Below are 144179 nucleotides of genomic sequence, written 5' to 3'. Positions count from 1 at the left end.
ATCTCATACATTAAATTTATCTATCAATATCTATTTATCTATCCATCTATATATCTGTATAATAATGTGTATTTAAAAACATATCTTAATTTGATATACTCTTAACAATAAAATGGTAAATCAACATTTAGAGTATCAAATCGAATATATTATATATATATATACAATATATATGTATATATATATATATATATATATATATATATATATATATATATATATATATATATATATATATATATTATATATATGGCGCACTGTTATGCATTGATCTCCACATGCATGCTTATAATATGTATTTGCGTCTATGTGAATGTGTGTGTGTGCCGTTCTGTCTCTCTCAATGTCTTTTTATACTCTTTTTCTTTCCTCTTGGTCTGTTTTCTCCCATCCCTGCCGTCCGCTGGATTTCCTTTCCCGGCGCACCACCCAGCCACACACTTCCTATACTTCATTAGATATTACAGCGATCCATCCATTGCTCTATCTGCCGCTCTCTCCTCTCCTCCACGCGCTCGCTCGTGTCTCTCAGTCTTCCGCTTTCCCGTCGACTCTCGGCTGGCGTAATCTCTCTCCTCTATTGAATTTCCCCTCTCCCTCTCCGATCTCTCCCTCTCTCCCTCTATTTTCCAGGCTAGCGTCTTATCATCCTTCACTCCATTAGATGACATTTGAATGAAGGACGAGGGCGGCAACCGATGGAGTCAGTTATCTACGAGGGGAAGTTATCGAGCTGGAGATCTCTCTCTCTCCGCTGAAAGAGCAACTGTAGGCAGACACAATATATTACTATGCACGCGCTCTCTCTCCCCCGTAGCTTTCTCTCTCTGTACATCCCTGCGCTTAGCAAAATAATATATGCGTCTGTTCGCATTGATATTAGGACACACTGCTAGCTATCTCTCTATATCTCTTTTTTTTTCTTTTTCTCTCTATCTCTCTCGTGTATTCAGTCTATCTGTGTTTGTATTATCACAAGCGCGATGTTTTTGTTCATTAATTTGTGTTAACGTAATTAAAGTGAATCACGCAACCCAAGAATAAGCTTGTTTTCACCAATTTTTATTTTCAATTTGAAAAAAAAAATAACAACAAACAGACACAAAACTTATATGAAAGCATCCTCATCGTAGGCAGGCAAGACTGCAATTCGGTAAAAGGAAGGGTTTCATACATCCGTTATATTGATCTATATAATTGACAAAAGATGAACCTCGACACATAAAAATTCATTGCGTGCATTTGATCGAAGTTGTGTAATGCCAGCGCCGTTCTTACAAGACAGCAACATTTTATGCACCACCATGTACCGTCTGTAAACGAACTCATGTTGGACATAAAGTTCCACTTCAAATGATTTGACTCTCGTATTGTGACAGAAGACTCGATCGGTCCTTTGTAGCATCTTCATCATGACATGTGTAACCGGGAGAGAGTTTAAAAAACAAACAAACAAACAAACAAAAAAACAAATCATGAATTTCAGATTGTAAAGAAACCAGCTATGTATACGTATCTTGTCAGAAGATAGTGCACTGAAGATAATCCTCTTTATCATAATTACCTGTAACTAAGAGAGGAAAAAGTCAAGACAAATTTTAGATTCCAAGTTCGTGAACAAAGCTAACTATAGTTACACACGCACCACTTGTTAGAAAACAATACGCTGCATGACCGATGGCGGTCCCTTGGAGGTCAGTTTTAATTTTCATCCTGAAAGGTCACTTATCTCCTTGGTGAAATAATCCTGTTATTAAATAAACTGAAATGAAATAAATGCTCAAATAACCAGTAATGACTAATCCCCTAATTTCTGCTGCTAGAGAATTTGTCAAAATCTTGCAGCTGATTGACCGTTGCCTAGACGTTGCCTTGGAAACTGCAACAATTGTTATATTGCGACCTTTATAAACTTGTTTTAAAACGCGACCCGGCAATCTCCGCGCGTTCCTTTAGCGGAGCTAAGGAATATAACCATAATCACGACGAATCATTATGAATTCCGAGGCGCTATATAGCCAATCGGACAAAACCTGTGCTCTTTTAACGAAAAACATCATTTATTGGTGGAAAATTGAGCAAAGAAAATGGGATTCCATCAGCGATGCGAGTGATGGCAGTTTAATCCATATAGGCAAAACATTCTGCAGCTCTTGGAGGAACTGCAATCGTTGATGGAAAGTTTGTCCAAGACACAATTAGACAATTCATTCCTTAATTCTACATTTATTCATGCATTTACTCAGTTATACCTCATATTCGTATTCAAAATGTATTTCTTTGTGCATACACATTGATGCATTTATCAGCTTGTGTCCATGAGTTCATTGATTCATTCATTTATTTACGTATTAACTTACTCAAACCCATCCGTCTATCTACATGCATAGGTTTACACGTATCTATACTGTTCGTGCTTCGTAAAATGACGTCGACGGCGCCAATCCCTGCTCGATTTCTTACATCTTACCTGTCGTTTGGTTAAGAAATGCAGCATTTAGGTTCCCACAGGCTTTTCATCTATTAAAAAAAAAAAAAAAAAAAAAAGTGACACTGGGGCATAGACAAACACTTCAAGCGATGAGAAGCCCTGGGGCCTATCTATTTCATAAAGAGTAGTGATTGATCTTACACTCGATTTATTGAGCGCAACTCGGTGAATCTAGCGTAAGTTCAATATTGAGCGGAAGTCCTGTTCCATAAAGGCACTTACGCCTGATATCAAGAAAATCAAGCGTAACTTTCAGTAGATTGAGCGTTAGCTGAGAATAATCGCAGTTATTTATGAAACGCAATGTGCGATTGATTGCAACTTTACGCTCAATCTTTATGAAATAGGCCCAGGGTTTGCAAACCCGGTGTCTCCTTAGGTATGGGACCATTTTACATAAGGAATTCTGCCATCGCATCATGTTGTATATAGTTACAGGTACCATGGCGGAACCAACTGAACAACCAATACCAGAATGTACACATTTTATGAGTCATTGCAATGGATATAGCTGTAATAAAAACAACATTTACAATTATTGCAGATGTTTTCATTTTAAACTGGTACCTAGTACATTGTATCAGCATTTCATTTTCATAATCGTCAGTAATGCTGTGTAAAAAATAATAATAATAATAATTGAAATTTAATAAGTTCGGCAACAAGATATGGATTCATTCCTGGCATTCTCTTGAATTTTGTCACCGCAAATTTTCAACATCTGGGATTGTCTGTACTTATGCAGTACTTATGTTACTTTGTATGAAATAATAATGAAGTCGGTGAGTACATTGTGATTTTATGTTGAGGTGTCATGTGACCCGACGATGAGCATTTTCCTCGTAGAGAACCAACATGAGAATACCAGTTTTATGGCTGCTGAACTTTCAGTTTCATAGAAAGCTCGCCAAATTCCCATGAAAGTTTACTACATGATAAGATTCTGTGCTGGTATCATAATTACACGAACGAAGAAGCTGTAGAGACTCAAGGAGGTATTAGTTGCGTGTGATACATACCTCCTTGTTACAATCAAACACCTCTTCGTTTGACAAAGAAACAAATGGCACAAAAACAAATAAACAAAGAGTAATAATGACGTGAGCATTACGCATGTCAATATCGCATTTGAGATTGCACATAAGCATTTGGTCAATGGTGATGGAAGACTTTAGGGGCCTATATGTCATGTATAGAACAGTCATATATATACATATATATACACTGTATATATATATATATATTTTTTTTTTTTTTGAGGAAGAGGGTTTGCGGTAAAACATGTGTTTGTAATCCTTGAAAAGACTGTTGTTCGGAGACCTACGACTTGACTCTAGAAAGAGGAGAGTTGAGGAAGGAAACGACATAGGGAGGGTATAAGGAAGGCAAATAGTGACAGTCGAAGGATAGCGGAGAGCTGGAAGTCGATGTTGCACTAATGGAGACGGGAAGATAGGAGACAATGATCGGATTTTCACATTTTCATCACTTCTCTCTCTCTTATCTCCATGATTTTCCAACCTTCTCCGTCCTCCTCTCCTCCCTATACTTTCTGGTTCATCTTTCTCCTCCAGCCGACTTCCAAACCCTTTTACCTGATTCTCACTCTGTTCTTCCCTTTATTACCGTCCCTGTCTCTCATCATCCAGTTCCTATTAGTGCAACCTCAACTTCCAGCTCACCGCTGCCCTTCGACTGTCACTCTTTGACAACAGATCTTTCACGGAACTATCACTGTTACACACGGTGTTACCATAAACATATCTTCCTCATATTTTATACCACCATGCCAACTTTGAAACACTTCACGCAAAAAAAAAAAAGAGACAATTTTGTTATCTTTCACATCTCCGTAGACAGGCCATCACAGCTGTATGAATCTCCTCTTTTTATCCGTTAAAATTGATCACAGGTTAGCTTTGAAACGAGAAAGTAGACAAGAAATATTACCCTTTACACAATGAGCGTGTAATGACGATGCTCTCGTACAATATCTAATCATTGTGTTTGTCTAATCATTGTGTTTAGGGATTCTTTGTAAGTTGAAGGTGAAAATACACAACACACCCCATGAAACTAACGATTGAGGGTCAAGTACAGATACAATAACCAATCGCTGGATCTAAAAATTGAGGTTTTCTGTATAAATCACTTCGCAACGAAATTTACATTGTCGTCACAACATCTCGCACAAAAAAAAAAACCCACAATCAATAATCTCCCTTATTGATATAATTTACCCATCAAACACTGCATGTACAGTGGAATACATAAAACTGGCATCCGCAGAGTCTACTAATATGCAACGATCTGAACGAGTTCTGATGAAATCTCGATATCAAAATTTACAAAAAAAAAACATTAAACTAATGAATACAAAAATAAGAGCGACCAACTCCGTTCAACAACCTCCTCGACTACCGAAGTCATATATTTATCGTGACCCAATCTCTGCCAGAAGTATATTCGATTCGGGTCGACAACCGCCAAAGATTTCTGACTTATCACATTCCATTTATCCTGACGTTTCGCTGTCAGACTCAGTCGATCCTTAGCGAGTATTTTCCTATATTACGATTGTCGTTTGTTGGCGACACTTGCCCAGAGAGACTGTCTTGCATGAGCATCGCAGTTGGTATGTATGTGAAGAAATTATACGTTCATTGTTAATACATTCAAACATTACCTCTTCAAACTCGAGCCGTCGTGTCAAATTAATGTGCATGATTAATTTATGGTATAGGGAAAGTGGGGTGGGGTGGGTGGGGTGATGAGGTACCTATTCCGGATCCAGGAATTCCGTAAAAACCAAAAAACAAAAAAAAAACCAAAAAAAAAAACAAACAAACAAACAAACCCAACAAACAACAACAACAAAAACAAAATATTTCTGGTGCCACTTCCGGATTTTATCAGCTGACAAGCAACAACAACAACAAACCAACACACACGCAAACAAACAAACAAATGCAGAACAAAAACAAAAAGGCTCCCGTGCAATATTTCGTTTCTCTTGCCACTTCCGAGTTTCATCGGCTGACGAGTAAAAAAGAAAGAAAAAAAAATCCACTTTATTTCTTTTATCTTAAGAAAATTCAATGGGTGCGCTCCCCCCCCCCCTCGATCCGCGACAGCTACTGACAGAAACTCACTCCAATCCATGTTCAAGATGGCTTTAACTTGAAACCCTAAAAGAACTGCGAGTTGTGGAAAACTCATGAGAGAAAAGTTATTAGATCATAAAGTATTGTAACATTTTCTTCACCGCAGCGATATCCGCTAAAACCACGAACGTATTACTGATACGCAGATAATGAAGCCATATTATCACTTCATTATACTGTCACATTCATTTCGTGCACATCAAATCATAACCAAGAAACGCAATTCTTTGTACATGTATGTATATTAAATTCCATTCTTGAAAATGGAGACTGGTCGCTGTCCCATATATATATATATATATATTCCCAAAATATTTTAAGGTGAAAATAACCAATTTGTTCAGGCTCAGTTATCGTGGTTACTGCCTGGAAAGTGCGACTTCAATTTGTGGGCTCACATCGCAATGATATATGTATAAGAGGAGGAAAACAAGTGAAATGTTCAATAGATCGTTTCGGTAACGTATTAAAATATAGTGCACTATGCATGCTCTGTTCACAAAAGTTGCCCTTGACAATAACAAAGCCTGCCCTACCTAGCAACAACTACCGTAAGTGATTTTTTGACTCGGGAACTTAATCAGAAAGAGCAGATGAATTAAATGCTTCGTTACTATTAGGCCGGTAGGAAAGGAGCTATCCATGAATTGTCCTATTTTGTGTATTACAGAAAATTATCTCGTCAATAACAACAACAACAACAACAACAACATATATTTTCGACAAAGTTTTCCAGGATCAAACTTTGCATCACCTGTATTATCATCACGTGTATTATCATGATCACTGTTGATGCAGTTGAGATATGTGTGTGCATGTATACAGTGTATTGGGATAGTGAAATATAGTATATTGTCCCTCACTCATACCTGCCAACCCTGAGACTTAATAAATCTGAACAAACAAAGAAAAATTACATGTATTAAAAAATCTGAACTTTCATAAATTTCATATACTTTACTATTACAGATATTTCCAAAATATCAGAACACACTGAAATTAATGCGTTTTTCTTTCAGTGAAAAATCTGTATATTTAGATTAAAACTGAACAGTTGGCAGGTATGCTCACTTATAGACCAACAGGTGTAGACAGGTTGGTTTTTTATGTCTCAGAGAATCACACGAAACAAATGAGCAATAAAGAGAAGACTTCCAGAGCTACAGTCCATTGGCAAGACAATGGGCTTTGGGAGACGTTTACACGGACGAAAGACCATGGACATGGTGAAATACCAACGTTATCTTGTAATTACATTTTTAATCCATAAACAGGTTAATGCAATTAGACAATATATATGGATTTATATTACAAGTAACAAAAAATAATTGGCACATTTAATCCAAGTACAAACTCTTCAGCAGTCTTCTATCACCATACACGTCACGGCTCTCATCTTAAAGGTATAATTACCCACGCAGTAACTCTAACTCTTAAAATACAGTGTTCTCTATACATTATATAGATTGATGCTAGCTAAACATCGTTTCCATGTATGACTCTATTGGATTATCCTGCAAATTGGTAGGTCGACATCTTAAATTGATATTATTAGAAAGTCCAATGCTACAGCATGATTGTGACACAACAACAACAAAAGATTGTCATGGGAGAGTTTACAAGTGTCAGGGAACAATGAAGTCATACTTTTACAATACATATGCCTGTAAAACAAAAATCAGTTAAACTTTCTCTCTTATTTTTTTTTTCTCCCATATACATGTACTCTCATTCTTCTACAAAAAAGCGACAAAGTCTTGTGTTTGGCAAACACATACAAATCTTAAATTTAGAAACATGGTAACTTTGAAGCTTCATGGAATAAAGCACATAAATACTTCAGCTATATATAAATAATAATAATAATAATAATAATAATAATAATAATAATAATAATAATAATAATAATAATAATAATAATAATAATAATAATAACAATAATAATAACTAAAACAAAAATCCTAACTCAGCTTAGAGAAAACAGAACTCAAACATTGGTTCAAGCACTAGCATCTCAAACATTTGACATATTCCACAGGTTCGTTAAATTAGCAAATGAAAGCAGTGAAACTGTGTACATCAGGGGCGGATCTAGGAATTCCATAAAGGGAAGGTGCCTTAACAAAATTAAAGGGGGCGCACGTGACCCCCCCCCCCCATTTTTACTTTATATTTCTTTGTTTTAATCAAAAAATAAAGAGCATGCCCGGTGCACCCCCTTTAGATCCGCCACAGTACATGTCTCAGGTATGGTTACAAGAGCACTTGAACAAGCATCCTGTTGTTGTTGTTTTTTTTTTTTCACTAGATGATGACATGCCACATGATATGAACATATTTCCTTCACTTTAACCACCTGTTCATCATTGCAGCAGTAGCAGAGATAGAAACAATAATGGAACAAGGGAGGCCAAACAAGTTTCAGTCCTCTTGTGCCAACTTTCAATGCCACAAAAACCGTATACTTTGTTTTAGCTTTCATACTAAAATAAAAACCTGACGAAATGAGAGTCTGAACGACATGGACCGACTGCAGCACAGCTGTAAACGTGTATGAAATGGACCTATTTGCCCTATAACAGGCAATAAGCAAAGATAAATGCTGAGGCATGTATAGATACAGATAATGATAGGCAGAAAGATAGACAGTATAAGGGAGAATAGCACTAAAATTTTCTCTCAGTTTTGCTGACAAAGGGTAAAAATTTTGCTAACGAGGGGTAAAAGTTCTTGAATTCTCTGTCACTCAAGCAAATAGCGAATATGGCATCTCTTCATTTAGCCCTGCTGTAGCTGATGTAATTGCGAGCACCTATACAGGCAGCACTGTAAAAGCACAATATGGGAAACAGTTATCAATACCATCACAGAAGCTATTGTTATGTCTTCACGACTGCAGCCATCTCTTTGCCACATGTGAATCACATGAATCATGATTTTAAAGGTCCTGTTTACCTTTGGGAAAAGTGATTTTAAAAATGTTCAAGAAATCACATTTGATGCATACTGTGTAGGTCTGTTGTATAAGAAAACATCCTACCACATAAAATTTTTGCAATAAAGCCTAAAATATAAGGAGATACACTCATCAGTATTCTTCTCATTAAACCATAACTGTAGACAGTTTAGTCTGGCAATATTTTTATTATAACTATTGTTCACATTTTGTCTATTTAACAATACCTAACACTAATTATATGGATGCAAATTTTCACAGTGTTTGTTTTTATCCCAAACTCACATTTTAGAACTATTTTTTATAAAGCACTCATGCTGGGTTTTTGTTTCATCTGCAAATGGTAAATTATGCCTTTCAGCTGTGATGCACGTGTTTACCTGGAGACCACCACTGTGCTGTATAAATATCGGCATTATTAACCTGCTACTGCCAGTGCAGTGTGTCAGAAAGTGAATGTGAAAGTGATTCCTAAAATTTTCCATAGTGTATAAAGCAGATGGAGTGTTTTTTTATGATAACACCATGTGGTATTAATCCTTATAGTTAAAAGATTGTTAAGGAAGATGAGTCTGTGGAAAATGCAGGAAGGATGATATTCTTTTGCTGAAAAAAAAAAAAAATGCTGAAAAAAATGAGTTCTGAAAAGAACCGTAAAGAGACGAGTGGTGAAAGAGGATAGATAGATAGATGCAAAGCAGAGAAACTGTGGTATACTTTTGTTGGAAAGTAGTAATAAGCAGGATATATATAGTGAAGGAAGGAAGGGAGAGAGACTTTGTAGCATTTCGGCAGAGACTTCTGAAAATAACTCCCTGCTACCCTATCCATTTCTCTCTCTCTCGCCAAACCTCCATTATACAAGCTTAGTTTAGAAGTACATGTAATTGACAGCCACAGAATAACCCCATCTTTCTATCTGAATTCAATAAATGGAACCTACATTTACATTCAAATGACATACAAAATGCATTCATCACCAAGCTGTGGAAACTTTAAGAGAAAAGGTTAAGAGAAAATTAAGCTGAAAAAAAAAAAGAAAAAGAGGAAGGAACATCATATTTGTCTGATTTCTAACTGGGCAGCATTCTGAGTTCAATATTAAGGACATTCTCAACACATATTGATTGTCATTTGTTGACATGTGTATAAGACTTGTGCATAAGAGAGCCACAAATCTGTTGGGAGGGTGTGTCGACCCAAAAAAAAAATTACTTTTCATGCTACTTGTTCGTGAGATTCTACAATTACTGTATATGCCAAATATTTAGCAAGTCTAATTTTTCAAAAGAACGGGACTTCCCAGCCGTATCGCAAGTGGTTAAATTCACTATCATGGAGTACATTAATGCTGGAAGACATGTATGCAAACACATCGCATTCATGTCAAGGTCAAAGTCAATTCATGCACAGCATCCGACTTGCGAAAATTGTGAAAATAAAAACCTTGTGAAATATACAGCGTATACAGTAAAATTGTCCACACTGACCCTTCAAAATAACTTGCTGAAAATACTCATAAAAGGGCAGATAGTCATACATTCTGAAAAAAAAACTTTAAGAACTTCATAATAGGACTAATACAAATAATCTGCATAAAGTGACACAGAGCAACTCTTTGAAGAGGGGCAAGAAACATAAGAGCAAATGTGCATGGAATGACAGATTGGTCCTTCGAGGGAGAATCTTGGCATATACTATTAAACGAAACAAAAAAGTTCTGACACAAGACATTCCAGATATTTGAACACAAGCAGCAGTTTTCAGGCACATAAACAAATACAAACACAGGAAACTGGATGCTAATGAGAAGTATTTCTCACTTAAGTCGAGCAAATCTGGTCGGTCTGCTTCATTATTAATAGGTTCTACCATGGTCCCGTGCAGTTACAATATCAATACACAGTACAATCAAGAAAAAGAGCAAAAACCATGCTGTATTTGGTAGATAAAGAATAGGGCTTCTTCTCTTCTCCCATTAGAAGTACAGTCAATCTTGTTTAAGTTGAATCTATTTAGACTGAAGAAATGGCTTCGACTCAGAGAAAATTCGACTTATGAGGGATTAAAATCAACAGAATATAACTAGAAATATCACTGAAGGTGATTAATACCCCCGCCCCGTGACGACAGTCTTACCCAAGGAATGATCTTTCCTTGATCTTCTGCCATTTAAATGCCGTTACCATGGCAACGCAGCTTCCGACACGTCCGAAAAATATGTCTTGCACATCTTCCCACCAAGACTATTGTGTGTGCCACATTTCATAAGCTTTTGTCAAAAACTGAGGAAGTAGTTCAATCCACAAGATCTTTCCTTGATCTTCCGCCATTAATATGCTGTTACCATGGCAACGCAGCTTCCGACACGTCCAAAAAATATGTCTTGCACATCTTCCCACCAAGACCAATGTGTGTGCCACATTTCATGAGCTTCAGTCGAATACAGAGGAAGTAGTTCAATCCGCAAGATCTTTCCTTGATCTTCTGCCATTTATATGCCGTTACCATGGCAACGCAGCTTCCAACACGTCCGAAAAATATGTCTTCCACATCTTCCCACCAAGATCAAGGTGTGTGCCACATTTCATAAGCTTTGGTCAAAAAACTGAGGAAGTAGTTAAATCCGCAAGATCTTTCCTTGATCTTCTGCCATTAATATGCCGTTACCATGGCAACGTACTTTCGGGTACTGTCAAAAAATGCGTCTTGCACATCTACAACCAAAGGCACACATCTGTACCAAGTTTCATGGAAATTGGGCAAAAACTGAGGAAGTAGTTTGCAACACAAAATTTTCCATCATTTTGGCTCATAATCTGTGAGCTGTTACCATGGCAACATACTTTTTGTCACTGTCAAGAAATGTGTCATGCTGACCTATATCCTAAGACAAACATTCAATATGAATTCCATGAGAATTGGAAGAACACTGATGAAGCAGTTTTGCCATGAAGCATTTTGCCCTATATTTTACCAATAACATGCCATTACCATGGCAACGCACTTTTTGCCACTGCGGAAATATGTGTCTTGCACATTAACATATTCAGATGAACATCTGTACCTAATTTCATGAAAATTGATCAAAAACTGTGGGAGGAGTTCGTGACGCAAGATTTGTACCCATTTTTGCCCATAATATGCCGTTACCATGGCAACGTACTTTTGGGTACTGTCAAAAAATACGTCTTGCACATCTACAACCCAAGGCACACATCTGTGCCAAGTTTTATGGGAATCGGTTGAAAACTGAGGAAGTAGTTCGCGACGCAAGATTTGCAACGGACCGACCGCCCGACCGACCGACCGACCGTCCGCTGATTCCTATATACCCCCTTCAAACTTCGTTTGGCGGGGGTATAAAGAGAAGAGGACTTGGAAAGACCTTCGACTTAGGCGATTATTCGACTGATGTGAGGTCGACTTAAGCAAGGTTGACTGTACTTTGATATTTCTGCAGACTCTTAATCCATTCGATGGGCTCTTGACAAAGATTAAATTACTTTGTACAGCAACAGCGATATAGTATCATTTTGTTACCTGTGCACTGTCTTAAATCCAAGACGGACAATAATTTCACTTCCAGGAGAAGCACACACGTAAATCTACAGTGAGTGGCAAGCTTGAAATACAACGCAAGAAATATCTTCAGCATGTTTGCATCTAAACATCTTGTCCTTCCCTCTCTTTCAGGGAACATGAAAGTCATCTTCTAAAACCAGTACATTATCAGTGAGAATGCACAGCTAGCAAAGCATCTTGTTCCTTACCTATATCAGAGTTGGAAACCAAATTTTTACTGCTGAATACCTTGACTTCCTTCAAATTATGGGCAGAAAATGAGAACTGCCTCTAATTATGCTTCAGATCCATTGCTTACTGCATGCAAAGCTTCACAATTATTTTCTTTTTCTTTTCAATTTTAGTTTTCTTTTCTTAATCTCCATAAAATTCTCATGAATTCTCACTGCACCTATACTTACATTTCATGAAGAATGTGAGTTAACTTGCACAAAACTGATGGGCAGTCAATAAATCTTACAAGGGCAGTATCAACTTTATGTAGTTTACCTTGATTGGGGGAACCACAGTTTAAGTTGTTTGGCTACAGTCCCTTTTATGGCAAGTTAGGTTTTGTTGCAACAATAATTTCCAGCATTCAGTTTCCTGTTACCTGGCACACCCCTCTCTGACAACAACAACAACAACAAAAATACACTGTATATATAAAAAATGCATGAATAATCTGTAAAAAAATAATATTTAAAAAAAAAGAAATAGAAATTGGAGAACCTTTTCATTGTGAAAGTGATTGGCAGAATCAGAATTATGGACAGGTCATGTCAGCAAAGCAGAATGCATGGGAGAAGAAAACGCATGTTTTAGAAAGGGACTAAATGACCATGCTCCCCATGGTCAATACATTTTGCATAACAGACAGTAGTGTCAGCACTACCATAAGCAGATGTTGGCCTCTGACTTATATTGACCTCCAGCATGTAAGATAACAATAATGATAATAATAATGATAATAATAATAATAAAAATAACATTAATAATAACATTAATACAATATTTTATGAGTGTCCTCCTGCAGTGATGTGTGTTGAATTACAATTGTACTTATGGTCCTCTGCATCTGTAGCCATATCTTAGATATCTTTACATTTCTTTCTTTCTTTTTTTTTCAATTACAAGAAATTTCCTGCAATGTTTACCAGCTGAGATCGTGCAGCACTATTACATATGCATGACAAATCAGAGTATACTGACTATGACATCATTAGAAATTCATCATTACAAGGGTTCGACACTTAATCATGTTTACACTTCCCTACACTAATTACACCGTTTATTAATACTGATTATAAAATAGTCAAACATATAAGTGCTTTAGGATAATTTTCTAAGCAGTGTTTTTACAAATTCTGGAATCAAACGAAGATTTAGAAACATACAAATTACTGATTAAAACTTGAAAGACAACAAAATATATGAATGACATGATTATTCTTTCAAATGTGTTAGGCTAACCTCATATCAACCTCAGGTAACTAGAGTTCTATTTTCCAATCATTCTTCACAATTTTACAAATGTTTTGTGAATTAGCAGAAAATCTACAGCTCAATTCAGTGCCATGATTTCCCCAAAATGAGCTGTAAAAATATGAGTGATGATCTATATACATATACATATAATACATTGTATATCACTGTAAAACTTTCTATACTATAGCAGAATGAATATTGATAGTATATGAAGGAAAAACTGCAATATTCATTAAGATAATAAATAAATTATTTCAGCTTATTTATCACATCACTTGGGAGAAATAGCAACTCTACCAAATGAAAAATCTACCGAATCTACCCGAATGAACCTTTCCTACGATCCTGAATTTTTACTGGTTGGGCTACCCGATTGAAAGAAAAATATGAAGCTTAAACACAAGTGACTGTTGCCACGAATTGCAGCCATGCACAATATAAACTTCACATTCGGGTACCTCTACCTAAATACTGTCCAGGTAACCGTGCACATTTCCAATCAGCCCTTGAGCACAGAGGTTCATACATGCTATATCACAAGTTACAACACAGAAGCTAATTATTGAAAGGAAATGAGCTAAGTATCAATGGAAACAACCTACCCTACATCAACTTTCATCAAGATGTGCTATCAGACTGCTTTGGGTATGCTAAAAGGTTACTGATGAGCATGAGATAAATAGCATCAGATACCCTAAGCAATGCTGAAAATCACATTCAAATTTCTAAATGGGAGGGGGAACCATTCAATTGAAATGCATGTGAGTATAATGTGACACTCTGATCTTTTTCACACATTAACATAGAAACAATAATATGCATAGAAGGGCCTTCAAGAAAAATCAGAAAAACTAAAGCCTTGTTGTTAATTACACTCTTAAAAAACCATAAACACTCATATTTCTGCCTCCTTTTATCAAATTTTTGATCTCCATGCTAAATATTGAAATTGACTTCCTTCAATGTAACTGTTAGTTGCTTCTCATACAAAACTGAAGTTCATTACGAGGTAGATTAAATGGGATTCATTCATAAAACTTGAAGAAAAAAAAAGTTACTCATAATCTGAAGGAGGGTTTGCTTTTGTTGTTTGGGGGATATAGTGTTAAAATATCTCAAACCGTAATCTTTAGGCTTGACCACACTGTGGAACCCAATAAACAAAAAAACAAAAAAAAAAAAAGAGCAAAAAAGACAGGAAAAACCTCCATACTGACAGTGCCTATCCGGGTATGTCAATACCAGTTAAAATACACTTAATGATACATACTGAGGATGATGACTGGAATTTCAAAGAATGTACATGCCCAATGATGTCACTACAGATTACAAAACATATGTGATTTGGTATGACATTCATTTTGAGAGGCAAGGACTATCTATGCATCATTTCACATCCCATGCATACAGTAGTACTATGCAGGATCTCTTCAGAGTTTGCTACGGCTTTCAAACAGGTTTGCCTGACTTGGCACTACACAAAGCTATGCAATCATCAACAATAGAACTATTGGACTGCTGAGTTTAATGTGTCAAGGAAATAATCCTTGAATCTTAATGCAGAATGGAGTTTGCTTTTTGGAAATATGCCAGTGTTAATGAGATGTTCATCAGTATCTGTCAATTCATTAATTAATTACAGTTGTATCATGCAAGTCATAAAATGTTATCATGAAACATGTGACTTATAAAATACAACTCCTTCAGCTAAACTCTGAGGTCCGCACAGTGAATTCTACAGTAATTGAAAGATTTCATATGTTTCTCTCCCCTGCAATGGATGTCAAATATCCATTACACAATTCCAGACAATTTGGAATATATTTCCTTCTATTCAAATGCCTATCAAACATAAAATGGATCAGCATACAAACATGTAATAAAAGTATGTCATGTCATAGAGCTCTTACTTTGTGATTTCTTTCACATTAGCAAATCTGACTACTCCTTTACCACAATTTACGCATGATGCTGATAATTTTGTTTCGTTATGTCTCACATGGGCATACCCATATTCTGGTGCAGAATCATGGTGGCATTATCTGGTGGGGCAATACCCTCACTCTGCTCTATCTTAAATCTCTCTACATGAAAATTTGGCCTCGGGTAAATTCCCCGCCCATGGCTGTCAATATAGGCTTCATGATTGGCTAGGGGCCGTCGTGCCCCATACATTTCCAGGTTCCCCACCCTGTCGTGATCCGGATAGCTCTGGTGTGGTGGTGGCGGCGGTGGTGGTGCATGATCTCGCCCGGCATAAGTCTGTGGGTTGCTGGGTTGCTCATGCTCCGGATATCTTTGAGGTGCATGGACAGGCTCGCGGGGCGCAAAGTTTTCTGGTATTGCAGTCCTGTCATGGTCGCCATAACTCGGCTGGCGTGGATATTCTCGGTGCACAAAGTTATCCGGGGCAGTGCCGGGTTCCTGGTCCCCATACCTTTGGGGAGGTGGGTGCTCACGATTTACAAACTCCTGGGGATTATGAGAGTCTGTCTGGTCTCGGTAATGCTGCTGGGGGACTGAGTGTGGAGAGGGTTCCTCAAAGGCGTGCCGTGTGGTTGTTGGCTGAGGTGGTGGAGGATCAACATAAGTTGGCGGATTGGTGGCATGTGGGGGCACTTCCAGGGGTCGAGGCTGCTGGCTTGTCGTCAGAGGGGTACTTGGGAGTTGACCAGCAGTATGCTGGCTGCCGGTGTGCTGGGTGCTAGCTTGTGGGTTGCTAGTATGTTGGTTGCTGGCAAGTTGGCCACTGGCATGCTGACCAGTGGTGTGTTGAGAACCACCATGAGGATTACCAACATGCTGATCCTCATAAGTCTTTTGATTACTGGCATGCTGGCCAGGTTCTTCATAGCTCTGCTGGCTCGTAGCATGCTGGCTCGCGGCATGCTGGCTCACGGCATGCTGGCTTGTGGCATGCTGGTTCGCCGCATGTTGGGCAACTTCAAAGCTTTGTTGTGGTGTAGCTGTTTCACGCTCTGTGTAACTTTCACGCTCATCACTCGCATCTTGACTCACCTCATTATCACCTTCTCCTGGTCCCTCACCACTGTCATCCAGCTCTTCCCTCCCATCCCCATCACCTTGCTGACTGGTATCTCCTGTCTCCTCGTTATCATGCTCATCCCTTTCCCCATCTGACTGCATGTCGGCATCTAGGCCATGTTTTTTCTTTACGTGTCTCTTCAGATTGCCCTTGTTGTTGTACTTGCTCCCACATATTTTGCACTTAAAGGGCTTGTTACCGAAGTGGAGATACACATGGCTGTCCAGGTTGACCTTGCGACTGAAGCGCTTGCCGCATATGTTGCAGCTGAAGGGCTTTTCGTCCTTATGGATCACCATGTGGTTGCTCAGTGTCTGCTTCTGAGTGAAGGACTTGTCACAGACCTGGCACTTGAACTGCCGATTGTTAACATGCAGTTTGGTGTGCCGAAGCATGTTGGCCTTGAGGGCGAATGCTCGTCCACATATTGGACAGTTGAAGGGCTTTAGGCCACTATGTATCAGCTGATGCTGCTTCAGGTGGTGCTCCTTGAAGAATTGGTGTCCACACTCAGTGCACACGAAGGGTCTAACATCCCTGTGTCTTGCAATGTGATCACGTAGTTCAAATGGGAATGCAAATTGTCTGCCACATTCTTGGCAAGTCAGTTCAGGCTTCAAGGGTGCACCTTTCCTCTTGGGCGACTTCCTATTTTGGGGTCCCCTCTGCTGCATGAAGCGCTGATTACGGGTCCTAGCAGGTTGAAATCGGAGTGTTTCCATAGCATCAGGTTGCAGGACAGCAGCTTTGCCAGCATCAGGGTGCACAAGCTCTGGCTGGAACAACTCTGCAGGTAGAAGACCGTCATCATGTGAGGACTGCATCGCTGCATGGTCTGCACCCCTTGGAGACTGTGAAGGGCCTACAGCTGGATCATACTGTTGTCTGCTCTGATCTCCCCCTTGCGACATGTGATCCTGTCTTGGAGGCATCACGTTGCCTCTTGTCTGCATGCCATCTTGCCGAGGTGATGCGCGATCAGTCCTTGTGGAATTGCGGTCACGCCTCTGATACATCTGCTCGTCACCAGGCTGCTGCTCATTCCGTGGTGAAAGTCTTTCACTCCGAGGAGACATCTGGTTTTGTCTGGGTGGAGTGCGATCACTCCTTGGTGACATGTGGTTGTGTCCACTTGGCATGTGTTCATTTGGTGCCATCATGTGATCACCTGCTCCTGTCATGTGATCAGGTGACATGGGCAGGTGTTCCCCAGATGGCCGTCTGTTCAGATGTCCCGCAGGCATGTTAGGGTATGGCAAGTTGGGCCCTTGGTTTTTAGCGTCTCGCATGCGGCGTTTTGTTGCTGGCAGGAAAGGTTGTCTATCATACATGTTTGGATGCTTCCCTTGCCTCGCTCCTTGGGGAGGACCCACCATTGGTCCCTGGGGTTGCATCATTGGGTGCATTCCTGGTGGCGGATTATAGTTTTGCATGTTTTCTCTGTCATGGGATGGGCTCCTGCTGACTTTTTTTGGTGGGCCACTGCGTTTCCGGTGCACCTTCTTGTGGTGGAACTGGAGCTCAGATGGAAAGGCAAACTTTCTACCACACAGCTCGCAGGTACAGGCCACATTGATGTTGTGGGTCACCATGTGACGCTTGAGATGTACTCGTTGGTTAAAGCCCCGCCCACAGATAGGACACACATGCTTGCGTCTCCCAGTGTGGATTACCTGCACCAAAAGGAGAATAATCAAAGCAATCATGTACGCTGAATACAACAGGAGAAATTCCTTGCAGGAAAAATATTAAATTACTTTGAAAAAAGTAAGGAACAAAGAAAATCACCTTTTTCTTTAGAAACTTAATTAAATTATCAAAATGTGAAAAGTGAATGTGCTTTGGTTTCTGAAATCATTTAGTCATTCATTCAGAGTAACGCCATAAATAGTCAAAAATGCAAACAGTCATACAATCACACAGCCCACTTTATTAAAAAAAAAAAAAAGAAAAAAGGAAGAAGCTTCTACCCAAATACAGATGTGCACATCTTTTTGTTTTCTCAACATCAAAATGAATTTGTTCTTGGTACAGAACTGTTTACAATACTCCATGTCAGATTACTTATTGTACATACCACATTCCAAACTGAAAGACACATACGAAAGATCATACATTTTGTCATCCTTTATTATGTGGTCCGCCATATTCATATTATCCTGACAGACATTTTTTATATCTCATTACTCACTCTGTGGGTGTTGAGATGGGCAACCTGCTTGAAGCTCTTTCCACAAGCCATGCACATGTGAGGTTTGATGCCACAGTGGTCCAGCAAGTGAGCGATGAGGTTGCTCTTGCTGGTGTAACTCTTGGGGCACTGGTTGCACATCCACTGCCAGTTGCCACGCACCAGGATGGGGTTACTGCTCCTGGTGTCAAAGAGATTGGGCGGGGGTGCATCCTCTTCATCGTCCCCTTCTGTCTCTTCATAGGTGATCACGTTGCTCTCCTCGGCTGTTCCATCAGGGATGTGGTTCGCATCTCCCGTGGTTGAACTGGCTCCAATGCTGGCGTTGGGATCAGGCTCCCCCTGGTTGGGGAAGGCAGGCTGGGGTGGGGTGGGTAACTTATCGTCCGGATTGGCCACTGGTGGGGCAAGCTGATCGGCGGGAAGCATGAAGCCATTCTCTCGAGGGTTCAGGCCCTGGTTGTACTCAGCACTCTGTCCCATTGCTGCTTCAACTGCTTTAAAATCCATGACGGCACTGGGTGAATTACCAAGTTGCTGTTACCAATGGCGATGTTGTTGTCTTTTATAGTGTGCTCGTCAACAGGAATTGCCTGTGGTAGCTGTAGGCTTGAAGACAGTTGACCAGTTGTATTAGTCTGTGGGTTGCATCATCTTGTTTTGGAACCTGTGGAGATAACAGCAGTACACTACTTAAGAAAGTTGTTGCAAAATATTGTGTCATACACAGCAATCACTCTTCAAAAGATGGCTGAATCTGTAGGCCTATATTATCATGTGCAAATAAACAGGACAGGTACACTGAACACAAAATAATGATATAATACATTAGACACTGTATTATAATTCCCAAACAAAGCCATAACACAAAAACAAACAAACAAAAAATCAACATACATGCATATTATCAATTATTAACATTATATGCATTTCTCACAGATATTTGGCAGTTGCTGTGAGCAAATTTATAATGCTCTGATTGAATAGACATGTAATCTATCATATAAACGTTGCAGATATTTTGACTAGATATACAATGTAAGTGCACTTTGAATTGAGTACAATGTTATCACAGTTACATACGTGTACCACTTTTGGTACAATAAAATACTTTCTGCTGAAGATATCCAATGATAAAAGAGTGATCTCAGTCTTTAAAAAATAAAGTGTTTATATAGTATATATCGCTATGTACAGTACACTATGTACACTGGAGGCCCTACATGTATGTATGTGCACCTGTTGTATTTAAAATCGTAAAGTGTGCGACTACCATGTAGGAGCACTCTGGGAAAGTACAAATATCAAATATCGCTGTTCGCAGTATTGTAAGGCCACACAAGATCAAGCATATCACTAATATACATTTTTGGTGTTACAAAAAAAAAAAAATCCTTACAAATCAATCACAATATAAACAGGGGTACACAAATCAGGTCTAAACACAACTTTTTCGTTATTTAAGAAAAAAAAAAATGAGGATGAACTCATCCTTACATGAAGGTGGTTCATCTGTGAAATTTGCACACTGGGGTCTCATTTTCATCGTCCCTCTTGTTTTTCTTAATGTAAATCATGTAAACAATACAGTGTATAATTGTTTCATTTTTTTTTTTCATTTGAGAAGATGGCTGGATAGCCCATATTCAGCTTCAACTAACTGGTCTTCCACGGGGTCCAGTTGGATGTGAGGTGGGACCACCTCAGGAGGTTATGGACCATGCTCTAGTCTTTGCAACATGGATGAATGGGTGTTTACATCTACAGGTGCACAGCATACATGCACAAACACATAAAATAATGAAATTACAAATTGCTGTGAGGACACTTGAACCAGCCTACATTACATCTCATCTACTGAATGAGAGTAACGAACATTGATTCATATGCAGATCTTTCACTTTTATCCTAGCTCATCTTCCATGGATCCATTTTCTGCTAGGTGCCTTGCATACATTGGCCTACTCATTGTCATTGTCAATGTTTGTTGCATCCTCTACATCTACTAAACTGTAAACATGAAAGGTTTCAGAAATTTACAGTCTTATGTCATAGAGTTTGTGCTAACTGCATGCATGTCTGCCACCAATGCAGATGCCCTGGTTTCTTTACATGCTTGTAGGTTTGGATTGCCCAGCATAAGAAGGGTGCACACATCATGTATCTCAGCAATAAAGGTTTCATGAGCTAAAATCATATAGTAGATCTATTACATGTAGGCCTAATGTATGTATGCATAACCAGCCATGTGAGTAGAATCTTTCGACTGTAGTGTAATAATGAAAATTCAAATCATGGTCTCTGTTTCCAAGTTGATAACCAAATTAAGCCTAATTCAGTGTTAGCTGTCTGACTTTCAGGATCATACTGAGGGATCATACATGAAGAGTTCTATTATCTAGTTTATCTTACTAAAAACAATAATCTCCCACATAATAGACACCTGCCCAAACCATTAAAATCAAATTCAGATGAATAGGACTTCAAGAATCTCTCGAGGGTCTACTGATGTGTAATGGTTTCCCAATAGTTTTGAATTGACTCATAACGGTTAGACCTTTAACATGCCTTGGATAACATACCCTGGAAGTGGACGTAAAGCTAAGTCTAAACCAAACTTATTTGCCCCTCGGTGTCATCATAACATGACATTAACCCGTTGAGGATGGACTGATTTTGCTACAACACGCATTTCCCATAGACACCTGCCCCAGTATACTCGGAACTCGTCCTCAACGGGTTAATATATAGCTCTTTGGTAGGCGCTGTGCAGAAATTGTATTGCACGGATACACACACACACACACACACACACACACACACACACAAAAAAATCTCTTCGGAGTTGTATTTGTTCTTATTTTGACTCCAGAACCTGACAAGAAGTTCCCTCTTAAGACCACAAAATGCATGTTTTAACATTAATTTCCCCTTTACAAAATTAATCATACGTATCCACAAAAGTACAAGGTTGTATCTAGGTGCAAGTTTACATGAAACAATTTAAGCAGGCAAATAATGGATTATTATTTTTTTTTTTTTATGTATTGATCATCATCTATTGATCAGACTAAATGCTGTGAACATTCAATATTCATCATGGTCATTCCTGCACAAATGCTAGTTAGACAAGCACCAGTACTAACGTTATAAAGGAATAGTAACGTTAGTTTGATCTAACACTCAACAAGTTTAGCCTTCTATTACAATTTAGAAAAAAGAAAAACCTCACAAAAAGATAAGGTGAGCTGTGGGTTCAAGTTCACAGATAGAACCTCTAAATAGAAAGATTCTACTGCACTGTAGAATTATAAATTTACATGAATTCAATGTTTCTATTGAATAGTCTAATTTCCCTCTAAATAATGCATAATTTTAAATGCTCTTGTTATTAAAAGTATTCTTGTCATTAGTACTCTTGTCATGATAATTGATATTACGATATCATCCAGCAGATCCTGATGATGTGACTACATAGGTTAAATTTCACCTTAATTTCATAGTAACAGTTATGAAATTACTGCTTGCTACAACTACAGTCAACTTGTAACACCGCATCATGCACTGTGTCAGCAAGGTGAGAGACTTTGTTTATATTTCCGCTTCCATTCTTTTCTCTTCCTCTAGCGACGCTACTCTGCTCTGCCGCATGCATGCAGTCTTGCAACGGGTGCACAGTCAAACCCTGCGTGCATTTTACACACGGCAAAGCAACGTCACTTATTCAGGGATCGAATCCATAAGCATGATATAAGGCCTAAGGGGCAACCGAGTGTGTTGAATGGTGGTAAGAAGCTCCTGAAGCCCAACACCAGCTCTCCTAAAAATGTACAAAATAACCTTACCCTCTACAAATACACAAAGGACATTTTCCTACCTGAATTATCTGTGAAATCAGCGGGCTGGTGGGGGAAATGATTGTGAAATCGTTCTCCATAGGTCACGGAATTCATACTTTCTTCTTGCCAGCATTTCCACTTGATCCTGTCAAATCCAAGGCTGGTTTACATTGTCACAGTCTACACGCTAGATGGCGCTAGACTTCCATCACTCGAGTGCTCAAGAGAAGAAAAATGCTTCTTGCATTGTCGCCAATTTGCAAGCAATAATCTCTGATATGAACGGTGCCACGACATTAATTGCTCCTTATACTTGCGACATTACTCCCATGAATATAAATTATAAGCCAAACAGAAATTCCACCCACAGCATAACCTTAACCCTAAATCCTCACATCAAACTAAACCTAAAACTCTATCACAACCCTAACCGAAAGTCCTTGGAGAAAATAAAACTCCGAAGCACTTGTCGCAGGAGCGAGATCTAATGTTGTGTCATCTCTCCGAACATTATAGAAATTGCGTGAAATCTTATCTGAAAAACGAAAAACTGTGTTACGTTTGGCTTAACATGTGGTGAGTTGGGATTGATGTCTGACTATGTTTAGAGCCTCCTCTAGAATGTGAATTCCAAACGCAGATTATGAAAAGTTTGCAAGGAAAAAAAATCTAGTAGAGGGTGTAAACGATAATAAATGGAAATATTACCCCTTCGACATCCGTTTCTCAATACGCCGCTCGATCATTTCGCTGTCTGGTCGAGTCGGGATCTGATCATCTCCTTGATTATGAAAACAATTAAACATGATCAAGGCTGGCGCAACCGGAGGTGGGGACTGGGGGCTCGTCCCCACTTTTTACATTATCTTATTTATTTATTTTTTTTTTTTTGGTGATCATTCCCTTGTCAGGGTTTTGTGGTCGACCAAATTGGAGGGGGAAAATTATAGGCCTACAAAGGCGATCGGTCACAGGATTGATCACCATCAAAATAATAATGTTCTGGTTCAATGAGACGTATCCACTTTCGTGTGTGGTGTTTATTACTTCGGACAACTCACTTCCCGTATTTCGTTTTGAAAAAGAGCAAAAAAAAAAAAAAAAATAGAAGAAAAAAGACAGATACACAAACACATTTAAAGTTTGAGAGAACTCACAGGGCGTACGTTTTGTGAAAGGTCCCGGCAGATAGCACACATAGTTGAAGCGCGTATTTCATGCACCGAGTGCCATCCTTGCGATGCTTTCTTAGTTCTGTTGCATTTATATTCTCGATTTGTGCATTTCCAACATAATTTTTGTGGTCTTTCTTTACAAATTTACAGTCATGTACTGCATGGAGATTGAAGCTTACTCAGGAATAATTCGTTATCATCATTACCGTTTAGTAGGTATTATTCAGTCTAATTGGGGGGGGGGGAGTCCATGGCGATGATAGCTATGAGGTAGTATAGTCGCCTGTTTTTGTTTTTATTTTTCTGTCTCCGCATGCTAATTATACTTGTTTTGCATGAAGTAGTATTGCAGCTATAAAATAGTCTAGTTATACAAGCCAACAGTGGAATCCTATTATATCACGGTTTGATCTAAGAGAGTGTAGGCCTACTATATAGTTTTTACTTGTAACTTGCCGGGGTAACTTGCAGAGTATAGATACACTGTATTGATGTGCAACCTATCACTGCATGTGTCAGGCCTTACAACGACGAACTTGCAGTTACAGGTCTCCTTGAAAAATCTGCTCACTAATACACTAACATATACTCACACATTATGTTTGTATAGGCCTATGCGCATACAAACGTATACATGTATCCCATCATACACAAGAAAGTTATGGAATATTGCACTTTCACAGGATCGTCTGATTCATGCAATCCATCTGTGATGAATTATAAAACTTTTTCACATCTTCAGCTTTTTGTAGAGAGAGAGAGAGAGAGAAAAGAAAAGTTTCTTCAAAAACACTCCATTGACCTCCCAGATGTCCCAACACTGTTTTGTTCTGGTAAATTATCCCCAGTTTTAAAAATGTCAAAGTTTTGTCAGCAAATAATGCATCATTCTGTATCATACTGATCCAAATAATTTATTAGAATCCATTATATGTTTCTTAACAACTTCCCTAAATCAGTTTTATTTGATGCTGCTGGTGTCAGTACTGCAATGAATATTGTTGTTTCTTCCCGGAATTCTTCGTTTATTAAAAGATAATGCAGATTTATATGCCTACCCGTATTTCCCGCTTTTTACTTGTCTATTCTATGACATCCTGTTGAGCGTTATTGCTGAGGTTCATCTCTTCCCCCACCCCCCTTTTTTTTTTCTTTTTTTTTTCTATTACTTGTGCCATTTCAGTAAATGGTTGTAAATAAAATATTAAGGCCGTGACACACCTTTCCGGGCAAGCCTTGCGTGCGACTTGCGAAGAACAATTACTTTTACTCGCCCTGTGGTCCCCGCAGATGACCCGCACATGACAGTACCTAGCACGTATATCACGCGTAGTCTCCCGGAGGTGCGCACGCAAATCCCTTTTTACCCGCAACCATGTTTAGGCCCTGTCACACCTTTCCAGGCAAGCTACGTGGACTTGTTGCGTATGGGATTTTCCAGCATACCGGACAATTTCTGAGGGCGGACAAGGATTTGGGCGAGTTTTGCATGTGTCTTACGTGCTGGACGCGTTTTACTTAAGTTCTACCTTATATTCTGTGTGACCTGCGTGCCAGGCGCGTGGGGGCTGACAACTATAAGTGAAGGAATTCCTCTGAAGGAATGGCAGAACTCCCACAGAATGGCATTATATTGGCCGCATACGGGGACTGCGAAGTACCTGCGTGGGAGTTGCGTGCGAGGTGCTGCCGCTAAGGGCCTCCTACTGGCGTTCTGCGTGTACCTCTACAGGCAATTCCCGCGACTCTCCCGGAAAAAGTTTTGGTCATGTGCAAAGCTTGGCTGCGGGTAAATCGAAATTGCGTGCGCACCTACGGGCAACTACTGGCGAGATACGCGCTAGGTACTGTCGGGTGCAAATTTATTTCCCCGCAAGTCAACCTGCAAAACTTCCCCAGATGCGGTATGACAGGGCCTTGAGCATGCTCAAGATTAAAATTTTGTTCCGCGGCGTTGAATGGGGGGGGGGGGGGGGGGGAGACAGGAACAACAGAAGCTTCCTCTGGAATAACAGAAAAGTTATTCCAGAGGAATAACTTTTCTTTTTTTTTATGTCAAAGAAAAACAATAAGTAACTCCATGTTTGTTGATATAATCAAGGAGGTTGAAGAGATGGAGTTCCAACTGGCTGTAATTATTCAAACAGTTGTCAGATTTCTATTGATGTACAAAAGAATTCCACGGGTAAACGTGTGCCTTTGAAGATCGATGTTCCAAGCCGCCGTCTTGCTGAGCAATCTGAAGATTCATTTTGAACGTTATCATAATGTTGGCCATATTTTGCTTATTTATTTATTAAATGAAATGAAATTTCACTTAATAATAAAGCATTGTACAAAAGTCAATTCCGTTCAGAAAATTGCGCAAAAGTGTAAATCAGAGCTGTATTATGTGAAATTGTTTGAAACTGTACCATCCTGGAAAGGTGGTTTTATAACTTTTCGACTTAATTTGCCCAAATGAAACTAATATGTAATAATCTTCAAGTATAATTCTTTATTGATAGATATATCAGATTAGTGCCCGCGTATGCCCAGTTGAGTAATTTTCATCTTCATTTCAGTATTTTTTTCCTCAATTTCTGTTCGCGCATCCTCGTGTCTGTACTACCTACCTTTTATAAGAAGGGATAGCGAAAAGTAATTACCATCACAAAGACATATCTTCCTTTGAAAGTGGCTGGTGATTATGCAATGAGACACGAGTCAATTGTCTTCGTATCGGCGCGGCAGATCCTGTTTGGCACATGCTTCAAATATTTTTGAGCGGCGGCTTTGAACATAGATCAAAGGGAATAACTCTGTTGTTACTCCATCTCTTCAACCTCCATGATATAATGGACTATTTTTGTTGATATAATGGACTCTTGTCAAATGAAATATATGGTCATATCAACAATTTTGTTTATTTTGTACACCATAATTATATTCCAGTGTTTGCTGTTCATTTTTGTACAAATACATACAGTACATATTTCTATTTTGATGAATATTGTGCTTGTGACACAGAATCATAAATATCCCAGTGAAAGAAGAAAAGTTTTGTCAAGATAATGCATATATATATATATATATATATATATATATGTGTGTGTGTGTGTGTGTATATATATATATATATATATATATATATATATGTGTGTGTGTGTGTGTATATATATATATATATATATATATATATATATATATATATATATATATATATATATATATATATATATATATATATATATACATATACATATAGATAGATAGAGAGAGAGAGAGAGAGGGGGGGAGATAAGTATACTTAACTCTCTCTATATTGTTATATATAATGTATTTTTTTTGTATACTTGTTGTAGTTGTACGAGTCCCAGGCATAAATGCACACAAATAGTGTAAATTATCACTGCACAGCAAAAGACAATCTACCAACCAAACAAGGAAACAAGCAAGCAAACATCAAATCCATTAACAAATAATATAAATAAAAAGCATCATATCATTAGCATGCACAGAATATATTAATAAACGATGGATGATTGACACGAGACAGACAGCTTCAGTACCAACAAGTTTCATTTTCCAAGTAGCATTTAATGATTTCTTTCAAATCAGAGACTGCAAGTCAAATCGATATACATTGTCACAACATGCCAGCCCTATTTTGAATATCATCATGGTGGCTACTTCCTTGTCAAACATTGACAAAATGTTGACGCAAGTAAAGCAATGTAATGCAAACAAACCCTGCACGTCCTGAAATGCTTTGGTGTGGAAATGTAAGTGTGTAGTTACCTGAAGTGTCTTGCTAAAGAGAGATATTCCTGTCTCCATGCATGTGGGCCAGGGCACAGACAAGGATTGACTCAAAGAAAGAAAGCTTTTGATTATGAGCTATACTTTGTTTTTAAGTATGTCATGTCCCACTGACTGTCCCTCCAACACTAGCCATCCTAAATTATCATCCTATTGCAGATAAAAATGGTAAGATGGCGACCTGAACAGTAAAAGACAAAAACACTTGTAACATGTGTATCCAAACAGTATTATGTATTGCCCTGATGGTCAAATTTTACCTGTTCAAATACTGCAGACCATGTTCAGCTGAACTCATATAGTGGCTTTGGCACACACTAACGCCGTGAATTGAGCTCGACAACAAAGTTTTGTCGATACCGAGTAGAAATTACATAACCCATGGTATTTCATTTACAGTATATTCAGTATATACAAATATCTACTTACATATGTATTTACATATTCATCAATTGCATTGATGTTGCCATTTTCAAATACTCTTAAACACATATACACAAATGCTGCTACAGCTTTTCTTTTTTTTCAGTTTTAGTGTTTGTGAAAATGTATATCAGCCTCTTGATGTAGAACCTCTGAATCTAATAAATAATTCTAAATTATAAATAAACTATTGCTATTCCTTTTTTATTCTGCTACTACTATTACATCAGTAAGACGGAACCAAATCAACTTCTCTATACTACCTACTGAGTAATTCAACTTTTTGTCTCATCACCCGACAGTGGCAGAGACATAAGTTCAACTATTCTTTTTTTTTCACCCTGATTTTTAACAGCATTTCAGCGAAAGTGTCTTACACTGTACCATGACCATGTTGAGTTTTTCCGACTGACATACAGCTGTGCAAGAAACGATAGAATAGATTCAGACACTAGCAGTGGGGATGGAATATAGCAAATTTGCTCTCAAGGTGTGTGGAAGATCTTCTAGCAGAGAGTGCATTCACACTGACACGGGCACACACAAAAAGAATGAATACTTCAAACCAACACAACGCACGCACACAAACACACCCCGATGTGGAGCTGTTCCACAAGGTTTCTACAAGTGCACGAGATGAAGAGATATCTTCAAATGTATCTCCTGTTATTCATTATTGACACACCTATCCAACACATAACACAACAAAATTCCACATGAAAGGCATAATACTGGCAATGCATTTTCAAGGCGAAACGGATTATGCTTATCTAGTACAGTGGCGTCTATAAACACTCAAGCTGTTTTCTTCACTTTCTCTTTCTTCACATGAGATGCTTTTTAGTGCCTGGATTGTTGTGTAGTTGGACCATTCTTTGAGATACATCAAATAAGTAGAAATTTTATTCAGAATGAATTTGACTTGAGATTGCTCCCTCTCTTCTCTTCTGATGACATGATCACATTGATATATGTGGGTGGGACTACCAAGTGGCCGGAGTAAGTTTCAACTCATTATGTTTTCTAATAACCAAAGGATAATACACTGAATGAGCTCAAAAGGCTGCTAAATACATTGTGCAAGCATGGGTCACTGTTATGTCCAATATGAAGCTACATAGAGCAAAATCAGAGGAAAAAAAATCATATACAAGATCATTGTGGACATCTTTTTGGAAAAAAAAAAAATCAAATGCTTGTGTAATGATGATTCAATCGTATCAAGAGGTAAAAACATTTAGCAAACACTTGAACATAAACACACAAATCATTAACATTTAGAGTTCATTACATAGGACCTACATATATCCTAATTTCAGGAGGAAGGTTAGCACCTTTCTGTATGCTCAAACTCATATGGTATTGCTCCATATGTAGGCACTTAACAGGAAAAATAATGATGTATGTTATGCTTGGGCACAAAATATATCAGTTTTGTTGTTTAACAAAACACAGAACTGCAAGTCTCTTGTTTCACAAGAGATTAACAGCTTTGATAATTTTGATGAAATCATAATTACAAAAGAAAAATAAACAATAATATATATCTATATGTATGTACACAAAATCTTCTGTACAGACAGTTTTTAGTGCTGCTGCAACTAAATGTTTTAATACTGCACGAAATGCTTAATCATTTACTGCATTGTCTTCTCAGCATTTGATGTGCTCTGCATAAATACCTATCTAACCTTCTATGTTCTGTACACGCTATGCTCTGCATCAAAGAGCTGCTCATTTCAGTTCATGTCACATAAGGAGCAAATATTTGCTCAAACTCAATCCATATTTTTTTTTTTAAACTATCTTCCCATCAATCAAAGTGCTCTTGCCTGTATTTCTTAATAACAACTTGTGTGCACAATTCTCTTGCCTGCACTCTGTGTCCCATTTAGTCCTCTTTCTCTTCTGCAGTGCCTCCACGGATGTTAATCTACATTTGTCCTCGCCAACAGGAGAGGCTCTGGTACGGGAAAGGCTTGGCCATTCGCACACGAATCGATCCCACATTGGCAGTTGCCCCTGCGTTCTTTGGTCAATGTTTGTGACCACAGGTCACCATCCCAGCTGCCTTGCCATGATTGGACGTTCCGTGGCATTTGGGGCCAAAGAACGCGAGACTAAGGTGCTCCCAGTTAGCGATCACTGGTTGTTCAGTGAGTAGGTCCATATCACATGGGGCAAACGGGATAGCCACACACCAGCACCTTGACTATAGGCTAACTATCTTCAGTATCTGCCTAAAAAAAAAAAAAAAAATCCAACAAACGTGGGATGAGAAACACCAACATTATAATTTCTCATCTTCTTCCTCTTCTAGTAACATTCCTTTCTTCGGTGATACTCTTAATTTACCCCAGCTCTTTCCCTTCTGGGCACCTTGCTCGCTCTCCATCTCTTCGCTCTTCTCAAAGTCCGTGTCGTCAAATTTGCGGTAGGGGCTGCCGTGTGTGAATCTGATGGTGTGGGATGAACTGTCCCCCTTGAAAATGGCATTGGCCGTCGTCTCCTTGGAGCTCTGACTCCTCCGACGTTTGATCAAAATAGCCAGGATGACGGCAAGGATGATGAAGACGATGAAGATTGGGACCACGAGGGCTGCCACGCCTACACGCTTGTTGCGGCCGTGCACCACAGGACCTATGGGAAGCACATTCGGAAAGTGTCAATTAAGATCTGTGGGTGCATAACATATGAACAGGTAGCTCTCCATTTCAAACAATATTAACTGTTGTTTAAATCTATGGGTTAAGTAATCAGAAACCTCATAAACTGAGGGAAATGACACTAGTTTGATGCGCTAACGTGAAAAATGAATGTATGCAATTGTCAAAATTAGCATAGATAAAATGAAGCAATTTTCCTACATGTTCTCCATACTTCTATATAAATCTGAATCTTACATGGTAACTAATTTCACAGCAAGGTAGCAATGCTTATACCCACCTGCCAAATGGCTGGACAATGAGTTAAAAAAAAAATCAAGTTCTGAGACATGCAGAGTGGGTCGGTTATCCTTCAATGTTACGATGAAGCTATATCATTTCCAGGATCCAAGGACTATTCCAAGCAGATGACTGCTCTATTTAGAGAACATATCTGACAATAGACAGCCTGTGTTTCAAGCTTTCTCATTTTTACTGTCCCTAACAACTTCTGATGATGGGAAAGATACTATCACATGCTAGAAAAAAGGAGATGTGTTTAATTGACGAGCATACTTTCACATTTACTAACCTGTCACAGACACGTAGGCACTGTCATTCACACTGCCCTCATTGTTGGTCGCCGTGCAGACATACAGTCCTGCGTCAGTGGGGTCAACGTTTGTCACCGTCAGCGTGCCGTCGCTCAGCGTGTGCCGCTTGTCTTCTGAAACCGGGTCTTGGTTGTGCGTCCACGTGACGACCGGGTTGTTGGTCCCGATCACCTTGCAGGGCAGCCGAAGGGTCTCGCCTGTCACCATGGTCTGGTTGCTAGGGGACTCGGTGATTTGGGGTGGACCTGAATGGTGCATATGCAGAACAGAAACAAAGTCCATCATCATCATCTGGACAAGGCCTTTTCATCAAATTAGTTATCACAGTCTGATAAAGCCATGCTTCACATGCCAGATTAATTGAAGATCATTTCAAATTTCTTGGGAAGAAAAAGCCTACCACAAAAGACACTGGCAATGCTACAAGCCAAAATTGTTAACAGGCTCTCAAGACAAAAAACAAAACAAAACAAAAACGCTGCTGGTCAAAATGTTCGAAATGGTCCTGGTCTCCATCATTCCTGCAACCTTTAGATAGTTCTTGTTTTCCCTATAGAAATTACAGCAATTATCATATAATTTCTAGAGAACAGCAAAATCAGCAATTTTCTGCATCCCCTGAGCTTTGAATGAGCATTGTTCTCATATCATATGGTCACATAGTAACACAAATCATCCCAATCGTTAAAATTTGCTAAAAGTGAGTACCCTATCTAGGTTGGATACATTACGGGAGGTACAGATGATGGATTATCCCTAGACACTACCCACCTGAAGTGACATATGGTGGAAGAGAGGGTTGAGGAGGGAAGGAACTACTCACCAAAGACCAACAATTTGGCAGCTCTGAAGGAGGTCTGAACCTCATTGGTGGCGATGCAGGCATACTCTCCCATATCCTCTTGCTGCACATTGAAGATGAGCAAAGTTCCATCGCTACGGGCAACCACTCTGATGAGAGAGAGAGAGAGAGAGAGAATGAATGGGATGGGCTTCGTAATGATATTTGCTTCCATGATATTCTCATTCCTTTCCTCACTACTCGGTCGAAAAATCTAGCAGTCACATGGAAATGCGCATATCAATATGACATAGACAAAGCATAACACAGAAAAAAAAATTAGTTCCATCTCATGAATTTGTAGAAAATTACACATTTACAGTTTTGGTGTGTAACCAAAAGCATATTCCGAGTTCTTTGCGAGTGATAACTCATAGAAATGGTATTAATTTCTCACAAGCACATCACATGATTGTGCTCACCCTATCACACTATTAGTACTTCTTTGTCAAAGATCTTTTTTAAAACTTTTCACTCATTTTTGACAAAATATGACGCATGCACATCATCTGTAGTTGCTTGTGTAGTCTTTATCAAGTCTCTATCAATAATTTGTGAGAGAGTCAGCAGTAGCACACTCACCTTCCAGTGTGGTAAGAGATCTGTTCACCATCCTTCTTCCATGTCAAGACCGGCTGGGGAACACCCGAGGCTGCACACCCTAACTCGGCGCTGGATCCCTCTCGCACATGGAGCTCATTTGGATAAACTTGGAATGTTGGCGGTTCTACATCAACAGACATAGACAAATCATCATCACATTATGTCTGTGTTTTATTTTTTTTCCTCTCTCTCTCTCTCTCATACATACATAAACATGATATATAACATAGATGAAAACATAGTGTGACTAAACAAGACAATCATGAATACAATGAATAGATATCAATATGAACTCAACTTAGTGAATATATATCTACATACCAAGGTAATAAAATTTCATATCATCTCGGTTACTGTGAGTACAATGGACTGGAAAATTGTTGGTATAGTTTGGTGTCGTCTTACCATGGACAGTTAAGGAGACAACAGAGAAGTCCTCGCCAAGCTCATTGACCGCTGAACACTTGTAACTCCCCGCATCGCTGTGAGTGACGCTCGAGATGAGCAGAGTGCCGTTACCGCCGCAGTTCTGGAAGCGGTCTCCCAGCAACGGCCTGCCGCCACGCTGCCAGGTGACCGTGGAAGCGGGCATCCCGGTCACGCCGCACTGCAGCACGGCCGTCTCGCCCAGCACCCGCTCCGCTGACTGCACGGCAAGAATATGTGGGGGTTCTGTGGAATGAAACCAGAGCGCGGAGATGAAATTCAGAGTTTCGCATGTGTGTGTGTCTCACTTTGTTCTACCCAACTCGTACTCTTCGACAGGCACACTGCTCACCAAATTTTAACAACAACTGAAGTATATGGCACATCTCTCCTAACATCACACTGCAAAATCTTGTAACAGTCTATATACTGGCATGTGGCTGGTTTGTTATGAAAAAGCACCGCTTTATGCATAAGAGAACATGAAGTCACTCACTCACATAAATCAAAGCATCATTACCTCAATCACATTTCACTTTCTTAATCACTTAAAAGTATAATGGAGTTGACAAAAACTTGACAATGAACTTCATGACATCTGAAGATACTTAAAATGCTATTCATGATTGTGTAATCATAATGATGATGAATGATCTTGACCTATCAGTCACAACATGGGTCAGCTTTGCAATGTCCATCTCTCCCAATCAGTTGGAGGAAATGGGCTCTAATGAACATACCTTCAACTACAAGGAAGGCACTGGAGCTGTTGCTGCCCTGAGTGTTGCTGATCACACACGTGTAGTTGCCTGCATCCTCCCTGCGTGTGCGCACCAGCTGCAGGGTGCCGCTCGAGGAATAGATGCGCAAGCGGCGGCTGTCTAGATCCAGCTGGGTCAGCGGCCGACCGTCCTTCAGCCAGCTGCTGACCGTCACTCTCGGTCTGGGTACTCCCTGCGCTTTGCAGCGGAACATGGCTGGCAGCCCGATGCCGACTGTCCTGTTGCGCGGGACTTCTTGGAAGGAAGGCAAAGTATTTGCCACAACTATGAGAAAAAAAAGCGCAATGGAAGATGAAACATTCCTGTTACATAATTGTTAATGCTTTACCTGCATCTGCGAGTGTAAGTACATGTTAGCAGTTGGAAAATTGATACATTCATACGATCTTTTGATATATTGCTGATTTTTTATTATTTTTTTTAAATCAGATTGATATCCATGAAACTATAGACACATTTAGTGGCTTGTCTAGATTTACTATACTTGCTTGGTATGAATGAGAAACTTCCAGGATTCTTGCCCTACCAACAAAATCATTGCTGGAATAGGGCAGATACAATTCCTGTAACACAAACTATAAACAACATCAAATATTCTATGGATGTAACTTATTATAAAAAAAGAGAGTTCATTTGAGGTTCTGTATCCCATATTATCTCAAATGAATCTCAACAAACATACTCAGTCAACATTCTATGTGGAATGTGCAAGTTCTAGTTATTGCATCTCAGAGAAGGCACAGAAAACATCACATCAAGAAACTGCAAGACAATTTTGTAGCACATTTGCAATCATGTATTGGTCATCTAAAAGAGACGGCACCACAGAGGTATCTAGACTCGTATGCAGTTAGTCCATGAGTTTGAAGTTACCCACCTGTGCATGCAGTGCCATTGCCAACTTCACCAGGCGGACACTCCAAGCAGACAGACTGGTTCCTGTTCAGCGACACGCAGTCCACTCCTCTGCCGCACGGCACTGTGTCACAGTGAGACGGGATCACCCGTCTGCATATGCTGTCCCTCTGCTGATCGTTTTCTCCGCTGCATCTGATGGCTGCAGACAAGTTTTTATTTGAAAAGGAATATGATAAAGAAATAGGTTAACAATTTGAACAGAATTTGAGAGAACAAGCATGACGACAACCAGTACGGCAAATTGGGAGGCATGTCTACAAAAACGCAACTATATATTTGACAGTGTCGAAAAACAGTCTTGCATTAATGCACTTTTTAATTCCATATGTCCTAACACTCACTAACATACTCCACTGCAAATGTTGGGCCAATTTCACAGAAATATTTTCAATGGGCAAGTAATGATTTTGCAGAAAAGAGGAAGCCATAGGCTGAGACACTCACCCACATCTTGGCTGTGCCCGCATCCCATGCTCGGCTCCCAGCCACTGTTCCTGCACTGGGACAGGCCCAGCTCCCAGCCCTTACAGTCCACCCCGGACAGCAAGATGGGCGTGTCGGCGGACACCGCTGTAAACTCGCGGTTGTTGAGGACCCCCACGGCACGCCCCTGGCCCAGCTGGTGGCAAACGACCTGGAAGAACAGAAAAAGTGATTTGCTCAAAATTTGCTTCTACAGAGAGGCACATGAATGTCTGCAATGACAGCACACCACACAGAGCAGACCAATTCAGTAAGAGTGAACAGCGAGGTACATGGAAACACACAACACATGGACACAATGCATGCACAGATGCAAAAATACAACTGTAATGGACACTCGCATATATGAATACATGTCAAGAATATCTTCTTACAGTATATGCATCAGAAGGCACACATACACATATATTTCAAGGATATGCAAACATAATTTCAAAACATCCCAACCATAGTATGGAAGATTTTCATCATCATGGTAGTAAATGAAGGAAATAAAGCTTATCTTCTGTCTCACGAAGCGAGGTAAACACGACCATGTTTACCCGTCATTCCTGCCATTTAAGTAGGGTCGACCAAATGAAGCTATCACCCCTAACAGATATAAATACACAGAAGATGTCAACTAGGCATGAACATATCTCGATACAATCTTGCACTGGCAAATTGTGACAAGATGATGACAAGTGTCTTACGTCTGCGTCTGCCATGTCCCAGTTGTTGTTGCACACGGTGCCCCACTGGTCATTGTGAAAAATCTGCAAGATCCCCTCGCGCTCATTGGCACCACCCATCAAGCGAATGGCCTTGATCTCTCCCAACATTTGCAGCAAGCTGCTCAGGGGCTGGTAGCCGTCAGAGCAGGATGCAACACAAGAGGAATCTAGAAGAAAAAAATCATTTATGATATTAATAGAATTTCCCGAGTCGAATCTAGATATGGACAGTTCTAACAAACAAGACTGCATTGATACGGACAGACAAGGAATGCTTAAGTTTAGAACACGAAACTTAGTTATGATCTTTATATTATGATTAATCTTTCTTTCAAAATCAAAGTGAATTCTATATCATATTGATACAATGACCTCATATGAAGACAGATGCATCTTCAAAACACACATACACACACAAACACATACACACAGTTGTGCATTTCATCCACTGATGATGAGCCATCATCTGGGAAGTAAACCTGTCAATTGTCTTGCGAAAGTGCACTGATGTAACTTAGTAAGCCAAAAAAGTATCCAATTCCATATGAACTGATTGCTCAAGATTGGTCAAAGGCAAGTTTTGTATATAGCTGTATGTGCTTAAATTCAATTAAAAAAAAAAGTGAAAGAACTACTTCTTAACATATGTCAGCATACCTTGAAGGAAGAAAGACGCCTTGCATGACTTGCACACATTGTTGACCCGGCCATTGAAGCACTCTCCACAGGCCGAGTCACATGGTCGGCACTCGCGGCTCTCAATGTTCCCATACTGTCCTGGGGGACATTGCGTCGTGCATGTGCCAGCGTTTAAGAAGTATGGGGCAGTGCACTTGGTGCAATTGTCCCCAGAACCTCGGCAGGTCAGGCAATTGTCTGAGCACATCATGCATTCAGAAGCATTCTGTGCATTCAGTCCTGCAAAATATCTGCATGGAAAAGAAAAAGGATACCACGTTCTAAAAAGGTTGCAAGGAAAGCAATGACTCATGCATCACACACATTGCATAACAGTAGCCACAACATTCTAATGATATGAAAGCATCTCAACTTTTCATCAACTTGATGTTAGGTATGCGCGTGTGAACAGCGAGCTACCACCAGAATGGTCAATGGTGGCATACTAAACATCACATCAATGACAAATTTGTGAAAGCTATGCCTGCAAATCTGTTGACTTGGATACCAAAGGCTCTATCATCTAACTGCTGATATGGCTCAGCTTTGAAGTATAGATTTCCTTTTTAATGCTAACTAATAAATTCCGCCAAGCACTCACCCATCATCACAAGTCGACACACACTTCAGCGATGTATCCTGGCCAGAACAGATTACACCTACATCCTCGTGGTTGCCACAGTCATGCACTCCTCTATTTCTTGAGCAGTCTAAGAGCCTACTCTCGTCACCGACGCATGCCAAATCGTCAAGATGGATGGTGGTTCCGCTCCCGTAGTGAGCGTTGGTAAGGTATGCAATGGCATAGCCAAAGTTAAGCTGCTGGCAAACCACGTGAGCGTCTGCGAGGTCAAAATCATCATCGCAGACTGTGCCCCAGACATTATTGACACGAATCTGCAGAAAATGGGAGTATTTAGAAATATAGAAAAGCCATAGAAAGGTAAGGATGTTTGTATGATTCAACTGAAGTATAATGACAGAAGCTTAGGATGATATGCAGCTGAGTTGCCTATGGCATGGGGATTAAATACAATTCACATTATTTATCTGAAAAAAAAATGTAATGAAAGAAAGGTGAGCACTAAAATTTTTCTGTTCCACCTCACCTCAACTCGCCCCTCGTACGGCGTCTCGCCATCCACCAGCCGGATGTCGGGGCTGCCCCGCACAACCAGTCCATCCACGCAGGAGGAGACGCAGGTGTTTGTGTCTGTGTTGAGGTACAGGGACTGGTGGCATCTGGTACAGTGCATGGCGCTTCCTGAGCACGCAAGACACTGCTCACTGAGGGTTGAAACACATAGTTTGTATGTCAGTTATGAAATGCCCTCTCTGACCACTGAAACAGGTCATCTCATCTGGGTATCCCTTTCTCCCGCAACAGTAGATTAGGCTGCATTTTGTCTGACTTTCTTACTAAGTCATCTCAATTCACAAACGCTCTAGTCATTGGAAAATATTCTACATGATGAAACAGATGCCCTTACTTGCGTGTAAAAATATGAATCCTTTTGCAGTAGGAATTAAAGTGTACCTCACATCTCTTCTTCTCTACATTTTTCTCTGCCTTTTCCAACTCCAATGCTTTATTCCTCATAACATGTGGAAAATATCACATTTCCAGTTACAGCACTGCCTTTGGGTGCAGAGAAGTCTCACAAAATGTGGCATCAACTCATCTCGACTTAATTTCCTGCCCCTACACGAAGAAGAGGGGCTTCAATGACACAGAAGTAGAGTGGAGAAAATATGGACGGCATCCCATCAACTCAATTTTGAACAACTCACCTGCATCTCTGGCACATGCCCTGGTCATCGGCATAGGTACCGTCCTCACATGTCTCCCCGCAGGTAAAATCGGTCCTCCTCACCAACCCAGGATGACACGTCAGGCAGTGCGTGGCGGTCTGGGAGCAGGTGGCGCAGTTCTGGTCGCACACTCCGCAGCTGACGCCGTCCTCGTCCACGTACCTGCCGTTGGTGCACTGTGACGCTTCAATGCACATGTTCGAGGTGTCTGGTCCTGAGCAAATTACACCTGGATTAAGAAGAAAGCAAAACTAGCCATAATGAAAGGATCTATGACAGACACTTAGCAGAACATTTCCTTTAAAATTCAGACAATATATTCACACTGCCATATCACTTCCCTTATTCATGTTTTAATCCATATATGGTACAAACTTCAAAAGCAGAGTCTTCAGTTCTAGTGTCCTACGCATATGGATTCAAAAAATAACACCACCAAAAAATTATGCACGGGTAGTAACTCACCAGCAGCTTCCCAAAAGTGGCAGTCAAAACCGCTTGGCTCACTGTGTTTACATTCCAAGAGGTTGGACTCCTCTCCAGTGCACATCACGTTGGACAGCAGCATGATGCTATCTCTTCTCACTGCAAATCTGATTGAAGGCAACAAGAACAGAAACAAGAAAATGATTTCACCTTATGGTATCACGATTGCTTATACACACACACCAAACAGTCATTTTTTGACAAAAATGAGAGTAACTGCCTACCGCTCAAATGAGAATGGCACTGTACAGAATATAATATGCACATAGAATACGATGAGCCATGAGTAGGCTACAAGAATGCCGAGAAGTAAGATTTTCGTTCATTCAACAAACCTCGAAAAGTCTGATTTGTGCATGAGAGGCTGATCTAATCTGACATGAAAGTGAACCTCTGAAAAGACAAGATCGAGCTTTGAAACTCGCCAAGATGGTGTGTGTATTACAGACGCTAATGACTGATGAATTACATTCTAGAAGATGAAAGAAACTGCATAGGTCCCTTACATTGATTGAACATGACTAAAATCAAAGGACATCTTTCACTTCCCACTGGTTCCTTGTTTAATAGGCAAATCTCTGACATAACACGCTGCACCACCCAATCGAAACGGACACTTACTTTCCCTCAAGACTGGCCTCCAGAGCGTGTCCGAACCCAAGCTGACGGCATACCACATTGGCATCTGGCAGATCCCAGTGGTCATCGCACACAGAGCCGTAAGTGTCGCCACGCCTGATTTCCACCTGGCCTTCCAAGGGCGAGGCTCCACCAACCAATCGGATGGCATTGTTCTTCATCCTGTAACCACGGCATTCGCTGACACACGTATTGTCTGCAACAGATAAATTTAACACAAGAACACACATACAGAATTATGCTCAATGTATGACACAATTGCTATATGCAGCTTGCAATGATGGGTACATTTCTGTTGTACACAATGACCAGAACATGAGCACAAAACAGAATAAGTGTGTCTCACAAAATAGATAGTCTGCTCTTCTACAGAAGTGTGAATAAATTTGGAATATGGATAAGTTATCTTTCTTTATCAAAGGTTAACAAATTCACACTGGACATGTATATGAGACAATTCATATTTGTGATTTTGAATCTCAGAATATACACAAGAAAAAAAGAAAAAAACAAACCCAGGCATGCATCTTTATTACCACACATATCATACCTTGCAAGAATTTGGAGCTTTCGCAACTAGTGCAGTGAGTGGAATCTCTTTCACAGGTTGCGCAGTTACTGCTGCATGGGACGCAATCTCCACCACTGGCATAAAAACCATCCCCACATCCAGTCACACACTGGTCACCACCCTTGCGGTGTGTGCCCGGCCTGCAGGCAGTGCAGACGTAGTCCGGTGTAGCCTGGCAGGCATCGCAGTTGGTGCGGCATGGGTGGCAAGAACTGTCGGTCAGGTTAGCGTAGAAACCCGGAGGGCACGTCTCCCGGCACTCTCGCATTCCAGGTCCTAATGGTCAGTGAACCAAAGCAAGACTCTATTTATCGAAAAAGAAGTGCGCAATTCACTCGATTCCAAAATATATCATTTTTATGGTAGTATTTCTTCTCTCTTTGCATTGTTGTGTTTTGTTCTGCTTGAGAAACTTTTAACTGTGAACATCAAGTAATTTGAAAGCAAATAATACAATATTTTAATTAGGTTTATACATAACAAATATTACTCTTCTGCTTTACTTCTCAGAGCATCTTTTGAAAATTCATAAAACTCCCACAACGGTATCCATCCATCACAAAATCGGCAGAAACTGATGTGTCTGATTGATACCTGAGCAGCGGATGCCTATATCCTGGCTGTGTTCACAGTTATGCTCTCCCCATCCAGTGAAGTGGCAGCTCTCCAGGTTGGCCTCGAATCCCATACAGAGGATGTTGTCAAGCCAGATAGGCCCTTCTCCCGGCGCTATTATTCCTGGTTGAGCATCTACTTGCAACACTCCAGTAGCATTGCCTGCATGCACATGTAGTAAAACGTTAGAGACAACCGCACAAAAGATAAGTTACTCTGTAAAACTGGAAATTTTTATGTGGATGAAACTTTTGTGAATTTGCGATGAGACAGGACATGCAAAAGTAAAAGGCAAGTAAAAGGTTTTGTCTGCCAAATGCATCGGTTGCAAGAGGCAATCAGCAAAAGTTTTAGGCCATGAATTTTTTTTTTCTGAATTTACAGTACACGACCACTATAGTCTTACACCAGCAGCATTATTATCAAATCAGCTGACATCCTGTATTCATGTGATGACGTGGACAGCAAAGTGTAACCATGGGGTCATGGAATCTTATTCATGCAAATCACACAGTCATTTAGCATTTTATTTGTAGGTATGACAGAATAGGCTGAAATAATTTTCAAAAATACAAAACTGACTTGGTATCTAATTACAAAATTCTTTACACTGTATTTCTATCTCATGACCTGACGTGAACTGCAAGAACCAATTAACAGGATACTTTTAAACAGATTACAAGGTTGTGTTGTTCAGGAAATGATATGCAAGTAGCCAACATTCCAAGCCACAATCAGTATTACTGTGGGTCACACTTGACACCTTGCTAGAATGCCTTGAATGTGTGACTTCCACATATGAGGGGCAAAATGGACATCTACCCATCTTTTGATTACTCACCAAGACCCAGTGCTCTGCAGGCCACCTGGGCAGCTTCCTTGTCAAAATGATCGGCACAGACGGTGCCCCACTGGTTGTCATGGAAAATCTGGGAGATAACCGTCAAGAGAAATCAAATAATCAGGTCTCTGTTTTTCTTTCTATCACAAGCATTGAGCTTCACTGTTTGCTAATTACAATATCACATCTAGCTACTGCTACTACTTCTACAGTATTTCTGCTTTGAAGGAGGTACACTAATGTGGTCAATATCTCCCTTGTCAAAGCTTATCTCTGGAACTTCACTGGAGGTGAATCACTTTGTGCACCACAGAATCTGTCAGAAGCTTACATCCACTAACCATATTGTAATTAACCATCATAACAACTAAGACAATTCTGGGGCAAGGTGGGGCTCTGCCAGAGTGGAACTTTCATTTTGAATGGATGTAAAACCCCACTAATCCCACTGGGATAAACTTTTTTGGACAGTGATGGCTTACCTCTAGACGTCCTTCCAAATGGTTCCTGCCGCCAACGAGGCGACTTGTCCGTTGCAGGTCACTGCTACCAGCCTCCACCATGGCAGCCACGCCAGTCAAACAGCGCTCCACACACACTCCGGTTGCTGGATCCAGGATCTAGCGAATTGAGAATACACAAGGACACAAAATGTGACATTTTGCCATTTTGGGTTTTGGTTTGTTTGTTTTTTCCCCCACAGGCTGTTCTGTCTCACAAGAAAATAGGACTGATCCTCGCATGTCATCCAATAACATGTGATTTTTTCCCCGCACCCACTTCCAACATGATTCCAAGTGTAATTTGTTTCTTTGTTGCACATTATCATTTATGAGAGAATGGACACTATGTCCATCAGAAATGAACATTTCCTCACACACTACGCTTGCGCTATATTTCAATTGTGATTGTGCTTGAAGAAAATGCAGAAGCAATCTTGACATAAAAAAGCCAAGTCGATGAAATATGGCGAAGCTGCAGGGCTTTAAAGTTGGCTACTCCCACTCATTTCACTATAGGCTGAATGGTTAATGTCAGACCCTCACCTTTGGGGGTGAACAGGAAGTGCATTTGACGCCATTTGGGTCAAAGGTGCAATTCAAACAGCCGGTGTCACATCGTTGGCAAGTGTTCATATCTGGGTGGCCGTACATCGCTGTTCCGCAGTCACTCACACACGTGTCGTCCCTGAGAAACATATCTGGCTGACAGCTGGTCACACAGGTAGAATTCTGATCGAACACAAGATTTGAAAAATATAAACTGATAATGAAACTTGCACATCTGAAAATCTAGTTTTGTGATATATATACACAACACATATCCTTCTTTTTATCTATCATTCCATCTATCTATATAATATATGTACGCCATCAATACTGAGATATACTGCATAAAATTCACTCAACTTGTAGCAAAATGTTAAAATGGCCCTTATCTTGATTGAAAACATCTCCACCTTTAAAAGGTAGCTAAATAATTTAGGATAACATTTTCCTGGTGAAGTTGCAGATATTGCGGCTCTTCTGGAGTGACATACCCTCATGAATTTTCCCTGCGGACACGTGAGGCAGATGTTGTTCCTATTGCCGTTTGCACAGGAGCCACACGCATGCAGGTCGCAGGCTTCACACTGCCAGGTCAATGTGTTCCCAAAGTCAGTGCCAGAGCAACTTTCAACGCATGTCGAACCCTGTCACAAAAATAAGAATTGATAATTTTCATCAAAGCTTTGTCATCATACTTGTTTTCTTTACACACACACACACAATACAAAAATTGGCAATCCTTTACTCACACCTATAGAAACCTTGCAAAAAACAATTACATATGAATAAGAGCAAACACACAAAAGCAAACAAAAAATCCAATGGCTGCTCATTAATCTCATCCGATCAAGTTGTTTCCCTGCAGGCACAGGAATCACAGCAAAATAAAAGTAGATTTTAGGTGCACCAGTTTTTCTCCTGGGTGGGTCATTCACAATTTGCAATCAATGAACCACAGTCTCATTTCCTGTCAAATTCTCAGAAAACTTACTATTCCTGCAGCTCACATAGCCCAGTCTTTGTTTTTCTTTCTACATATTAACATTTTGTTGTTTTTCTGTCAGCATTGTTGTTTGAAGTGTAAATTTACCTCATATCTAACCTTTCACGTCATTGCCTATTGCGTGCGTGGTGCTGCATGAATTAAAATGAGGAAATTCCGGATAGGACAAATAGACGCAGCTGTTTTCACAGCTGAATATTGATTTCAGCACCATCAATAAATGGGTGAGGCCAAGTGGTTGTATTTCATCAAACTAAATCGTTGAACAACAAGATCTCTGGGTTAATTGGCTCTGCAAACATATAACTATGCTGCTTTGACATTTATATGTAATTTTAAACTTTTCCATTTTGCTACCATTTCAATTACTTGGAAAAAAAATGGTCCCCTTTTTAAAGCATTCTGCATAATGCAGTTTATTGCATTCTTGCCATCCTGGCCTGTTTTTCTTTTTTCTTTTCTTTTTTTAAATCACTGCATGATCGTCAAGGGTTGGGTATCACATATGACATCATACTATTAAAACAAGATTATAAATTTAGCCTGCTGCGCTTTATAAATTCTGACACTTGCCTGCAAAAAGGTGTTTGGTTTGCACGCCGTGCAGTGATCTGGCGAACCAGCACACTCTAGGCAGGAAGCACTACAGAGGGCGCAAGTCGACTCCTGGGTGAAATATCCCCTCTCGCAGCTGGCAAGACATGCACCTGTCGCTCCTGCAAAATACAACAAATTTGGGGCGGGCAAGGGATTAGAGGAAGAGGGAGAGACGGAGAGAGTGAGAGATAGATAGATTTTACATAAAGAGACAGACAGATAGAGAGATATAAAGAGAGAGAGAAGAGAGACGGGGAAGAGATAAAGATAGATAGATAGATAGATAGATAGATAGATAGATAGAAAGGTGGATAGACAGACATATATGTATATAGATAGATAGATAGATAGATAGATAGATAGACAGATAGACAGATAGATAAAGAGAGAGAATAAGGAGGAAAGTGACAAGACAGGTAGATAAAGAGTAAGATAAAGAGAGAGGGAGAGGGGGAGAAAAGAAAGAGGAGAAATAGGTAGATAGGTATAAAAGAGAGGGAGAGAGAGAGATCAAGATCTGTTATGAGTGCTCTTCTTTCAATTAGTGAAAAATTCCTATTCAGTTCAATTTGTTACTGAGGATTATTACGTGCCCAAGAGTAAGGAGTGAAAAGATTAATCAATGTTTGATTGTCCGGTTTCATCAAATAAAAAAAAATCAACTTTCTGAAGCAATTATTCATCACAGAAATAACACAGGAGTATAAAAGTTATGCTCTATTATCATTTATCACATCAGAGCTGACCATACTCATATAAAAAATACATGCAATATATGTCTATTATAAAATATGGTTATGGTTGACAGCACTATGAAAGAAAAATATTTTCAAAGACACATTCCAGAGCCACTGCCAAATTCTTGCCAGTACAAAAAACAAAACAAAACAACAAACAAAAACAACAAACAAAACAGACAAAAGTTTCTAATTCAACAGAAATGAAGCCAGCACTGTAGAACACCATATATGAATATGAAATGAAGATAATACAAGGAGGTCAGATATATAAAGTGCATATATACTTTTGAAAAAAAAAATAATGAATGTTTTCATATTGTTACCATTCTTCACATTCAAAATAAATGAGACTATCAATTTCTTGCAATGGCTGTCAAACTGTTTGTGCATGTGCAGTGGACGCTACAGTGCGTAAATTCATGCATCTGATCATGCAGTGGTAAGTTCGTGTGAAAATCACAAATCTCTTTGCAGTGGGTTTTAATTCACTCATAGCCCACGTCTCAGGAAATGAGAAGATGCTGTTTAAAGGTTTCATCAATCAAATTCATTGCATAACCCAGACTGAGTAATTTGTTCTGCTGGCGGATCCTTGTTTGAAACAGTCTCCTTTGCAAAAGATTAACTCAACTCAATTAAGAACGAACATTCTAAATCAACCACGACAACTACCATGATACGGCGAGTGATCAAAATCAACCTTACGATGTAGAATAAGAATGATGCAAGCATGATGCAAGAAGTACAAGCACCTTCGAATAGCTGTCATTTTCAGCCCACTTTGGACTTCTTCAAAATGATGATTTTCAAATTCCAAATTCTCTCTCTACAAAATAAAACTGCCATCTCATTTCAAATTATATGTACACCATATACCTCCTTTTGATTGTTGACTATATTTACGGCACACAAATTTCATTGCTGTCTATTCAAACTGAGAAGCAGTCTCTCTCATTACCATATTATTCAGACATTACAATGCTAGGCTCTGAAAGGATTCCTAGTAATTTTTTTTTTCCTCGAAAAAACCACACACACCATATTGCTGATGTCTGGCTATGTATATGTATTGCAGTGTTTGTAAATCAAGCAAAAGGTTACGCGCTGTCTGTAGATTCTCGCAACCGCCCCCCCCCCCCCCTCGATCAACCTTGTCTCATTTCATACAAATTGTGATTGGCCAGTGGGAATGGGAGGCACAGTGGGGCACCGAATCATATCAACCGTGATATCCTTGGCGTATATGGCATGTCACACCCACTCTAGTGGCATCTCTGAATGGGAGCTTGGCTACCCACGGTTTCTATTCTGTTGGCTTGGCATGCGTCGCCGCCTTGTATACAAACACAGTGTGTGTAACGAGTCTGAGAAGGTGACATTCAGGCATTGTGTGGTCCAGAGAACTCTGGGTGAACTCTCTCCATCTCCCGCCCCACAACCCAGAGTCCATATAGTTTTCATCTGGGAGGCGGGAAGTGTGGTTTGGCTACTATGACAGGCTGGTTGCATCATGAAGTCGCAACCACGAGGTACTTGGCACATGGCCTAAAACCTCCTTATTGTTACAATACAGTGGCTCCATGGTTGCATCAGGGAGGTGGAAGAGATCGAGATCATCGTGCTCAGAACCCATCTCAGAATCCATATTGCATGCCGATGTGCAAAGAACGTAGTTCAAATTCTTTATCCTTGTGCTTCAGACAGATTGTAACAAATAATATCCAGTAACATGGCTTTGTCTTTGTTTTGTTTTAGTTTAGTTTTGTTTTTGTTTTAGTTTTCTGTCTTGTTTTGTTTTTGTTTTAGTTTTCTGTCTTGTTTTGTTTTTGCCTGTGGATTGTCACTGTGTGGCAGTTTCAACATGACATTTTCTTGTATCACTTTTGGTTGATATTGTTCACCAACATAATAACTTTTGATCATCCCTGGATTGCATCAACATACTGCAGTGGTATGTACTTTATAGTAGAAAGCTGGGAATGATATTAGATTATATATGAAAAAAAAATAACACAGAAGAACACAATTCCACAGTATGTATTTAATAATAATGTAGTTTTTGCAATGTGCACATCTCAGCCCCAGATCTCAATTCAAAGATGCTGCTTCCTTTTAACTGGGATTTTACTTGGCTCATTTGCCCCATGTGCTTATAAAATCCTCAGCAGGGCACATACAGTGAAACCCTTGAAGATTTTCTTCACATGACTTCTGAAATACCATCCTGTTGCTGTCATTAATTTCTAAAAGACTACATAATGGATCTTACACATTCATCAATAACTCAATTGCAAATTCAGAGACAACATAATAGTAATTATATAGATAAACATACCATGTAGTTGTTTTTCAATTAGGCATACCTGCATCTAGAAATACTTGCTCTCTGTAATATTTTAAGAGGAAGACTTTGTGCATGAAGGAAGAAGCATGAAGCAACTTCCTGTCTATGTATGCGAGTTCTTATGAATGTTCTTCAAATCTGTATCCCTTTCCTGTTACAGCCGAAAGTTGGGTAGTTTGAGGAATGGCAATGCTCAACTCAGCAGGGATTCCTCAATACTTGAGTAGGTCACCAGGACTCATATGATGACATGCATATGGTTCAGAGCTTCACAATTAATTTCTAATGAGCCTGGTCTACCGGTAATTGACCTCTTGATGAGAAATGCATATTTCAGAAAACCACGTGTCTGCAGAAGCAGACGATTCTAAATAATGCTCGACCTTGCATGAATCCTGTACCCATGTTCATTGTGGCTTGAGGTGTGTGTGAGTTCCAGGAAACATTACTTTGTCCGAGCTCCATTTCTTTCAATGAGCTAATATCACTCTGGGATGATGAATACGTTCAGTCTGCCCTCTTTGAAAGTTGGAGATGCACAGTAACACACAGGGACACAGAAACAGAAGTATTGATCAACATTTTCTTCTGGAGGGGACAAAGAAAGCAAGCGAGCAAAACAGATCCATGCTCATTTCATACAAAGAGAAAGCAACAAAAAGGCACTTGAAATTGCGGTCAAACTTGTAAGGTGCAGGGTCTTTGTCCGGCTGGGCTTTTGTGTCTCTTATTGGCTTGCTGGATTAAAATCCCTACATTCCTCCCTCTCCTATTCCACAAAAATAAAGAAGAAAATCTCTCAACACATACTATCTCTCTTCCGTCTCCTCTTCTCTATCTCTCTCCGCTGAATGAAACATTTTCACAGAAATCTGTTTCTATGTAAGAGTGAGTGTTTCTTTTCAACTGATCATCAACTTGCACACACACACACCCACCCACCCATACAAACACACACACACACACACTCACATACACACACACAAATGGATCTCTCCTAAAAGCTTCTATCTCTTATCTGTGGGAAAAACTTCCATTTCCCTTTGTCAAACGTGACAAATATGCACTATCACTCTCATGGACAAAAAGAAATATATATATGCAGGTATTCCAGGCTGACCACATGACGATGCACTTATTTTGTTTGTCTGCAGTTTCTTTTGTTTATCTTTTTTCCTTCCCCAGCAGACAAATGAATAGGTATTTTTTCATACATTCTATATCTACCTGTGGAGGTCATGATGTTCAAATAGCTAAGTAGAGAACAAAACCACTTATTTGCAAAACTTGCATTTCTCACGCAAAATGTGAAGTGTATCTTTAACCACAAAACAAAAACAAACAGTAAGCCGTGTACATGCATTCCACGCTCAGGAGTGAGCAGACACTTGAATAATGTGTACATGCAAACAAACAAACAAAAAAGCTGATAATAACACCAACAAAAGTAAGCACATACGTCATATGCAACATGCCCATCATACAGTGAAAGAGGGATTAATCAAAGTATAAATACTATTGGTGATGTGAGAGGATGTAAGACTTCAAGCTATACATAGGTGAAGCCAAATGGATGAACTGTATTATGGCTTATTACCATAGAATCTTGATCCTGTGCCAATTTTATTGAGTGGTGGGGTTTAAAGTCGCGCCCAGAATGATACAGAGGAATGTATACATTGATTGTGTCTAGAGGAAGTAGTTGTCAAAGCGATCAGGCCTATTCATTGCTCGGATTCGCTTGGGAGAGCAGCCACAAAGCATGTCTCTCGCTTCCGTGGGTGACAGACAGTCCTTGCATAGCTCTGCAGTGGACCCTATGAAAAGAAAATTCTCACACCCAATGTCCGCAATTCTTTGCATGTGACACTTTTTTGTTTTGGTTTGTTTTTTTCTCCTGCTGCTGCTGGTAGACATCATCAAAACTCTGCCTCATCACTTCAAGGGGTAGCAGCCTTTGGTTTTATCAACAACAACAAAAAAAAACATTAACAAAAACAAAAAACTTGTCATCTGATGTGTTCAGTGCCCCATTTTATCAAATTTCAAAAATTTTACCAATTACCAGTACAGATTTCTTTAGTAAATTATAACTCTTCATAAAACAGGGCCCTGGTCATTGAAACACACACAGTCATACATATTTGAAATGAATTTCCTCGGCCAAATATTCTGTAACATATATTGTTGGTCCCATCACTACACTTTTCTGTTAGTCTGTGTTAGAGATTAATGTCAATTTAACCTGCAAAGCATGTGCACTTTAGCATATAAAATATGCAAGATGGAAGCAGCACAACTGAAGTGCACACAATTATCAGTTTCCAAATTTATGCTGGAAATAGTTGCAGGGTAAAAGGTTAGTCGCCACAACTCACCATGCTGAACAGGGCCCCTGCTCACTGCAGGAATTTCATTAAGAACTGTTGGAGGAATGTGATTGGTGGAAAATGAGCCCTGATTGACGAAATAGTTGATAAGGGAATCAACCTGTAAGATATTTCAAACAAGAATGCCTTCCTCTCTGCTGCAGGCATTTTGAAAGGCAGTGCCTTCAATTAGAATGTTACTGCATGTTTTGCTTGATATATTTTGACATCCTATCATATTTGTTCCAAACATTGCACTAATCAAGTCACTATAATACATTTATTATCATTTTCATACATTTTTTGGAAACTGTTTTTTTTTTTAATGAGCTATGTCTGCAAGGAGTGCTTTGAAATGCAAGTCGCTGTGATGTATGTCTGCAAATTCAAAGAGATCAGTATGATGTCCCATTTACTATACAGAAATGAATGGAGCATGGGAAGCACATCAAGCAGGGTAACATCAAATTAGGCACAGCAAACTCGAGAATGGTGTTGCAGTACAAACAATGTTTCACAGCATTTCATGCATGAAGAAACATGGACATGTAACATGGAAGAAGAACAAACAAACATACATCTATCCAAGAAAAACTACAAGATGGAGTTTCCTCTGCCTTGGCCAGTGCTGACTGTTTTGTCACTATCATTATCTTTATCACAATATTCTCAAATAATTCTCACTGTCACCATCATTACAACACTGTCCTCTATCATTTTTATGAATATTGTCACAGCATTACTGATCACTATCATCATCATCATCATCATAATCATCATCATCATCATCATCATCATCATCATCATCATCATCATCACAGTCATTATCAACATTATCAGAAGTCACTGAACAAAAAAAAGTTCAATATGGCCTATCATGACCCTACTTCACCATCAACATCAACAAGTATGTCCTAGATCATCATTGGCACACTCAATATCGCTCAGCTAACCTTAATGAAAGGAGCCTCTCTCACTTTCACCATCACACACTCATTACCAATCCACTCTCCGAACTTACCAACTGCCGAGGTTCCTGAGCACTGCACTCCGGCGTCCTCGTGATGGTTGCAATCATTTTCGCCAAAGGGACTCTGTGCACAGTTGACAAGCTCCGACTCTGTGCCGTTGCATTTCAGATCGTCTATGAGAATTTTGCCTGCAGACAAGAGAGTAGAATTTTATAAAGTTCAAAATGGTTGCTTTGTAAATTCAAAAATGTCATTAAAAAAAAAATCATTGCTAGTAAATGTTTGGTATGACAAACTAAACAAATCATGATCTGAGAAGAGTAAAAGTCTGCAGAATAATTGACTGATGTTCATAGAATTCTAATTTTCTTACCTGTGCCTGGACCAAAGCCTGGTGACCTAACAGCCATCACAGCCGGGCCATATCCAAGCTGTCTACAAATCACTGTGGCTGCATGGAAGTCGAAGTTATCATCACATACTGTGCCCCAATCTCCGTTCACAAAAACCTTTAGAAGGAATGAAAAATGGAATTATGAATATGCAAGTTGAATTAAATTGTCAAATGACGAATGACAGTACTAAGTAGGTCTACGTACATTTCACATAAAAACTTTGCTTTTTTTTGTCAGCACAGCTTATTGCATTTCTAGTCATGATGCGATCAAACACCCTACAGAAATAGATTTCCTTGTGTTTTGTGCTCTTATTTCGGGTTTCATGAGTAAGAACTGCTTAAGTGCTTGAAAAGCTTCCACAAACATTAACAAACTAAAAGTAAAGGTCTTGCTGAAAAACCAGGAAACAAAGAGTCCATAAGCACATGATGGATTCAACTCCTTCACAAAATACTTGTAGTCTAATTTGAAACAAGATTTTGGCTCGACTAACAGACAAGTGACAATTTTCAGAGGCTGTTTATCATTCTGTTCGGATCTACCTCTCCCGAGTCTTAGTAACACGGTTGGCACATGAGGAATGATATGGCTACTAGAACTATCAACTTTGAAATTAGTATCATCACAAAGAAAAGGAAATTCCTAACATAGATCATCTCACCTCCACACGTCCTTCGTACGGCGTTGTACCGTCTACCAGACGTATAGCGAGATCTTTCGAGAGCAGCGGAGCTGGGCAGTTTGAAATGCATCTTCCGTTTGACAGGTATGTGTTGTCGGGACAGCTTGTGCAGGCATCATCCCGGTCGCCGTCCCCGCAGTTCTTGCAGTACGGGCTGCATGGCTCGCACGTGCGTGTTCTCGAATAGCCGTAGAAACCGATACCGCAGTCCTCGACGCACCGATCGTCATGCAGGTAGCGCGGCGCGTCGCACGACAGACATTTGTCGGCGCGCTCCGCACAGGTGTTACACTCCGGGTCGCAGAGCTCGCATTGGTTGGTTCCGGGCACCCGATAGTAGCCGTCCCCGCACGACTTCACGCACATGCGCGTTACGTCAGGACCAGAACAACGCACTCCTTGGGAATGATATGAATATGTTTCCATCAGTTCATGTGCGTTTAAGATTCACAAGATTACAAAACTAAGCGCAAATTTATTTGGTACAAGACCTATGTGCTATGAGAAAAACGAAAATGGAGAGACATTTTACCTTCATGTATCTACCTATTTAGATAAGAAATGGATAGAACGCACACAAGTACGGCAAATATATATATATATTTATTTATTTATATATTTTTTTGTTGTTGTTGAAAGGATGGAGACACAAATGAAACCTATGATCATCACGCAATCATCTCACCTATGCACACACAAATAGCTAAGGTGCGCATCATTTTATGAGCGTATCTTTATCTGTTTCTCCGCAGGCAATCATAACATATTATACATTTTTGCTTTCATCATTATCAGGAATTAATTGTGTTAATATTTGTACAATTATCATCTGCTTCATTATCAAAGTATCGTACTTACCTGCATCCTCGAAGTGGCCACACATGTTTGTGTACCACTGGCTATGGGTACATGACCGAATGTTGGACTCATCCCCGCTGCACCTGACATTGTCAAGCAGGATCGGGGTGCGGACAGACACAGGTTCGAATCCCGCCTCCTGTGCATTTACTGCCTCCAACGCTTGGCCTTGACAGACAAAGATACAGAAGTCTTGATTCAATTTGATGCTATAACATTTTATTACAGGAATGTATATGAAATTAACAGATGTAACATGAGGAATATGGCACCGGAATATAAATCCCCGTTTTGTGTTTGTTTGTAAATGTACTTTGCATTTTTTTTTTTCGCCAGGTGGATTACATTTTTTTCAAATATAAATTGAGTTTCAAAGGTGGTTAAAACATCACTACCATCCGAAATATGCAAGAAGAGAACAGAAAACGCGAGGGGTTCATGATTATCATACATTCTCAAATTGTCAGCAATAATTTTCATAGTGTGCTGATGTACAGGCCCACGAATAATTCTGACTAAAGTCCACAGCTAAACGTCACTTCTTTATCCACCATCAAGCTTAAAAAACATTATACTCGTAGGTATCGCATACCTAGCTCAAGTTCGGCACAGACAACGTGGGCAGCATTGATATTCCAGCCGTCGTCGCATATGGTTCCGTACACCCCGTCGTGCAAGATCTCAACAACACCCTCGAAGCTATTGCGGCCTCCGGACAGGCGAATGCGACCACGGGCAGGTCCCCGAGAAAGAAGCGACCCGCAGTCAGTCTCACATCTGGCGATAAGCAATAAGCGATAAGCCAACATGTACAAAAGTATGTATTTCATCTCCCACAACTTCAATGATAAGAATATTTTCTGACACAATTATCATCAACCAACTTCTATAAAGCATTTTTTTTTTAAGTCGCATTATTTTTCGTTTCTTTTTAATGTCGGACGAAACTAGGTGTTCATATCTTCATCAATATCCGATTTCATTCCGATGTCGTTTCCGCTAAAATCTCCACCAGTCCATTGTAGAACAATATATAGATATAACTTTTTCGCAAATGTTCTCCTATTCGACAGTAGCGCATGGATTCGTCCAAAGCCGTGTCCTGTATTCTTAAAGTTATTGAGACAAAATTTCCAAAAATTCAAACTTTTGTGTTCAACTCGGTATTATCGTCAACAAGACCTGGATGACTTTACTGTCAATGAGCATCATTTAATCTGTAAATAACTTGGGAGTGATTAATGATCCGTGGATCGTTTTCTGCTGGAACATGCATGCACTCCGGTTTCAAGTCTTTCCTTTTCTTAATCTCTTTCTTGATAATGAGATCATTTATTTAGATTGTATTGTATACATCGTCTGTTTTCGCTGTTCCATGCATTTGTAATGCAGACAAGTTTCCCACACGCATGTCTGCAAAGTAAACATTCACGCACATGTGCTATGGACAATTGGCATATCAAAGAAAGAAAAACATTGATCCAAGCAAGAATAAAATAATGTGGCAACTCATTACGAGTTAAGAATGAGATTGACGATGAAGGTGTACTGTAAAAATGCATGAATAGAGCTTTGTCTTGTCTGCTTTGTAAGGAATCGGATAGAATTAGCTCAGCATGAATGTAGCATGTCTGGTCGAGTATGGCTTTCTGCCAGAGTAGGTCTACAGAACGAAATAAAACACTAATATGGAGACAGAGAAACACGCGAATCACGCTCCTAAACTGGTTTTATCTGGAATTTACAAGCTGTGGTACACTTTTCAATTTGGAAATCCATTTAATTCAACATAACATCTTTCAAGCTGGGAATGTTCGTGCTATTATTTTCCCGGAAATAATGAGAGCAACGATTATAAAGGTTTTCATCCCCCTTTTTTCTTAGAAGCGAAATTAATATCTCGTTATTTTGATCTTAAACGTTCCGCGACTGTCAACTTAATAATGATGATAATGTATCTGCGTAATGAGAAAGACGGTTGGGTGTTCCTCTCGCTTTAAATAACACGTCCACCGCTTCCTTATCTGCCCCTACACCCCCCCCCCCCAAAAAAAAACCCCAAACAAACAAACAAAACAAAACAAAACACAACACAACGCAAAGTAAAGCAAAGCGAAACAAAACTAAACAACAAACAACAAACATCAATACTACTATTGATGCGCTGTTTGCCGGAAGTGTTACTGCTATTGAATCATTTTCAGAAATTTAGCGTATGACTATCATAAAACCTGGGGAGAACTTAATCTGACTATATACTGACGACTATAATTATGTACATGCCTTCAGCACCGGGGCTCACACCCGGGGTCACATTCATTTTATCCATCAAAATCGAGGAATTCTAAAGAGCGATCAAGGAGAAACTCGTGTGTTGCATGCATAAAATGGGCAAATAATAAGTCCTGAATCAGGAAGATTGTTATTAATCTTGTATATGGACATGAAATGATATCCGAGTTGTCGGGAAGCCTACTGTAGAATCGGGGAAATTTCGCCCAGCTCTGCAGCACTAATGTTCCGGAAAGAGTTCGGGGATTTTCGTTCATTTTGATAGTGGATGGCATGATCTAATTTTACGACAGCAATGATCATCCCAACGCTATATGCGTCAACTTGAGACAACAACAAAGGAAGGGGTGATCTCTTTCGAAGGACTACTTTGGTGTCTACACAGCCTCAGGGTTTGTTTGGTTTTTTTTTTCCTTCTTCTTCTTCTTCTTACTCTATTACGTTTCCGTTAAAGGGGCATTCCAGACGATTTTCATAATTTCACATCATATAATACATAAATCAACAGCTCCATGTGTAGATTTGTTGAATTTATTGTGGTCCTTGAGCAGAGAAAAAATACTTTGAAAAAACTTTAAACAAATTACACTGAACAATGATGATGACGTAGGAGCCTCACATATTTCAGAAATGTAGCAGTGTTATTCCCATTACAATACTGCCAGTTTGCAAGTTCACCTGTGGATAATGTATGCATGCCTTCTTCTTTTGTTCTGCTTCCTTGAGCCCCAACTTGTGCATTCCTTTAGTGAGGCTGTCATGTCATCATCCTTGTTCATAGTGATTTGTTATAAATTTTGAAAACATTCTTTTTCCTCATCCCAATCACTATAAATTCTGAAACTCTGTACCCGGTATAACCAATTTATAGTTGTTCATATGTATAAGTCTGAAAATCATCTGGAGGTCTCCTTTAACTGAGACTAACCGGATGACCTCATTTTTACCCCATGGTCATTGTACTGAGTCCATGAACGTGACCTGATCCGCGGGTGGGGTATCGTGAGAAGACCTGATGGGGCGGGTGTGAAATTAGTTCTCGTGCAGATGTGAAAAACGACCTCGGCAATGTGGGTCAGTTGCGTCAGGCCTCGGTGCCTTGATTTAGTTCTCTTTTATTGAGGGCGAACAGGTCATCCTGCGCGAGCGGGGAGCGGGGAGGGGAGAGATCGCGAGTGGCTATGGGACATTCATCGCGGCCTAAAAAATCCGCGATATGTCTGACCTGACTGCGATCTTGTTTTGACGACGATATTATTAAAAAAGAAAAACACGCGGGGGGGGGGGGAGGGGGAACTGAAGTGTATCACGGTTGATATGCTCCCGCTCGCTTCTACCGCCACGTGGTCGGCGAAAATGAGTGAGGGGATAGAGGCAATTTGGAGGTATTATTGCAGGAAGTTCTACGTCACAATACGTTGGTCCGGTCAAGGACAGGGATGCATACTAACAGGGTCTTTTTCAATGCATTTGTTTATTTTTAATCGGGACTGTAGACCACTTAATGACTGTGTGCATTTGGTACACGAAGACAAATATTATATTGACCTAAGCGTCATGTTCTTTGACAGCAATTTTAGTAACGTGCGACGCACACCCAACAAAATTTACTTAATTTCGGTTTCAGATGTCGCCAATACCCACTCTCCTTCATTCTTTTTATTTCCTTGCAAGTATTTTCATTTATTCATTTCGTTCATTTATTTTTTTTTTCCATTTTCAACATATAAATGTTTTACTGAAATTAAGAACATGAATTACATCTCAATACAATACATAAACACAATACAATACAATACATAAAAAAAGGATAGGTTTACATGCAGTGCTTGTAGATCGCTAGTGCATTCCCCCGCACGTAGACGACAAATTATGATTGGTAGGCCTATACTGTTATACATAAAAAACGGAAATACAAAAGAAACTAAGATATGTGTAAAGAGAGAGATAGTGTGTGTGTGTGAGAGAGAGGGAGAGAAACTTATTACGTTGTGTATTGAGCATTGAGAATATGTTGAGCACAAGCACATTTGGAACTTAAAAAAAAAATGGAAATAACAAACCGGATTGTATTTTTTTTTTCTCGGTTTTGTTTTCATTGCAATTACCGGAACTTATCCGCAGAGAAGAAAGAAGGGAACCGGAGTGGAATTCGACTTTCCCGGAAAGCAATACACTCCTGTACTTAAAAAAAGAACAATTACAGCAGATCACTATATTTGTGCCAAAGAAAACATGTGTCTGCGAGTATGACAAAAGCTGGTCGTATTTTGTCGACAAATGGTTTCTGTTTTATTGTAGCTTACTCGAGCTCGTCTCAAATTTCATAGTTATTTTCACTTTCGGACACACACGCACAGATACTTTAAGCCGCTATTATTAAAATCATCTTCATCGCTGTGTGTTATGATTATTTAGTCAGGCTAATATATAGGGGAAGGTGGGGCAAGATGGGACACGGGGCAGGATGGGACAATGCGATAACTATCTAAGTAAGCATCAGAGGGCACTATAATAGGCACTGATAAAAAGCACGCTGTCAGGAAGCCATCTTTACGCTCTGTGAAGCTGAGATTCTCTTGAGCTTTGGTGGACAAACGCAAAAATTGATATCGATGACGGCAGAATTTCTGCAGTTAAGAAATGTATAGTATATATCCCTGGCATAATATGAAGAAAGGTAGAGCGTTGATATCGTGTGGTTTTTATAGTATATACATCAAGTTTATTTCACAAAATGTACGCAGACTGTATGTCATTGCATGTATTGTGTAGAGCTTAGAAGTGTTGTGTGTGTGTGCATGGGGCAGGATGGGACATCCACCTCGGGGCAGGATGGGCGGGTGTCCCATCTTGCCCCATCATATTTGATAAGGTTAATGTATATGTTTTATTCTTTTTTCAGTTTCAGAATGGTCCGGAATTACAAAAGAAAGAGCGACCGTTTCAAGTGGAACACGGAAATATGCGTCTTCATTGTTTGTCCCATCCTGCCCCACGTATATGTGGGCAGGATGTGACAGATTTGACTATTTTGAGATGGCTATTACGTAAAATAAAAGTAGGCAATTAAGATGATAATTTACATGTGATAGTGTTGCCTTACACAATCTTTGTAAATCCTGTTTCATGTGGAAGTTTGTGACGTAGTATTTGAAATAAAGCACATTTAGTGAAATGTGGCCCATCCTGCCCCACGTTCCCCTAATTCCGTGCATACAAATTTTGTATTACACTGTACTTTGAAAGATAGCTATAATATTTCATGGTATCCTTTTCCTCTCTCCCTGTGTCGTAGACCCCGTTTACAGTGCGAGGCTCGGCCGCGGCTCGGCCGCGGCCGAGCCCACCTTCATTTTAGTGTAAACGCGCAAAAGGCCAAATGCGAGGCCAAAATTGGCCTCGCAAATGGCCACGCTCTGGAGGTGGTCTCGACGGCGGCCGAGCCGCGGCCGAGCCCGAGCCGCGGCCGAGCCCGGCCTTTTCTCAGTGTAAACGCAAACTGGGCCAAATGCGCGGCCAATTTTAGTCTGGCTTCCATACCCTCTGCCTGTACTATTTCGCTATTCAGGATATTAACCCCCTAAACGTCGAAAACTAGTATAGTTTAAGATAGTTTTGTCCTGCAAATTATTTTTTCCTTCGGCAAAGGCCTTTGCCCGAACGGCGACTTCGTCGCCACAGAATTCAGTTGGCAAAGGGTCTGAAAACCAGACAATACCAAATTGCGTTTGTTTACAAGCAGAGCGCCACTCCGACAAAATATTGAAAGGTTTGAATTAAAAGCGCGGCCGAGCCCAGCAGTGTAAACGGACAAAATTGCGAGGCTCGGCCGCGGCTCGGCCGCGGCCGAGCCCGGCCCCGCACTGTAAACGGGGTCATACATTGTATCATTCTTTTTATTAGGTATAGGTTTGTGACATCACGTGTAGACCTTCATGCCAGCACGGCAAAATATTCGGTATATTTATATATATTTTTGCACTTTATAGAAATTTGTGTATTACTATCATTGTTGTCATTCGTGTAATTATTATTATTATTATCATTATCATTATTACATCATCATCACCATTGTTGTTATTATTATTATTATTATTATTATTATTATTATTATTATTATTATTATTATCATTAGCATCATTATTATGTTATCATGCCTACTACTGCCATCATCATCCATACAGGATATCGTCAACCATGAGTGAGATCGTGTCCAGGTAATGTAACAGAATGTATAATGTCCGTTTCAGTACAATAACTCACCTGTTTTCTGACAAATACAGTGGGTCTTCGCAGCTGGTGCAATGCTCTGGATGGCCCAGACAAGTCTTGCAATTTTCACCACATGCTTCGCAGGTCCTAGAACTGTCGTCGCCGTATTTTCCGGGACCACACTCTGCTGTACATCGCCCGGTGTCAGTGGACATGTAGGGACGGTCGTCCGGACAGTGTGACGCAGCGCCGGCGGTCCGTCTAGCGACTACACAAAATCATTCGTAAACACATTTCCAACTTAAATATGTAAAACAAAGCCGAATGCTTCCACATTGGTCTTTTAAATCATCTTACAACAAAAGATTTAGTTTTGCACCTAATCCTAGCAAACGTATACGAAATATTTCCAGCTAATACAGTGCATTAATTTTTAATGTTACTTTATTACATCAATGATGCTTGCACGAATGATACATTGTTATAAATCATCTTCTAATATCGCATCAGAAATAACACCAACACATTCATGAGGGCACAAACTCGCTACTATTTGTCATTCATGAGGGACTCAAATCTGAGCTTTTCCATTTAGACGAGGAACAAGAATCTCCGTTTCAGTTTCTTCGAAGGCCGAGCTGCCTATCTCGACATAAATTACACATGCTAAATATGGCTCCAGATATCAGCCGTAGATGTAAACATTCTACAGACGTGAGCTACTTTTCAATGTAGTATGCGGCAAGCGTATGATGATGAGCTTTATTAATGTACTTCATGGCAGCCCCACCCCGCTTTCAAATTACGCAGTAACTGACGTATGTAGTTGCCATGACAACACTGCCACCCACTCTAGAGCTGTAAAGGCTCAACATGATTTACCACTCGTGGGAATCAACATGCGCAGCTACGTAGGCCTATCCAAATAATAACAGAAAAATAAAACAGCAATTTAACTCGGTGGATAAGTGATAAAAATGACGAGGTTTTGTTACATTTGGGACATTCACAGATAGTAAAACATAGATGTGGGAACCAGTTCCATAGGTATCGCAGACAACATGGTGACTTTCACGCAGAGGTTCTGAAGTACATCGATAATAATATCATGCATATAATGCGGACTACACTAGAAGGCTACGTGTGTGTGAAACATGTACAATGAAATCCCGTCGCACATTCCTGCAAGTTCTATAGCCAATCCTCTTCACACAATACACACTCACACATCCATGAAAATATTCTACATTCCATCTTAAAACAACAACAACAAAAAAAAAACCCACTTGCTCTAATTAAATTGAATTGAAATTTCATTATAAAAAACAGCAACAAAAACAAAGCCTTCCTTGAACAGCAGAGGGCTAATAAGAACAAGGTGGCGTGCCAAACATTGTATGTGCTCAATTTCTTGTGCCTCGATAGCCGCCTCTTCATTCCTGCATTTTTTCTCTCCCTTCGACTGTGACGCATGGGCTTTGGCCACGTGCCAAGAGAGTAAACAGACCAGTGGAGAGATTGTACAACGTACAAGTCTTGTCTTTGGGTGGGGGACTTGAGTATTCGGGAAAACGCTCTGTAGGTCGTATCCACCTTTCTTTCCTGATCACGCGAAAACCATGTAAGGGCGGACACTCCTGGTTAGTTTCTGGAATGTCTCGCTTTGTTCAAAACGATGGCGCTTGCCGGATAAATTTGAACTCAAGCTTTCCTTATGAATAATCATTCGCAGAGAGATGATATCAAATATGTTTTAATTCATTAGAATTCTTAAGCTCAACATAGATATTGCAAAACAGGGAACGCAAATTATAAACCAACAATACCAACAGTGACACTACGGTATCAAGAATAAACCGTATACATTTTGATATCATTGATGTTACGGGGATTTGAATATATTGCAATGATCATTCATATCATTATCATTATGATTATTTTTGTAATTACTATTTTGCCAATAATGGCTTGCGATGTGTTCAACCAAGAATGGTGGTAGAATGTAAAGAACAAAAAACAAAATCAAACAAACACCTAACATGAAATAAAACCAACACTATTTTTATCTGAGTGCTGATCATCGAGCCATATTCATATTCATCAAAGCAATTAAAGCACGTTTTGAATGTCACCTTGTCGCATTACCAGAAGCCTCTAATGATGTATATAAAAGCGACGATGAGAGAATAACACTGCTTTGGCTGTTTGTGATGATAATCTTTACGAAAGCTATAAAGGTAAAATCACTTTCTGTCAAAACTGGTTTGGGCATCTTGCTTTGCTGTTCATATAAGACCCGCTGACGTAAAACGGTTGCTATGGCAACCTTTCTACCTTCTCCTCCGTTACTACCCAAGTCTTTCGAGCACAAAACAAGTAAGGAGGTTTACGGTAACCTCTCTGTTTTCTTGTCACAAAAAAAAAAAAAAAAACACACACACACTACAAAACATTTCCAACGTGAAAGAACTGCATGACTTTTCTTGTACTTTTTTTTTTGTCAAGTCCACTCCTTTTACTTAATTCTGTACACTATTAAAAAACATACTGGCTGCTGATGGCAAGCAGGAATTCGAACATACCATTTTTTTTTTTTTTTTTTAAACCAGGTTTGACACGATATAGCTGGGGGGGGGGGTCGCAAGTCTGGGAACGTATTCCTCTCAGAAAATGCACTTACTCCCTTTCCTTAGCATTTCTGGGTATTCGACACGACATGAAGTCACTTTATCATCCGTTTTATCTAGTTAAAGTGACTCTAAGAACGGCATTTGATGCATAAGGGACGCGCATTTTGATAGGGAGAGGCATATATCGGTGAAAGGCATGATCTAAAAAATTGGGTGTAACTTTGGATGAAATGTGATGAAATACTATCAAACAAATGTATGCACGACAGAAGCATAAATCACTACTATCTTCTCATAGACTGCAAGCATGATCTGTATTGAAACATGGAGTATCTCCATGATTGACACGATTCGTATACTGTATACGCCATGACAGTAATCAGAATGTGTGTGTATGTGTGTGTGTGTGTGTGTGTGTGTGTGTGTGTGTGTGTGATAAAATGATGCAATTCATTCCCGCGCGCAGCGTGGTCAGGCTCAAACCATGGAGCTACTTAGTAGCTCCATCATGCTCAAACCGTATGTGTCACTTTGTCCGTAGCGCGCGCGGTCGTGGAAGTGGGCGCGGGAAAATGAGACGGGTGCGGGAGAGGATATCGAACAGATCAAAACAAAGCCCCAGTTCCTCGTCCAAATAAGGCATTCGCCGCGCAGTGTTCGTGGTTTCATCCGCCGCGCCGTAGTCACCGAAAATTCGCGCGCACGCAGCCACGCAACGTCTTGCGCGGGCTGTCGCTATTGTTTGTATACAAAGATGTCCTTCATACTCTCAAAGTCACACTCGGGACAAACTAAAATGGTCGCATATTCCGGGGTGCGAAAATGACCATGCATAAAAGAGACATGTGGTAGGTTCTGTGATGTTCATAATGTTGAACGATCACTACTGATCATTCAATAGTGGCCCGAAATTAAATTTAGATGGCGTGTCAAAATAAAATTTTCTTCCCGCAATTCACATCCAATATGATGCGAACACACCCAACAATTTTACACGCGAATACAACAATAATGGCACTGAATAAATCATGCGAGTGACAAGACGGATATAAGCATAAAGTGAACACACTCTAAGGAACTTTCTCACCGCACTGTTTTGTTAGTCAATTTATAAATTTGTCATGTTTTGAAAAGAGCTGATCGACACGTTAGGACATCTCTAACTCTGCAGAAGAATTTGATGAAGATGACAACTTACCACCGCCGTGCGTCAAACTGACGCTGCAGAAAATGAAAACTGCTGCAAGGGCAAGACGACACATGGCGGACGGATGCGACCGCGTGGCGATTATCTATCCGATTTTTCGATGAAGTCAAGGTGATTTACCGATGTACGTACAGACCTGATTGTATTGGTTGAAGAAAATACATTGAAGTGCGATTAGCTGATGTCATACAAATGGAGACTGCTCTCTAATCTATATTTAATTATTCTCACTTGTTCGGTGAGAAATCGATCAATGCTAACAAAAACATAATGATAGCATATTCTTTGTAATTTCTTGCGAACAGTACAATTTGTAAGACAAAGTTATCAGGTTGTTTTTTGGACGAAAGGGAAAGAAGGTTCTTTGTAAAAAAAAAAAAAAGAAGAAGAAGAAGAAGAAGAAGAAGAAGAAGAAGAAGAAGAAGAAGAAGAACGGTGTCTATAACTTGGAAATTACATCAGAAATTATTTTGTGACAAATATTAAACGGTTTGATTACCAATTTTCCTCTTGGCTGTGTAGCATTCTATAAATAGTCTTCTACTTTATTGAATACGACTTACCTGATTTCTCAAATCATCCAATCCCTCGACGGGCTCACGTATGAATTATCAGTTACCACAGCAAATATTTTCCGCCAGCTCAGAAACAAACGGTCGAAAGTTTACGTGGCGACGGTTTGATGAAATATTTTTCGCGCAAACTATTTTCGCTTCTTGTCTCGTGAATCAAGTGTAAAATGCCAACACTGACAAAACAGTGGGTTTCATCGATCAAAAACAGAACTCCATAGTTCGTATACGTGGACGTGTAAATATTCTGCAAAATCGCTGTACGTCTGCTCTTGTCGTTGTAGGATTTTGTCTGTGGCTTTGTACCCGGCGAATCGATGATGCCGGTAAAATGCCTCGTGGCTGCACACATGCGGTTATGTCTAGTGTGTACTTTCTGTGTACACACGAGTAACGTTAGTAGGTGCGGCTTTTCACTAGCAGCCGTACTACGATTTGTTGTTGTTTACACGGATCCATTGACTGCGCGAATAGACTCCGCCCATTTCGATTCACTAGATGCATGCGCGCGCATTTAGGCGATACCATTTTAACGAAAAGAGGGGAGGATGATATCTTACAAGAGCAAAATTTTCCTTGTAAATAAGTCCCTTCCATTCCATTGCAAGTGCCAACTCGACTAGATAATGTAGATGATAGTTTTCATACAAAGTTTATCCCATCGGCATACATTTTGACTAGTGCTAAATTTACTCAACTGACGTGACTACGGCAGCGCCAGAAAATGTAACAGTCCATTCATCAGAACGCTGAATAAACTGACTGCGTGGGGTGCAGACGTCGATCAGAATGATGCAATATTCCTATGTTCCACGTCTGGCTGGATGCCGACTGCATTTTGCAGAACCTTCTCTAGATGTATCAGCATTTATTATTATGAGTGGATAACATTTTGCCACTAATGAAAATGACATTTTCATCACACAAATGCAGAAGGAAATGCGATCTTCTACCTGTCCCTCCAAAGGAGACGCGGGTCTATTCCAATGTAGACGGTTGGGTAAAAAGTTTGTCGACCTTCGTCCTGCCACGCATAATGGGGGTTCGTCTGCGGGTTCCGGGCATTATAGCGTGTACTAGTATTATAATATTATTATACTGTAGTACATCTCTGATTCGGCGAAACGGAGAGTGGGCTACGTCTGGGAAGTGTATTCACGAGATATCGTTTTACAGGAGCAAAACGTGCGTTTTCCAACAGTATGGCCATTCCCAGCATACTGAGGTGAGGTAATACACGGACGAAAGCGTCATTTTAACTATTGAACAATATTTCCTCAAATGAAATTATTGCAAAATCATTTCAGTACTCAAAAATCCTTAGTTTTAGGGAGCTAAATTGTAGGCTTCTAATTTCAGCACAGCCCTTAACCCAACCCCAAGCTCTAACCCTTTTTAAAAACCCTAAAGCCTAACCCTTTTTAAAAACCCTAAAGCCACCTAAATTTAATCATACTTAGCTAAGGTAAATTACATATGGCTGAGCTGAAGTTAAAAGCCTAAAATAATCCAGCCCCCTAAAACCCAGGATTGCCCAGTCCTCTATATAATTTACTGTGTGATAAGAGATTGCCTTCACAGCGCCTCATACTTCCCCAATGGAAAACAAAACAAACAAATAACATAACTGAGGGTCATTTTCAGGTGTAGAATCCCCCCCCCCCCCCAAAAAAAAAAAATACTAACTTGGTATTGCCTACAACACATTAGGCCCTATGGAAAAAAAAATAATCATTTTGACGTCAAGCGATTGGAAATTATTTTGATTCACACCGCCGAACTAAATTTATTTCAAAATGTTGTTACGACCAAAATCACTCTGAGAATGATCGCACAAAAGAAACAATCAACTAGTGTTCAGGCGGTTCAGACTCGTAATCGGTTTTCACATCAGTACAATAATGATCAGTAGAAACAATTACAAATCGGTAATGGAATCACTTACATATCAGTCAGTCCACAGCACCCGATAATTCGCTCGTATTTATTCAACTCGTGTTCAAGCCCGCTCTAGGCTTGCATACGTAATGAGATGCGTAAGGGGATTTTGTCCTTGGGCTTTCGGCAACAAAAATACACCTTATGTTCACCAATTTGGTATCAAATTCAAGGATAATATGTAAACTATCGTCACATGTTACTCAAATTATTGTAAATGAAATTTATCATAGCGTAATTTGAGCTTGAAAAATGATGAAAAAAGTAATTCGTGCAGTACACGTTCAAGACGTTCAAAAAATACCAAATTCACCTTGCGTCTCAATGAAAATGCTTTTTTTGGTAGTCCATCTCCAAATCTTTGTATCCATGTAAATATCTTGACAATTTGTTGCTTAATCCGGTCAGGAACCAGTAAAATATACATCGATGTCAGTGCTGATCAGCTTGAAACCGTGCAATCTCAAGAGTAAGCTCTCTCATTGGACAGCGCTTGCATTCAGCGCTTGCATTACGTTATTACGCTGCTACATGACGGTTTCACGCCACTTGCGGTTTCTTGGCACGGGTGTAGTTCAAGCCAAGTTCAAGTGCCGAATGCAAGCACTGTCCAATGAGAGAGCTCTCTCGCGCCACTGTACACTTTGTACTGTGGAGCATACTTCCGGCTTAGGAGTGAATTTTACAGACATTTCAAAACGGAAAAACTAGTATAAATCATGCTTGCGTCTCCTTGACTCCAATATATGATGATCATCTAAGTTTCCTCTATACGAAAAAGCGAAAATCAGAAACAACAGTTTCTTAATCCGGTCAGGAACCAAAAAAGAACTTTAGACGACAAAATCTTCCGTGAAAAGCAGGTAAAATTTTCGCAAATTCAACTGATTATATAGTCATGATAAGATCCGATGTTATACGCAAATTTAGTATCAAAATAAAGATCAAAGTCTGGAGAACAATTTACCGTGACTTGAAGCCATGACGAATGTATGTACAAGTCGCTACACTGTGAAAACCATAGCCCTATCAAAGCCTCGCAAAATCTCGCACGACGAGACACCTTTCGAACGCTAAGATCGTCAACGAGAGTGCTGAATAAATCTTGCCGGATCGGCTTATTAGCATACGTGCTGCGGACTGACTGATATTTTGTTATCAAGTAATCCTTTGATAATGTTCAGATACGATGTTCGATGCACCGATGAATGATTCCTCCGACGTAACTCCAAAGGCGCAGGTTACGATAGTCCACGGTATAGATCCGGGGTAAAATCCACGATATATGTCCACAGCGAAACGTGCAGAATCCAAACGTTATGACGACCACGTCCAGTCGAGGCGTTGAATGATGATTCACTTTATAATGTCCAGCAAGGAATCCAGCCCGTCACAGCTTTGCCGTAATAATGTCCGTTGACACTAAAATATGGAATCTATCTCCAATATATGCAAATTAATTCTCTGCAAGCAAAATGTCTCCCAGGCCTTATCTCCACAAACACAGTTTGTATAGCAGGTCAGCAGGTAACACAGGACTGACTATAACAAGTCGCTTCAGAGCCAGAAGTGACGTAACTCTCAGAGCAGAGGTGTTGGGTACTCTGCCTACCTCAGAATTTCTCCGGCTTATATACTATCCATTCACCCCTTTCTAGTACATTCTATAATTTTCTCCAACCTGGGGCCACATACCTGAACATACTAGCAAGTCCAAGTTCCAGGAATCCTGGATGACTCACTGCCTAACTATGTGCATAACATCATTGCCAAAATTAACTACCAATCACATTGGGTTACAGGGGCAGTGCCTCACTCAGTCAAATATGTAAGCACTTCCCAGAATATTCTGGAATGGGTTATCGATCATTCTAGATTGAGTGAGCTATAATGTATTTCCTGTCACATGCATACATGTACTGTAGCTACATTTTATACCACGTAGAAAATTCTCCACTGATCTGGTCAGCCTGTATGTACTATTCTATATCATATAGAGAATGTTCTCCATTAATCTGGTCACCCCGCGTACATACACATTAAAACAACCATGCATACAGCCTTGATACATTGATATGTACATAACTACTAGTGTGTACATTTGTGACAATGTCAGTTGTTAATTAGATCTTTAAAGAGTCGAACCTACTTTACAATGACGCCTGGACGTGAAAAAGAGACCGAATGAAGGAATAAAATTGATAAAAAGTCGAAGTACCAATATCTAAATTACTGAATGATGGGAGGATCAACACTGTAGAAAGACAGATAGGTCTAAATTTGGTATTTTTACCCGTTGAAGATCAACAAGTTTAATGACACATTGCGAATATAGCCTATGATTTCGACGTGTAATTTATAGGCCCTATACAAGACCGTCTTCTCTTGCATAATCTTCACTGCTTCGACAGAAATCTAGGATGTTAACACCGCATTTTGTTTTTTACGGCAGCTAAAATAGCGGCACATAACATATACTTAGAGTCCAGACTATCTAGGCTAGTTAGAATGTCAACATCACAGTGCATTGTCTTGACGGGTCCCTTCGATGACATGCTGGTTAACTTTGACATAGATTTAATAAGAAAAGGAAAAAAAAAAGGCTTCTATAGAGAGCTGCTGCAGTCACAGTATAAATTTACTTTCACTCTCTAGGAAGTGGCTATACGCAGTGTGACATCGTTTTTACAGAATACCCCAGCCACGGACCATGTCTTACAGTTGGGATCCTCCAAGTGTTTTATCTTATTTCCCTCCCGAAGACCTCCCAATCCAGAGTTATAGGTAATCCTTGGTGCCGTTTTAGGTCCCCATTTGCGGTTTTTCTTTGTCGTATAAGTTTACATAAAGATACGTTCACACAAAGACACCTTCACAAAATGCACAAATTGGCCATAATGTTAAATGGAGTCGTCAGTTCGTGTGAATCTCGAACTCAAGGAAAGTCTGGTTCTTCCGTAACATTAATCAGCTTACTTGCTCGACGCCTTCAGTGACTAGATCTATGCTGACTGGCGCCCATAAGATGACCATCGACGATTATATCCATCGGCAATACAGCTTTTCTCGTAAAAATGACGCGAAAACCGCATCCACTATAAGAGGCAAGCGGGGTCAAACTGCATGCATGACGCGACAAAAAGGGTGAGAGGCGTGCCAGCAAGTGTCCATACTATGGACTTGTGAATGGTTAAAAAAAAATGCGATGATTACGTAACAATGATATGGATTCCTCACATATCAGAGGCTGATGACTTCATCCTTTTCTTCTTTTAAACCATGCAGGACAATTATCAGTCGCACGTCTTTTTCCAGCGAGTTCAGACAAAATATGATAAGAATGCTCCCTAACATTGTCGCGCATCCATAAGGCCAAACTTTGCTGCCTACGCAGCATGTGCCGTTAATGATGTCTAATGGATTACAAAAGCAAGCATAATAATGCGTTTTCGAAACTCTACTATCTTGTTATCTATCAAAAAAAAAATCACCACAATGCTCTATCAATAAACCTATATAGGCCTACATCATTGCGGAACTTCACTTCTTTTAAACACTATATTATCTCATTATAATTGGGAAATGGAGTGCGATAAATCAGGTCGCTCAGAATTTTGTATACTTTCCTTGAATATCTTTGAATGCAATCTTTTCTCGTCGCATCAAAAGACCGAAGACATTGTGATAGTATTAGATGGACCATTTCGCTCAGACTTTTTTTTTCTGTTCAAACGGGAAACATTTACGTACCTAATATGTTTCAGGTGACTAAATAACTAGGACAGTTAACAGATGCAATATCCATCGTCTCCAATAGTCACGTCTCTGGAAGTATTTTCACTCGTATAACTGCCAATGCTGATTCTGGAGAGATGCTTCAGCCTGTGGGCCCATTGCACAGTCGCCGTTGATTATTTCCAATCAAACATTCCTTGCCGGGATACCGATAAGACATAGGTTTCCTTTAACAGGCATATCAGCTGATGATGTATGCAAATTCAAATTCTCATGCGAGTCTCCGACAACCATGCACCCCAGTTAACCGGTGTGTTGAGCTATTATTATGTTTCACCTGTTCCCAACAAAACATGGGAATCTGATTTGCATAATAAGTTACAGAAACTGCCACGTTGAGCAAGCCTGTATGGGGTGGAGAGTCAGTTTGTAATGCATGTTTGTCATAGATATAGATGCAAAAATATATGGACATAATGAGAAATTGGTCTACCTACACTCGTATAGTGACTTCTTGCAATAGGAAGATTCTGTATAATGTATTCAAATTTTATGCAAGCTTTGTTCACAAAACTTGTCCTACCTAATAGTGACAACTGATGAATGATGAGTGCATTCCTGCCAAAGAAACTTCATCGGAGGGAACACGTGTATTAATCGTTCGTCCTGCATCTTGCCATGCATTACTGCAGTAATGTCGTGATGATCATTCCTACTTTTTTTACTGTCTCTGATATAAACCAAAACTGGATGACGTCTGCAGGAATTTACTGAATATCCCGTTGTAAAAGAGAGAGGGAGAGAGAGAGAGAGAGTGTGTGTGTGTGTGTGTGTGTGTGAGAGAGACTCAGAAAATGTTCGACTTTTCTGCCACATTAAGTCAACTGTTTTTCCCGTCTGCTGATGAAATCTGAAATGCAAAAAAAAAAAAAAGAGAAAAATGAAGCAACAACCTGAAAACTCGTCAAGATATGCAATGAACTGAGAGAATTATTAAGAACTAGAAATGTCGCTATGGCGACTGGTATGCCTCCGCCATAATACATTGTTCTTCTAATAGGTCTATAGTACAATGTCTTGACAATGTGTGATGACAGTTTCACATAATTGGCAAAATATTAAAATGACAGGTTTGTCACAAATGTGCTGAATGTTCACTTTCTTTGAACTATATAGGTTCAATTGGATGAATGACTAAATAACATTGTCAGAGTGCAGGTATTTGGGGATTTGAGGATTTTTACTTGGCTTTTGACCATTTTATACGTTTATGCATTTAGTAATCTTCAAGGTATGGGGAAAAAGTGTAATTTCAGTATTAGATGGTAAAATATTGGCATTTTAACCTGGCCTTTGACCCTTGACCTTTAACCTCAAATTTCAAAAGAGAATCACTGTTAGGTATAGAACATACATAACGTAATAAGTTTCATGATGATACCTTGAGTTACTTTCGAGATATGGAGGAAGAAGTGAAGTTTAGCACTTTCTCTTGACCTTGGACCTTGGACCTTTTGGGAAGAAACTTCCCACAGAATATCTATTGGGTGATACATGCATATATCAAGTTTCAAGAAAAAATTCTGCAGGCATTTCAAAAATATGAGCGAAGTATCACACTTTGACGGGTTGACCTTGACCTTTGACCTCTGACCTTTGACTCATGACCCCCAACTTCCCTAGATAATCACTGCCCATCAGTACATGCATACATACTAAGTTCCACAAAGATACCTTGAACCATTTGCAAGATATGGAGAAAAACGTGAAATTTCAACCTTTTGACTTGACCTTTGACCCTTGACCTTTGACCTCATGACCCAAGAATCTCTCTGGAGAATCTTTTTTTGGTAGTTCATATATGACCAAAGTTTCAAGAAAATACCTTCAGGCATTGCATGGATATGGGGGAAATAGTGAAATTTTGAGCATTTGACCTTGACCTTTTGACCTTTGATCTTGAGCATGTGCACCTAAAAGTTGATAGGCACAACTTCGCCCACTCATACATACATGCCAAGTTTCATTAAGATTCCTCAAACAGTTTTTTAGTTACGCTGTCCACAAAATTGATTACGGACGGACGGACGGACAACCCGAAAACATAATACCTCCTGCACCACTTCGTGGCGGAAGGCATAAAAATGTGATGTAAACCAAAGGTGATGACATTATAAGTAAGGTAAAATTCGACTGTACCATGCATGTCAGGGAATGCATAACCAGCAAAATGTGCACTGTCATTAATTCTACTTACATGCTACATGCATCTTGGATCGACGAATATGAATAACTTCTTTAGTATACACTTTTGCATAGAAATAACATTTCTGTCTTTGCATACGTGCCAATATAGAAGCAGACAAGACAAACAAAGAACTGCCATGGTATGCTAAGCGTATTGTGTAAAAATTCCATCACTGGATCAGAATGGCATTCGTTTGCACAAGATATTCATGCCGTCTGCAGTACATGCACTTTGTCTCTAAACAGCAAAGACTTTACCAAATACTAGTAGTTTACAAAGTGTAAATAATCGTGGTCGCACATACCAATGCTATTATAGGACAATGATAATTGTGTTTGTTATTCGGCATCCCCTCGTTCAACTCCAGTCGAAAAACAAAGCTTGTGGGGCATAGACTGGCACATCGAAGAAACAGTGCACGACAAAACAAACACACCTTTAAAAAAAAAAAGAGAGAGAGAGAGAGAGAGAGAGAAACAGTATACCAGAATTCACCATCATGTTGTTTTGCAGAAGGCAATGACGCGCAATATTGTACAGGTTACCAAAACAACAACAGTATTCTTGGCTATAAATCATTACTCTTCTGAGCTATGGCAGCACGATCCAAGTTCTGCGTACACCGATGGGGGGGGGGGGGGGGGGAATAGCCACATTGATTACTCAAGTACTCAAGTACTTTGTTGTTGTTTTTAGAAGATTTTACTTTGTATATGGCTATATCAATGACTATGTCACTGCGGTCATTGCAGGCTATACTTAATGTATACCTGCCAAAAGTTACTGAATTCTGAACATCAGTCACAGCTAATTAACCGCAAAATAATTTTGATGTAATTCATTGTAGTCATCATTGGTTTTTGTTTTTTCCCCGTTAAGTCTCCAATGAGAAATGACATCAAAGTTGCGGCCCCGTCCCCACCCCCCCCCCAAAAAAAAGTAAAGGTGAAAATCGTAGGTCATAATGTGAACAATTTCTGTATATCACTGAAACTTCCTTTTTGTAGATGATAGTGCCCTTTTACGACACTGAATTATTTTGTTAAAGGATTAATAAGAGATGATGAATATCTTTCCTAAAATCAGAAGGTTTCTTGCTACTCCGTAAATTAATGAGTTAATTGCGACTATACACACTAAGAAATACGGGCTCAAATTCGAACCCCGCAATTGTCCCTATACAACCACCCTAATGGGTGCAACTTTGCACCGCAATAAGCAATTTGCACCCTCAGTTTTGTGCTAATCAAGGGTGCAAACATGCACCATAAACATTAATACATTGTCAATTAAACATTTGGACCACGAGTACCAAGGTTTTACTCGTAAGATCAAACTTACACTCTAATGGATATGTCCACATCTTTGTAGGTACGAATATAAATATTAAGAGATTTAATTTTCTACTTGCATAATAAAAGGTACAAATGTGCACCCCAGGGTGCTGGTATAGGGACAAAATCAATAGGATGCAAATTTGAACCTTTATTTTTTAGTATGTAGTGGCAATGATAATTAAGGAAAGTGTCTACACCAAGCAAGACGCTCAATACATGCAAACAGTGATTCAGCTTATTTACTGTCCTTTCCCTCAGTCTACACTGCTGCTGCTGCTGCTCTTCCATCCAAAAAGTTCGCTTTAGCTGAATATTCGATTACCATGGTAATTGCTCATTGTCTAGTGGAAAATGCAGTTCAGTCTGACATTGATACACATTTTTATTTTTGAAGACAGTATGAAAATGTCGGTAAAGCTCATTGGATCGAAGAAGTAGCTTCTATTATTATGTTAAAAGGGAGAAGGCACATTCTTACGTCGGTACACTTAGAATTGGTGTAAGACAAGAACATTAACTAGTATGTTGCAGTCAGTAGTTCATACCGGGACGAGAATTCCATGAAGTGCATCCGGTTTTCGATCAACGAAGTTCAGGATGTCTGGCATTGATCTTCACTACTCAGTCTGTTAAAGGTATGATTTAGCCCTCATTTACCCCCCCCCCCCCCAAAAAAAAAAAGAAGAAAAAAGAAATGGGATGGACTTTAAGGTCCTTATAAGGAGACCTCATGGTGAGTTTTAGACATTGACATATGGACATCTATTGATTATATTGGAAATTACAGCGACTGGCGAAAATAGTGTTTTCAAAATCCATGATAAATCACAACGGACAAGGATTACGACATACCAGGTTCACATACAGATGCATGATTGGGTGCTCAAGGAAAATACTGCACATAAATTCTACAAAAGTGGGGCCTGGTAAGCAAGTGCTACTTGAGGAGTGTAATAGCATTACATAACTGGTATGTGTGAGCCCACTAGTCCTTGCTCAGTGTATTATGTGTTTGTTTGTTTTTTCCAGAGTATTGTTTATCAGCTAAAGACCAATATAAATTTCTTCTTCTTATCGATTTATTATACTACCTGATGTGAATATCGTCTGGAATGCCCCTGTAAATGGGATTTCAATGGTCTGAGCAGACAGACGGCTCCTATCTAAATGCAGTGTTGCTCTCTTCCGCTCTCTTTCGTTGTCGCTCCATCCGTCTTATATAATTCACGAGAAACAAGAAACGTTTCTACATGCAGATAGACGTCTTCGAAGACAATCAATCATGATCGATGCCGCAGCCATTTCCAAGATTTAATGTATATAATACAGAAGTCTATCTATAGTGCCGTCATCTATCGTAATGTGCAGATAACCAAATAATTTCTATTGTAATATAGAGTTATCCCGCATGGCAATTCCATAATTTGCTCGATATCAATGTCTGCATCAAACATTATCGTCATACACACATCGACTTCGCGAAGGTCATTGTTTATTTATCTTTGTCTTTATCTGTATGCTATTGTAATTCAGTTTTTACTAGCGCCTGCAGGCATTCGTTGAACTAACGTGTTGCCTTCTATACGAGGAACCAAAATCTGTGGTCGCTGGTCGCGCTTGTGGTCGTCATTGACAGATGGTCGCTAATTCGAAATCGACTATTTATGTACAAACACATACACACACACAAACACAATATTGTATGGGTGTGTGCAATGTGTGTGTCAAATATCGGCGAATGTACTTTCACATACACCTGCTTGTCCTAAATGGCATGCGACGTTTAACAATCGTACCCCTTTCTGACTTGCATCAAGATCTCTGACCTATGGAAGGCGGACTGAGTCAATTGCAGCACTGTTCCACATCTCTCCTATATGCGCTGCAGTGGCTTTGAAAGCGTGAGCGACGGGATCAATACCGTTATTGTTTTAGTCCCGGCGAGAACAATCTATAGCCGTTTCCATTCATCGATTTTAGCAGGCTAGCCGAAGCAGTAAGACTGCCATTATATACGTGTGTAATGTATACAAACGAAAAAACAAAATAATAGAAAGAAAAACTCGACCAACAACAACGACGACCCCTCAAGAAAAAACACCAATAACAACAACAACAACAACAACAACAACAACACAATAACAACACCCAACCAACGATTAGCAAAACAAGGATACTTATTACACTGGAAAACATGTGTATTCACGGAACGTATGATATACATATCTATATCTTATATTTAGTTACAATATAATTTGCTAAATAACTTTGAATTGGAAAGTTGACATGCTTTTTTTTTTTTATTGTTCATATAGATTAAAATGTCACCTCCCGCATCAAGGTATATCTTACCGGTGAACACATTCGAGAGCTTATTCGAACCATAAACAAAGCAAAGTTTCATAGATCTCGTCAGTATTACATTTTTTTTACAATATTCAGTAGCAACACCATGAGCACTGACTGTTAACGCATGTGTTAATCACCAGGTGTAGTTATACATTTCAGTTTCATTACTTAGTACAATGGGGGGGGGGGGGTATTGTCAGGTAGGACTGATTAAGTTTGTACACATTTGGAACTGAAACCTGGAGGGGAAAGCTGCGGAATTTCCCCCAACTGTCCAAGTCCCATTATTTATGGTCAGAGTCCTTTTTCTAAATTTACTCGCTGGAATATTTATTAACAATGCAACTTCCTCGTTAGGAGTAACCTTGAAATACAGTTTCGGGACTTGCGTTTTTCGAACGATCCCGCAGCATGATCAAGCAGCCCTATGTATTATTATAGCCATACAGAGTTTGGTCTAGAACCGCTATCTACCCTCTCCTCGAAAAGTACTAAACAGGTATACAAACTATCAACTGAATAAATCAAATCATAAATACATAATCAAAATCTATGTTCACGAAAAACATTTATATAATATCGTCTTCTATAGCTTACATTCCACCCTAAACATAATTAAATGCAAAACATATTTTCTTGGAACAGAATATTGTGGTGTGCGTAAAATAAAATTGCTGTATACTTACATGATTGTGTATCCCCGCCCCATCGCGACCACCAACACCGTTCCGAGGGAAGCAAGAACGAACGAACGGACAAACTAACAAACAAACAAACAAACACACACACAAAAAGCTATATGGTGCATACTTAGCATTTAACTATTCCGGAGAATTATATAATAATGGCTGAGCAACTTCGTGTTAGCATGTGAGTAATCAATGAGAAATTATAAACCAAAATCTCATGTTTGCAATAATATCCCGATCAGGTTCGCCAGATTTGCCAGTGATGGCAGGGAACCAAACTAGAAGCCATGTCCCTCATTGATGATCTAAATGTTAAAGGCAGCCGGTCGTCGCAGGCGATTCGCAGCTCAGTAGAAAAGCACGACAAGCTGCTCCTCCCGTTATTGTACCCCCGTGCGTACCGAATGCCGAACACGACGCTACGCAGCGCACCAGCGAAAACCTGATGGGGCACGAGCGCGCCGTGCGAGCTGTCCACTGTAATTTCAACATGGACGCCCGAATACCTACCGAATGGGGCCGAATGGGTGCATGCACAAAACCGCACAACAGCCATGCGCATGAAAATCTCTCCCGGTCCGCGACACAAGAAGTAGTGAGAGCTGTCGGGTGTACGTACGTACGTATCTGGCTCCAGTCTCTGTTTATATGCACTATGGTGCCAATTTCAGCAATCTAGGCAATAATATCTAAAAATGTCTGAAAATATTATATAACAATATCATAAATTATTCATATATTACGTTGTTTAATATTTGGTATTTATAAATATGCTTTGATGAAAAAATATTAAAACTCTAAGCTTCATGTATAGCAAGTTGCAATGCATATGGCCATATGGCAGGTTGTTATGATCTCATCGTGCAATGTTGTCTGCTGCGTCAGCTGCATGTGTTATACGTACAGCTTACGGTACGTTGGGCCGGATCGTAACATAACAAAGTTGATAGAAAGTCGTCGGTACCGGTACTAACAGTATGTCAGTATCAATATTGTGTGTGGTATGCGAGTACTGTTTGCAATAAAAAGTGCTGTACTGTTTCGGCTTAGCCTTGGCTTTGGTTTAGTAATGAAACCTCACAATGGAGATCAAACAGCCGTCCAACTCGAGGCAACGTATCTACTTGTTTGACGCTATCGACGAGTGGAGAACGCAGAGAGACGTGTTCTTAGCTGGAGGACAAGTAAGAGACCAGAGGGGGAGGCTTCAGCGTCAGCGTGCCGATGAAAAATTTGCTTTCCACTTGCTGGAGTTGCATGAACAGTTTTGCAGGAATTTTTATTTAGAATGTGCAAATTCGTGTTACGACATGCACGGTGGAATTGTGTTGCCACGGCTTACGCCAATCAAGCAACCCCAGCTGGCCAAGTCAACAACTTCAAGGAATCCAGATCCAGATGATGTGTAAGTAGAAGTCTACACATGAATCAGTGATTGAAGTGGAATGACTTTTTCTAATCTAGTATCAGTAACTTTAGGGCATTTGCGTTTGATCGACAAGTAGGCCTATTTTTCTATGTATAATTCCGCGTTCTCATTTATGTCAAATTATGATAATGCCGTAATTGAAATGACATTTGCTGGGTCAGTTTAATGTCATTAGTCCCATTAAATGAGAAGTTTTTCATATCAATCATGTTATGCAAATTCCCCAAGAATATGATTTAGGATTTGCAAATAAATTTAAAAAATGAATAGATCTATCGCAAGCTCCATCATACATGTAGTCTAACCCAATAGATCTGGTAGAACTCTAACGTTTAAACAGGGGAACTAAAGGTTCAAAGATGACAGATCTAACAATAATAGATTCTACTCGAGTAGTTTAGGCCCTACTTCGACTTGAAGGTATGTCGGTTGGTGCACGGCCCCCTTCTATCACGGCCACAGTTACACTGTGCAGTGCAACTGTGGCCGTTGGCCCTGCACGGGCACAGTCGCTTCCCCGTCCTGAATTTACACACGCCAGGGCAAGTATGGTTGGACCTACTACTAATCGACCGCCTGATGTTTATCTGCTTGATAAAAATATTTAACACTGAAATTCACGTAAAAAAACTTGACCTACGTGATTGAGAAAATCCAGCTCTATCAAATGCCGTTGTTCCGTTTCCGATTCGAAGTTTCAGTGCAAAAATATCGCCGACGAACTTGCGTGGCCGCGTTTCAGCTCCCCGCGGTACATCGCGTTATTAGGATCGACCGCTGTTTTTGCATTGACAATGCACGCAAACCGAGTTGTATTGAACACCGTGTTGTACGAAGCTTTTTAGAAGCCTTTTAGAAACTTCCATAGACATTACATAGTGCTGTCATTACGATTCGGTGAAAATATTCATTCGAAATTTTGTCCTTGATTAAAACCATTAATGAACAATGAATTATCGCGTTTTCCCACACCATCCTCATCTACATTCAAAGCCAATCCATTTTTATGTTCTTTGCGCGCAGAGAAGTGCGTACTAAGTGTTCAGTGCACGAATTATACGCGGTCGGTTTCAATAAGGGTGGTCGATATGTAGTAGGGCTACACAAGACACGTCAAGGTCTCCGACCCAATCGTCCGCGTTCAGAATGGACAACTCGGCGGTAATATCCGCTACCCATGACGATGTGTCATCGTCCATGATGGCCACCCTACCTATATTTAATCTGATCTGACGATTACAGTGTAGTTAACGACTGACGACGATCGACGGTGCGATCAGAGAAGGCGTACACTGTAGTCGCACGAAGTATAGGCAGCTAGCTACTATAGCTCATGCGAACATTGCATCACACAGTACATACAGTATACCATACATTCAATTCACATTACACAAAACGTACTCCCCGCGCTCAGATCAATCAAGCGAGCAAACGAGATACTATAGCGCGATACATTGCTTTAGGGATGTCTTGCGCACACACACATTTCGCTTCGTAGCAACTTCGGAAGCGAGTTTACGTGCTGCCGCCCGCGGCTGAAATATGTCCATGTATCCTCGCGACTGGGTGTCTTTAAGTGATTGTGTGCTTACACATCCGTTATAAGAAGAATTTTCCTCTTACAGTCAATTCAATGAACTATATATTTCTTTGGTAATTTGTCGCACTTTTCCATCCGATTTCCTATAATGACTGCGACGATTCTGGTGCATTTTTTTAAGCCTTGTAACATTTCGTAACATCTCGTAACATCACGTCAGCCTAATAAGCCTATGTTTCCTCCTTTGGTTGTTTTGTTTGTCGATCTTATTCGGATGTATTATAATACTTGATTATAATCCATGATAACGGACGCGCATTTGACATCCATGGAGGACTTTATTATAGCCGTTATAGTTTAACTATCTGCCACTGCCTATAAGTAACACAATGACGACATTCAGAAGTGTCAGAGTAAGTTTTTCCCCTACGTGCAAGAGTGGACAAGACTACCTGGTTAACTGGTGTTACATCAGGTTGCAAAAGCATCTATACATCGGAGATTTTGTATACGAGGAACAGGTGTAGGAGAACTGAAAAAGTAAAGATCCCAATAGTGTCTACACACGATGTCCATATCAGAACACGGCATTCCTAGCTACGAGCGCTTAAGCCGAGTAAACAAAAGGCAATGTTTTGGATTTCCGCCTGACCTCACATACTCAAAAGGATCTCACTGCGGAATGCGACTTTCTAAAGAATCGACGAGTCTGTGGTTTCTCAGGTAACGCTCAGGTGAGCCCCCTCCCTTCATCCACAGTCTAGACACGTCTGTCAATCTCCCTCCCTCCGTGTCTCTCCCCTTCCCCCTTCTCAAAATCCTAATCTCTCTTTCCTTCCATCCCTCCTTCACTCTGCCCTTCCCTGTCTTCTCCCTTCCTTTCGCCTGTCTCTTCTTCCCTTCCTTGTCGGTCTCTCCTCTCTCCAACCTTCCCTCATCTGTCCCCTCTCCCTCTCATCCCTCCACTCTCCTTCCCCACTTCATCCCTCCCTCCTTCCCTCTCCCCCTCTTTCCTTTTCTCTCCTCTCCCTCATTATCTCTTCCCTTCTTTCTTCCTTCACACTTTCCTTGTCTTTCGTACTATATTATACTCATTGTCAGTTTTTCTCTATCATCTATCTATCTATCTGTCTATCTGTCTGTCTATCTATCTATCTATCTATCTATCTATCTATCTATCTCTTTCTCTCTAATTTCCTGCTTAACGTTTTTTGTTGTTGTTGTTGTTTTTTTTTTTTTTTTTGGGGGGGGGGGTTATCGATTTTGGTTTCGCTACATTTGGCAATGATGTTTTCCGCCACCACCGAACTTTCTGGGAAAGATGGGCGTTTCTGCAATTTCCCCGACTCTATACCGTTTACTCGTTGTTTCTGGCTGACAATACTTAGGAACCAAAACCAACGTTACATGTAAATCCACAGAAATATCGGTATGGACAATAGAACTTAAAGGGAAGTTAAACCCCAAGAGCAATGTGGATTGAGTGAAAGCAGCAACATTAATAGAACACATCAGTGAAAGTTTGAAGAAAATCGGACAATCGATGCAAAAGTTATGAATTTTTAAAGTTTTGGTGTTGGAACCGCTGGATGAGGAGACTACTAGAGGTTATGACGTATGAGTGGACAACAATACCAAGAAAATATAAAGAAAATTCTACAAAAATCCATTTTTCATGAAAATTACAAATTCCATCAACTTGATATTGACATATGTTAAGGGTAGCAATTATTCCCCCTGCTTTCTGAAAGAGGTTGGTCCATTGCTCTTTCATGATTCTAGAAAAGTGAATTTTTGTTGAATTTCCTTTATATTTTCTTTGTATTGTTGTCCACTCATACGTCATATCCTCTAATAGTCTCCTCATCCAGCGGTTCCAACACCAAAACTTTAAAAAATTCATAACTTTTGCATCGATTGTCCGATTTTCCTCAAACTTTCACTGATGTGTTCTACTAATGTTGCTGCTTTCACTCAATCCACATTGCTCTTGGGGTTTATCTTCCCTTTAAGTTCATGCATAGGAAATAGATCCCTATCAGTTTTGCGTTATGCTGAGTGTATGTATGTAGGGCCAAACAGGAAAACATCTCTCTATGGAATCTGTGCTTTTTCTTGTTGTCAACGGAACTATTAAGTGCAATATCACACCATATTCAATCTGGCTTTCAAGAAAAGAGAGGGAAACAAATGACAACCAGAAAAATAAATGTTCCAGTTACCTTCTACATAATATCCAAAATGAGAAAGTTACATAAGATATCTTTCAAAGAGCCCACGATTCCAGAAATCGCTGATAATAATTAGTAGCAGTATAATCACTTGTCATGAAACTGGCAAGGCTGACGTCACCATCAGATAAGTTAGTCTACCACACAAAATCTTTGTTAAATTTCTGTAAAAAATACCCATGAAATCAACAAGATGCATCCTCTTGTAATAGCCTATATACATGTAATAGCAACGATGACTCTCACTAGCGGGGAAAGACAATGCACCTCGACCAAAGACACGATTTTAATGGCAATTCAATTTCCATTAATAAGTACACACTAAATTATGAAGTGAGGACATTCGCCTTTTCCGGTTTACGTGTAGTTGATTAGAAAAAAGAAGAAGAATGGAATCCCCGATGTCATCCAGTCACATCTTATCTTATGTCCGATTTTTTTTTAACTTCTTAAATAGCACTCTGTCGTGATTGTACTTTATCAAAGTCATTTTGACATTGCGTGAAAGTGCACAGTAAATCGTAAAATATAATTTTCTCCAGAGTTTCTCTTACAATGTCGGTAATAGATACATTTGCACAAAAATGACATATCTCTCTGCACTCGATCGGCAAATCATAAACCTTCAATTGCAATCCAAACACAAAATTATTTTTACCGAGTGTGAAATTTGTATGCCTGGAGTCGGGGTTACAGTTCGTTATTCCGAAGATTCGTTATTCCGAAGGTTCGTTAATACGAAAATGTGATAAGGTTCGTTGTTCCGAAGGTTCATTAATCCGAAAATGAAATAAGGTTCGTTATTCCGAAGGTTCGTTTATCAGAAAATGAACCAAAGCTCGTTATTCCGAAGCTTTGTTATGGACCCTATTTCATTGTCGGATCAACGAACCTTCGGAATAACGAACCCTATTTCATTTTCGGATTAACGAACCTTCGGAATAACGAACCCTATTTCATTTTCGGATAATCGAGCCTTCGGAATAGGGAACCCTATTTCATTTTCGGATTAACGAAACTCCGGAATAACGAACCTTCGGAATAACGCCACAAATGTTCGGATTAACGAACCCTTTTTCATTTTCGGATTAACGAACCTCTAGATATAGGGAATTTGTGTGTTTCGGATTAACGAACCTTCGGAATAACGAACAGCACCCCGAGTCGGTGCCCCTCCAGACAAGCTGTAAAAAGCATAAGATAGCTCCTCTGTAAAAGTATGGAGCTACAGCTAACTCCATGATAAAAGCCAGGAGAGGTATACACGGCTGCCGTGATATTCGTGCTTTTATCATGTATGGGTAATTACCCGGACGACTTAAGCGGGAAGTTTTTTTTTTTTTTTTTTTAAGCTACAGTTCACTAGAGCGGATTCAGACAAAACGAACGACTTAAAGCCATATTTTTGATCCTCCTCGTGAGAGTCTTGTGATCAAGAGGTGCTTGAACTCTTTGAACTGTCAATCACAGTATGTCATGTAATAATGCACTCTGTTTTGTCTTTGTCTACAGACAAGACTAGACACAGAATTATCACATTCATTTGCCGACTTTTGCGTGAAGGAATCTGTGTTTACGTCTTCATGTTATTATCATGAACTACTCAATTAAAGAGTGTACTTCCATTGGTAAGTCTGGTAGTTTTGGGGTTTTTTTAAGTATAAGTGCATTCTCAATTTAGGACTTTGGGTTTTATTGACTTAATTTAATTGACTAATAAAAGTTGATGTACAGATACTACAGCACAATGCTTCAAACTTTGGATTATGGAGTAAAATTTGAGTAAAGTCTTCGCTCAGTCACGACGCCGATGAATATGTACATTCTGTAGACTATAAAACAACAACGACATTAAAGTGGAATACTCTTCCACAAAGTGAAACACTCAATTCAAAATGTTCGTATATACACGAAGATTATCTCATAACTACTTACGAAGTAAAGTTTGCACATCACTATACTACAGTAACCAAATGTATAGGTTAGTCGAGTTGCAATAAGCTGGTTAACTGATGCTGTGTTTCAATTTATGGATTTTTTTCCTTTTTTTTTACCATGAGAGGACAAAGAGAGGAGCTATTATACCAGTAACTTTTGCCCATCACCATCACGCCATGCATTATACATTTCTGTTTGCATGCATCAAATAATTGGCTTGCTATGTCGGACAAGACATTAGTCTTAGGCAATGTGTCTGGACATCAAGGACAACCCCGTTCTTGAGATCTATATACATAATACTATGTGAGTAATTGTATGCTAGGAAGTAGTTACCAACTTTATATAGCTTTATTTTGTGCACACCTTGAAGAATGATCGATAAGATAACCACGAGTCACGGAAGGAAATATTGCACGGAACATACTTTTCCGCTTTCTCTTTAACCATACATAATATTAGCCCGGTGTCGATTAAACAGCTCAGACACAGGTAGTCGTTTCACAGATGGTCGCATGCATGTCGCACCTGTTATAATGTCTCGCGCGCTTTCTCACATGGGGAACGATTTTTATATTGTTCGTCTGTTTCTATTGTCTTTATTTTGGGATACCCCTCAGGCACAAAAGGGCACTAATTGTTTAACTTCACTGTCCCTTCTGTCATTTCAACCAATCGACAGAAAATAATACTGTCCCGTGGTATGCAGGCGTATAAGGAGCCTGGACGGAGCCTCCCGCGCAAAGACGCCTCCAAGGACTTCTGCCAAACCACTTTCACTATTTAAACAAAGAAGAGTGAAAGGAACGCTTGGAGCTGCATCTTAATCAGATTTTTGCTCGTACTAATTCATCTGAAACGAACATGGTGAAAGTTATGCTTCGCTGACCGTAAGACAGTACCTCCTTTTGTTTCAGCTGCGGGGTATAGAACATTCTTACGCTCGCTCTATCGATTTTTGTCCTGCCACGCGTGTAATGTCCAGTGGTATGCCCATTTTGACCAATTTGCAAACTTAATGTATCAGCACTATAATCGCACCTTGCCAAGCTTTCGTTTCAAAAAAAAAAAAAAAAAAGAATGAAAAGACCTGGAATGCAGTTGAAGGCGTTCTTTGTCGCCTAGTGAAAAGGAAATAAAACACAATCGTTGATGTAGGTCGCAAGATCACATTCGGGCACATTAAACAAAGAAATATCATCCCATATCTATCTATCTATCTATCTACGTGTCAAACTATCAATCTATCATTATAAGACTGTGTATATTCGCATGTGGCTGAATGTGTAAATCTATTCATCAAATGAATTGTTTGGAGTCTTTCACTCGGCTATATAGACAAAGGAAATACTTACGTTAAATGTACGAAATATGCAAGTGGGATTACAAGTCTGGACTGAGTTCTACGCAATAACCTAATCGCACAGACCATTTTATTTCCATGGGCAAACCATGAAAACGATAGTGCTACTCCGCTCTAGATGTTTTCTTTTGCAATTACAAATGGTTCATGATTACTTCTTGTTAGAGTAGTCTTCTCAGGGCTTCCACGTCTCTTCTAGCCGACCCTTTCATCATCAACCCTTAGCATTGGCAGGTAACCGTCTTTATACTTTAGCAGGAAGATGGATATTGTTGGTAATAATATCTACGATGACTAAAAAATTAATGTACAGTTTTCGTCTATAGTTTCCAAAGCATTAGTGTACGGAGCTATTTGGTCCTTGGGTAATGCTGTTTGTTTTGTTTACATTATATTTTACCTCCTGTGTATTTATCCTCTTTTTTTTTTTCATTTCATATTATCGCAACTCAAAGCTGCCTAGAATACTGGGGACTGATTGAGGAAGGGGCTCACATTATGCATGATTAATTTTCCAAGGTTTTGTGGTCTATGAGCTACGATGCATCACAATAATCGTCTAGCCGTAAGTTATTGATGTTACCATCCAAAGTGCGCCCCGCAAGGTGACAGTGACTTTTATAGTTGATGGCAGAGGGAGTATGCTATTCTTGCCTCGCTGTCAGTCAGACTGCGATTACGTAATCTCATCAGTTCCTTTGTTTTCTTCGTTCACACCATAATGGGAATGTACTTGAAATCTAGACGGAAAGTAGAATACATTTTATCGACGCTCCTGCACAGCACGCCTGTGGAGTGACCCTAATATTCGAACCCTCTTTTCTCACGTGTCTTTGAAATTGCACCTCAAAACTTTCTCTAATTTCAATCACCTTTTGAATGGGTTAGAATTGCCCAATTTTAACAGGCTATATATCATTTTACAACTACAGCAGCTAACTCTTTTATGAACAGAAAAGTGGAAACTCATTTTCGCACACTTTTTGTGAGTTTTGAGCCGGGCGGTCACAAATAGTTAAATCAAATACTATATAATAATTATATTATGTGTTTGAACCAGAACAGCCTCCATAACTCAAGTAGTGGCTGCAAGCAATACGACAGCACTCTCACGGTGAAACTAGATCTGGGGGTGTTTCATAAAGCTGTTCGTAAAGTTACGAACAACTTACAATCAAGCAACTGGTGATCAGTTCTTCTGCTGAATTATGGAAATTCTGATAAGTATAGCACATCAGAACTGATTACCAGTCGCTCGTAAGTTGTTCGTAACTTTACGAACAGCTTCATGAAACGGGACCCGGGAGTGAAATAATAGCATTAACAATATGAGCAAAGATATGCGTGGACAGAGAAAACAAAACAGATTGATCGGTACATTTTCTTATGGATAAGTCAATATGAAGACGAAACTGTTCAGCTTAATGTGTCGTGATATATAACGAGAGGGAATGATTGATTATGGCACTGGTGTTTGTGTTCTTTATCACAGGTGATAGACGTACAGTCAATCGAAACACATACACACACATACACACACACACGCACGCACGCACACACACACACACACACACACACACACACACACACACGCACGCACACACACACACACACACACACACAGTGGCTACACAGTGGCTCTTACATTACTGAAATCAATTTTGTTCGCTTGTATAAGAATCGAGGTAATTGCGTGCGAGTGTGCCAATCAACATGACAGTGAAGAGTCGGGGGGGGGGGGATAAGGGATTCGCAATTTTGTTTAAAATTTTACGGGCAAATTCTTGAAGTTAATGACGAATCGGAATTTATCAAAGACAAGTCTTTTCAACTATTGATTGTCTGCTCCTTTGTATTCGCGTAAATTTAACACGTTTTGCCTATGTGGGTGTGTGGGTGTGTGTGTGTGTTTTTAAACAAGTACAGATAGATAGAATTGAAGATATCAATATTAATGCAATTTGGGATCTTCTTTGTCGGGATCTGATTTACGATGTACAGCAGGCAAAAATGTCGAAAGAGTTTCGATAGATTTGACTGGATCTCCATTCCCATACATTGTTTTGGCGTCAGTAGATATGAAATCCTCCATGGAAACTTCACTAATGGTTAACCGTCTGATTATGAATAACATTACTGAGCCATTTGAGAGCACTATCCGTGACTATACATACTATTATCCACATCAACATTCAGTGAGTACACCTATATGTTTCTATTATTTTATATGTTAACGTTATATATATATATATATATATATATATATATATATATATATATATATTCCATGGGTAAATACATACGGCTTATCAGAAGCTTACTCGGCAAGATCTCTCCTTCAGGTAATACTTGTATAATGTACTTATCATAAATACATACCCACACACGAACAAATTGTGTTTGATACAAATACGTACTAAATCATTAGTTATTGATTATAGTTATCGTGATCTTACTCAGTGTTGTGTGATTGTCTCTCTTTGTAGATGTACATATACATATTCAACAGAATGGCATTTGACTCTTCCTGGCATGTCTGTAGCCAAACATTCTCTGCTGTATATAGGCAAAGTCTGTGCATGTCAAATGTTTTGTTCTCTACCCCCTTTCGCTCCCATACGTGATGAATAAGCGTCTAGTGTCGCACAGTTTACAAGACACCTGCCTGTCTGTAGATGGTGATGACGCCAGACAGGTGTTACTATTTCATCGTGATGGCCACAGTTTGCATGCATAGCTGGCTCGTAATGATATGCTAACATGATTATTTTGTTTTGATCAGTCAGAGACGTGAGTTTATTGTATTCAACCAACAGAAAAAGTCGGTTCCAGCTTGACAATTTATACTCTATATTATGCCTATAGCTATATCATCTTTGCTTGTGAATACTAGTACCCAATGGTTGATTCACAGTTCCTTTTGTAATAGAGCTGATAAGAAATCGATAGTCATGTTATAAGGGCAAATGTTAAGCGCTATAACGACTATATGCAGCACGCAAAGCATGGTTAATTACAAATCGATGATGTAAACTTCTCTTTATTTTTGTGCTGTCTGCGACGACAAAACCGAAACAACACCAAAACTACTGACAAGGATATCAACACGTGGTACAATGCATGTATAGGCCTAATTTACGTTTTTCTTTGATATCGTAAGTCGCGAACGCTTTTCATTCATCTAAAGAGAGCACCCTCATCGACATTCAAAGAGAAAAACTGACTCGAGGTGAATACAAAATTCTACCCGTTCTGGTCACATCCCCTCTGAACATTTTTGATTCATCGTCAAATGTAGCACTATGTTGGCCACACTTTCGGATGATGTAACACGAAACATTCAAAGTTGTACCTCATCACTCGGAGCTCAAGAATGAAAGGGGAACGTCCTGAAATTAAAGTGTCCCTTTCGGTTTTGTTTTGAGAGGCTTTCTTTCTTTTTTTTTTTTCGCGCTTTAGCCAAAGAAATGCAAGACATACAGACTGAATGCTAATTGATGTATCCTGGAAATATTGGCACTTTGCAGAAACCAACACTACGGTGGCCTTGTGGTAACGTGATATGGACACTCAACTCTAGGTGACATCACGAACAGTCATAACAAAATATTTGCGATGATAAGAAGGGGGGCTGGCAACTCTAAAGACACGTAAATGATGACGAGCAACATCTAAATTAACAAGTTTGTGACAATGTTTGTGTGTAAACTTTATCAAAGCTATAATAGTGTGGAGGAACGATTGAATGTATTTCTCGGCCAAGAAATGGCTTCGCGCTTATACAATGTACTGTCTGGTCTGTACTTAATATGGTCATCGCCCATAATGAGCACCCCCTGACGCATCGCCGTCATTACTGCAAGAATCAAAATGACCCTGAATGTCTACTCGGAGACGACGTAAGTCATGTCAACAGCCTGCTAGAAAGAACACAGTGTTCCAAAGTGTGTTCCCATCGTCGACTATAATATTATGTGAAAACACTCGAAATAAACAGTGTAAAGATGATTTCACATTATGGTGTGGTTTTAAGTATCGTTCACATGACATGCTGTGATTCACACGGTGAATTAAGTATGACTCACACTGTGAATTGATGATTTACAAAGTGTTCACAACGTTGAATTTAATACAGTGTGAAGAGATTTCACACTGTGTTCACGATGACTTGTGTTCCCACTGTATTTTACGTTGTGTTTCATACTGTGTATGGGACACTGTATTCTTTCCAGGCGGGTAAGTACACATTTTCTGACGTGAGAGGCTGAATGTGAACAGACACAACAGAGAGAGCTGGCTGTGGGCATATATAGGGGATTGTGGGGAATTTTTTTTTTCCTTTTCAAAGTCGCCACCAATATCGAGTCCTCCCTGTCAAAATTACGCGATAGAATCTGTCAGCCCAAGTTCAAACAGATAAAACACAACATCCGAAAATGATCATATACAGGGCGCTGCCAGAACTCACATGGAATATTCTTAGTTGTTGTTTTTTATGTAAATCTAATGACGAAATACATTGCAGCAGAAAAATGAACTAATAACTATTGTAAGAACCATGCAGTGGCATCTTAAATTCCCGTCATCAACTTTATTGATGAAAGATAACAGTCTTGTAGTAATTTTCAGCAATGGAAACTGATGCCCTTCAGCAAAAGAAGAGGCGGTTAAAGTAGCTACATGTATGCTTAACAACCTAAAATCATGATTTCTATAATGCAGTCCACAAAACAAATGGAGGGTTCTGGATTGATTATATTTATCATACCATCTTTATATGTGCTTATGTAGTTGCAGCCAGTATCATTGCACTATGCAGTGTAAACATAGTGGAAAGATAACATTTCGTTGTTTTCTTAAACTTTAGGACAGACTTTAATGAAACATCTATACGAGCAGTTGGACATGTTAAAGTTAACGTGAACACGATGTGGAATGCTCTTAAATCCTTCTTAGACGGTGTGAAGAGTCATAAGGAAATGGTGCACCAGAGAATACGTCAAGCGTCTCTCCTAAATACACTGGAAGGAAGAAGAAGCATTACATTCATAATCATGACGTCATACAGGTTACTACTGCTGAGAAGTGCTCTTGTCTAATACGGATTAAGACACCGGTAATAGCTTTTTTCAGTCTGTCCATTCTTTCCCTGCTCTGGTTCATCATTTCACTGTTTTAATCAAAAGGACCCCCCCCCCCCCCTCCGCCGTCGGCTGATTTTTCCTTCAGCAGCATTCTATTACATGTACATACGTACACTAAAGATATCTGCATACAGGTGTGTTACTTACACGGGTTCTCTGTACACGAGACACGCGAAGCTGGGGCGCCCCCACCCTTGGCCGAAATTTAATCGCATATACGTCACCGCTGACCTATCAGTCTTGGCTGTTGCTGTCTGAGCGAGAGCTAGAGATAATGTCTCCAGCCTTGGATGCTCATATAGAAGGGACTTCCTGAAGCAGACAATCTTAGCCCGCATTCAACCAACAATGGGGGCTTGTCTCTAATTCATTTCAGTTTTAGCGGAAAGTATCAACGTTTTAATATTATAAGTCAGAGGAATCAGCTCGATCCCTGTCACTGTTGTGACATTTTGTAAGAGTCAAGAAGCTACAATATACACTGACACGATATAGGCCTATACCATTCGCCAACATGCAACATCGAGATGTACATCAAATCGATTACATTTATTGTGTGTGGTTTTTCTTTGCTTTTCTTTCTTTAAACACGCTGTCACGCGATTGTCATGCTACCGTTTAGAGGCTTTGTTTACCTTTGGGAAGCAGGGATTTTGAAAATGTTCAAGATATCACTTTTGATGCATATTTCTAAATAGGTCAATTGTAGATATATCACAAAACATTCTACCATATAAAACTTTTGCACTAAAGCCTAAAATATAAGGAGATATCACTATTTTCTCTTTAAATCATAACTGTAGACGGTTTAGTCTGGAAACATTTTTATTATAACTATCGTTCACATTTTGTATATTTAACAATGCTTAAGATCGATTTTACTTGTTCAAATGTTTACACTGGTTGTTACTATCCCTACCTCACATTTTAGAACTATTTTGAAGCACTAATGCTGGGTTTTTGTTTCATCTGCAAATGGTAAATTATGCCTTTAAGTTCTGGAACTTAAAAGAGCTTAAGGGCTCTCCAAAGTAACATGGTGAGTCAACAAGGGATATACCAATTGTCAGTTTCAGAGGCTAACAGAACCACAGAGAAAAGAACTTGAAGCCATTCAGAGAGGGGAAGGGGGACAACTAGTTCGACAATATCTAGAGATGAATTCATCTAGCAGTGGTTGAAACCGAACGTTTCCGCACTGCACTCCTTTTTATACAGTGGGCGCCAAGCCTTCTTTGTTGAAAGAAAATAAAAGAAATTTGTTAAGAAAGCTAACAGAATGTCTGATAATGGTCATGTGGCCATGCTTTCGAGTCAAAGAGAACATCGAACCCAGAGAAAAGATTGAATGCAAGAAACATAATAAACTTTCACCATAGATATAGCCACTCGGACAGGCATTTTAATGCAGAAGATTAAAGCCACTATTTACCATTGACAGATGAAAAAGAAACAGCTTCAGTGCTTCCTAACAGTTCTAAAATATGAGTTACGGATATATAGCTACACCCAATGTAAAAAATGTGTGTGTGTGTGTGGGGGGGGGGGGGGCGCTGTGGAATAATGGATAAGACTCCCGAATCCCGATCGGAGGACCCGAGTTCGAATCCGGCCCAGTGCTTACGTCCTTGGACAAGATGTTTTTACCCACCGTGTCCCTCTCGACCCAGGTGTATAAATGGGTACCTGGCAATGCTAGGGTAATAATAATATATAGCAGGGCCTTCTGGCAGAACGGTGGCAACACTAAAGAGGCTACTTTGAGTAAATGAGACCTTATTATTAATATTACAAAAATGCTAATCTGTACTGTATAATCAAGTCAAGTATTGGTGAATACGCAAAATCAGAACAATGGTTTCTTTCAAATTCGTTTCTAGAATAAACCGTCTACAGTATGTGTTATGGTTTATTGAAACAAAATAGTGATATCTCCTTATATTCGTGGCTTTACTGCGAAACGTTCATATAATGGTACGATGTTTTGTGATATTTACAACCGAACCATAGGCCTACATATGCATAAAAAAAAGAATCTGACAACTCGAACATTTTTTAGTCACTGGTCACGATGGGTAACAGTGGCTTTAACGTTTTTGGCAAAATAATGATACTAATGTACATTGGTGCATGACGCGAAGGCATAACGTATATAATCAGCCATTATTTTGTACAGACGAGAGAATGGCTCGAGTATGTACCCTGTATTTACTTCGAACGCAAGAGGCCTGTGATTTGTATCGGGTATAGACGATGGGCAAAAGTTTGGATGCTGTTAATATAAAATGTTAAAGGAGAGAGGTTGCACGAATTAATTTCACATGACTTATTAGCTCATGAACAAAGTTTCTTGCCACAATCGAGACCGAAATGTAAGCGATATAAGATACCGATAATATGAAATTAGTTTTACGATTATACACCTTCCTCGCTTCACGCCTAGTGGCGCGTTTTGATTGGCGAGCAAATGTATTTGGAACGAGCATTAAATGTTTACTTTCACAGTGATCATATAGCTTGATCATTTATGTCTAGACTAGTTGTGACCTCATTTTAGAAATTACGATGAGTCATTACGAGTAATTATGCAATCAACAAGATACATGCCGGCCAGATTGAATTGGCGGTTAGGCGTTGCTCACTGAAAAGTCATGAGCGATGAAAGGAACACGAGCACGTGTTTTTATTTAAGCCAAATGAAACGAAAATAACGATTGGAAACCTAAATGAAAACATTGTTGTTCTTCGTCAGCGCCACTGCTTCCTGCACATGATAAAGACACAAAGTTTGATAGACACAGGGAGATTTACCTGCTTTTCGATAGTTCGGGGAAGACGGGGGGGGGGGGAGGGGAGAGGGGAAAAGAGAAGGAACAGAAGTAACAATCTCATTACGGATATGATAGAAGTATGTATAATATAGATATAAAACAAAATGAGTGGAAGCGCATCAGAATATGGATAGCTTATATCGTGTCAATTAATGTTACATAAGAAAGTGCCAATTCGAGATATCTGCTAACAAAACCCTTAGCTTTATTGAACAAGGAAAAGTAGAAATTACGCGGTGCGTAACATATGTCCCCGCCGGAAGTAGCATTTTGTAACAAAATGTGCAATATAGGTCAAAAAATCAAGGTCAAAGGTCAAAGAAGTCAAAGGTCAAAATTCTGTGTAGAAGTTTTGAAGCCCTCACCTAGTGCCATCACATAAAGCAAACGGAATCGAAATCGGGTTAGAAATGGCGAAGGAGTAGCATTTTGTAGCCAATGTACAATATGGGTCAAAAATCAAGGTCAAAGGTCAAAGAAGACAAAGGTCAAAATTCTGTGTAGAAGTTTTGAAGCCCTCACCTAGTGCTATCACATAAAGCAAACGGAATCGAAATCGGGTTAGAAATGGCGAAGGAGTAGCATTCTGTAGCAAAATGCACAATATAGGTCAAAAATCAAGGTCAAAGGTCATAGAAGTCAAAGGTCAAAATTCTGTGTAGAAGTTTTGAAGCCCTCAACTAGTGCCATCATATAAAGCAAACAGAATTGAAATCGGGTTAAAAATGGCGAAGGAGTAGCATTTCGTAGCAAAATGTGCAATATAGGTCAAAAATCAAGGTCAAAGGTCAAAGAAGTCAAAGGTCAAAATTCTGTGTAGAAGTTTTGAAGCCCTCACCTAGTGCCATCACATAAAGCAAACGGAATCGAAATCGGGTTAGAAATGGCGAAGGAGTAGCATTTTGTAGCAAAAATGTACAATATAGGTCAAAAAATCAAGGTCAAAGGTCAAAGAAGTCAAAGGTCAAAATTCTGTGTAGAAGTTTTGAAGCCCTCACCTAGTGCCATCACATAAAGCAAACGGAATCGAAATCGGGTTAGAAATGGCGAAGGAGTAGCATTTTGTAGCAAAATGTACAATATAGGTCAAAGGTCAAGGTCAAAGGTCACGACTGAAATTCTGTGTAGAAGTTTCAAAGCTCCCATGTAGTGCTATCATATAAAGCAAACAGAATCAAAATTGGCTCATAAATGACAGAGAAGTAGCAAATTGAAGATTTTGATCACACACGGACGCACACACGGACACACGGACGGACGGACGGACGGACACACGGACGGACGGACGGACGGACGGACGGACACACGGACACACACACGTACGGAGCCCGTTTCATAGTCCCCTGCTCGAACTCGTTCGGCGGGGACAAAAAAACAACAACAGATACTTGAAGGAATGTTCGAACTGAAAAAAGTGTTGTAAACTATACAAAGCAATCAAGCACATTACATAATAAACATATTTTTGTATTCAGCCATCCTTATCGTCTACCATGCACGCAATTCATCGGAGAGTGCTAAATAATACTGCCCTTCCGTCTAATTGAAAAATAGAATACTTGCGACAAACAAAATAAAATATGCAGTGTGCGAAGCAGTTATACGTTAATTAAGTTCGCGCCTATTGGTCCAGCGATCTCCTGCATCATTTTCTTCCCCTTGTTATCAGACTATCAGAATTAAACATAAGAATATACTGGATTATAAGAGTATTTCATGCACTTTCGCTACATTGCTGTACAATATGTTTTTGTTTTTTAATCATCATTCGCGAAATATGTTATCATCGCCTGTGATGTTGTGGGATTTGATATCCCATTTATGTTTTGGGTTTGTTACACATATTTCGTATATTGATGCTTTCCTGCATACTTGCATATTATGGAGATGAACAAAACAAACCTAAAGCCTAAACCAAAACAAACCAAACTAGACCCAAACCAGTTCGCAGGTGGCTAATTCGTGGGTGGACTAACCCAGGCATGAATCAGAAAAGGTTTGTCCGCTTAAAATCGTCGGGGAGGAAGTGGTCAATTATGGAAACTGTCCACCTCATCATCCTTGGACCAGAGAAAGTTCAAACAAATGTCACTTCATGAAGCATAACCTGTCATTGCGCAGGGTACACAGTTGTCATTTTTAAAGGACAAGTTCACCTTCATAGACATATGGCCTGAGTGAATGCAGCAATATTAGATATCAATCACATCAGCAACACATCAGTGAGAGTTTGAGGAAAATCAGACAATCCGTTCAAAAGTTACGAATTTTTGAAGTTTCTGCTCAGTCACGGCTGGATGAAAAGACTACTATAGCTTGTGATGTCACATGTGCACAACGATATAAAGAAAGAATAAAGAAAATTCAACATATTCCCATATTTCTCGCATAACAAAAGATCACTCGACTTCTCTCTTTCAAAGGACAGGGGAATACCCTTAACATACGTCAGTGACGAGTCGAGGAAATGTGCACTTTATTCAAAAAGTAAAGTTTTGTTAAATTCTCTTTTTATTTTCCTTATATTGTTGTACGCATGTGACATCAAACACTAGTCTTCTCATCCAGCAGTGTCTGCGCAGATACTTTAAAAATTCATAACTTTTGAACGGATTGTCCGATTTTCCCCAAACTTTCACTGATGTGTTCTACTAATATTGTTGCCTTCACTCAATCCACATGTATATGAAGGTGGACTTGTCCTTGAAGTAGCTTGAGCATTTTAAACAAAAGTGAACTGATGGTGACCTTATCAAGGTTCAATTATTCTACCACACAGTCAGGTTATGGCTTGATAGAGTAAAAATCAAACAAGGAGTTTCATCGAATTTGGACAAAGTTTCAAGCGACTGGTAAGAAACGGAAATGTTAATGGCGCAAAATGTTATCACGTATATTTTTATAATACAATACAATTATGTCCATTACATGATGAGGGTTAACAGCGCCTTACAACCCCCTCCCCTCCTCCTCAAAAACCGCAACATTACATAATCATAACATGTACATGCGCAGATTGCCACTAAATAATTATCTTTCTTTTTTTTTGACATGAAACAACAAAGAACAACGTATATGACCTACCTGTTGAATCATAAAAAAAAATAGTGAGTTGTAGTATGTTCAATATTGACTTTCCGTGGAAAAATGGTAATCGCTAAATTATTGATAGAAAATGTGATATTTCCCAATGCGAAAAAAAAAAGTAAAGGGTGTATTTTGGGGTAATGGTCACCTGCATTTACAGTGCTGCAAGCAATATCTCCGTCGCGTCAAAACAATGTTGAAACGGAGCTCTAGATCCATGGTTGAACATAAAAATGCCAACCTTATCATTTTATGTTCGCCATGGATGAAACTTTATTCCATTCTTATTGTGTTTTTTTCTTTCTAATCTGATATTTACTTTATGTAAATTACCGCATTCATCAAAGTAGACTTAAACGGAGAGTAGAATTGCACTTACAAAGGACATTAAAATCAAGACAATTAAAATGCCTCAGTCATGAAATAAAATGTAGACCGAATGATACTGGGATAAAGAGTCTCTCCATGAGGAGACTGGAAACTGGAGACATGACGCTTTCGATGTTTCAGATAACTTTCTTTAAAAAATAGATAAAAAATAAAACAAACAAAAAGCAACCCACACTAAAGAAATTGCATCAGCAACCACAATCACTGAACGCATGAGGCACAAGTTTACAGAACTTTCAGCCGAAAATTGGAATAGCTCTCACAGTGTGGCGTTTTAAACCGAGGTTTTAACATTTTTCCGAGCCTTGATCATTATCATGATTATGGCGACTATAATACTAGTAAACGAAGGAATTTCTGGCAAATCTGCTTTACGAATTGATTTTGGCAAATTCCATACCCCTTGGCCAATTAACATAGCTCAACATTTTTCCTACAAGTTAAGGGAACCAAGCTACGTTGGTTGCAAGAAATACAGGTAAGTAGGCCTATATAGCAAAAGATTATCAATGCTTAAGTTGTCCAACTTTTCTAGCCATACACTTTTTTTTAAAGACCCCTGATGCTAACCAACAGGAATGGATATCTAGACAGGAAGCAGATAGAAGCGGATGTTTCTCCCTTATCTCTACCATTAACAAACATGTTCAACATTAAAACCAGTGGGAATATAATAGTTATCAGATAATACTGGTATCGTTTCCGAATAGTTTCGACATATCGGTATCTGCCTGGAACCATCGGAAGTATACCGGATTGTTTAATCGTTATCAATCGATATCGAGTTGTGAGAAGGGTGCAACTTCATCAGCGATGTTTTATCAAGTTTATAGTATAATTATTGACGTTGTAGAGAAATAACGAACATTACACACAGTAATAATTTTCCACCCTACAATATCTTTTGAACAGTTGGAAACACACGAGGCAAAGTCGAGTGTAGTTTCGACAGATGTTTTCACCTGTTGAATTTCAACTTCTGTGATTTTATCTCTAACATTCTTGCCTCTGAAACAGCCTATAACCTCCATTTCACCTAGCGATAATTGCCTACGTCACTATGTTTTAATGTTTTCACATTCCACAGTCAAAATGTTTCATAACGCAAAGATAACATGGCTGCAGACTAGACTGTTTTGACGGGGAATGTATTTACATTGAGCGATAGACCTATACCGATCACAATGCTTGCAAAACATATCAAGCACGTGCCGTATATTAAAAAAAAAAAAAGAAGAGATAATAAAGAAATTTCGTACACGTATATGTAGGCCTATAATAATGAATGAATAGGGAGTAGTTTTGTTTCAACTGATTTGAGAGTGATGTATAGTTTCCATGGGTTATCAAGAGCAAATGCAGCTGTTGCTTTTGTTTCGTTTTGACTTTTGATTTTGTGTTTCATTATTATTCTCACGGATCTACAAAAAAAAAAAAACAAACAAACAAACAAACAAACCCGGATACAATAGCTGAAATAAAAAAGAAACACCTCTAATCTTGGCATGCGAAGAATAGCCTTCGTTTTCTACATAAGAGTGCTATGCGCTAAAGAGCCATCACTGCATTGGTGCCAATCGATTCGCAGGAAAAGTTCTTGATGATTATGTTGGGATCGCCTTAAGCATCACCAGAATGGGAACAAGCAATCATGACAAAGTAAAAAACAAAACAGAACAAAACGAGACAAGACAAAACAAAACAGAAACGATCAAAAAGTTAAGTATAGCAACATCAGCGGGTGTATGATACCAGGTGACTTCCCTCCGGTTGCAGTTGATAAACGATAATTTTGAGGCTCCATAAACTATACTACACGCAAAAGAGACACGCATTATCGTACACGCGGAATAACAGTTTGACATCTTGCCAAGACATTAATAACCTCGAGTAATGAGGTTTGACGTGGCCCCCGTTGAACGGAAGCTTTTCACATTGGAATATGAATTCATGATTACATAAAATGAAATGAAATCAACGATGCAGTGAATAGAGAAAATAAATCAATGAGTGACCATGGTGATGACTGGATGAATTGTACGAACACGAAGGAAATAAATGAGCCAATACGCCTTACACCTGAATGGTTGTACACGCACCTTCTTATACAATACTCCAGTCACTGTGCTTAATAGCAAAGACCACTACGATCGTTAAAAATATTTACAAATTTATCACCACCGAACTTTCAAGGGCACGGTAAACGTGATTCACTATCACAATTGATTATACTGAAATAGCCTAAAGAATAGTAAGAGAGTCCGCAAATGCATCATCCATTGAATTTCTACACAAAAAGAATGCTATTTGCGTTAACCTTGAAGAATTCGCACAAAACACTGATATTTAGAGAGCAAACATTAATGTGTGTGTTATTAAATGGAGCATGTAGTTGATATGATCACAGATTATTTTGGTGCGTTGTATATTGCGTTATTCATCCCCTCATCTGTGAACACATTATTGTACATCTTGGAAAAATTCAGTGGCCAGTAAATTTTCGAAACGGTCACCTTTTGTTGGCGCGATCAGGCAACTTTAGTGGATTTCCATGTTTCCTTTTCTTTCGAACCACCCAAATTTCAACCCTGTATATAATTATGTGTAATTTTAATGGGTAGGCCTATGGGACTCACAGTCGTCGGTAACACTGACATGCTGCTAGCCTGCTAGCATCCATTGCTTCCGTGACTGCCTTGCAAAACAAACCGTTCATGTTTGGCTTCATGCCAAATCGCCCTCTCCGTCTGTTTGAGTTCATATTCCAAGAAATCTATGCCCATCAGGTCCTGTATTTATACTGATGCCGGTAGGGCGTGTAGTTGCTAATTGCATCATACGGGTCTTAATTTCGCATAGAAGATGGAACTGAAAATCCAAGTTTTAGCTTCACATGATGGTATTTTGCCCGATTCAAGGAAATAAATGATTATATAGCGACAGTCGTGTGATTTTTTGTGTGTGTGTGTGTGTGTGTGGAATAACAGATATATTATTCCTTGCCTATGCACACATTACACTTATAGAAGATGTATTATCATGTCAAGTTTTCAACTCAAATCTTTTATTGTGGTAATTATGTTCATGTTTCATGTATTTCCAAACTACAATTTGTAGAGCTATTAATAATTGTACTGTACTTATTACCTTTTTAGAACCTTCGTAGTGTACATTATGATTAGAAGTCATGCTATCTTCTGGTACCTTTTATCCCGTATTCATGCATGTGTCTTTTGAGATGTACTACGCCATGTGCATTGCGTCATGTGAATATAGATAATAAACTTCAACTTAACTTCACTTCAACTTTGCACCTTTAAAATGTGCACCCCAATGTCACACTGGGAGCACCATGACGGGTGCAAGACGGGTGCAACTTTGCCCCTTTCAGACCAGAAAAGTTCAAAGTTGCATAATCAAAAGTGCTCCCATTTTGACACTGGTCTGAACGGTACAAAGTTGCACCCACCCGCAAAGGTACTCGTGCAGTGTGATCATTAAAGGGGCAAATTTGAACCTAATTTTCTTAGAGTGTGCATGGATACAACAAACACATTACAGATGCAGTGTAATATGGTTGTCTTCTTACCCTCATGGCCATTCCAGTATCTAAGAACTTATTGTAATGAGTTCCCTTTACCATGGACCTACGTAGGTCCATGCCTTTACGTATACTGAATGTCTGCCGAACATTTGCGTCCTTGGGCGCAATCTCCCCGCTAGATGCGTGCATACTATGTCCATTATAATGTCGGAAATTAGCCTTACCTATAAATACCTCTAGACGGGACAATGTACTTTTACAGCACCAGGGAGTTGAGGTCACTGGTCTGCTAGTATTGGACGTCCGTGCCCCATACACGCTTTCGTTTGTTTTTGTTTGAGGAGTATACCTTCGGTTTTGTTCGTTTTTCGCGGGCAAAAGACGGCAATAGCCAATCAGCTTCAAGATCAGAACAAAGAAGTCCGTTCACCTATATCGGCGAGAAAATCATACGCAGTGATGTTTGTAATGTTGACGGAAGATGGGACCTTCACATGCACACTATACCTCATCATTTGAGAAGTACACAATGTATAATATAGGTTTTTTCTTCCAATTTAATTTGTTTGTCATTCAATTTCGCATTATAGACATTCATTCTCGTTAAATTTGCTAAGCCATCGAAATACCGTCATTCAAAATCGGGGTTTTTTTCGTTCAAATTGACTAATTTGACAACCAATTTCGCATTCACGCATTCTAACTTATTGAATGCTCATACATTTTTGACAATGGTCATTCACCTGTCGCCAGCTTTCCGAGATTCAAATTCGCACATGGGCAAACAGTTCATAAAAGGAGCATTCAAATTAAATCTGTTCAATTTCTATCAAAAGTACATAAGGAATTGTACTGCGTTAAAATGAATGGTAAAAACGTCTACATGTGGATCACACAGATGATGTAATTAAGTACGTAAAATGAGGATCACAAAGCAGTATGATGATAATAAGTAAAATAACGATGTCAAAAGAAGACTAATACAATATAATGATCTCAATGAAAATAAAGATGAAAATCAGTTGGATAAAGAAAGTCATGCAATGACATGACGAAATGAGGATTTTATATTGAAGTTTATACATAACATTTAGCAAAAGAAAAAAAAGTCTGGATGTTCAAATAAATGCTGATCATGATGATGAAATTTAAGATAAAATGTGAAAGTCACGTTCAATGATCAGCTAGACAAAATCACTCTTGCTTATTTATAAGTATATATAAGTGTAATACGAAATTAAATGCTCCTTCAATTCTGTGAAAATTACTTGATCAAAATCGAAATTGAAAGTGCTTTTAAGTGCTTATCGAGTCCATCGCATAAAATTGAATGCACAAACTTGGAGATCCATGCTCAAACACGAAATGGAATGCTTATACAACATCCGATTTTGAACTTGTGACCATTGATTTGGGTCCCTAAAAACGAATTTGAAAGCATGTTAATGTGATATTGTTTGACCAGTCACTGCACCGCTTCAAACATACGAATTTGAATGCCCATGAAATGAAAATGACTGACAATTTTACGAAATTAGCAAGGAAAACCTATAATGTCATGAAGTACATTGCATAAAATAAAAATGAAACTTGCTGAACTTGGGTATATCACAAATCCAAAGCGTTACACAATATGGCAGACATTGTCCCGACTGCATGCACATATACACTGATGCAGTGGAAACGAATGCGAGATTCAACAAATGACTGTTATTTCTCAATTTCGGGTTCTGATGCCTTCAAGCCCTCCTTATGCTTGTAATGGCCCCTACAATTTCGATTACCAGTGTGATTATAAAACAATTCATTTCGTGATGAAATTCATTCATGGTATTATAAATGATTGAAAACTGTCTGGTTTACGCATCATGCTACCTCATAATGCTAACGTCTTGTGATATTTATATTGCTTTTGTACTTTTCTGCACTTCCTTAGTCAAAGTTAGTGTAGAGCAAAGAAACATTGTCGTATAAAATACAAGGGAACAAATATCTGGGAGAGATGTGGTATAGTATCTGTAAACGAGTCTCTGATCCGGTTAAGAGTTGGTCTGGGTGCAACCTGTACACCAAGTCGTTGGACAAGATATTTTCCGATCTCATTTTGTGCCTTCTGACTCAGAGTGTAAGATTTGATGCCTGGCGATATTGAGGGCACTGGTTATGACAGGACCCGCCGAGATGAAAGTGTTTTGACTGAGGAGACGGGCTTGAAGTATATACGCACAGCCCAGTATTACTGGTGATAATATATTACCACTGCTATCATTTTAAACAACAACAAAAAAAAAAAAAACAACAACAACAACAACAACAACAACAAAACAACAACATCAACAACAACAACAACAACAACAACAACAACAACAAATGGGGAGATTTTCCGCGAAAAATAAAACACAAGGAACAAACTGACAAAAAGAAAAGAAAAGAAAAGAAAACAAACCTATCAGAGTTTACACGGGTCGGCGGACTACGAAAGACTGTCAGAAGGTGAAATGTCTGGACCTTCAAGCTCTAATGTTCATCTCTTATAATTAAGCAGCGAAGGCAAGCCGTGCGTGTCATCACGACTGAGCTCTCTTCAACAACTCGGACGATTCTTCTTTCTTTCACGGCTGTCAGTTCCCTAGAAATGATCACACATACAAACAGTCACACCGAACAACACTTTCACAACAAAACAATGTATATATATATATTTTTTTTTATATAAACAATATTATATACATGATTTTGTGCAGGGTGTATTACCTTAGTTAAACGTTATACGTACTGTATATAAAGCAAAAGAAAAATATTGCACAAACTGGTACAGGAGATCAGCTAAAACGAAAAAGAGCGCTTGAGCTATGGAGCGCTGCCGTTCAGAGTAGCAAAGTATTTATTACTATATATATATATTGGTAGTATATACACACATTGTATAATATTTATTCTTTGTGCCCATAAGGAATTTATCTCCTGCGTTTGCTACACCTTATTGATAATTATACAGCAATCAGTTAAAAAAAAAAATCAGTGCAACAGATACAAACAATAATGTATGTCCATCAGTATACAATTCATAGGTGATTAATGTTGTGAGTTTCGCGATTCTTTTATCACATGACTGAATGAACATCATTATATAAGATTATTAGCAACATGCAGTCACATGACAAGCTGGATGCCGGACGTTTTGCAGTCTTTCAACAATGCAAAACACATCCAGGACTACTCACGCAAATAGTATTTCCTAAGAACTGATGGATCAGTGATTGTATGTACAGTCACTATGACAGCAACAAGACAACATTCAATCAGTTGTGTCACACTGTTACTTGTATTTAGGTTGAACATCGTATTAAGGATACCCCTAACGGAGCGGGCCTCTGTTACGCCTCGTGTATTGCTTATAGGGAAACGATGTCGTCTGTATGAACGTCTAAGATGTGATATGCACTAGTTTGCAAGCAGAAACCTTGTGGTAGACATAACTTGTATAACATTTCATGCGAGTCCTAGAAATCTTAAACCAGGGAAGTGTCACAGGAGAAGAAACCAGAATTTCTCCTTTGTTTCCGTGCTCCGTGCCGCGGAGAAGTTATTCGCTCTATTTCGCGGGAGTCAGTAAATTGCTTTGACAACAGAGAGCACTCTTATTTAAGTATGCATCATTTCTAAATCACAATAAACCTAAGAGCAGCAGTTATGTACGTCACTTTCAATGTTTCAGGCATTATTTCATATAGGGTGCGAAGAACAGGGCACGCGTAGGAAAATCAGTAAGAGAAAATTGTGTTGTTTTACCGTTTTAATGCTTCTAAACACAGAGAAAGATGCATCATACATTCATTCTTGTATCCGAAAGACTTAACAATCAGGTGCTTAACCTGGTACATGTATCAACTTATGCATGATGTACACAAGATGGTTATTCTTTAACTCTTTATAAGACATTGATATTTTTTCTCCCATGCAGTCCTGCGGCATTCAAAACAAGAAGATTAAAAGGAAAACACGAAGGGTTTGTTCTGTACAATGTTACAACCAAGTTCCACACAGGATTTCACCATTCATTTCTTGGAAATGCGGCATGAAATTGTTAGAATCTAGAACTCCCTTCATTGGTAAGTATATCCAAAGTCTATGAAAGAGTGTCTTGGCGCAGGGAACATCAAAGTCCAGGGCAAAGTCAGTGGAAAAGTAAGCATACTATACAAACAACTTCGAACCTGAGCATAAATATGCACAAATTGCGAAAGATTCTACTCCTTCTCCAACATTTCCCTACTCAAATAATAATATCCTTTTCTGCAGCGTTGGGTAAGACAACAGTCATTTGATTGGTCAACTCTTTGAATTACGCGTGAAAAAGTAAGCCTATCAGGTACATGATGAGGGGATGCTGCGTGGGCAGTCGAAAATTAATTATGCGCGCGCACGTGTGACTCTGGTCTCTTCGCCACACATTCATTACGGCGTAATCACCATTGTGATTATGCGAACTGATTAGGATGGGTCAAACGACTGACCATTCAGACGGAAAAAGCACAAGGATATCAGTGTCCGGTGTTTTTATTTTCGTCCCCCACTCCACCCAGATGTCTGACATTCGTCTGTCATTCAAACGGTAGTAACCGTAACATGTACATGTTATGTATAGCTCAAAAATTCAATGACTTGAGCTTTGTTTTGTTTTGTTTTACGTCTACATTTCTGCATTATTTTGAAAAAAAAAAGTAAAAAAAAAAGAAAAAGTTACAAGTATACGATCTGTTATTACGGATAAGTAATTGGATCAATGAAAATAATGTGTAGCAGCCCGTAAATGACGCCATTCTTCAAATAATGTATAGAGAGTGAATAAAATTATGGTAGAAACAAGGACATCACGGCTAGTGGCACATTCTATTATATACATGTACAAGTACTTAAAATTACCATCTATTAGAAGTCAAAACAAAACAAAACAAAAAAAAATTATGAAACTGATAACGACTGAACATGAACAGATGCCAGAAAATGGAAAAAAAAAAATCAGTATTCAGGGAATGGTGACCTGGTTATACCAGCAATTGAATAATTTTGTCGGCCAGGCAAGGAAGCAAGCATAGTGTTTCCTTTTGAGGTTTGTTTGTTTAGATGGACATGAGCCGTGACAGCAAGGGCTGCAAAGAGCCAACACGGACATGTGAAGTCATAGGGGTGTCTTCGCTACGAATAAGGCCACCAACATTGCTTCCATGCATTTACTCTACTTTGCTCTTACCCCCCCTCCCCCTCCCCCCCCCCTCCCCTCACCCCCTGCCTCAAGCCACAAACTCAATATGCGTTTATTATCATTTTTCTTCTTCCTTTTTTTTTATCATTATTTTTTTAATTGCGGCCGGAAATTCATCGACAAAGGCGGAAATAACTGCGACATTCACAATAGCTGGCGCATATTAATTTATTCATTTCATGCACGGCTGCACCTGTACAAAGAAGGGCGTAACAGTGCATGAAGCTCGAAGGCAACTGCTTTAAATGCAGTTAAGCGAGAGTGACCCGCACATGTCTTGTGAGTTTATGACGTCACATCACATGACTGGTTAAGCGGCCACTGTCTGTGTGTCTCATGATGCAAGAACATGCAATGTCACGAGTAGTTAATGTTCTCTCGTTCATCTCCATAGAAGGCGGAAAGAGATACACATACAGATGTATGTACTGATGCGAGAGACGTGTAAGGGCATAACACAGAAGGGGGAGGGAGCGACAGAGCTGGGGGGGGGGGAGGGGCAGAGCTAGGAAAGATCGACGGAGAGAAAGATTAAAGCAGTATTCACTTTGAAATTTATTGATAAGTTTGTGCCCATACCAATAGTCATAAAGTAATGAAAGTCCTTTGAGTAAGTCAGTATTGATCTGTTGGTTTTGAATTGACAGAGAAATAGAGAAACAGTTCTTACTACAAGAATTCATTAAATAGAAAAAGAACTAAAATCTGGTCACACATATGCATACGAAAGTCATTATTTGCTTACAGCCAGATAGAACAGACAAAAGTCATCACTCACACTTTGTGCTGAGTATAACTGGGCAAGATGGTAAACCCTTTAAAACAAGGCATGAAATGAGGAACAGCAATAGTAGTGTAATATATCAGGTTCCCAGTTACATCGGGTATCACAGAAAAAAAAAAGAAGGAAAGATGTATGCCCAAAAGACCATGATTGGAGAGAGAAGGGATGCAAAACGTTCATCCATGCAACAACAACAACAACAACAACAACAACAACAACAACAACAACAACAACAACAACAACAACAACAACAACCACCACCACAACAACAACAATAACAACAAAGAGTGTTAAGCCAGAACTTTAAGTTGGGACCTTGGGCATACTGTAACAAAATACATCTTGCGATGGGCGGGTTTGGAATTAAGAAAAGCAGTGATGGGTGGAAATTATGGTACAGCACAACTAGTGTGTTCAACCAGATACAAAATGAATCCCAATGATGGCAAAGCTATGCACCGTTTTCTCCTTCCTTTCTCATATCTCACATAGATACATAACATTATATATATATATATATATATATATATATATATATATACTTGTATATATATATATATATATATATATATATATATATATATATATATATATATATATATATATATATACTTGTATATATATATATATATATATATATATATATATATATATATATATATATATATATCATGATAACAAACAAAGGGAAAACTGACCAGACGTGAATGATAAATAGTGAAAACTTTGAGCAAAGAAAATGGGTTTCCATTGCAAAAAGAGCTGCTAATTAGGTGCAATGTAGTCAGGTTCAAACATTCAATCTCTCATTATGGCACATCAGAATGAGATACACCATTTATTTACTTTTGATAGACTAAGCAATGAACAAAAGTGCATTTGGAACATTGTGAATAATGTCCAGACTGCTTGTTTGGATGCATCAATTGACTGAGTTATTGTGAAAACAAAGCAAGTTGGTGATGTGGTGCTTTTGCAAAATGTTGGCTTGATCATCACGTGAGCCTAAAAGTCTTCATGGCTGGCAAAGACAACATGTTTATATCTTAATAACAACAATGTGGGACTGTACTGAAGTCTTTATTTTCCCTCAATGTTTATTTTGATCACAGACATGCCCCAGACAGCTCAACGTGACATTACAGAGGCACGATTACACTTGACTTAAGGTTCGATGGACTATTCCAACAAATGTTTTTATACTACCACCCACTCTTAGACTACAAGTGTGCCCTTCTAAAGTTTGATTGACAGCATACACATAAATACATGATATACACACATATACCGGTAGTTCTAAATCTCCGAGTTTAAAATACAAATGCACTGGCTGCTCTGGTGATACCAGCATCTGTAAGACAGGGCCATGTAAACTTTGCCAGTGACACCAATACCATCAATTTAGATAGCTTTTCACAGAAGGACAAGGGCCACTGAAAGTATCTGCCCCGCCCCAGCTAAGATATGTGTGTAGCAACTCTTTGTTATACCATCAATTTTATTTATATGGTCCCTTTTATGGTACCCGGCATATAAAGAGAGATGAATGAGAATACGTTTAGGTGGCCATCTTTGTGCCAATACAAGGCGTGGGTTCATTCATATTTTATTGTATGCAGTGCAATGTGTTGCCATTCTCAGTAATTCTTAAAGGTCCTGTTTACCTTTGGGAACATCGTCCTGTTTACCTTTGGGAACACTGATTTAAAATTTTTTCAAGATATGACATTTAATGCATTATATGTTTAGGTCTGTTGTACCACAAAACATCCTTTCATATAAAATTTTCAAGATAAAGCCTAAAACATAAGGAGATATGTGTATTTTTCTCAATAAACCGCAACTGTAGACGGTTTAGTCTGGAAACATTTTTATTATATGTATCTATTGTTCACATTTTGTATACTTAACATCGTTTTCACTGATTCAAATTCAAATCCCTAACTCACATTCTAGAACTATTTTAAAGCACCTATTCTGGGTTTTTGTTTCATCTGCAAATGGTAAATTATACCTTTAAGATATAAGCCCTCTTATGACAATAACTAGAGAAGGTGAAACCAGACTTCACATGACATGAGCACTTATTGCAAGTGAGTTTAAAGGCGCATTCTGGACAATTTATGTAATTTCACATATGGTAGTACATAAATCAATGGTGCATTGTACAGATCTGTAGAATTTATTCTGGTCCTTGAGCAGATAAACCACGACTCTGAAAACCCAAAACATAAACACACTGAACAAGGATGATGACATGACAGGCTCACACATTCCAGCGTCAAATGTAGCCATGTAATTCAATTACAATACAACTTGCCTAACAAGTTCACCTGTATATAGAATTAATGCTATGCATGCATTTTTTTTTCTACTTCCTTGAACACCAAATCATACATTAAATGTGAAGCTGCTTTGTCATCGTCCTTGTTCATTGTGATTTGTTATTAGAATTTTGAAAACCTTCCTATTCCTCATTCTAATCACTACAAATTCTGTACTCAGTTAAACCAATATATAGATGCAAGAGTGCAAAAGTCTAAAAATCATCTGGTCTCCTTGAAGACAAGAAATTCACTTTGAGATTGACATAATATATTGAGAGTAAAATTGCTGACAGTTTTGCATAAAATATTTCTTGTGCTGTCTTCACCATATCTTTGGTAATACATCTGGTATTTACAAAGCACATAAGATCAATATTTTAATAATAATGTAGGTTATAGTAAAAACAAGTTAATGGCATTAAATGACTGGTCATTAACTGTCAATTAGTTGAATCTTGCACAGGCACCTGATCACATAGACTCCCTCAAAATCACAATGATGAGCAATGTATTAGTCATTTCAAGATAATGAATATCATATATGATTACTATTAGATTGCAAATCAAGTCTGCAATTTCAATGCCAGTCACTGCAAAAATGATTGGAAATCCATACACTGCTATGACTCTTCACACATCTGTATATCTCACATGTCCATTTAAATATTCAGCAGCATGTGAATAATACATGATCAAATAATTTGTCCAGATTGCTGCACAATGAGAAAGACACATTGAGTTCAGCAGTGAATGCAATCAGTAGAGAATTCAATTAATCCATTATATTGATTGTAAAGCTTGCTTTGAGTCCTTGTGAGCTACCCGTATTTTGCCCACGGCTGTCTGAGCCGTGTATACTGTACTATCATCTCTTGAAATTCTTGCCACACCACTGCTCCATCGCGAATAGAGTTCCCGTGCTTATCCGCTCCACATCATCGCCACAAGGGGGCGCTCTCTCACTAAATATGACTGTGGACACATTCTGGCACGATGTCTGGCCCAAGGAGGGATCTACCACTGTAGCTCTGGAGTGGGAATGAAACCAACCCCAGAGAGAACACTGAAGACTTTCCTCCTTCTTTGTTTATTTGTTTGTTTGAGGAGGATTGGCCAATCATGTTGTTGCTGTTGTTGTTGCTGTTGTTATTGTTGTTGTTTCTGTTTGTATGTTTTTTTAAAATGATCTGCAGCATACTGTACCATGCAAGATTGAGAGCATTTGATTGCTCTGTGGAGAGTGTACCTCACAAGTTGTTTTTTGATGGGTGACACATTTCGTAGCAATGTGCTCATTCGTCTCGCGCGCGTACACTATATACAGGCGTCCCTTATAAAGAGAATCTGATCTTTGTATCATTATGTAGTGTGTGTTATGTGCCCTCTTCTCATGTCAATTTCTAGTACCTGTACAGTAAGCTTCAGGACCAGTTTGCTTTCGAGTGCTCTCTGGAACAGTATGGTACGGTAGAGTACGCTTTTGGAGCACATTGGGAAGTGGTCCACTTTTGGACCGATACAGTACGGTACACTTCAGGAGCATTTGAACACTCCTCAGGCGCTATTATAGTTCAGTCTCGTACACTTTAAGAGAGTGCTTGAAAAAACCCTTCGGCAATACTGTCATCCGTCATCCACTTATCAAGACTGTTACTGTCCCAATCTTCCATTATCAATTCTGCACTTGGGTGCGCTAAAACAGAGACTTGGCCAACTTGACCACATTGTAATAATAATGCCGTGCTTTCTCACACACCATGTGACATACAATATATGACCATGTACAAACAAGACATTTATTGGAAACAAGTGCTCTTACTGAATGCTGAATATCACATGGGACTCGCAACAACAAAAGATTCTGAATGCATTTTTATCATTGCTTAGTGACAAAATATGAAATTGAGAACATTACCTTATAAAGTCTGGAAAACTTCTCCTCTGTTCTGCGTTGTCAGTTTCATCTTCCTTGCTGTCTGCAATCCCCGTTAGAGCTCTGACCATAGACTCCTCTAGCCAGGCTGCAGCACCAACCTCATTAGGATCTATGCACAACTCTTGATCGAGCTGGAGGTGGTCTTTTGAAGAAGTGACTGATTGGTAGACTACTATGTGATGTCTTTTTGGAAGTCCTCTGGACAACATTGGTGGGTAGACTGACTAGAGAAGCAAAAATAAAATTGAAAATATTGATGCACACCAACAAAAAATTTAAATGTGACAAAAAAACAAACAAACTTGTGTTCCAGGCAAAAAGATTTTCCTCAAAGTGCTTTAGAAGTACATGTAGTTCACAACATGAGATACCACTCAATATATCTTACCCAGGAAAACAGTTAGACTACTGAGCTTCCGTTATAAGAACAACTCCACGCAAGAATTCATTGATTTGAATTTGATACACAGTCTCCACTGCTATAAGGGATAAGAACCAGCACTGGCTGTTGGGCGGAAGCTCAGTAGTCTAGTGAATAGAACACCTTTCTAAGAATAAGATTGTTACTTCGAGTCCAACCTGAGTACCTGTATGCATGCCCATTATTTTTTTTTTTCATGGCTACTACAAAAAAACTGAATAATTGGTGCTTATTCATGTCAATGAAGGGCGAATTTTTAATCGGTTGCAATCAATTCATTCACTAAGCGAATTTTCTAACATTAAAAGGTGTGTACAGTTCTGGGCGAGGCGAGGATTTAGCTTTGAACGTTTTGCGAGATATTCAGAAACCACTCTATGAGATGTCAAAGAGCATGCAGTTCTAAGGGGTATCAAAAGTTTATTCGATGAAAATCGGTTTTGAAATGGATGAGATATCAAAAAACAAGGTGAAACAAAGAGATCCTAATAAAGTTGAGGCATGTCGCCTTTTATTATCAGCACTTTTTTGGATATCTCGGCCATTTGAAAACCAATTTTCATCAAATAAACGTTGAATCCTTCTTAAAAGAACATGCTCTTTCATATTTCATAAGAGGCTTTTCATTATCTCACTTAGGAGTGTTCAAAACATGAATCCCCACCTCAACCAGTACTGTACAGTCCCTTTAAGGAAAGCCCAGCTGAAAATATCAACAAATTGTACAAGCTTGATAATGTCAACATGCTAGGACAGAAGCAAGTACTGTGTGGGACATTTCTCCTTTATCATTTTTCTACTCTGATGATCGGAAGTTAGGGACATAATTTTCCAAGTTAGACAGGATCACATGTCCATGTGAACTTACAAAATAAGAGCATGGAGCCACATTTGTTGTTCCACGGTAGAGTACAACAAGAAATTGCAATATATGTGTTAGTGGTTGCAACAACTCATTACACAGTTTTCACTAAGTTCATCTTTTCTTCTCACCACTCACCTCCCACAGAGCCACAAGGTCCAGCTGACATTCTTTTGGATTAACTTGCAGTCCTGTTTCTTCTTTCAGTTCCCTTAGACCAGCCTCAATTAACTGAAAGAAGCACAGTCAGCATGCTTAAAATGCATTCAACTTCCAACAATTCTTGTCAGACAGCATTTGACTATCATTTGCAATATGTCAAGTCATATCACTACTGGGCTTTGAATATCATCTATGGAGGACATACTCTATCATGAAATGAGTTGTAGATTACACCAAGAAAACACAACTATTTATTAATCATTTGACACACCATTGTATAATGAAATTCCTGTTAGCAAAGCATCATTGGTGAACTATGAAATAACTATTTCACTGTCTTTGATTTGATTGTTTTGGTCAGATTGTGTTACATTGGCTCCACATAAAAGGCACCTCACTTTTAATGATTTTGAAAAATGCTTACTGCATCATTTCTTTCTCATGTAATTTCATTTCAAGGCCTGCATACCACACTAGAATAATCCAAAGTGCCCTAATAACAAGAGAATTTAAATTAAAGCTTTAAACTTGTGGAGAACTTAAGTATTTTTTCTTTTTCTTCTTTATCTCAGTCAATTTCAGATGACATCCTTCCTCAACCATGAGAGTTGAATCTTTCCAGGTAAACACTGCAGATACAAACATGATGGTATCATAATCTTGGCTCACAGAATGATTCTTATTAAAAATTAGGGGGTACACATAGTTTGCTATGTGTAGAGTTTACATTGGTACCTGTACCGACAGAACATATTTATGTTCATTAAAACATATTAGTCCATTGAGCTTGAAACACGATGCAGAAAAAGCAACCAGCTTTTTGTTATTAATGAGAAATGAAACTATATCCCTATCATATGCCTAAAAATCTGTACTTAATGTGGTATGTTGTAAATAATGAAGACTTCAAACTGACAAAACTAAGATGACATATGTATACAAACATTTGTAGATGTAGCAGGTCAATTCCATTGTGACTTATGGGACAAAGTGACAATTTTCGGCAATTTCAAACCAGTATTTTGAGAAAATAGTTGTATCAAATGCATTTTTCTCAGTTCATGGTTAGATCCATCATATCACAGTTTATGAAAACACCATACTTAGTTTGAAAAGTATCATTGCATTACGTACAGCAATGAAAAATTGCTGTCGTGACTTATGGGACATCTGAGGACCACCGTTTTTCACATGGGAAAGTAAGTTCTGAAATATTCTTACACACAGAGTCTCTGGAAAGATATTTTCTTTCCTGAATGTAGCAAAGGGTTGGTACTTACCCTGAGCCAAGTGGTATGAATATCTACTCATTGGTACAGTAGCAGGATAGGGAAAACCAGTGTGACTGATGGGACACAAAAACGTGACTTATGGGATGCTATCAACTACCACATTTTGAGATTGAGAGAATAATGTTTACTGATGCTGGAACAAGTTCTAGAACATCATAAAACCAATCTATGACCAAAGAACATTCAGAAAATAAGCCATCTGAGAATTACACAAGCTGTATTATGGTCATAATAGTGTATCAGAAATGATACATAAATTCTGCAAAAAATTGGCAATTTTCATGAAAAATGAAGGTTTTTCGGACATAACTCCACTCCACGTTCACCGATGTTCACAAATGAGGTATCAAAATATCCGTTGTGATAGGCTGCTTTGAGTAAACAATACCAGATCATCTAATTAAGCTTCATTAATCATCTATACTCAATAGTTTGATTTTCATAAAATGCAACCTTTCTGTGGAATTGACCAGCAGGTATATGAACTTGCTTCAGTGCAACAAGCTTATAACTGCATGCCCCTGAACTTCACTAATTGGACAATGATATGAAGGAGATATGCACTCTCCGATGCTGTCTCCTTTGCTGGCTTCATGCATTGGAAGATTGGCCGACTCTATTGCTTTTCTGAGCTCATATCAGAAAGCAATCTAATTTGTGAAATTCACAAACAACTTCACATGGGATTTATTCACTTTAAGTAGATTACAGGAGTGCACACATCATTTTTGTTCCTTTTCATATAAAGTATTCCTTTGATGATGGATATGATTTTTTTTTTTTTCCTTTGAAGAGAATATGTCTGATAGCATTTCAGACAGAAGAGATGCCTACAAAAATGGGTTGATAATTTTTTGGTGATCTTTACATAAAGAATTGAAAGTGTACCCTGCGAATATGGGCATTATTTTCTTCAGTGCCACTGACTGTAAAAATATGTAATAAAGACATTAAAGGGATGGTACAGTTTCAGTTGAGATGGGGTTTTAGGTTTCCAACATTTTTTTATTATTATTTTTGGAGATAATGAGAAACCCCTTATGAAATATGAAAGAGCATACAATTCTAAGAGGAATTAAAAGCTGATTTGATGAAAATTGGTTTTGAAATGGCTGAGATAGCCAATAGAAAGTGATCAGGATCACTTTGTTTTACTTTGTTTTGGATATCTCAGCCATTTCACAACCTATTTTCATCAAACAAACAAATAAAAGAGAGAGAGAGAGAGAGAGAAAGTTTGGTGCCTCACCGTTTCTCCAAGTTCTATATGACCCCCAGGGGGCACCCAGACATTGGGGAAGGTGCGGAGGTGAGAAGCTCTCCTGGTTAGTAGCAAGTAATGATCTGCAGACCACAGGAGTGTGGCCACACCACAGTCAACACCACGCTCCAGAATCTCCTCTGGTATGCTTGGGACATCATCGGGCGACAGATGACGTAGTGGACAAAATGAGGGATGCTGGTGAAAAATAAAGGGAAGTGTGTTTGAACAATTGCAACCAGTACCCTACATCACCATTAAAAAAAAATAATAATAAAAATTTTTAAAAAATGCAAAATTACAAAGGCCGCAACAACACAAAGACCAATCATTTGCCATGCAAGCAGCTCAGTAGCTGGTATGGTAGCTTCCACTATTGTATGTTACAGATCTAAGACCATGGTAATAGATGAAAGAAAGCCATGGGTTCATAAATGAATACCTAATCGATTTCTTTCGAAAGGGCCTCCAAGAAGATATAATACATATCTCAGTCTCTATCCTCTCTGACAGTTAAGGATAACCGTGACCTCACTTTGAAATAATCCTCTGAAAAAAAAAAGTAACAGTACAGCGAGATATTGTTTACAAATTAAACACAGAACAAATCCTTTTGCACACAAAACTAATGTAGCCATTACAAGAAATACACACAGGTTGCATGAAGGCCATTTGCTGCAAAACAGAAATTAAACCTTGAGCAGAATGCAGTCTTCATCAGTCTGAGGATCAACAGGTGACAGCATCAACTGATTGCCTTCCAGGCGGCAGGTAACTTCACCCCTGGTCCCTGTAAAGCCGAGATAATCCAGTATACACTGCAACAAAGCACCACATCACAAAGAAAACAATAGATATTAGCACGTCATATTGCAATATGTGACAGTAAATAAAAATCTTTGTTGGCGGAGAAAAATATCTAGTAGAACTTATCCTATCACATCAAATTTTATTGCAATTTATGTAAGTATAGTTGGGTGTCAACACATCAACACCCTAATGTTTTTACCTCACAATTTGCCTGAAATTTAATTTCATGCAAATTTCAGAAAATACTCTAAATGCAAAAGCATGTATCAAAAATGTGATTTGTGGTACACACTCCAAGATAACTGCTTCAAAAGAGTGGGCTGTTATTTTGACACGCTCTCAGTTGCGCCGTATTTTGAAACCAACACCCCTATCCTCTATTGACAATATGTGTGAAGTGCATGTAATGCTTTTCCGAAGTACATTTTTAATCTACAAGTTTATAGTATCATTGTTTTGCTGTTGATCTTGTTTATTATCAGGTTTTTTTCAGTATATTTTGACACCTTCAAATCCCCAGTGAAGAATGCAAAACCACAGCGTGGTGCGTATAGTCTCATGCGTGAAATTTTGTTCTTTACGCGAAATGTGATACTGCAAAAGTGGATATTTACACGCGACTAATTTTTCGCGCTCAGCGGGGTAAGAATAGTTCCGCATGTTTTAATTCCGTGGAATCAAGACCTCAACTACTGGAACATATGGCAGGCAAAAATATTTGCGTGCTTTTATTTTTGTGCTAGTTTCTGGTTGTGCGAAATACGCGAAAATTTCCACACCACAAAAATTTCCACTTTTACAGTAAATAGAGCCTATAACCACACTGTTAGAGGGGTGTCAGTTTCAATGTACAGTGTGGATGTGTTGGATACCTACTAATACATTGGTCTAGACCAAGTAGTCTAGATTTAATTGTAACTAGAAAAGCACTCTGAGAGCGCAGACCTCCGCCAAGCAGCTACTTTCCACCGATGATCTTGCTCTTCCGAAAGAGATTTTTCTCCTCTCCACCACTGGGGAAAAGCTCTTTGGGCTCTTCCATAAAGATCGATTTCCACCCATAGGTGTACATGCTGAAAAATCACCTGATTTCCCAATATAGAAGCCTTTGCTACGTCATAAACCCTCGCCCTAGCAGAAAGTGGAGCACGCACTTTAGTGCGCGTATGAAAACCTCAATAATGCGCAGCTTGAACTCCCAAGTTCATCATAGACCCCACCTACCAAAATAAAAAAAATCCTTCATAAATTCCCAAAAAAATTCTCGGATCACTACCAAAATTTAATCATCTGTTACTTGTGTCATTCTCAACCTTTCCTGTATTGGTTTCATCCAAATCCGTTATCTACTTTTTGAGTTATTTTGCACACGGACAAACAAACTAACTAACAAACCAACGGTAACGAAAACATAACATCCTCCCTTGGCGGAGGTAAAAATGCAAATTCAAGTCAACTGGCACAAACCATGCTGAGTCAGTTATTGCATACATCATATTACATGTAAATTATTGAACCTGTATTCATGTAACGTTAGACCCTGTAGTTTTAAACGCCTAACCCAACCAACGCAACGGTGCTGCGCCTGGGCGCTCCTTGTACACAGGAATAGTAATACTGTGGGAGCACGCTTCGCGTTCGGCGTTCGGCCAGCTGAATTCAGTTTCATCTAAATGCGTACAAGCAGTTGTATTATTGTAGTTTTAGCTTTCTAGCCACCATGCACCTAACTACGACCAGCAGCCCCATACGCATAGCGTAAGGCGTAATGGGGCTGCTGCATGCATGCTGGTCGCAGTTACCATGCACCTAACTATACACAGCCCAGTCGCTGTACATGGTACGTCGCGACAGGGCTGTACGCGCGCGACCACCAACCACTAGGAGAGCGACGTAATCGTATTACGATAGCTTTGAATTTTGATACTCAACATCATTTTTGTCACCTCAAACTCAACGAGTATACTTTTCAATATTTACTCTACATCTGATGCTATCAGTATTCAAATGTACGCAATGAAACTTACCGAAATTGATCATCATATCCAGCATGTCCACACGGTACACAATCTTTCACGCCAGGCCTAACTATACACAGCCCAGTCGCTGTACATGGTACGTCGCGACGTACCGACGGTCAGGAATTGCGCCAGAAAGTGTCATTTATTTGTTCCACGGACTTATCACAAGTGGTCTCCATGGACCCAGTGTGGCGAACTATTCTTCTGTACTAATAGAAACATGCATTTAACATGAGTAAAGTATTCTGTTTAAAGGAGAAAAGTATACATTTTCCTAAGTTTTGTAGTTGTGTTGAGGTTCCTCACTTTGAGGCTGCATGCCGCGCTCGTCAGACGCTGTTTTCGCATAGCGTAACAGCGTCTGGTCGGGCTACCATGCACCATGCATGCATTTTAATAACCAAACATAAAACCAACATCTTAAGGTATTTATGGGACTGTGGCGACATTCATTTGTTCGCTCAGTCCACCATAGCTACTCTTCGCTGCTGTTCACATTCAAAGACCTCCAATCAAGATTCGAAATATTGAATTACCTGCTTGAAGACTGCGCGTTCATAAAATCCCTGTGATTTACGACGGAGATGCACGAGCACCTTTTGCGGGATCGACGATTTCGCCATTATGCACCGGCTATGAAAGCACAGCAAAAGGACCTCATCGCAGACGACGCATTTATCCCTGGTCGTACAAGCATGCACACTGCTGCTGCTGCTGGCATTATCTTCAGAAGACGAACACCATGTCAGCTGTTCAAATCAAACTGGCTTCTCTCGTTATCGCTGAACATTTTGGCGATGTTGTTGAAAACGTTTGCACCTACCTTTTGAAGTATGGCTCAAATAGCTTACGAGTAGTGATTGCAGAAACTAAGTTGAGGGCCGATCAGGTAAGTCAAGAGGCCAATACTTGAGACACTGTTCAGTCCCATATATAGCACTTCTAGTTGTCTTCTTCTTTTTTTTTATTTTAACGACTACATCTGAATGACAAACCTCTCATGTTCTAGCTAGTATTCTACCATCAGACCATGTTGGAAATGCGTTTTGTGCCTGTGTAAATTGTCTCTGATATTGCTCCTTACAACCATACGAGTGTAAACTAATTTACTTGGGCTATCCTTAGTTTTGTTAATTCATTGAATCATGAATTTCTGCCTTTTTTAGTTTTAACTAGATTCTAATGTTACATTTTTCGTAGTCACTCAAACTTCAAAGATATCATTTTCATTTTTACTTATTTGAATCAGGATTTAGATTTTAATATTAACAATAACATTGTTAATAAAATGTTATGTTAGTTCATTTGCAGGTTGAGCGCAGGGCGCGCGGGCGAGGGCAGTCCTAGAAATCAGATGGTGAGATGCATTTTCCCATTGACATGAGTTTTACCATACTAGGTAGGACTCTGGAGGAAGGCCCTCTTGCTGAGGCTAGGCGCGGCCTGACCTGGGCCAGAGCAATTCAATGGATTCACAATATGGTGTGCCACCTACTGACCTAGTATCAGTCGCAGTGGACAGGCCGCAATCCGAAATGCCTCATTGGAAATGGTTGACATCGAAATCCCTGTGGTCTGGCTTGGTGTGCCTCTATGGGCTCTAATGCTCCAGCTATCTAGCTACTCTATCCGTACATTTAAAGAAAACAAGATGCGCAGTGTGAAGCGGGAGATACATAGAAACCCAGCTTGTGAATTTAACGGGATAGATCTAGTTACATAGTAGGTCTAACTAGTTAGAATTTTGGAGAGAAACCACCATTTATCCTCAATTTTCCATCTGAAAATCTGCACTGCACATAAAACCCAATGGCTGTGTCTGTTATGACTTATGTTATATTGTCTCTGCTACTTTTATCATGCAAGGAGACACCACTACAGACATGACATGTTGAGATAGCTGCCATATTAAGATGCACATGCACCAGAAGATAACACTGTTGGCTATTACCAGTGCATGTTGCCATGTATAATAATGTCAATGAAAATCGTGGACATACATACATGTAAAACTCCAAAAGCTTTGAAGACTCTCGCATGATAGCCAGTGAAAATACCTAGACATCTATCTGTACACACCATTATAGTCTAGACAGGCAGTATAGACAGCTGGGCTCTGCATGTTGATACCAAAGTTGAAAATTGGTCTGTCCACTGCAAGCAATAGGTGGCACACCATGTACTGTGAATCCACTGAATTAAGTTAGTTTTTCCATTTCCATAGCTAGGGAGGACAAAGTTGAGCCTAAATAGTGCATAAGCTTCGTCCCTCTGTCAATTCCTGTGCGACCGTGATGTGCACAAATCACATCTTTCATGTTACAGTTTTGCCATTTGTGTGTATTCCTCTTTTCATTCTATGCTGAATTCTTCAAGGGGCTTGCTTTATATACGAAAATGTCCTTGGTATTCCCATAGGTCAAGAAGGCTCTATGTGTCCTAGTACAGCACAACATTGTGACTTTTGCTGTAAGTCGGCGAGGTCTAGTGGAGTACACCGCTGATATTCAACGAGCCTTGCTCGTGGTTCGGTATGCTCGGTACATCTATTGCGCAAAGACTCTATATGGTGATGTTGGGGAGCTGATCATTGAAGAGGTGCTGCATCATGGGCAGATTCTGATGAGTACAGTCATTGAGAAGGTCAAGGAGAAACTCAAGGAGGCAATGGAAGGTATAGCCTTTGTCACAGACCTTTTCTCTGTAGTAATTGCAGAGGGAATTGCCTTATCTTTGTTTTTGAATTAATAAATTCTCTACCATCATTTGATAGGAAAAAAACCAACAAAAACCAATCAGTAGGGCTCTGCTTTTAAATAAAAAACACTCATGCATAGTGCATTTCAAACTCACAGGTGATCGTCAATTCTAGCAATACATTGGTCTCTAACTGACCACTTTTCAGAGCCAAATAATTTACAAGGTTCACTGGTTAGGCTTTCTACTTGCTTGTAAATGATAATATCATTCACAGATCTCAAAAGGTCAAAACACTCTGAAGGACTCTCTGGCAGATGCACTCACCTTTGCCTCTCTGTGCTCACAACTGTTAATGCTGACATTATAAGGACCTTTGGAAAAGGCTATGGCAGGAAAGAAAGACTTTTCATTTAATCTTATTTGACTTTTGGTTTCTTTGGCAAGATTAATTAAGAATCAGATGTGCCCAGAGCAGGGGGATTACATTTACAAACTCAGCAGATGACTTACCTGCCTTTGAGTAAAACAGCATCAACTCTTTATGAGCATACTGATTTTGCAAATACATGCAGACTCACCCAGGCATTGTCCAGGTTGTGATTATCAGGAAAAGTAATGTGACTGATTACTGTATATGCCAAATATTTTGTGAGGTTTTTTATCTTCGCGAATTTCGCGAGTCAGGTGCTATTTGCGAAATTAAAGACACCAAAAATAATGACTCTGATCCCGATATGAATGTGACGCACACATACATATTTTCTCCGTTCATTACAGCGCTTCACGATCGCGAATTTAACCACTCGCAAAATTGTCAGGAAGTCCCGATTCGCAAAAATTTAGACTCGCGAAATATATGGCATGTACTTGTCTGTAATAATTCAATTGTAATCCATGTATTTGTATTGCTCACAGGGATATACTCACAAAATATGCTGAAAAGTAGATGTAGGCACTGGTAATCACATGCCCTTATATTTGTTGTTATTTTTTTTTTTTTGCAGGGAATCAACTTGATCCCAGTGTCATCAGGGACAAGTTCATTGAACTTGTACATACACACTTCCTCCAGCGATTGCCAGCATGCAGTGACCCTGTGGATAAGGCCAAGGGGGATGACAAGACGTTGCCAGCCATACCTCAGCTGAAGATCAGTGACACAGAGCTTTACACAGTGCCAGCCCATCTGCACACCGAAGGTACACAAGAGCAGCATGCCAAATCTGATCATATTTATGTGCATACACTTTTAGAATGCATCCGAGACAGAGTTCGCAAAGCTGTGCTGTGTAGGCATAAACCCTGTTTGTGTGCCTAGTATTCTTTGCTATAGAGGCACTCAGTGATGTTCTTCCTCTGATTTGGCAAAGCAGTTTTAAGAAAACCACATCAGATAAAATCTGCTCTGTGATATTCCTTGTGTGACCCCAAATGGCCTAAACAAATTTCAGACTTGGATTTAGCTTTAGTCATTCTTAATTAGAAGGGGGGGGAGGGATATAATGGAAAGTGCTCAAAGACTCCTTAATTAGAGTTCTTGAGTTCAATACCTACATGGTGCATCCATCCCTGGACAGGGCATTTTGTTCATGAATCTTGTCCCTCTGCTCGACCCTTGTGGTAATATAATTATCTGGCAATATTGAGATTGTAATGATGGCAAGGCTTTGGGAAATGATGACATTGGTAAACCGTAACTGAGGATGAACATTGAACCCTTATCCATTACAAAACTGACTGACTGGGGGAATTCTAATGTGTCATATCTTTGAAAGGTGACACCCAGCCGAGACATGTGCCGTCTCCATACGTCACCACTTTTCAGAAGTTGAAGCAGGAGCATAAAGTTCTCATGAAGAGATGTAGTGAATGCTTTTAATACAGAAGAACAGCCCATTACAGTATTTACTTTACTTAACTGAAACGTGTTTTGGTGATGTTGATCAGGGTTTAGGAAAAGGAAGAGGTCAACTGGAGATGTTGGCCAAGCAGAAGGCAGCAAGAGAGCAAGGAGTTCATCAACAAGTTCAGCTGATGGCAAAGAGGTACGTTTGCCCTCATTTAAGTTAACCCCTTATGTGCCCAGGCATTTAGCTTAATTGCCAAACTTTCTCATCAACATTCAGTAATCCACCCAAACCTGACAGAGTTGTAAAGTCATCAAGCGCACTCAGATGTAGTGATGTGTATATGAAACAAGCATTGCTACCATAATTGATCTTACAGTAGATGAAACCACAGATGCTTTGTGACAGGGCAACATAATTCAGGCTTGCTGATCTCACAAAATGTTGGGGATGTTTAGAATCGATATGAGACATTCTCTCAGTCATAGTACTGCCTTAGTTTTGGCAGAGTTTTCCCCTCAATTGTTAGTTTATTGCTTTGTTTGTTTGTTTTATGTGTATGTGTTTTTTAACTTCATTAGTCTTGGGTTTTTTGTGTGTTTTTTTTTTCTTTATTCATAAATTTGGCAGCTACCTCCAGATGATGGCATCTTTTGGCAGGTGAACTTTGAGCGCTTCCACCGGTACTTCAGGGATCAGGACATCATATCGGCCATCACGCAAAGAATAGACAAGGTACATTTCACGTAAACTCCAGAGTCTGTAGATACTGGGCCCAACTTCTTTGCAAGCTATGTCACATTTGCCCTGATCAACTTTGGTACTCTTTGATATTTGATTATAGCACAGAAATGCATTGCATTGATTTCAGTGCTGCAAGTTGTATTTGTCTGAATTGTGTCTCAAAGTGAAATTGATGTTACAGGAAGAATGAAGACAATAATCTTTTCTGACATAGTCAAAGTCTGTCCATACTTCCTGCACAAAGATTATTGACACTACATTACACTGGCATATAATTTATCCACATTTGAAACATGGAATTCATGCTACTTAAACTTGTTTCATTTTCATGAGGTGGTAAGAAAGTTGAAATCAAAGCTTAAATCAATTGGTATTGTTACCAGAAACATGATTATTCACTATGAATTTGCCTTTAAAAAGTCCCAATGAGTCTGACGATGGTGATGATAATGTTATAAAGAGAAGATGTTGTCTTTTTATGCCTCCGCCACGAAGTGGTGCCGGAGGCATTATGTTTTCGGGTTGTCCGTCCGTCCGTCCGTCCGTCCGTCGGTCCGTCCGTCCGTCCGTAATGAATTTTGTGGACAAGGTAACTATCGAAACCTGTTGAGGTATCCTAATGAAACTTGGCATGTATGTGTCTTAGGGGGTGAAGTTGTGCCTATCAACTTTTGGGTGCACATGCTCAAGGTCAAAGGTCAAAAGGTCAAGGTCAAATACATAAAATTTCACTATTTCCACCATACCTTTTGAATGCCCGAAGATATTTTCTTGAAACTTAGTGTATACATGTTTTACCCAATTAAGATTCTCTGGTGAAAGTTTGGGTCATGAGGTCAAAGGTCAAAGGTCAAAAGGTCAGGGTCAAATACATAAAATTTCACTATTTCCACCATATCTATTGAATGCCTGAAGAGATTTTCTTGAAACTTAGTGTATACATGTATTACCCAATTAAGATTCTCTGGTGACAGTTTGGGTCATGAGGTCAAAGGTCAAAGGTCAAAAGGTCAAGTAAAAATATTAAAACTTCTTTTTTTTTCTCCGTACCTTGGAAAATTGTTCAAGGTATCTTCATGGAACATAGTATATACATGTACTGACTGGAAGTGATTATCTAGAGAATGTAGGGTTCATGGGGTCAAAGGTCAGGGGTCAAAGGTCAAGTGCAAGACTTCAAAATGTTACTATTACCCTCATATTTATGCAATGCCAGCAGGGTTATTTTTTTACACTTGGTGTATGCGTGTGTAACCTAATAGAAATTCTCTGGAAAGTTTTTTTTTCTCTTTTTGCCTCAAAGGTCAAAAGGTCAAAGATCAAGTGAAAGTGCTGAACTAACTTTTTCCTCCATATCTCGGAAGTGGCTAAAGTTACCTTGAAACTTAGTACATATTATGCATGTTCTACCTGAAAGTAATTATCTTATGAATTTTAGGGTCAAGGGCCAGATGAAAATGGTAACAATTTACTATTCAATTCAGAAATTGCACTTTTTCTCCACACCTGTACCTTGAAAATTACTCAATGCCTAAATGTATGAATGGGTCAAAGTCAAGTTAAAGTCCTTAAATCCCTAGATACATGCTCTCCTATTCATCCAATTAAACCTACATCAAGGAAGGTGAACATTCAACACATTTGTGACAAACTTGTCATTCCAATATTTTGCCAATTTTGTGAAAATGTAATCACACAGTGTCCACATGTACTATCTAGACCTATTGGGAAAATCATGCATTATGGCGGAGGCATACCAGTCGCCAAAGCGACATTTCTAGTTTGTCAGTGACATCCCTGGTTACGTCTCATATTTCCATCTTTCCTCCAGACAGCGGGTGAGGTCGTGAGGACCATGCTGAGGATAAGCGAACTGACCACCGACTTCATGGCCAGATCTACCAAGCCACTTAGCTCCCATGAGATCTCCCGTCAGTTGCCCAGTGACTGCAAGCTAGATCACCGGCGCCTGGAGCAGTACATGAAACTACTCATAGATGATCAGGTATGGTAGCTTCTAATGTTAATTCATTTGAATTACCTGAAGACAACACTAAAGAATGTGACCCTGTGCCTATGCACTATTGTCAGTAGATATTTCATGTAGGGAAGCCCAGTCAGATTTAAAGAGTGATTCATGTATTCATAACATCTTTTGAGGAAGATGTTCCAGATTTAAGGATACTTGATGTTTGCAATCCTTCTGCTTTGTGTTTTGAGATGCTCCTTTCATAACTTTGTCAGGTTCTTAAATAATGCAAAAATGTATTTACTTTGCACAAATATACTTAAAGGTTCTGTTTACCTTTGGGAGTCCTCAGTGATTTTAAAAATGTTCAAGGTATCACATTTGATGCATATGTGTAGGTTTGTTGTATCACAAAACATCCTACCATATAAAATTTTTGCAGTAAAGCCCAATTATAAGATATAAGGAAATATCAGTATTTTTCTCAACAAACCATAATTGTATACCGTTTAGGCTGGAAATTTTTCATTATAACTATTGTTCACATTTTGTGTATTTAACAATACTTAACATCGATTATACAGATTCAGATTTTTACAGTGGTTGTTTCTATCCCTACTCACATTTTAGAACTATTTTAAAGCACTAATGCCGGGCTTTTGTTTCATCTGCAAATGGTAAATCATGTCTTAAAGATGGTATTCCTCATGATTCAGATGATGTTGAAAATCAGATTGAATACTGAGGCAAATACATGCATAAAGATGCATAAAATAACATTGTTTATGAGTCAGATGATGTAGCAAGTTAAATTCAAAGTCATGGAATAATTTCAACAAGGAAAACCCATGCACATTTGCATGAGCTGTGAATGGGTACGTTCAAAGAGGTACAGTTGTAATCAGTGTAGAGATGTTACAGATAAGATGAAAATGAATGCTTTCAGCAATGGGCTTTGTAGAAAAAAACAGCAAGAAAGTTATGACTAGTGTTTGTAAAATTCAAATGTCAGTACATGTGTTAATCTGTTTAAAACATAGCTTGCATCCTTGAGTGAGTGATCAATACATAAGTTCATGTGTGAAGAATAAGAAAGTAGTAAGAAGATAGGATATATGATGTATAAACCTAGTGTATGTGGAATGTCCAGTCAAGTATCCAGATGAAGGAGAATTCTGACCATCCTTTTGCTGTTCTTTTGGTGTAACCATATCTTTTTCTCATAGACCATGATTGTGAGGAGGTTTAGCGACGCCGGTGGTGGCACCTACGACATCGACCTAGAGCAGGCCTCTCGCATCATCTGCACGGCCAACATCGAGTCGGTTGTCCAGGAGCGGTTTGGCTCCAAGAGCTACCGCATATTCAAGACCCTTCTGATGAAGAAGTACTTGGAGCAGAAAGAGGTTTGTGTGTCCTCTCTCAGGGGGGTAAAATCCTGCTGATATTTCCAATTCAAATGTCAAGATCACTTCTAGTGTGATTCTGCTGCTGTCCGAATGATGTGGTCTAGACTGTAATACAAACTTTCAGAAAATTACGCAAATTATTGCAAATTTGAACAAAATGTAAAATTGTACTCTTGTGTTGCTGCTCAATGTCGAACAACAAAGTGTAGTAGTGCTATATATCAAATCAAAGGATTCCAAACAAATGAGCATGTAACAGTTCTGCCAACAAGAAGAGATGATTTTCTTATGGTCAATAGAAGTGATTTTTATAGAAATGATAGAAACTGCAGAGCAGTAAAAACTAGTGCAGGAATCTGATTGTTTTTGATCTATAGATGTCATGAACAATTCTCTGTTAATTTGTGAGTTTGAGGAATTTTACATTTGAACAAAAAGTGCTGTAATGAAATTTGGATTAGACGATTAATATTGCTACTGAAATTACAATTATGTCCTTGTTGAGTGTGGAGATTATTTATGGTAGAAATGTGAGTTGAGGGAGAGTTTGATTGTATGAATGCCAGTAGTGAGCAAACAACATTTTTGAACACACAACATGTGAGTTTGTGCTGTCACAAACTATACATTCACTTTGAGCAAAGATTCTGACATTAAGAAATGAAATGATCAAATGAACCAGATTTTGTTGTTTTTTCTATCTAGATAGAAAACTTTGCCCTGATACCAGCAAAAGAGGCCAAGGAGTTGGTGTACCAGATGTTCTCGGAGAACTTTCTCAGCGTGCAGGAGATCCCGCGCACCCCTGACCACGCCCCATCCCGCACCATTTACCTCTTCACTGTCAGCTTGTGTCAGGTCAGCCACATGCTGATGGAGCGCTGCTACAAGTCCCTCATCAACACCATGCTGAGGAGGCAGTACGAGTCAGCAGAGAACAGGTAAATAGGGTTAAACCAGGGAGGACAGTTCACATACCAAAATCGACATGGGTGGGACTGAGTGAAAAAATGTTTCACCAATCAAATCCACTGCACAAATGCTATTTGACATATGGCCTCTGCTAGATGTTATTTGGTTCTTATGTTTCCTTTTTCTGTCAGTCTGTTTATTAATTTATTCTTAAAACGGGAATAAGATAAAATGAACCTGGCATTAAAATTACATGCTTTTAATGTGAGTTGTATTCTTGTGCCCATAGTGCAGTGACTTTTAACTAAAAAATTAAAAGACCATGCCAATCCAAAATGTTATAACTTGCCCGACATTGTCTCCATTTGCCAGGAGGTTAATTGAGAAGGAGCAGAGGGTGGAGGCTATCACCGCCTCCCTCCAGGGCTCCGGGGCTGACCCCGCACAGGTGGAGGAGATTGAGAAGATGATGACACCCCTTGAGAAGCAGCAACTCCAGAAGTACAAGAGGAGGATAGCAAAGTGAGTGCCATGTCCTTTTACTACTTTTTGAATTTGTCATTACTCTCTCCTCCTCTTTCTCCTCTGTTTCTGTTATTCTTTGCTTCTTCTCCTTATTTTGTAATTGTTTTTTGGTAGATGATATTTGCTGTTGTCCAACAATAGAAGAATAGGTTGTGATTGATATACATATTTATGTTGAAGAAGGATTGTAATATACAAAATTTCAAAGATGTAAATGTCCTCATTACATAGAGCTACAGTAGGGATCATCAACAATATGTGACAAATGTTTACTCACAAATAGACTGGAGTTAGGTTTGAGAAAGTAAGTTGTGACTTATCTTGTTCTTACATCTACAAGCATTTTGCTGTCGAATGTGACTGTCAGGCATACAGCTGCATTTGTGAACAAGGAGGCCATTCCCCCATTAAATCTTGTCTTTGCTTCTCTTTTTCTCCCATTTCCATGGCACCAGACTGGAACAGAGTGAGCTTCAGGTGGACCAGACAGCGCTCGTCCTGAACAACTTTGTCATGCAAGAGGCCAGTGGGAGATCATAGCACAGCGGGTGTATTGGAGTACTTTTTTAGAGGCAGTGATGAATCATAGGGGTGCATATGTTTCACCCTGTACCCATACATTTATTTCTGTGTTATGCACGGACAGTCACACAAACAAATGGAGCTAAACAAGCAAGGGTATGTTTGTTTTAACACCATCTGTAAGATATCTCAGACCTCCAGAAGTCATGTCACATTGTTATCAAGAATCTAGTGGATTGAACTTTCCTCGGCTTCTTGTTGGATTACTTTGGACTTTTCCAGACTTGTACCATTGTTGCAGGTATTATAGATTTTCTTTCACCTTAAAAGCAAAGGGGAGGTAAAGCATAAACACAATATTTGTGTATTTCTGTGCCTTGATTTGTTTGTATCCTTCTCCCTTATCTTGCAAGCCTGTACAAGCGATGAGAGTATGAAGGGGGCCTTTGTAACTTCCTGGTAGACCGAATACACGACATTTTCTTTCTCAAGCCCCTGTTTTAACAAAGCCTTTCAAACCAGAGTTACCGTGACAACATACATGCAATCTTTTACCCTGCCTATTGAAACGGTCCCTGCAAATTGTTGCTTGGACGTTGTCGTGGTAACTTTTGCCCAATTCTACGCTGGGTAGCTAGGGTAATTACATGTACCTTGACATTACCCCAGCAACAGTTCTCTTAAAACGCTCTGCAGTAACATTCCTTTGATATACTCAATACACATGCGCAATAGTCAAAACAGAATGACGCACCGCTCGCTGATGACTTGCATGGATTGTAACCACACCCCCTTTCGCACATGAATGGGTAGGTTGTTATGGAAGCCTACCCAGAGAAGGTTTTTGGTTTGTGTCTCTTAAAATTGTACCCCTTGCTCTCTCCTGCCAGAGGCAAGGAATTTTGTTCTCCAGATGTTGTTCGACATTGTCAGGGTAAGGTCTGATAAAACAGGGCTTCAATCTCTATCTGTCAATGTTTAAAGTCCTTAAAGATAATAAAAAGTTTTGGTACCTCAAAAATTTGCTTGTCTTAGTTTGTGTTTCAAGTTAAGGTACCTTTCATGTAACTAACACTGTGAGACTTACTCGCCCCAAAGTGCTCTCATGTCTTAGTAATCATGCAATTAACTGCGACCAGCAGCCCCATACGCATAGCGACCAGCAGTCCCATACGCATAGCGTAATCGGGCTTCGCATTGTAGCATTCAGGATCATGACAGATTTAGTATCGCGGGATAAATGTTAACTTAAAATCCCAACAATTCTTCAATTTGAAGACTTACCAATTAAGGTGAAGTATTGAAAACAGGCTTCGGGCAATGTTTGGTTCTGCCTATAGTCCCTTTCTGTTCGAATTGATGACTGAATGGACTCGGCCGAGAGGACCTTGGGAGAGCTACATACACCATGTACACTGAATACTACAGCCAGTGCATGCGAACACATCACATGTGCACAATTTCAAATCCCATATCAACGGATCAGATGTTTGTGTGCGCATGCGCTGGCCGTAGTAGTCAGTGTATGCATCGGTGGATCGGTCCATGGTGTATGTAGCTCTCCGCGGGTACCCGCGATACTAATTCTGTCATGATCCTGAATGTTACAATGCGAAGCCCCATTACGCTATGCGTATGGGGCTGCTGGTCGCAGTTAGCTATGCGTACAATGGGCTGCACGCTGCTGGTCGCAGTCAGTGGTTTCGTACAATATTTATCGACGCTGTACGGCGACGGCTCTGGTACGAAACCATTATTGCATGATTACTAAGACATGAGAGCACTTTGGGGCGAGTAATTCTCACAGACAACGTACTTTAACGTGAAACACAAACCAAGACAAGGAAATTCAGGGAAACTTTTGAGGTACCAAAACTTTTTATTATCTTTAAACTCAAATATTTCTAAAGTACTGTTTGTTTGTTTCCAGTTGAAACATGTTCTCATATCCCCCAACCCAATTCCCAATTTCCACCCTCCCCAAACAAAATATATTCCTTTATGCAGACACCACTGACAAATAGTGTGTTCATATATTGTGTATGAAGAATTACCTGGCCAAATGAAATACTTTTCTTTTAAACTCTGTTGTCTGTTACATAAGATGTTCTAACCCAAAATGGGTAAATGATGTTTATATGAATAAAATTCATTTTTAAATTCAGTTTCACCGTGTTTGAGAGGATGTTGATACAACTGTCTGGTCATGTACAGATAGCAGTAAGTGCTACAATGTTGAGAAAAGAAAGTGTGTGTGTGTGTGTGTGTGTGTGTGTGTGTGTGTGTGTGTGTGTGTGTGTGTGGTGAAAGAAAAGGGGAATAGATAAACAGAGCAGGAGGCTGGCAAAATGATATAAATATGTATAATGTTGATGAGTGGATATTGAATAGGAGGAAGAAATTCTTTAAGGCTATTTGCAGATGACAACATTACAGCATAACAGCTCTTGTCATTAATTTTGCAGTCTCTCTCATAAAATTTCCTCACAAAATTATGACAGTAAATAGGCCAACTCAGGCCTGGTCTCGCACATATTACAATGAGTCTGTTATTAGTTTCAACTCTGTTTCAACTCTGTTGAGTGTGTTTGTGTGTTGACTGTGTGTGAAATTGTTTGTTTGTTTGTCTGCTTGTTTTGTCTAGCTCTTACCATCCCTGTATCTCCTTTCACTGTATCTCTACAATGGGATCTATGTCCACATGATTTTTTTTTTTCACTCTCATTTTTTTCTTCTGCCAAACCAGTGCCTGAGATATCTTAAGATCAAATCTAATCATGTGAGTCTGTGTGAGAATATCATCCCAAATATAACATGTGACTGAATGAAGGAGAAATTTATGGAATATTGATGTATGAAAGGAATATCTTCTCTCTCTTTTTTTTTCTTTTTTTAAAGGCGGATTTTGCAATTCCACTGAAACAGCACTTGCACATTCATGCCCCAATTTCTCAGTGCTAGTATGACTATTTTGAATTCCTGTTACAGAGTGATTTCAGTCATGAAATGTCCAAATTACTGAGCCAGTGTAACCTCACGTAGCTTTTTAAAAATTTTTGTATTTGTTTGTTTGTTTGTTTGTTTGTTTTTTTCGATGAATTTTGAATTAGATACTGAGCACACGATCTGCATGCTGACGTACTAGTATAGGACCGACTAGAAACAGTGAAATAGTTATAGCGCCCTCTAGAGCCAGTAACATGATATCGCTGCAGAGGGAAAAAAAAAATCATGTACGTGACCCCGGCCAGTGCGTAATAGAAATAGCTAAGAACGGAAATAGTGACATTAAAATGCACGAAACGTGAGCTGGAACACCATATCTGCACAGAGACATTATTGCAACTAGCTACCCGATGCCAAGGGACAAAAAGCCTACCAAAAGACTCCGCAGTAAGTAGTGATATGGGACTAGATCTGTATGACTAAATTGCCTCTGTGCACGGACTACGTGGATTTGCTTTCCACTACCCTGGTAAGCCGCTACGCCGCAACGTTTCGCGTATGCCTAACCGCGTCACCGCCTCGCCTGGAAGTGGTGCATGGTGGATGGTGCTGCATGCAGTAATCACACTTCTCCACTATAAACGTTAACGTTTAGTAGTTAGTCATAATTCAAGTCAGTTGCGGAGAGCGCATCGCATCACGTAGTAGGTGCCTAGTAGTTAAAACACTTCTCTGCACTCGATCTCATATCTCGGCTGCTATCAGTGTTAGTCCGACGAAAAGGGATTTTAGCAGTCAATAGTGAACAATTACTACTGATTACTGATTACCTGATCACTGATTACAGTGCGAAGACGTACACAGTCACACAGCTTTCTGTAATAACTCACATCCGACTTTCCTGAATGACGACAATGCATTTTCATATGCCACCTTCCATTGACTCAGACCATAGGCCTGGTTCTAACTTGATTTAGGGCCTATTTAAAAACACAAACAAACAAACAAACAAACAAACAAAAACTTTATTGGCAATAATTTGTTATGTTTAACGTTAGATCTAGACTAAATTAGAGTCTAATAGGTATGATTAAATATTCTTAACACCTAACTTAGGCATGTAAAATTGTAACTATACATAGGCTTACAACCCAGTCACTGTATAAAAAGAGACAGGGCTGTACTGGAGCGCCCCCCAACAACACAACAACAAGCTCAGGGCGAATTTTACAATCACATTGATTCTTCTTAGCTTGCAAGCTATGTTATCAATATTGAGATAAACATTTCACAACTTACCGAAAATGAAGATTATATGCAGCATGTGCGAACGGTACATCTGATAATCGGTAGTTCACGCGATCTGAATACATTTTTGAAGGTCACGCTTTTGACCGTGCTGCTACCAAAGAGCGCTTGCATGCAATAGATCACTGCACTTCCAGCCACGCATGCGCGCGCATAATTTGCAGAGTGGTCAACACGCCATTTTGAATTCTGCAACGATGAACCCCAACAGTCAGGGATTGCGCTAGAAAGTGCAATTTTTTTGTTCCATGGTCTTATTGCGAGGGCTCGAGATGGACTTATGTACCTTTTGTAATATAAGCATGCACTTTACGTGAGTAACGTATAAATTTTTATAAGTTTTGTAGTTGTGTTGTAGTTCCCCGATGTGATGGCGAGGCCCCACCTGTCTGACGCCGTGCTTTGCATGGCGTCTGGTCGGGCTAGTAAAATTGTAACACCATGTCATGGAATGAATGCTACAAAGGTACAGTATGTCTTGGGGTCTAGAGTAAGACCAAAAGTTCAGTCTGTATTATCAGGGATATGTTTTGTGGATACTATGAAGTCTATTGCTTTAGTTAGTACCTAATTAATCTTTTTAAAGATACCATAGAAAAACTTGCTGTGATTGCTGTGAGATTGCTAAATGCTATATTCAGAGAAATCGCTGCACTCCACTCACTGCTGTGGACATATTTTGTATACAATGCCACACCTGCTTCTGTACAACGCAGTGTAGACTGAACTACAAATATTGTAGCTGTAATCAACATACTTTAAATGTGGCACTTGGTCATAAGAGCGAATATTCCATTTCTACTGGACTTTGGTCTCACTCAGATGCAAATATTATTTGTTGCTGAATATTTAGGGTGGGTTTGTGCTTGTTTGGAGATCAATTGACAATACACTATCGCCAAGACTACATGTGGCTTCACAGAATCCCTCTCCATGGAGAAGAACCATCAAAGAAAAAAAAAATTATAAAACTCCTCCAAACAGACAGATTTTTCTGTCTAAATATGATTGGATGTGTTCCTGATTCAAGAAGGCTTATGTTTTGACATTCAAGTTGTACAGTGTGTACAGATTTTTCTGTCTATATATGATTGGATGTGTTCCTGATTCAAGAAAGCTTGTGTTTGACGTTCAGGTTGTACGTTTACTTGATAATCCTCTGTATCATCAGACCAATTAGATGGAATGATAAAACTGTCAGGCATTAGAAATTATAAGACTTGCACTTAAAATGTGCCTCTCACTAAGTTTTAAAGCAAAAAAGGAACTTTGTATTCATAGTGTATGGAGGAGGAGATGGATGAACAATAACATGCTAAAATTGTTGTGAGTAAAACAGCATTTGTGTAAAAGATGTAGAAAAGAAAAATGTATTCCCATCCCAAGAGGTGACAGAGGCATCATATCTTCCTTCAGTGTAGGATGGCTGTATTAATAATTCCCTCTCCATTTTAACCGCTAACGTTTTCTTCTACCTGCCAATGATAGCTGCATCAACAGACAGTGAGCGTGAGAACACAGACAGCAGCAAGGGTTCATCTACTAGCCAGCCCCCCAGCCCAACGAAGAAGCGCAAGAAAGCTCCCGGCTCAAAGGTCAGTAACAGAGTTCACCGAGAAGCCAGCCTAAGATTAGGTCAACAGTAACATCATGGCCTACTACCCAATTTCTTCTTTTTTTTTTTAATGAAGTGTGCATTATTCATATTTAGCTACATGTACCCATAGGTTAATATTTATTAAATTGAGGTGCTACAGATATATATACTTTGCTTATCAAGCCCAACTGGGCAAGTGTTTTGAGTTCACTTGTCCAGCACAAAACTTGGTTGCAGTAACTTGCCCCAAATTAGTGGCATTATAGATTTACAGTCCTGAACTGATTTTCTAGACATATTATTATGTAGATGATGTTCTTAAAAGTGGTCACATCTACATGTACCTGTAAATTTCATTTGGCACCTTCAGACAAAAATTAGAAATGGTAACAAATAACAAATGAAATCATGATATGAGATATAGAGGATTTTAAGAAGAAATGAACACTTTCACTTGCCTCTGGATAAAGATGTGAAAGTCATTGCTATAAATTAACTAGAGGAAGCACTCTAAGAGCGCAGACCTCCACCAAGCATGTAGCTCATTTCCACCACTGGTCTTGTTCTTCCATCTCAGTGATTTCCACCCATACGTACTTACCATATATAGCATTGTGTGCTGAAAGTCGCCCAATTTCCCAATATAGAAGCCTTTGTTACGTCATAAACCCTTAGCTGCACGGCGCGCCTCGCCCTAGCAGAAACTAGAGCACGCGCTTTAGTGTGCGCATGCAAACTCAAATACCCGCAGCCTGAACTCCCAAGTTCATTGACCCTACCTGCCATAATATAAAAAATCCCTTATAAATTCAAAAAAAATTCTCGGATCACTACCAAAAGTTAATCATTTGTTACTTGTGTCATTCTCAACCTTTCCTGCAAGTTTCATCCCAATCTGCTACCTACTTTTTGAGTTATTTTGCACACGGACAAACAAACAAACCAACGGTAACGAAAACATAACCTCCTCCCTTGGCAGAGGTAATTAACTGTCACTACATATTTCCGTAGAGCATCTACATACCTTGTAGATAGGTAAGTCTACATTCATCACTCCTGCTGTAATTAGCCGTTAATATTACCGAAGTGTGCTTGTTACTGCAGATGGCAACTGATAGTTACATGTATCGACGATATCTCATTAAAAGCACTCTGAATATTGCAGACAACCATTGCCTGATATTCTTGTAATATGCGGTATTCTTGTAATACCGCAGTTCAGCGGTATTCTTGTAAAACTGCGGTATTCTTGTAATACCGCTGATATTCTTGTAATATGATGCAAACTGAGGTAGCCAGGTGTGCATACCTTAATTTTGTACAGTGACTGGTATTCTTGTTTACAGCACAATGCCTGCACATTCACATACTGTCTGCTGTGGTTGCTCCACCTTTTCTTTGATCTGTAGGGTGCCGGGAGTGGTGCATGCGCAGCGGGCAACCTGGCGCCCCCACCCAACCCAAGTGGTGACAACATTGTAGCTGCCAACCCCTTTGAAGACGACCCGAGTGGAGCTACGGCCACCACCCGGGGCCTGAATCTGCTTACACGCCGCCTGAGCCGCACGGCGGCCATGAACAATCAGTTTGGCCCCTACGGCAACTCATACCACCACGCCCACCACCAGCACCACGGCATGCCGCCGGGCATCGGCGCCGGAGGGGGCGGGGGCGCCCCGTACCCAAACAGCCTGGCCAACAGCCACAACTCGAACGGCCCCGTGCCGCCAATGATGTACAGCAACCCACAGACTCTGTTTGCTTGTGGCATCTGCCACCAGCAGGTGCAGGACTCCGAGGATGCGGTCATCTGCGTCAGCAGCTGCCACACCTGGTACCACCGCATCTGCACCGGCATGACGACCACGGCCTACACGCTGCTCAACTCGGAGCAGGCCGCGGAGTGGGTGTGCGACCGCTGTGTCCGGGAGAAGAAGATCCCCCTCGTCCGGCTCAAAACGCAGCCAATCACATAGCTGGGAGCACGTCTGCAGGCCAAAGCTAGCTCACCTACCCAGTTGCATTGTTTTGTATATATTGGATTATCACTGTATGTATTATTGTACACATGAAAAGAAAAAAACTTACGATAGCACAAACCTTTATCCCATTTTTCAGTTTAATTTACTCATTTATATTTTATTACTATTGTGATTTTTTTTTTTTTTTTTTTTTTTTTTTTTTACATTACAGCCAGCCAGTGGAATGTTATATGTGCATCACATTTTGTTTTTCTTTTCTTTTCTTTTCTTTCTTTTTTTGAACATTTGTGCCTCTTGTTGAAATGAAGATTACTGGTAGTTTTCTCTGATCCTAATCCAACATTTGTAGAAGTCCTATTCTTGTGAAGGTCTACATCGTCTTGAAGTTTGGTCTTGAATGTAGTTTCCAGTTTCCAATTTTTTAGGAATAGGTAGAACTAAAATGTGTGAAAGCAAGAGCTAAATCATTTTGAACTCATATCTGTTTAGGTTTGGCTGGTTAGAATACATCAAAATCAAATGCAAGGGACCAAATACAACACTTTTTCATATGTATCCTCACAGTTAGACAGCTTGTATTATGGAAACAAAAAACAGATATGTGTAAAAATAAGGACCATTTGTCGCACAGTTCATGTATGTTATTGATGGCTATAGTTTACCTTGACAAAATGCTGTGATTTGGTCAGTGCATTCCTGTCATACGTCTTGAATTTCATATTTTGTACAGTCAAAGTACACATGTTGTCCATTTTGTTATCTCCTTATTGCAAATCTTGAAGTGAAATATCTCTTAAGGGAATGAGTTAGAAAACATTTTCTGATGAGAATCAAGATATATTATGAAAAATACACTGCAAAAGTAGGAGAAAAGTTCTCTCTGCCAAAGGTGGCCATGTCAAATGATTAAGTTTGGACCAACAATAAGTATAGCTGACAACAGTCATTAGAACCATGTCAGACAGTGTTAAATATGGTATCATATTCAATGGTATATTTTTCTGGATGACTTGAATTCTAGCAAGCTATTCTAATATTGGACAGAGAGGTTGTTCTATGGATGGTGCTTTAGGTTTTTCAGCCAAGTGATTTCCAACAAGTACTTGCGGCATTATTGCATTTTTTTTTCTTTTTCTTAAAGAAAACATGGTTGATTTTGAGTGTGTTTGTGTGTTTGTGAGGGTGTATGAATGTTTAAAAACAAAACAAGAATTAAGGTGACAGTTCATCAGGCCTTGCCTCTGAGATAAGTATCACTTTCAAGCAAGTACTTAAAATGTACGTCGTGTTTGTACAAAACAGAGTGAAATAACTTTCTTTGCAGTTTATGTGTGGCATTTTTTATCTATTTATTTATTTTATTTTTTCATCAGACTGTCACAGTTTGCAGAAAAGTAAAAACAATGTAACAACTTTCCCCTGTCCTGTATGCGTCCCTGTGATAATGGAGGTTAATTAAATTTTAGTTAAAAGATGAACTGGAACAAGTGCTTTCATTCTGCAGATTCTACTTAAAGTGAACACTGTAGATAAAATCATGAAAAAAAAAAAAACACCCCACAAGATTACTACAGTAAGTGATGAATAGAATCAAATAATAGACTTACTTCTAAGTAATGTTGCTGCAGGTGCATTCATTTTCTCCCCACCCCCATTTTTGTTTCAGAGAGAATGAGTAAATATAAAACTGATTGGCATAAAAGATTAGCAGTTGCATATTTCAAAGATTGAAGCTACATTGACTGTAACAAAGCAAGAGCCAGTGAACAGAGATATTTGTAATTTTTATTATGGTTTCTAGGGTGGTTGTAAAGTGCATTTGCTGTGAATCATTTGAGGAGGACTCCTATCGAAAATGTGCGACATCACGTGTGACATTCTGATTGACGTGTAATTCCTTACATGACTGGAAATTATCAGAATTGAAAAGGCCACAGGAACTGTAGCCCATGTAAGATTGTGTGACTCCAAACATTAGGGGATTTATTTGTAAAAGAAGAATCCATATTTAGAAAGACTTCTGCTGTAAAACTGAAAAATGGGCTTTATTAATCTCTTACACTCGGTCCAGTAGGATGAACTTTGTATGTCCTTTATGTGCTCACTGTAGACACCTTTATTTTCAGAGGCATAAACTTGTGTGGGCTAAATATAGTAAATCCTTTTTATTTCTTATTTATTTATTTTTGTTGTTGTTGCGATGGTATCAAATCGAGCAAATGGGTGAGGTAATGGATTTATCACCACAAAATATCCTATGTTGACTGTATTCAAGTACACACAGACAACAGATAAGTGACAATGTGATCAACATGAGACAAATACTGTAAAAGTGGATATTTTCGTGCGACTAATTTTTCGCCCTTGGCCTGGTAAGAAGAGTTTCACATGTTTTTGATTCACAGAATCAAGACATCACGCACAGGAACATATATGGCAAGCAAAAATATTCGCGTGCTTTCATTTTCGCGCTAGTTTCTGGTTGCGTGAAATGCATGAAAATTTCAACACCACGAAAATTTCCACTTTTACAGTATATCAAGAAAGTAATGGCAATATCATTAATGTGAATCACATAAACATAACATTATGTAGTCAACTCTTTTACAGACTGCTCAAGGGAAGTCCTGATCAGTCCTTTTATACCTGAATGCACAGTTCTGGAGCATTGTAGTCATGAAAACCAGTCCTCAGAATGGTGATGTAAGGCAGTAGATTACACTGTCTTGTCAGAGTCAGAGGCCCATTTTTACTGAGTACGGGGTATGGTCTAGTTGATCTCATACAGGTACCTCTTTCAGTGCCAATTTATTGCCCCCTTCGTCCTACTTTTGAAACAAAAATGAATGCAAACCTATTTCAGTAGCCTGTATGTACATATAATGCTATTAGTGTAAAGTTCTTTTTCATTTGCATATTTACATAGGGGAAGCAATGCACACATCCTCCATATTGTGTAACATGTCCACTGCCCTAATCAAAAAAGTGTATTTGCTATTGTCCCAAGTTTCACATGATATTGCTCCATCACTCTTAGGACATCTGCAGTTTGTAGAAAGACCTCATTAGAATGGAATCAGAACAGTTTTTCCAAAGTATGTCAAACCTAAGCAGTTGCTGTTTCCATTTTGCAAAATGTTCTTGTTCACCCATTGAAAATGATATTGATATGGGGGGGGGGGGGGTAGGGGTGGGTTGAGGTTACTATTGAGGTTTGCGAGCATTTGTGTGAAGAGTCTATTTGCTGTTTAGTGCCACAAAAATATAGATCCCAGAAAACAGATGCACTACCTGTATGCACTACCTGCATGGTCCTTCTTCCCTCTGTCAGAGATTATTGTACATGATGAACATTTGTTATGCTGCATGGGTTGATTTTGACTGTCAGCTGGTAAAGGCCACAAATTTTGTTACTGCCATGACTTAGGAGATCTGCTTTGGACTGTCTTTATCATACCTCTTGCCTATGCACCGCCCCCCCCCCCCCAACAATATCATATCTCTCCTCTGTATGATTTGTAGTCAAATAATTCCATCTCTCTCTCTCTGTTTTCCTCCATGTATTCATAAATGTTTCTCTCTACACACATTCAGTTAACATTTTGCTCCCCTTTTCCTTTTTCTCTCCTTTCTGCAACTTCTTGTGAACTTATAATTGTGTTCCTTTTAAGCATACCCCTATGCCTCCCTCATCCCCGACTGTGATTATCTGTATATATCTGGATGCCTTTACTCTATTTGCACTTATTTTTCCTACCATCTTCTTTTACCAGACACTTGCAACTGATCATTCTGAAATAGTTATACTTCACCACATGTGTACTTCCTCTGAGGAAATCTGACAAAAATAAAGAAAGCACACACCCCAACATATTGTGTGTTATGCTCACTAGATTGGGAAAATATTTTCTGGACATCTTAACTAAAACCATGGTATTGATAAACAATTAATATGTAATACATATTCAGGGTAATTGCTTCATATTTCCCACAGAGCAGAGCATTGTACTATTCCTAGGGGGATGAATGTCAGCTTTGCTACAGTAGTGATAAAAGGTAACTAAGCTGGAGTGATAATGACTTGGAAGGTTGAGAGTTGCCAATTTTGTGATCATGAGTGGCTGTAAAGATCATTTTAAACTGCTAATTCTAAGTGCTAGAGAGGCTTGAGGAGTTTGAGAGCCTCCGTATCTTGGCCAGTGTTGTGGGCAGTATGTCTCCTGCAACACAGAATACAATCTCTTAACCAGTTGACTGCAGGAGCCTGGGTAAGTTCTGTGCAAAGTCTGGGGGGAATTTAGAAACTCACAGTTAACAGGGAATGGGTTAAGTCTGTTGAAGGAATGCCCGATCACAAGTGACTGTACTTGTGTGTCTTGTTGATGAATACACTGTATATGTGACAATGTCCTGTGTGTTATGTAACGTCCTGATGTTTTGTTCACTCCTTGTTGTTCTTCTTTTTCTAATGACACTGTAATTTTCCTCCCCCAGTACCCCCTAAAAACAAACAGCAACCCCAAATACTGTAATGATGGATACAACCTGATGAATCAAGTAGCCCTGGACTTCAGAAATATAATGAGTGGTTGATGTCGTCTATCAAATCGTGAAATTATGAAATCCAGTCCGATATTCTGGTATTCTTTTCACATATCATGGCACTGGTTGAGGATGAGTGGTATTTTATCTGAAGCTTATCTTGTACTCATTTTCTGAAATATGTTTGTAGTGATACATTATTTTGTGGAAGAAAACGTTTACGTAGTTTCATTGTATACTCCCTTTCCTTCTCGTAGAGTCCATGCTCAGAAAAAAAAAGGAGAAATATTTGAAATACGATGCCAAATTGAACAAGTCTTCCCACTGAAACGACTATAGAGAAATTTGATGTGCATATTATTTTGAAACTTCAATGTGTTGTGTATTTGCACAGGTACAATGTATGTGTATATAGTATCGAGTCTTTTATATTCATGTGTTAGGATGGTACATGTAAATGTTGGTCTGTGCAGTCTACATTGATTCTGTGTTTCAACCGAAATGATGATGTGAAGCATGAATAGATAGATACAGAAAGATAAAAAAGAGATATACATACTGTATGTGTACAGGAACCTCACTTGATATTTGCCAAGCCATGCTGCAGTTTGTGTGTAGCATTAGGTAAGACATTAACAGTGGAGCATATACAATGTATGAATAAAAGAGAAGAGAAATGTGTAGATGTTATCGATGAGGAGATTGAATAGAAATTATGTGGTAGTCTCTGCTGATATGTTCTGCAAATCTACTGTTCGTATTTCTTGATAATATTATGAAAAATATGGTTGTACACTTCTTTCGTCCAACTTAAGGATAACAGGTGTACAAGATTTGCACATTTTTTTTATTTTTTTTTTGGGGGGGGGGAACAAAACAAAATAAAGCTGTAGTGATAAGAAAGTACATATTGCAGTGGTTTTGGCTGACACATGTCCAATTTGCATTGTACCATTTTGCAAAGTGTACATTTTAAAGTGTGCTCAAACAGGAGGGTTTCTGTTTATTATTCTTTTTCAGATACACTTTAATATACTTCTATAATTTTGTAGCTGTCACATTGTAGAACTTGGTACCAGCTGTGGTAGCTTGATGTTATAAAGAAACCAATGCACTGTCTGTTGTGAGCAATTAGTGAGAGTACAAATTACCTCAAAATATGCTTGATTCTTGCAATTTGGTGTTGATCAAGACAATAATTGCACACACAGCCCAATCTGTTCTGCATTTGTGAATCCCAGTAGTGTCACATATGTACAATGTTTCAGTGAGGTACATGTACAGGAAACGTCGGTGAAGATGTTGAGTTCAAACATCTGGACTGTTTCTATATCCTAGTGTATTTGTACAGAGTCACTTGTATAGTAAATTCTTATCATGTTTTAGAAAGTAAAATTTCATATCACCAAAAAAAGAAAGAAAAAAGAAGTCTTGTAATTAGCATTTTCTGTTTAAACAGCAATGCAGCTGAGAAATGAATAGAGAGGAAAATTGATGATAATCATGATGAAGATGATGATAATGGTGACGACGACGATGATGATGGTGATGATGTGCGTTGATTATGATGGTATATTGTCGTAGTGTAGTAAAGTGGTGGTGATGTCCTTCCCTATAAGCAAAACCATGAATAATCTGTGAAATTACAACCTGTACATTGGAAATGAGTGAATGTTGGAACATACAGAGCTCTGATCAGCCAAAATCTATTGGTATGCACATTTTTATCAGTGGAAATGAAAGACGGGGATAATAGAGACCAAGACAGAGGAACACACACACACACAACAACAAAAACAATTGAACACAAACAAGGCAAGAACAAGGCAAAAACAAACCAACAACAACCCTAAAACCACAAAGTGCTAGCCACAGACAATGTAAGGCCAAGTATTAAATAATAATAACTAGAGAAGCACTCTGAGAGCGCAGACCTCCGCCAAGCATGCAGCTCATTTCCACCACTGATCTTGTTCTTCCATAGAGATATCAGTGATTTCCACCCATACGTACTTATAGCATTGTGTGCTGAAAGTCGCCCAATTTCCCAATATAGAAGCCTTTGTTACGTGATAAACCCTCAGCTGCACAGCGCGCCTCGCCCTAGCAGAAACTAGAGCACGCACTTTAGTGCGCGCATGCAAACCTCAAATACGTACAACCTAAATTCCCAAGTTCATTGACCCTACCTGCCAAAATATCAAAATCATTAATTCCCCCAAAATTCTCGGATCACTACCAAAAGTTAATCGTTTGTTACATGTACTTGTATCATTCTCAACCTTTCCTGAAAGTTTCATCCCAATCCGCTACCTACTTTTTGAGTTATTTTGCACACGGACAAACAAACAAACGAACGAACACACAAACCAACGGTAACGAAAACATAACCTCCTCCCTTGGCGGAGGTAATAATAATAATATATATGCCTAGTCAGGACATAATGCTGAAGTGATAAACTGAAGTGATCAATGAAAAGCCAAAACTGGAGAAGCAATGAAGAGAAGAAGATGAAGAGGTTGGAAAATGAAGTGAATGTGGAACACTAAGAGAAGACAAGACAGAAAACAAAACTACAATTCTGCAAGCATCTAGAATTTGAATTTTGACAATCACAGTAAAAATGTCAGCTTGCATCTAGTGCAAGGAAAAGGTAAGGATACATTTACACTGCCGCACTACTTAGGGACAAACTATTTAATTTGTGTTCCTCAAAAAAAGAAGATGGAAAAAACAAAAACAAAAAAACCCTACTTCCTGTCCACACGAAACTCAGGGTCAAGCCACACCCAGACACACCTAGATGCATTCATAATGCCAGTGAATCAAATATTGGCCTTTACATGGCATATCCTGGGAAGACCTCAGAAATTCCTGGACTGGCAAAAATGAATGGGATACCAGTGTTGAATAGCAAAATCATAATGGTACTGTACTACAAAAATAGAAATACATTGTACACAGAATGCAATAATCAGTCAGTGCCAGTTTGCAGAAACATTTATTGATGAGAGTATTCAGAGAGAAATTCAGGCTAACAATGCAGTGCAGTCTTTTTACCATGTATGCCCATCGATTAGAGAGCACAGCATATCTATGATATTTTCAGAAGTCGTCATTGCGTTAATAACTCTTTTCTCTGAATACATGTACTTACAAAGCAGCTTCAGACCTTCAAGTTCACACTATTAGTAATACGTGTACTTTAAAAGGAGTCATACCACACTTGGAGGAATTAAAAAGTCGCTTTGAAGATGCTAATCATTAATTTTGAGAGTAATTGTCTAAAATTTGCTCTTAATTTTGCTCTTTATTGTTAACAACAAAGTAAATGAAAAAAAAAAAAAAACAATCACAGGTAAGCCCAACTACAGAAACCAGCTGAAGAACATGGTTCGACAACTACAAACACAGATATGAAATAAAACAAATCTTAGCACTAATGTGCAGCATGGTTTCTCAGAACTCTCCACAGACTTTGATGACTTATAAGGGGCATAGTCCCGGTAGTGTAGAGGGCGTAGTTGATGATGCTGCCGATCACCGTTAGCATTGATACGAAGATTACCAAAGTTGAGCTGTCACCAAGAGTAAAGTGCGTAGGTGTTGCTAAGTAACGTTGCCTTTGTTGTCTTCTCTGCGCATCTCGCAATGCGCATCGCGCAGTCTGTAGTAATGCCAGGGTGCGTGCATATGTGCTTGTTATTATGACATCACAAAAGAAGTTTGCTAAAGCTGTCATCCCCCTCAGCCGAATCATGAGCCCAACTGTGATCGGACCACTGACTACAGTGGATCGGACTTCTTCGGACTCGGGGGAAGTGGGCCAAAGCGTAAGCGCTAAAGAGGAGTCGATAGAGACCTACGCCGTGCGCCCGCGTATGCATTTGACTAAAACACCGGGACCATGCACCTTTAAGGTCTTTGCAGCATCGCATGTGTGATATCATTTTGCAGTCTGATGGAGAATCAAGTATTAAGAAAATCCACTTGACATTTTGCTGACACCATCTTGAATGTTGTTAGATCGGTGACATAGGAAGTACATCATATGCACTGTCTCATGAGGGTTGCGTGTATCATATCAATCATGTAAAAACTGATTGCACAATGTACAAACTCCATGCACGAAATAGCACAAACACAAACTTCTCTATACAATTCCTACTCATGCAAGGGCCTTTACTCCAGCAGGTATGAACAAATGACAACTGCCCTCTGGAGTTTGCATCTTGCAAACTCCAGAAATATGAAATACACCAGACACATTTAAGCATTAGGACCATCAGAGTCAAGTGGTGCGACACTATTTCCAGGGTTAAAAGTGAGTAATCATAAAAACTGTCATTGCTTTGCTTTCTGAATTGTGCGGAAAAAACCCAAGAGCTTGCTAAAGTACATGTCTGTTAAAAGAGAGAAATAAATAAATAAGGCTTTGATGAAAATACTGTAGTTAACTGAGTCAATATCATGGACATTAACATTATAAAGTATGAATTTCAAGATGT

The 144179-nt window shown here is 39.3% G+C and overlaps 6 protein-coding genes across 6 annotated transcripts in view; 2 read left to right on the top strand and 4 right to left on the bottom strand.

Annotated features, from left to right (window-relative positions):
- Positions 1 to 15658: 15658 nt before the first annotated feature.
- LOC140230695 (uncharacterized) lies at positions 15659 to 19410 on the bottom strand. Its single transcript, XM_072310837.1, has 2 exons — positions 18901 to 19410; positions 15659 to 18382 (listed from the first exon to the last, which is right to left on the bottom strand). The coding sequence occupies exons 1-2, from the start codon at positions 19408 to 19410 to the stop codon at positions 15659 to 15661; spliced, it is 3234 nt and encodes a 1077-aa protein (XP_072166938.1).
- An 8062-nt stretch (positions 19411 to 27472) lies between these two features.
- On the bottom strand, positions 27473 to 68722 carry LOC140231289 (antigen WC1.1-like). Its single transcript, XM_072311434.1, has 30 exons — positions 68647 to 68722; positions 63152 to 63296; positions 59375 to 59591; positions 53409 to 53593; positions 52817 to 52984; positions 51938 to 52356; positions 51252 to 51387; positions 50929 to 51066; positions 44431 to 44573; positions 43346 to 43498; positions 42852 to 43037; positions 42288 to 42425; positions 41806 to 41893; positions 40944 to 41126; positions 40329 to 40625; positions 39761 to 39974; positions 39119 to 39246; positions 38633 to 38882; positions 37951 to 38128; positions 37443 to 37738; positions 36821 to 37092; positions 36143 to 36330; positions 35412 to 35601; positions 34927 to 35106; positions 34008 to 34313; positions 33247 to 33513; positions 32821 to 32965; positions 32221 to 32348; positions 31376 to 31642; positions 27473 to 30778 (listed from the first exon to the last, which is right to left on the bottom strand). The coding sequence occupies exons 2-30, from the start codon at positions 63213 to 63215 to the stop codon at positions 30429 to 30431; spliced, it is 5874 nt and encodes a 1957-aa protein (XP_072167535.1). The 5' UTR covers positions 63216 to 63296; positions 68647 to 68722; the 3' UTR covers positions 27473 to 30428.
- Positions 68723 to 106654: 37932 nt separating this feature from the next.
- Positions 106655 to 117314, bottom strand: LOC140230692 (nucleoside diphosphate-linked moiety X motif 17-like). Its single transcript, XM_072310833.1, has 6 exons — positions 117204 to 117314; positions 114532 to 114654; positions 113825 to 114034; positions 111260 to 111352; positions 109818 to 110062; positions 106655 to 108930 (listed from the first exon to the last, which is right to left on the bottom strand). The coding sequence occupies exons 1-6, from the start codon at positions 117288 to 117290 to the stop codon at positions 108768 to 108770; spliced, it is 921 nt and encodes a 306-aa protein (XP_072166934.1). The 5' UTR covers positions 117291 to 117314; the 3' UTR covers positions 106655 to 108767.
- An 82-nt stretch (positions 117315 to 117396) lies between these two features.
- Positions 117397 to 129459, top strand: LOC140230694 (DNA-directed RNA polymerase III subunit RPC3-like). The gene is made up of 10 exons (XM_072310836.1): positions 117397 to 117556; positions 119086 to 119341; positions 120372 to 120566; positions 121315 to 121412; positions 121845 to 121949; positions 123790 to 123963; positions 125154 to 125333; positions 126042 to 126277; positions 126621 to 126770; positions 127229 to 129459. Exons 1-10 carry the CDS (start codon positions 117410 to 117412, stop codon positions 127311 to 127313), a joined length of 1626 nt encoding a protein of 541 aa, XP_072166937.1. The 5' UTR covers positions 117397 to 117409; the 3' UTR covers positions 127314 to 129459.
- A 1065-nt stretch (positions 129460 to 130524) lies between these two features.
- LOC140230960 (uncharacterized) lies at positions 130525 to 135264 on the top strand. Its single transcript, XM_072311104.1, has 3 exons — positions 130525 to 130688; positions 133038 to 133144; positions 134556 to 135264. The coding sequence occupies exons 1-3, from the start codon at positions 130652 to 130654 to the stop codon at positions 135120 to 135122; spliced, it is 711 nt and encodes a 236-aa protein (XP_072167205.1). The 5' UTR covers positions 130525 to 130651; the 3' UTR covers positions 135123 to 135264.
- A 7381-nt stretch (positions 135265 to 142645) lies between these two features.
- The window catches only part of LOC140230691 (large ribosomal subunit protein uL24m-like), a 10626-nt gene continuing 9092 nt past the window's right edge, over positions 142646 to 144179 (bottom strand). The window contains exon 6 of the mRNA XM_072310832.1: positions 142646 to 144179. This exon is cut by the window's right edge and continues 1268 nt beyond it. The gene's annotated coding sequence lies outside the window, so the exon portion shown is untranslated.

The sequence above is a fragment of the Diadema setosum genome, chromosome 7, assembly GCF_964275005.1.
Source record: "Diadema setosum chromosome 7, eeDiaSeto1, whole genome shotgun sequence".
Classification (NCBI taxonomy): domain Eukaryota; kingdom Metazoa; phylum Echinodermata; class Echinoidea; order Diadematoida; family Diadematidae; genus Diadema; species Diadema setosum.
Note: the sequence above shows the minus strand (reverse complement) of the source record. Positions and strands in the feature narration are given on the sequence as shown.

Excerpts from the sequence above, each read along its gene's own strand:
- LOC140230694 (XM_072310836.1), top strand. The coding sequence starts at position 117,410 with ATGTCAGCTGTTCAAATCAAACTGGCTTCTCTCGTTATCGCTGAACAT. Across the intron at positions 121,950-123,789 it reads TCACGCAAAGAATAGACAAG|ACAGCGGGTGAGGTCGTGAG; the intron begins GTACATTTCACG and ends TCTTTCCTCCAG. Across the intron at positions 126,278-126,620 it reads TACGAGTCAGCAGAGAACAG|GAGGTTAATTGAGAAGGAGC; the intron begins GTAAATAGGGTT and ends TCCATTTGCCAG.
- LOC140231289 (XM_072311434.1), bottom strand. The coding sequence starts at position 63,215 with ATGTGTCGTCTTGCCCTTGCAGCAGTTTTCATTTTCTGCAGCGTCAGT. Across the intron at positions 37,093-37,442 it reads GTGTCGACTTGTGATGATGG|ATATTTTGCAGGACTGAATG; the intron begins GTGAGTGCTTGG and ends TTTTCCATGCAG. Across the intron at positions 33,514-34,007 it reads TGCCTTCCTTGTAGTTGAAG|AACCCCCACATATTCTTGCC; the intron begins GTATGTTCATTA and ends TTCATTCCACAG.
- LOC140230695 (XM_072310837.1), bottom strand. The coding sequence starts at position 19,410 with ATGGATTTTAAAGCAGTTGAAGCAGCAATGGGACAGAGTGCTGAGTAC. Across the intron at positions 18,383-18,900 it reads CCCATCTCAACACCCACAGA|GTAATCCACACTGGGAGACG; the intron begins GTGAGTAATGAG and ends CTTTTGGTGCAG.
- LOC140230692 (XM_072310833.1), bottom strand. The coding sequence starts at position 117,290 with ATGGCGAAATCGTCGATCCCGCAAAAGGTGCTCGTGCATCTCCGTCGT. Across the intron at positions 111,353-113,824 it reads ATATAGAACTTGGAGAAACG|TTAATTGAGGCTGGTCTAAG; the intron begins GTGAGGCACCAA and ends TGCTTCTTTCAG. Across the intron at positions 110,063-111,259 it reads ACCTTGTGGCTCTGTGGGAG|TCAGTCTACCCACCAATGTT; the intron begins GTGAGTGGTGAG and ends TTGCTTCTCTAG.
- LOC140230960 (XM_072311104.1), top strand. The coding sequence starts at position 130,652 with ATGCCAAGGGACAAAAAGCCTACCAAAAGACTCCGCA. Across the intron at positions 130,689-133,037 it reads GCCTACCAAAAGACTCCGCA|CTGCATCAACAGACAGTGAG; the intron begins GTAAGTAGTGAT and ends TGCCAATGATAG. Across the intron at positions 133,145-134,555 it reads AGAAAGCTCCCGGCTCAAAG|GGTGCCGGGAGTGGTGCATG; the intron begins GTCAGTAACAGA and ends TTTGATCTGTAG.